Raw genomic sequence first — 144,179 nt, forward strand, 5'->3', positions numbered from 1 at the left:
ATATTCTCCATTTCTGCGTAATTGTATAGCCAGAGGTATATCCAGTGCCGCGGAGCGTAATTCTGGCACAACCTTCACTTTTCCGATCTTAGGAAAATGTGCGTCAGAAAAAGAACCTCGGCATCCAGAAGGTTTACATGTAGCAACAAAAAACAACCTACAAGATATTTCAACTTAAATCATTTATTTTTCATTGGTCTCCGGTGCCACAACTATCATACTGATACTATCAACTAATTATATATCAATGTTGGCTACTTCATATGTGCGAACACTGGGAGGGTTCGTGTTAGAATTGCTCCCCGGCAACCTATACTTTGTTTTTTGAGGTTGAACATTGCTGAATGTGGTGTTTAACAAACACATCAATTATCATATAGCTGTTCAATCCAGCCACAAGAGTACGTGTATACTAGTATTTATTCATGAACCATTTTTACGTACAAAGACTACCATGGGCGTGGGGGTCCACTGACTGTGACAGAGGTGAACTCCATACCCGTCAGTGACTACTTTATCAAGGCAGGGCTCGAGATAGGGTACAAGGAAACATATTTCAGTGGAGAACAACGGGGAGGTATGAATGCCAGTTCATGGGTAGCATTATTATTGAAAGTCCACACACCCGTGAAATTGATGTCTTATCGTTCCCTGTGAAGATTCCTATGAAGACTTGGTAATTAATATATGGTCCTTGTCGAAAGGGCCACTTAACGAGTATCTATGTGGCCACTATGTGTGCCTTGCTTATTGTGTGGCATTGTTACCCGACGGAACAAATTGTTTAACAGTCATCCTTGTAGGGATTCAACGTCAGATTGGTCCCCAGCAGCCCTTGCTCGGTAACATGATTGGGAACGTTTCCTCGTATCCCGACGGCGTTGATCGTTGCTCACGATATCGATGACTGGATTGTCTGGTCAAGACTCTATAATTTAGAAGCCGCTGTCATTTTAGGTTGAATATTGCAATTGTACATGTATGTTCTGTGCAGTGTCCTACATCATTGCCTTTGAATATAATTTCATGTTGACGATACCTACATGTATACACAACAGTTTTGTTGTCAAAGCCTATTCGTATATTCTTTTTCTCGTTTTCATATTACAAAGATCTGAATACAATAGCTCTGATGCCTTCAGACAACAATATAGAATGGGCAAAGTGTGAGCATAGCCGCGCACCACATTTGAAGGATTTAGTTGTGATACTAATATCATACTAATTAATATAGTATTTTCAACGTGATCTCCATTAATCTTCCCCAAATCTAGTATCGCGATCATACAGACTCTGACTCCAAACTCTTCGAAATCCGCTGACTTAATTAAATTTAGATGTTAACAATAAATACATTGTCCGTTCATGATTTTAGTTGTTACTTTGTCCACTCTCATGTAGAATTAATTGCCCAGTATGGCTTGTTTCATTAAATAGATTAACCCAAAAGGAAAGATAGAATTATTAACTCAATAGGAAAGGTAGAATTATTAACCCAATAGGAAAGGTAAGAAATATTAACCCAATAGGAAAGGTAAGCAGTATTAACCCAAAAGGAAAGATAGAAGTATTAACCCAATAGGAAAGGTAAGCAGTATTAACCCCAAAAGAAAGGCAAGCAGTATTAACCCAATAGGAAAGGTAAGCAGTATTAACCCAATAGGAAAGGTAAGAAGTATTAACCCAATAGGAAAGGTAAGCAGTATTCACCCAAAAGGAAAGATAGAAGTATTAACCCAATAGGAAAGGTAAGAAGTATTATTCCGACAGGAAATGTAAGCAGTACTAACCCAATAGGTAAGGTAAGAAGTATTATTCCAATAGGAAATGTAAGCAGTAGTGTTACAATTGATCTTCATCAGGGGTTCGAGTGGGCCAGAAACTGCATCAGACAAAAGCCTCCGAGGAAATAGGAGCCAAGCTTGATGGCACACCTTTCCCGACATGCACCACTATGAAGCACGACACAGATGCATACAGGGAGTGCTACATTCGGGCACTGGCCATAACAGTCTACCATTCGACTAGCACATGGGGAAATCAAGTGACCCAACTACCGTAGTGGATCCTCAACTGAGGTGGGTGATATTTTAAACTTTAGCCCCAAAGAAGGAAATTGTTATTGTGAAGAAATACACAAGAAATAAGACAAAAATCTAGATTTCATGGACTGAAAATGAGGTCACAACGCTCGGTATTTATTAGTGTGTTTCAGTAGTTAAGAAACCATGTAAATAGTAATTTATGATTTAACGTTGATGCATCCGTGTGTGAAAACAGTTCAGTGAAAAGATCTTTGTAAAATAACTCAGTGAATAGCTCCTTATAAAATAACTTTGTCCTTTTGACTTCTGTGAATATGATTTTAAAACTCAGCCATGTCACTGTCCATTGCATGCATTGGACAACCTGCATTGCCCATTGCATGCACTGGGCAAACGGCCTGCCCAATGTACGCAATGGGCAGTTGCACAGATTGGGTGTAAAATATATGTGGCCACGACCAGACATCCCCCACACTGACACGTCACTAAAATGGCATTCTCGAACACCTTTTATATGATTTTAATCTCTAATAACATTTTACCAGTAGATTGTTTGAGTAACTGTGTTCAACATTAAGATGGCAATGTTTTCAAGCTAACATGGTAAGACCAAGATACTGCGTTCCTTGATACATTCAGATATGCATCTGAATTGCATTCTTATAATATTAGTTCATTTAGGGTAAAACACCAGCTCGGGGGAATGTGGTGTTGCACACACAGTATTGTACACAGAGCTACATTGTCTCATGATCAGCTGGTCATCCATCCAATGTTCCATTCATTCCCAATTTAGTTTCTTATATTGCTTCATCCGAACCGGGGCGGTCGGGTACCCTAGTGGTTAAAGCGTTCGCTCGTCACGCCAAAGACCCGGGTTTGTATTCCCGACATTGGTACAATGTGTGAAGCCCATTTCCGGTGTCCCCCGCCGTGATGTTGCTGGAATATTGCTAAAAGCGGCGTTAAACCCTACTCACCCACTCACTCATCCGAACCGTGAATATATACATTGAAATTACACTTCTTATGTTTCCAGAGTGAAGGGTATTTCTGGACTGAGAGTCGTGGACGCCTCCTTTATGCCGAATATTGTGTCAGGAAACAAAAACGCTCCGACCATCATGATTGCAGAGAAGGTGGTGGCCATGACCAAAGCAGTAACATAATCCAAATTATATATAGATAAATTACCAATTACAATCATGTGTCATTGAGAGGCGACTATAACGTTCACTTGACAAGCTGGATGTCTGACAAATAATGTGTTCTAGGTAACGTAAGTGTATGATTTGAAGCACTGGCTGAATCGTAAACAGTGGGACAATTCAATGATATTGATATTGTGAATGATCCACGCCGTTGAGGTATGAACCGCAGTGAACCGAGTCACCTGATTCATGAAGTCGCCTCTTACTTCCAGTTCATGTAGTTGTCGTAATATCGTCGGAAAGATCGCTTTAGCTTTTTCATTATTTAGTAGAAGACGGTTCCGATTAATAGCGCACAGTCTTTTTCAGGTTAGACATATTAGATGGATAGACACATACTTGTTTTTCCTGGTGTATTGTGTTTCTTGATTTAGTAGGAGACGGTTCCGATTAATTGTGCACAGTCATTTTAATGATAGACATATAACATGGATAGACACATACTTGTTTTTCCTAGTGTATTGTGTTTCATGATTTAGCAGGAGACGGTTCCGATTAATTGTGCACAGTCATTTTAATGTTAGACATATTAGATGGATAGACACATACTTGTTTTTCCTGGTGTATTGTGTTTCATGATTTAGTAGGAGACGGTTCCGATTAACTGTGCACAGTCATTTTAATGTTAGACATATAACATGGATAGACACATACTTGTTTTTCCTAGCGTATTGTGTTTCATGATTTAGTAGGAGACGGTTCCGATTAATAGTTCTCAGTCTTTTTAATGTTAGACAGATAAGATGGTTAGACACATACTTGTTTTTCCTAGTGTATTGTGTTTCATGATTTAGTAGGAGACGGTTCCGATTAATAGTTCTCAGTCTTTTTAATGTTAGACAGATAAGATGGATAGACACATACCTGTTTTTCCTTATGTGTTGAGTTGGAAAGATCGGTTAACTTTTTCATGATTTAGTAGGAGACGGTTCCGATTAATAGTGCACACTCTTGTTTTCCCTGGCTCCCTCATGATCATACACAATGAGTATTGTGAGCCTTATACCGTTATGTCCACCTTTATATAGTAAAGTAAACTACAATACCAAAAAAGTTTGCGTGATGGTATCGAGAGTAATATTAGTCAGATGACCGATACTGACGAGTCGTCAGTATGCAGTTATGCAGATTAAATTTCAAAACTATTTCAGCTTTATCATAGCGATAACGTCTTGGCCAGAAAACTCTGGTTGGTGTTTTTGAGCAGCGTCCCAGGGTTAAAATGACATGCCATCAACCTATCTACTGAGTCTACCCACGCTATCCTGTAGTCGCCTCTTACAAGCTCAGGGGACATGGAACTGGGAATGTAACAATGTTGGGATAAAATATAACCGCAAGATTACGTTTCACTCATATTCTATAATCGAACAAAACATGGTAAGCTTTATTCGGCCCGATATGTGCATTTACTAAAGTTACTGATATTTGACCAAGGTGAATTCTTATCAGTACCCCGTCTACTGAGTATAGGGCTGTAGGTCCCTTGTCTGGTAACCTTCACGAGTAACGACTGGCGAATTGCAAGCATACTTACTGCGTTGTGAGCAGGACTCTTTCTTAGCGGTCGGGTGCGAATGTTCGTCGAACTGCATGTGTTGACATGGAAAGGCTGCATATATGTCGGTTATCGACCTTGTCCTCTGTCGCTAGGGTGAAGCTAGTTGACGACCGCTGGTATGTGCGTCAGTGGTACAGATGTATTAAATGACATCTGGGCTTGGTGGGGCGATCGGGTAGTCTGGTGTTTAAAGCGTTCGCTCGTCAAGACGAAGACCCGGGTTCGATTCCCGACATGGGTACAATGTGTGAAGCCTATTTCTGGTGTCCCCCGCCGTGATATTGCTGGAATATTGTAAAAAGTGGCATAAAACAACACTCACTCAGTCACATACCTGTATTTTAATTGGTTCAGAAGGGGTCACATGACATTCTTGAAAACACGGTATTGCCGGAGATCCATCCAGTCGTACAGCGATCACAATCTTCGTGTGTTTTTTTTATATTTAGTAATAAAACAAATATCGACTACTGTACGGCGAATATAATGCAGTATGGACCCAAAAAAATTGATATTGACCTCGGCCCCTGGGTTTGGTCAATATCAGATTCTCCAATCCATAACACATCATTGGCTTCATGAATGGTCAACAATTGATAGGTATTGTGGGGAATATTTTACCATTCAAATAAACCAAGGGAACATACAAAACAATGTACGACTTTATAATCAAATTCGTAAAAAGGATATGACACTGATGAAACTGAGTGTAATCATTACAGCCTCGGCCATGTAGGCCCAGTCAAATGTTCCTCTCTACCATCATAAGATTATCCAGTGTCTTCTGGTCCTGGTCATCGCCACCAGCCTCGATCAGCAGGAACATTCCCGGACAGACTGGACGACAGAACAGCCCCGGCGGATCCTGCCCCAACTTTGACATAAACCTTTATCTCAGATATGAAATCGGCCACACCTAGCTTCTAGTATTGATAAGATCTCACTAATAAGTATAGGTGCAGTTATTTCCCAACTATATAACATTATTATTTCACAACTATTTAACGTAAGTATTTCACAACTATATAACGTTAGTATTCGTTAAGGACCAACCATTCGACATTCTTAAGGGTCATGGGATTTTCTATCGAGATTAGATACTTTTCAGCTACAAAAAACAAATATCATTTATTATTCAAAATTATCAACCTGATTTCTTTTTGTAAGAAAAACACCTCGCAATAATGAAATGTTGTAGGCATATTTATTTCAACATTCGGAGGCATAAATATTTTTTCAAGATTTTCGGGGACAATATATTTCCTTCCATAAAATCCCTGGCCCCCGGGAATATCAAATGATCTGTCCCTCACGTCTTCTTTCCAACTGGACCATTGAGGGAATTGATGGTGAAAGCGTTGGCTTTCCACGTCGTTGGGTTCGATTCCAACAGTGCGTGATACTGCCGGAATTTTGCTCAATGTAGCCAAATCATGGAATTTTATCGGCCAGTGTTCAATCAATTCGGCTTCAATGACTAGAAGTGTTCGTGTAGGATTAATTCGTTCGGGTTCTCACATACACACACCAACACACACACCAACACACACCAACACACACACACACAAACACACACACACACACACACACACACACACACACACACACACACACACACACACACACACCGTCACCATCATCAGACCACCCCACTACTCACCCTCAGCACCGAACACACAGGTTACACTACGTTGCCTAAAGCGATGTTCACGTTAACTGAAAAAGAGCAGAAACATATATATCTATATTCAGGGCCTATGTAATGCATGTCAGCATGGTGCTAAAAGTTGAAGCGAAAGATAACATACTCGTTTAAGACCCAACGAAATACTGTAAAGATCCTTGACCCAACTGTAAAGAGCAGCTTACGAAGACAGCAGATAAAACATTCCACGTGCATACCGACGGGCGACTGACACATTACTAACACAGATTACAAAGATTCCTTGTATTTTTCTTTTAATATTTAAAAATCTAGCAGTAGGTGTTTGCCCTAAGTTAGAGAACATACACATGTGGACTAGTAACGCTTAGCTCGTGGAAAACAACTGCCTCATCCCTGCGGGGTTCGGCCATTCTTTTTGGCAAACATCCAGTTACTCGTTCTCGTTATGTATTCAGTCCCAAACACACGATAAAGCTATGTCAGCGTATATTTCTAAGTATGCGCATGCGTATCTCTTTTCAGCACTACACCAACATGATATTCCCTTCACTGAGACACGTGAGCTGGCCCATTTACCCCATTTAAATTAATCCATTTAAATATTGAGCACCTCCAATCCTCCAGCAGAAAGTGAGACCTGATTGACCCAAAGGACGTTTACCACTAATCGTGGGAAATACAACAATGTGCTAAACGATACTGAATGTATTTGTCAATCAAATATAAGCTGATGTTTAAGTAACCTGCCATTGATCAAAACACCATGCTATGGATGTGCAGTCAACAGATTAAAATGTGAACAAGGACATCACCTCAATAAAATTTGCTGTCAGCATTTCTATTCAAATATTGTCTACATAAATACTGAGGACAACAGTATTTATAATTACCAAAAGTTACTGAATTTCCACAATGGTCCTAAATCGGCACGAATGAACGTCTTATTTATAACACAGTTGTAACGTCAGATTTACATCAGGTTAAATTAACTTTACATAAAGTTCAAACTCTGAGCCTTATATGCCTTCTTAGGAGAATCATGTTTCTAATGCCATACAACTTGTAAATATAAAAATTTGTTATAACTACGGTTATGACGAACTCAAAGGGACCACTAATTTTATTTTCTCGTTATAAGCATATATACAACACTTACACAGCAAATGCCCGGGACAAAAAAAGTTCGTTATATTCGCAAGTTCGTTATAAACGTAGTTTACTGTAATGTTCGACAAAAAACACACTAAAATCCTAATGATTCAAACAAAATATGGGGGACACAGATGGCCCAGTCGTCTAAGGCGCCGCGATTCGCTGTGCAGAGTTGCGTCCCTTGGGCACGCCAGAAACCTATGATTGAGGGTTCGAATCCCGTTTCGCCCCGATTATGTTTCTAGATTTGTCAGCACCGTACCCGTGCTCGTGGGTTTCACCGAAGTGGTAAACGTCCAAGACCTGCATCACTTCGGGCTTTCCTCCCACATTAAGCTGACACACCGTGATATGACTGGAATACTGTTCAAAGCGGTGCTAAATACCACTCACTCACTCAAACAAAATATGACGTCAAGAGGAGATAAATACATGCTTCTACAGTCTTGAAGTGTGAGGAGAAGATGCTTGTAGGCCCCTAAAAGAGACATTTGGAGAGGATTCAGGAGCATTTCAGTCCATTTGGAACAGAAATGGCTGAGCAGTGGCCTGATCAGTGGCAGCAATATTTGAAATCTGATTCGAGGTTTTTTGGGGCACATTAGTGTCAGCATTGGTGAGATAAAGAATGGGAAGTTTAAGCTTCACCGGCCCAGTGATTTATGAGGAGAGTATGATGACGGCGAAGCGAATGCTATGCGTGAACAATTAGGGGCATGGTCAAAGTGCAAAGATCAGATCAATGTCAAACTTTAAGATATCGCTAAAAACAGATCATGTATGTTAAGACTACACGCTTCTAAAACGTCCGTACATTTCCAACAGTCATATCTAACAAATGACTGTTAGTGGGATATGGCTATCATGGCTGCCATATGGAAAATCAGATACTAACCTGTGGAAACCATTTGTGTGTCATCAATGGTGGGAGCACGCATGCACGCACGCAAGTTTCAGCTTCATTGGTCAATAAGTGTGTCGTAACAAATGGAACACATGGTGTCCCCTATTACCCACTACAGCGAAATTCTATCCAATTTACATCATTAAATACAAGCAATGCTTAAGATGCCTAAGTTGACCATACTTGTGCTGATTCCACACGTTCCAATCCTGCCACAAGCCGAGCGTATTTTGGATATGATTATGCCGCACATCCAGATTTTCTTTTCATGTTCCTCTAACGTTTATACGATCACACATGTTTAACTGGATACTGTGCTGTTACTGCATAACAGTTTTCCGCAATGTTTGCTGTCTGGATGTCGGAACTCTCCTGCGCGTGAGTAAAATTTGTTGTTGTGTAATGGCAAGCTAGACAAACCATGGCTTTCGCTCTCGCGATGCGAAAATTAGATTTTGACCACTTGGGACTCAAAACAGAGTATTTGCAGTATTTTCACTATGGCTAGAATTGTTTGTGTACAGTTTAATTAGCATGTTGTGTGATAACGTATCGTGAATTTCACATTGACAAGTAGCGAACTGTTAATAAGTCTTCGCGTGTGAAAAACCCGATCATTATTCCTGGGGATTATCAACTTGTAAGGCTCCTTGTGCGTCACCATCACTCAAGGGTCAAACATCAGTGTCGTACGTTAACAGACGGAGCGGTTAAGTAGGTTGGTTTATGGATCACTGGAGCTAGGTGGGTGATATCCTTGCTCATATACAAGTGTATTGCATGTCGGAAGCTCCGTGGAAAAAAACAGTACCAGAAGATGGTTGATGTCCCTTGTGCCAAGTTCTCCCTTCACTTACGTTGGATTAAACTATGTTTAGTTGTTACACGTTGCACAGGAGTGGGTCAAGCTAATAACATGTGGTTGGCTATTTTATTCACATATCTTACCTAGCGGGCTATCCACTTGCACAATCATTTCTTGAACGGAAGAATTTCGGGATTATCCGCAAGGGTAATACAAGTACAGGATGCACTTCATACTGACGTTCTTACCTTTTAGGACCGCCTCCGCGGTCTAGTGGTAGGGCGTCCGCCCGGAGAGCGATCCCGGCCGCGTCACACCAAAAGACGTCTAAAGATGGTACTTGTTGTTACCCTGTCTGGCGCTCGGCACAAGGGCCTAAAACAAGGACTGGTCGGCTCGGAGTCAGTATACTGTGTCTGAGTAGAGTATTCATGTTTAACTGCGGCATGGTATCTCAGTGAGCTAGCACTATAAATCGGTATCAGTCCGGACGAGTACAAGCAGCCACACACACACACACACACACACACACACACACACACACACACACACACACACACACATAAATGCAATAATCTTGGACGCGACGTTAAACCCCAATTCACCTCACCTCACGTTACCTTTCAGCGTAAACTGGATAATGAGGAAATAGAGGTGGAATTGTTTAAGTGGGTTCGTCCCTATAGTTCAGTGTCAAGTCACCTGTCAGATTTGGCAAGTACATGTACGTTGATCACGTGGCTTCATCACCTCCGGAAACGCCCGAACAACACCAGATGATAAATCCGAGGCTACCCGACGTAGGAATGCAGAAACACCGATCACTACACTGTTGGTACTCTGTACTCAATGATAATATAAAGTTCAGCTTTCCTCAGCGGCAATACATCACATGTTGCAATAGAGTAAACATGAACCATGTACAGGGAAGAGTTTAAGAAAAGGTCTGTATTAAAAAAATCTAGCTTAACGTAACGTGCAGAAGTTGATAAGGCTGAGTAGATGAGGGAAGGTCATAACCAACAACCAAACAAACAGGATAAGGAGAGCCAGCTCAGGCTTACATATCAAGCTATAACACCCTGCTCTGTGACACAACTCCGTCCTACACCCGGATGTGAAGACATGTCGCCAGTGTTATGCAATTTACTCTTCTTCTAGCACACGCCTGGTGACCTAGGGGGAGTACCAAACATAAAATTTGCTGAACGTTTATTCTTTCTTTCGATTTGCACATAGTGGTTTTTATTACCGTATTCGACGTAATAAGCGCCACGCTCTAACAAGCGACCGCGGCGATATTTGCAAATGTATTGGCTAGTGAACAATTCCAGTTAGAACCCCTTCCGAAGACTTATTTATTTGGCTATAATACGCACTGGTGTGTTATATGCACCCTTTGTTATGGACAGTTAAATTCTGAAAAATATATCTGTCGTACATAAACATTTCAGACTGTCAGCATAAACTACGAAATTTATCTTTCAACTGTTTTTTTCACCAAAATGATACTCTAATAAGAGCCCCCTTTTTCTAATTTTGAGAGCGCCTTTGGGCGCTTATAACGTAGAAGACGGTATATCTTAAGCTAAAGATGAAGTGAAATGGAGTTTAACGACGCGTGCATGCATGCATGCATGCACGTGTGTGTGTGTGTGTGTGCGTGTGCGTGTGCGTGTGCGTGCGTGCGTGCGCGCGCGCGCGTACGTGCTAGTGTGGACTAAACCCGATTTTATAATGCTAGTCCACCGAGATACCATGACTCCGAGCCGACCAGTCCTTATTTAGCCCCTTAATGTATGTATGTATGTATGTATGTATGTATGTATGTATGTATGTATGTATGTATGTATGTATGTATGTATGTATGTATGTATGTATGTCCGACCGATAGTGTTATGATTTGGTAGTGACGTATTCCTGCTAACAGGACACTTCTGCTACTTATACAGTCAGAACGCCCCTTTAACTGCATATTGTCCATGTAAGGATGACCGGAAAATACTCCCGGGAACATACTGACACCAATGTTTGCGCGCAATGCAGGTCCTTAACGATAACGCTCATGCCCACCGTGCTGACGTCCGCCCGTCAGATGGGGAGACCTGTCAAAGGCCAACCGCCATGTTTTCCGAACTGGACCAAACACTGAAAGGGGTGTGTGGGTTGGGGGGTGGGGGGGGGGGGGGGGGGGGGGGGGGGGTGTGGGGTGGGGGGGGGGGGGGGGGTGGGGGGGTTGGGATTATCACTGGAAGACTAATTTGGGCCAAACTGATACGGGGTACAAACGAATGTATGACCAATCGTGGGAGGATTATTGATCAAGTCATCTCAAACGTCAATAAAACACTCATTTTAGCTTTGATTAAGTAGTGATGTTGATCTGCTGAGACTACAAGCAAAGTGGAAAAAATGTGAACATTTAACCAATTTTATTGATGTATTTTAACTGTGACGTAAAAACGGGACATACAGTGTATGATTTACACTGTCCGTCTATTGGGATGATTGATCTCAGACAAATATATTCATTCTGTCTTTCAGAATGAATGGGCCTCTCGATGACGTCACTGCGCCTTGTCGTCAATGTATTTCCAACTGATTAAAAGGGAACTCTACCTCCCAAACTGAACACGACCTATATCTTCATTATAGGTAGCATAATGTACATGTACAGAATTCATTCGGAATCGATCTTCTTTTCTCTGAATGGTAGCTTCAGTTTCAAGTGTGTGTGTGTGTGTGTGTGTGTGTGTGTGTGTGTGTGTGTGTGTGTGTTGGTGTGTGTTGGTGTGTGTGTTGGTGTGTGTGTTGGTGTGTGTATGTGAGAACCCGAACGAATTAATACTACACGAACACTTCATGTGCATCACATGAATATGCCTTTCAAAGAAACAACATTCAGATTCCGCTCAAACACCAGATTTAACCATCATGTGATAGATGGACGAAACGAGGTCCACCACAGCCGCAGAGCCTGACGTACCTGACACTGACATAACGCCAGAGCACACACATCACGACTCATAACTCATCCACGGTCTGATTCGTACGATCACTGCTTCCATGTGCAGCAGGTCGGGCAGCTCAGGGCATGCACACAGTCACGATATTCACTGCAGATGGCCTTGAACTTGGACATGTCTACATAAACGCCCAGCTTCAACTGTGACAACTTCATGTCCTTTTTTCAGTTATGGCCTGATGAGACTCGTACGTGGTACGAGTTGAGAGCGCTAACCAATTAAAACTGTGTTCAATCTTACTCCACTCATCCAATTATTACTATATTGTGCCTGAGGGTGAGGTTACAGGTGGTACAGGTGGGTTGAGATACTAAATCCATACGTCACACGTGTTTTGATTGGATAACCGTGATTTCTGTCACACCGGGACACACCTTTTTTTCATTCATACAAAATTCATTTTGCAACAACAAGGCAGAACTGAAGCAATCTAATGAGAGAGAGAGAGATTGTTTCTGATAGGTATGATGAGTTATATGCATAGAGCTTCTACAGACATTATATGCTCGAGCTATATCCATTTACAATGTACGACTACCGATCAATAGATCGAGGCTCCCCATGAGTGAGTGAGTTGTGTTTAACGCCGCTTTTAACAGTATTCCAGTTATATCACGGCGTGTCAGCTTAATGTGGGAGGAAAGCCCGAAGTGATGCAGGTCTAAGACGTTTACCACTTCGGTGAAACCCACGAGCACGGGTATGGTGCTGACAAACCTAGAAACACAATTGGGGCGAACCGGGATTCGAACCCACAATCATAGGTTTCTGGCGTGCCCAAGGGACGCAACTCTGCACAGCGAATTGCGGCGCTTTAGACGACTGGGCCAACCGTGCCCCCGGCTCCCCATGAGCGTGACGCACCCGACCACTTTCGCAATTTTCAATTTGATTAAACGTGAAAGGATGCACGTGTTGAAATGAAGTCAGTTTAAACTATCTAGACAGATATCTACATTTACTTGGCATGATCAGGTTGTGCCTTCAGTGTCCCATTCGAAGCGTATTTTGTGGCGATGTTTCGGGAATCGCTTGTTCACGACTGCACGACTTAGATCACTAAAATAAACATTTCCGATACAAATCATTCGAAAACTGCCTAGACGTGTGCCTGACTTCTGATTATGTGGTCCAAAACATCCCAAATGTGAACAATAACATTCTCTATCTCAAGCGTAAAACGCCGGGAGTAGATCACGGTTGTCTTTTCTTATTCCGGTGTTGACCTTGCCATATAACTAGCTCAGCTTCATTGCCTTTCAGCTATTGGTGCCATATTTGCCAACTTGTTTTAAATCTTCAGATAGGGTGTCACAGTGACCGACATTTGATAAAGTTAGCATTAACATGTGGCCAGGATTTTGCCCTTCACATATACATATGTATGCTTCTCGTAATACGTCAACTTGTCTGAAGTTAAAACTGCTGTCCTTGTATGTTCTATGCTTTTCTTGTCCTGAATCTGTACCCTCTGACAATGACGTGTTGGGGATATTCCGCTCTATGGTCCCCACGGGACACCAGGCGATTAATTGAGTGTGTTAAAATTCCACGCCGGTTCGTGATACGTTTGTCATTAAAAAACATGCCGATGGTGTCGTTATATAAGACATTTGTATTTAAAGCTAGTGGGAGAATATTAAGAAGAACTAAGTAAAACATGACCCTTTCAAAAGCAATGCGAGTATATCCACTATTTGAGTATATCCACTCTTTGAGTATATTCGCTATTTTAGTATATCCACTATTTGAGTATATTCACTATTTGAGTATGTTCACTAGTTGATAGAGATTCATAAACAAAGTATCATGAGATTGTCGAAATCGTACGATTATATTATAAATTCGAAGTATAGTACTACAAGACTACAAACATTGTGAATATCAATATTAAGATTCACGAGAGCATATGTTCATGTGTGACACCGTTCACATTCGCTTATCTATTACACATGGTAACATCACAAGTAGACAATGATTAATAAAACATGCTTATGATATAGTCGCAATCGAACAATGGACTCTTTGTGGACATTTTATCACTTCCGGTAGAGCAGTACGTGTGTTCCCTTTTCGCGAACACCTGGTGTCATCACTGATTTTCAGTGATCCATTCGTATCATTTTCACCGCTATTTCTCCTTTAAGGCCAATGGAATATGTTTCATCAGATAATTGAGACTGGATATTCTCTAGCGATAACATTTTATATCAGGAACTGGTTTTACAGCTTTTATTTACACTATGATATGTCCTCAAATATGGGTCAAGGAAAAAGGTGCATTTGTTGAGTCACAGTGTAAAGTGCATTCGTGCTTCACGTTAACACCGGCGCTTGTCTATTCTTGTTGTTCTTTATGACCTTGGCTTATCGCCACAACTCCACTACTTCGGTGAAGGCTTGACGTGTGTAACATCGAGCTCGCTGTTTGTTGCATACGGTAAGAAACACACAGGGCTTATTCAACTTTTCGCTAAGCATTTCATAACTATTTCAACATGTGTTATATTGCTAGAAATGGCTGAGGTGTATCGTATTTATTAGAACAGAAGAAAATGAGCGTGACTTGTATTCGAAGTCTATTCATTAGATCAGCATATTCATTCCCAAGTTGTATGAAAAAGAAAAGAAACAAGAAAAGGATGATGCGAGGCATAGTCATTACGCCAAAATGCCCTCGGCTTGTGGCAGGAACGTGTCAGTCTTGTATCAGCAGAAAACAAGGTCAGCGAAGAAATCCAGCTCATGCTTTGATTGGAAACACTATCTTTCGTGAATAGACCTCACGTTAAAACGTAAAAACAAGTAATGTTGACAGTGCATGTATTTCCCATTTCCATAAGTCCCAGTGGTTTGTCTGGCTTAAACAAACTGGTGACTAAACACATGAGTTATGACCCACACCATCGAGCAAAGTGACCTGCATTTAGCCGGATCACAGTCCGATACCATCTGTTTCTATTCTCTTCCTGCACAATATAGGGTTACCCCCTTTCTATTCCGAAAGAGGCTGATTATTCAGTTTTCATAGAATGATAAATAGTATTTTTCGTTTTCATATAGGCATGCAGCTTATTATGAATAGCTTGGCTTGCAGGAAAAGCAGAAATAATGTAACCAATAGTGAAGAGAGAACATATTGCACACCGACCGTCTATTTTGACAGAATATTCAAAATCTGAATAAAGGACCATGGACGCTTCAACGACGTCAGTGCTGATTGTCGTCAATGTTGCAATCCTCGCCATCATCATCGGTGTCTCCGTCTATCCTGTTGACGACAAAGAAATTCTGTCCCCAGAACTGAGGACGTTTTATGACTATATCATAGGTAACATTCATATATTCGTTTATTTTATCTTCAAATGACTGCTATATATTGTACAACATCATTTGGATCGTTACTGTATTATAAGAACAATTGCTGTAGGATTATATTATGTTAATATTGCATGATGTAGTTGAATTGTTGCATAACTGTTTGGACGTCCACAGCAAATGATTAAGTGTGATCTGTTGTGTATGGATAACACAGTATTCTATTTCACAGTTGGGGCAGGGTCTGCAGGGGCTGTTCTTGCGTCCCGTCTGTCCGAGAATGGTGACGTGACCGTCCTGGTGATAGAGGCTGGCGGTGATGACCGGAATCAGAAGACGCTGGATACTCCTATAATGCTAACCCTGAACCAGATGGACAAATTTGACTGGGCCTATTTGACCGAACCTCAGCAACATGCACACACAGGGCTCATAGATAAGGCAAGTTTAACAAATAGGTCTCTGAAAGCACGCACCTCTCTTTGTTGCCCTATTTTTGTGATGGTCGAAGAAGCAGTTTTTATTAGATCATATATCAATATATTCACATGCACATACAGTTGTATTCGTACATTTAATTGGTCTTTGTATCATTCGTGACTGCGCATGCCCTATTTTCTAGTTTCTTGGTTTGCAGATTAAGCATAATTTCAAAGAGCGTCACACGAATCTTGTTCGGGAGTTGTTTGTTCAAGGTTACAACATTTAAAGCCCCTTTCAAATAGTGTTATGGCAGACATGTGGATGACATACCCATACTTGACGCACCAGCGGCAAAAACCGTGATAACATTTGATATATTTTACATTGTTGTTCCAGTAGATATCTTTGAGATGAATTTCAGAGGGGAGCATGGCCACGTGGAAGAGTCTTGGGAGGAAGCAGTCAGCTGAATTATATGCAGTATGTCAGAGGTCATCGCCATGACTACGACAGCTGGGCAGCGAGTGGATGTGAGGGGTGGAGTTACAAAGATGTCCTCCCTTACTTCAAAAAATCGGAAGACATACAAATTGACAGACTAAAAAATTCAGGTAACATGTCAATATTACCACCACGTACAGTTCATAATTAGCTGAAATTCGTTCTAGTATTAGGCTCTTTTAAATGTAAATTTAATGGCACTTTGAAAAGAACTAAAGGCGAGGCACAATATATTGGGGTGAAGCCCAACGTAACAGAGATTAAAGACTTTCACAACTCAGATAGATGAGGGAATGTTGCATAACGCTGCAGTCGGCAATATTCCAAATATACAGCTAATTAAGTAAGATATCGAAATGAGAACAATGCTAAATATGACGAAATAAACCACGCCTCGTTCGTCATCGTTCTTTGTGTTTTATCGCGTAGCTATCTTAAAAAGGTAAATAAGTGAGACATCGAAATCATAATACACCTCTTCAGAAGCAACAGAGATAGCTATGCAATCTAGATTTACTACAACTGAATGGACGATTAGTTGATATCGCCTACATACACACTTCAAAAGCATGTGCATTAGTGACAAAATGCAACGTGTCCAATATGAAGAACACCGTGTACTTACAAACATCCGAACAGTTGAAAACTCATGATGTTAAATCGCCATTTTAAAAACAAAGCAAAGGCTATAGGTCGTTTCTGCATCACCCTTTCAACATGAAACGCTGCAAGAAAGAAATGACGTCATTCTGAAATGCAATGACCTCATCAAAAATGGATGTTATTACAAAATGGATGACATTATAAATGTCGATGGCAAATTGCTGCGAGAAAAGAAACTGTTGTCAATAATAATCAAATTAAGTTAGATATATATTAAGAATTCACTGACGATAAAGTTCATACTTTTTTAAGCCAATTATGTGAGTGGCGGGTGCTACCGGTAGGGTCGAACATACTTACTCATTCATGAAAACCTGATATCATCATTGATTTTTTTCATTGAACTGTTTTGCCTCTTACGCCCAGTGGAATCCGTTTCGGGATATAATCGAGAATTATTATCTCTGGTGTTGACGTTTTATTTATTATCAAATAATTGGCCCTCACTCTATGAAGGTTCATACTCAAATGAACTCACACAAAGTGAAAGTCAATTCTTATAAAAAAATTATCACAATTTCTAACCTCAAAGGATGTAGGCCAAGATCTAAACACAATGTTATTTAGTACGTGTGACATCATGTTTACACTGACAGCAATACAACAACCAGCTATATCGCGGAGTAAAATAGTTGCTCAAAAAGAGAGGTGACATGAGCGTGTGGACGCACAACTTGCTCTTCAGAAACATCTTACGCAGCACATGTGTTCAAATCAAATCCTCATTAGATGTGAAAGTTTTGTGAAGAACAACCTCAGTAAGTGAGTCACAATGACAGCGCGTCGTAATACATTTACATCAAGTACAAATGGCCGACACGATAAACGTGACGGGAGAGATTTCCGAAGTTGTTAATGAACCTGTGGCGGTTACATGTGTTAGTCATCATTGATCAACTGGTCGATCATTGAAAGGTGAAAAAACATGCGTCAAACAGACACTAAGGTAAATTCATAGATTGCTGGAGACGGTCAGTGTCAGCCTGGAAACGGATCGAGTCGATACTACGATAGTTTAGATGTGGATGTCTTAGTTTATTTATTAGGATAGGCCGCAGCGAGGATATTCGTAATCAATCATGCAGTCACGCTCTCTGTAATTTCTCAATGTATACTGAAACGCGGAGACCAAGAATAGAGGATCTAAATGATTAGAAAGAACGCTTATGTATTTTTCCGTGCTAGGGTATTCCCAGGGGTTTCCCCGAGGAATGTGGAAGTAGTCCGGCAGTGTTTACGTCATTTCAAGAACACGGTCTCGTGAAGAACGTATGAACGTCAAATTGTGTTGTTCGTACACCTATGAACGTCAATTTCGCGATCATGTGACCGACCTCTATTCCAGTGGAAAAGCCGTATATCGTGTAAACTTCAAATTAAAAAAGTTAGATTCGAATGACATGAACAATGCCGACCGGATGACGTCAACAATGCACTGGGGCGCGTGAAGTGATATTTTCACAAGTGCACATACGCTTTTTATGAACTCTTGTCATTTCTAACCCTATGTATAACACACATCCGAAATGGTATGTTTCGAACAGCTGATATGCTTCCTTTTCTCTCGAATTCATTGACATAACTTAAATGTTGTTAAAATCGACGTTACAAACCTACGTCGCTTTTTCTTGGGTTTCCCTCATTTTATGGACCCGTGACGAACCGGAGTAGAATAGGTCTTCGGCAACCAATGCTTGCCGTAAAAGGTGACTATGCTTGTCGTGAGAGGCGACTAACGGGATCGGGTGATCAGGCTCGCTGACGTGGTTGATGCATGTCATGGATCCAAATTGCGTGGATTGATGCTCATGATATTAATCACTGGATTGCTTGTCCAGATTCGATTATTTACAGACCGCCGTCATATAGCTGGAATATTGCTGAGTGCGGCGTTAACAACAAACCAACCAACCAACCAGTCCTCTTTTCATGATAGTTGACAGTGTGTGAATTGTAAGGTTTTTTTTGTAATCGAGTAATCCAGTTTTATTCTTATTCATCATCAAGAATACCATGGCCGGGGAGGTCCACTGACTGTGACGGAAGTGAACTCAATACCCGTCGCTGACTACTTCGTCAGGGCGGGAACTGAACTCGGGTTCAAGGCAATAGACTACAACGGAGAACATCAGGAAGGCAAGTACCCTTGTCTATGTCTGCGTGCGTTCGTTTCTGTCTGCCCGGCTGTGTGGCGATGTGCGTGGTTGTCAGTTTGTGAGTATATGCCTGTTCCGGAGAGTCCCGGGATGTGTCTTTTTCCACCTGCTAGTTTGTGTGGCTCTGCGTCTGCCTATCTGTCTGTCCGCTTGTCAGCGTCTCAGTTGCATGTTCCTGTTTGTCCATGTCAGTCTGTCGGTTTGGTTTGTCTCTATCTGTGTCTCTCTGTTCAACGAAATGGATTCCAATCCGTGACCTTATTTGGTACTTTTATCCGACAATTTGTATTTAAGTAGTACGGAAGGAATCGCCTGGCCCAATCGTCCTCAACAACCTTTGAATTACATCTTGAGTACCCTATTGATGGAATTCTGCTCATGACAGTTTTCCTTCAAATATTTTCCTAGTCCAGTGGAACGGTGAAGGCACGTCGTAATACTTTACTAAGTTCAGCTGTAACTTTTTCAGGATTTAGTAGATCGCAGGCTTCAATTGGGAATGGGGAACGTATGAGCACATCCAAGGCGTTCCTGTGGCCAGTGATAGACAGACCCAACCTGCACGTCCTGGCCAACAGTCACGTCACGAAGGTAGTGTACTTCACCCGTCCACATTCCTCTAGGTTACGCATTCGTACATACATCACACATTTGTTCAGTGCTGAGATTGGCCAATTGTTTTCACCAGGTAATGATACACAAGAAGACAGCAGTTGGTGTCGAGTATGTTAAAGATGGCCGCCTGTACAAGGTTCGTGCTTCAAGGGAGGTAATCTTGTCAGGTGGTGCAATTGGATCGGCACAGCTGCTGTTGCTGTCAGGGATCGGGCCAAAGAAACACTTGGAGGAGATGAAGGTAAGAACTGAGCATCGATCTCTTTCATGCAATTTATGTCACAATTTAAATTTGTAGATCAGACTTGCTGTTCTCTCGAGAAACATCACAGATGTACGTTTTCATCCAATATAAGTACATCTGGTCACATTTTCAAGGTAGAATGCCACAGTAAACACTGTCCTAAGCATGCTATCAGCATCTGTGTGGTATGGTTCTCATTACGTAATATGATTGTGTTAGGAATAACAATTTTATCAATATTTCGATTACATCATGGCGTGTCAGCATATTTTAGATAAAGCCCACACAAAAGGGTTTGCCCAAACTGACACCCCGACACTGCATGCTTCGAACAGATGCAATATATATCCCTGTGACCATTTTCTGACACAGCATTATGTAATATTAAGGCGAAGGTCGCCTTTCTATGATTTAAATAGCCATTCTTTTGTCGTGTCTTAATCACATTAGTTTTATGGTCCGTGTATGGTCAAAGGTCGGTTTAGGTCACACGAAAAATATAGCTCAAACCTCATCATTTTGGTTAACCGTTATTCAAATAAACTCGACAGGACCCTTTCCATTTTCATAAGGAATATCTGCTAAAAGGAGAGACGATTGTACGATTCCTACTTTTTCTTGAGCATGCTTTTAAGAATCACTATCAATTATTCATGATACCAGGTGTTCATGAAAAGGTGAGGGTATCCTGCCAGAAGAGAATTGATCAAGAAAAGGCGTATAATGAACAACGACGTTAATATACTTGATAGTTTTGTTACAAAAGATAAGCGTCAGGCTGGAACATTGCATACTATTGTATATTTACGAGTGCTTCAGTAATAATGTCGCAATCAGCACATCCAGGACCATCTAGTATATTATATCTCAATTCTATAATGATAAATACCCTGGAACCATTTACCACTTTACCATTTTTCGGAAGCGATATTACCACTCCTGCCCTCTGTCACTAACCCATGAGTGCAATTTGATTGGTCGGGTATTTTATGTTCTTAAGCCAACTCTTGCGACTCGGCTAAAGAGTTGTCAGATAAAATAACAGTTATCTGTTTACTGTGTGAGATTTAGTTCCTTCATTTGTGTACCAAGAGCGTGAACAAGATACATGTAGGATCTTTAATTACTTCTTATTGAGTGATAAGCCTTCGTCTTCTGTTCTAAACGTACCAATTGTCAATTCATGTTGTAGATAAATACAGTCCCAAGTGTGTTATAGAATATCTCCATGAGAATTCCGGGTTAGAATAGATCCCCAACAACCTATGCTGTTCTTAAGAAGCGCCTTGACGATTTACCGAAAAATCAACTACAAAAATACTATCAGCATTCAGCATCCATTGTGTTCAACAAGTCTTACTTTCTGACTTCTAATGCCAGAAAACCAGTAACTTCCATATATCATAAGTACAGGTGTGCGTGAGGCTACTACTTATTGCCCTTTGTTTCTTATAATTATGGAAAAGGTTTTGTCACTTGTATTACAATATCCAGATTCCAGTTCAAGCTAGCCTCCCAGTTGGCGAAAGCTTACAGGATCACATGATCCTCGTCATGGTGTCGAAAATTCAGAAGCCTATTGGCCTCACGGAAAGCAAATTAGAGTCAACCCTTGCTTCAATCGAATATCGTGCATTGAAATCAGGTAAGTTCCTTAAGAATTTAATCAGGCATATATCCCTCATGTATTACTAACTAAGCGAATTTTAGTGCGTATTTTACTAAACAAAGAGGTGGCACGGGTGGCCCAGTCGTCTTAGGCGCAGCGATTCGCTGTGCAGAGTTGCATCCCCTGGGCACGCCAGACACCTATGATTGTGGGTTCGAATCCTGGTTCGCTCCGATTATGTTTCTAGGTTTCTCAGCAGCATAACCGTGCTCGTGGGTTTCACGGAAGTGGTAAAGGTCTGAGACCTGCATCACTTCCGGCTTTCCCCCCACATTAAGCTGACACGTTACGATATAACTGGAATGCTGTTGACAGCGGCGTTAAAATTCCTCACTCACTCCTGAACAAAGATATTATACATTTTATTTAATCAAACGGTTTTATCGCGAAAAAACACATCTTCTTAATGTTAACGAAGTCTGTTTTGCACCATTCGTGGTGTGGCAGGCCAACGAAGTCGAAACTACACAATACGTCATATGTTAAAGGACGTTGGGGTTTAACTCCGCACTCAGCAATATTCAATCGATATGACGCCGGTCTGAAAATATTGATTGATATCATGAACATCAGTCTACCCAATTGGAATACAATGACATGCAGCAACCAAGTCACCGAGTCTGCCCACCCATCTCGTTAGTCGCCTCTAATGACAAACATGGATCTTCAAGAGCCCTGATTGGATAAGATGGGGTATTCCTAACAATATATGGGGGTCATATTGTATCGTAGTATCCAAGTAATAAGAATTTAGAACCAAAAAAGTTCAAACAACTTCGTCAGCACGAGGACTTAATTCATAACACAATAGTACTACATTACAATATAGTCAGTTTTACTCAACTTTCTTCTCATCATGGTATGAGTACCAAAACGCGGATTGGTGAGAAATACTCGAGATGAGTTCGCATGCTTGCATGAGGATTGAGTACAAGAAGTCCAGGTCACAACAGCGACAGAAACTCAGTTCTCCGGTTCCTTTGGTTGAAAGCGTAACTGCTGGCAACAAAACCTTGTTGTCTCAGAGTCAGTGTATGACCAGCTGTGAACAAAACTTGTGGCGCAGAACACTTACGAGGTTGAGAGGTGGTTGTCAACATTTTGTGACTGCTGTGTCATGTGTATTAAAACCAGGGGGCGGTTCTTGTCGCTGTCTTCTTGGAAACCTTTGCCCTTTTCTGTGACGAGGGAGAATGGAACATCTGATGGTTCTATATATCTTGCAAAACAGCATCTTCTGTGAGTCCTTTCAACCAACAATTCCACAAAGTACACTTCTTTTCAGCTGTGGTTTCTTGAATGTACTGCTGTCAACATCACCACAGAATAGGCAGGAGTTTTAGTGGACGATCATACGTGTTATGTGGCTGCAAAAGGAGCTTCAGAAGACAATTTCGACATTTCTTAAATTTCTGCATTGTTGAACGTAACAGTTTTCTAAAAAAACACATTGGTCTACATTTGTCGTTTTGAGAACATCATGGTTGAAGGGATATATTCCATATTTCGGGAAACAATCCTGCAAGTGCAGCAAGATAAGCCTCAGACTTCAAGCCATACACTAAACAGCCGTCGACACCCGAGGTTGCGTTCTCACGCATGTATTTGTGATGCATGTTGTTCTAAATCCTTCGAATAGGACCAAAGTACCCAGCATCCCTCGGCTGAAGAAAATGCGAAGTGTTGGCCGGCAATACAAACAGAATGATATTTATCTCTTATCCCCATCAAATGAAAGAAACTGTGATGTGGGCAATATAGCCACCACAAAGCAAAAGCGAGGAGCACTTTTCCATAGACAAAGGAATCTCTGAGATTCCGACAATATGATAAAAGTTGTAAAGTGTTGACAACAAAGACTTGAGCTGTTGGAATATTGCTTGACAAAAAGGAAAGTTGACTGTTGAACATATCCCTATATTGATGTCATATATTTTGTAATACGGTTTCATTGGTCTCTTTATTTCTAGTTAAGGACGGGACATGAGTGAAGGGGAATTACTTACATTCATTGATATACCTGAAGATTATTGTGTGTTGCGTTTGCCAATATGAGCAGAAATTCCTATTGATTTGCAAAACGGAAACAGATCAACAAGATGGGAAGCACAGTTCGTTCCCGTTGGGATACATACTTCTTTCCAAAACGTCTGATCCCCAAGTTTCACATAGATGTTGTCAATGAGGTGACGTCCAGATTTTCATTTATATTTTTCTCAGAAAACTCACACAGTTGACCGCCTCATTTGTCTCGTTGATAGAGCATCTGCGCGGAGAGCTGAAGGTTGCTTGTTTGATCCCTTTGCCGTGTCATTCCAAAATATGTTAAAAGATGGCACTTGTTGTTACCCTGCTTCTAGACTCTCAGCATTACTGGATCAAAAAGGACTTGCTGGCTCGACATCAGTATAGTTTAATCTTAAACATTATTTTTTAAACTTATTTCACCTCACCCCATACAATATTTTCTTTCATTTGTGACAAACTGTAATGAACCTTTGACGATAGAGATGTAACTATATTTATGGTCACCACGTTTTGATAAATGTCCCATGGATCTAGGAATACATTTTCCTGTGTGGGACAGTGATGTGCAAAGTTGGAAAATCCAATGTTTTGTCTTTAAATGTAGGTCTTTTCACATCAAGCGGCGGTATGGAAGCCATGGCGTTTGTGAAGACGAAATCGGACGAGCCAAGTCCAGACGTTCAGTTTCACTTTGTCTGTGCTTCGATGGACAAAAGTCTGGCCCGTCTGTTTAACATTGACCAAAAGGTGAGAGTGCTTTATTTCCACAGGAATCACAATAGGTGCCCCGTATCCAAGCCCCTTGTCTTTGGCAAAACAACCAACCAACCAGGCACACTTATTAGGGCTCCATGTTGATTGAGTGTCACCTTGCCCCGATTGAGTGAATAAATGTGATCCAATTCTATAATGAAACATGTATTAATGTCTGAGCAATGGGCAAATAAGACATGTTTAATATGTGACCAGCTTTACATATTGGATCATAATTCTGTGGGGCTATAAAGCACCGTAGCTGTGGCATGAATGAATAGGCCTTGTGGTTTCAGGGAAGATCTGACGGATGGACGGGCTACACACGCACACTGCCACGACATAATTTCGCTTGTCTTGAAACGTCCCTTCCCTTAAATAACGATCATCAACTTCTTCTTTAGATCGTTGCTCATTTCAACTGGACGTCGGCTGATGATGGTTTCACAATCTTCCCTACTTTACTCCGTCCAAAGAGCATGGGGACAATCCGCCTGAGAAGCACCAACCCATTTGAGCATCCTATCATCGAGCCCAACTACCTGTCTCATCCCGATGACGCCAAGACTTTAGTTAGAGGTGAAAACAATTCCAGTTATCAGGGCCTTCAAGGGCAAAGCAACTTCTTTTAACAAAGACGTATTGCGGGTAAACCAATCACTTTTAACAGGGTCTTAATTCGAGTAAACCAACTACTTTTAATGAGGACATACTTCGGGTAAAGTAACAACTTTTACCAGGTGAAGTATCTTCTTTTAACAAGAACATACTGCAGGCAACGCAGCATCTTTTGCTATGGATCTAGTTCAGATGAGGCAATATCATCTATAAGGGATCATGTATATTTGTCCATCCATAAGTAGATGACAGATGTCACAGCCAGAACAAAGTTAACACCAGAGTTGTAGAATTAGAATTCACGCTCACATTTTTCTAAATGAAATTGACACTTTTCTACGAGTATGAATACCATTGATACACCAGTTCAAACTTTTAAACTATCAAACAAGCTGAATTAATAACGCTTCGCTCAAAAATATACCTTGGAATATCAATTGGAACAGAAAGACATTTTTGTTCAACAGGTGTTCGCATCGTCCAGAAACTTCATCAGACAAAGGCATTCAAGGAAATAGGAGCCCAGCTTGAAGACACACCCTTCCCGACATGCACCACTATGAAGTATGACACTGATGAATACTGGGAGTGTTACGTCCGGGCACTGGCTACAACAGTCTACCATCCAACCACCACCTGCAAGATGGGGAAAGCAAGCGACCCAACTACAGTGGTGGATCCTCAACTGAGGTGGGTGACTTTGGAAAACTTCAACTATTCTATTTCGTTTGTACAAATACAATCATGTTACATTGTGTTTTCACCAATCTAAAATGATCTCCAGGATTTGTTTGTCTACAGGCTAACTTCATGAATATCCCCTTGAATTTTTGTAGCTCTGATCACATCAGAGACCAGCAACTTTCATGGACATTCACCTAATTCTTTAAATGCTTTTGGGGTCGTTCCGTGCTAGACTGATGGACGCGGGTAAACTTGCCTTCGTGTTATGTTGGTTTTCAAAGTCTATTAGTTTGTAAATGTATTTAGAAAATAACAAACGTAGCAGAGCTGCCTGATACATATATAAACCGTGCTGTGACGGGACAACCAGAAGTTAGTTTATTATCTGTCTTTCAAACGTTAACCTGTAGGTTTAATTTATGTTGTATGTGATGTCCCCAATGTTGTCCGACGTTGGTCGAACATGCACTAACTGACTGTCTCATTATTGGAGAAAAGTGTATGTTGGAGGACGAAACACAAAGTAGTTGCTGAAATCTGACCCGAAGTCGTCAGTTTAATCTGAATGTCGGTTTCAATTTAATGTTTTTCAGAGTGAAGGGTATTGCTGGACTGCGAGTCGCGGACGCCTCCATCATGCCGGCCCTCGTGTCAGGGAACACTAATGCCCCGAGCATCATGATTGGAGAAAAGGCGGCGGACATCATCAAAAATAGCAAATAAGGATAATCTTGCTTCCACATTTTAGATAGATCATCTGTCTCTCTCTCTCTCTCTCTCTCTCTCTCTTTCTCTCTCGCTCTCTAATTATTGCATATCTATCTATTATAACATAAAATATGCTTATAAAACGCTTTAGTTATCGTAAACATCACATGATGTTCTTCAATGATTGTTTTCAATCTGGAGTAAAAATTAAAATACTTTCCCCAAAACTGTTTGTGTTCTCATTCGTGTGGATTTTCCATTAGGACAGCACAAAGAACATCTAATCTATCAGAGAATGAATTCCGTGCCGTTTCTAGCAATACATTCTTTCATGACAGGAGAGCCCCAAAATGTGCTTCAAACATGTGAAGAATCACAGCAAGGTAAAATCTAAAACATAACGTCAAATTCACAATAGAATACATAGATTGTATGCATATAGAAGTTCACAATTTCACATACTTCTTTTAAAAAAGGTTAATGTGCCACACTATTATCCATTGGATTTGTATTATGAATCCACTGTCTGTGTATAGCCTTCATGACAAGATTAGGATGATCTGCAATTTGATGGCCTCAACGGTCGAGACTGGTCTCTGCATGAGACTGTTCTCCATACTGATGTTTGTTTTTTCGGATTGGTGACACCATTGTTTGTTGGTTTACACCACTGGCAGTAACATTTCAGCTGTACAGTCGGGTCTGGACCAGGAAAACCAGTGATTGATATTATATACAACGTCCCACACATGCGGGGTACACTGGCAGACAAACCATAATCCTTAATATAATACTGTGACGATGCGCTCTATATTCTGTACAAATCTCATCTGAAACCAATGGACATGCTTGCTCTCACCATTGATGATACCAATATTTGTTGAAATTTGAATCCAATTTGTTGTATGGAAGCCATGATTGACATATTGAAACACCGATTAAAGGCCAATATTTTCCCAAATGTAATAAAAGTTGGAAAATATTAGTAGTGTGTCTTAAGATATATGTTCTGTTTTTCGCGATATGTTGAAGTTTGACGTTGATCTGACCTTGGCACATTGACCATGCCTCTAATTCTTCCCAGGATCCAGTCTCTGCTATGTGAATATACTCTTTGTAGAAACCAGTAAACCAATGAAGCTTATTTTCATCTCACCAACGATGCCCTTCATTTGCTCAAGAGGCTCGAATCCGATTTTTCATTATTGCTGCTACAGTACTAGCCGAATTGTAAAAGACTATTTATGGCTACTGCTCAGCAATTTTTGCTCGAAATGAAACTGGTTCTCTTGCACTTTCTCACAATGCGTTTTTTGCCCTTTAAGCACTCATTCTTTACATTTCCTCACTGTCAAAGCTTAACCTCGGCAGGTATGTGTCACCTGATCATTACAACAAATTTTGTTTAACATATTTTGTTAGGATTTTAGTGCTTTTGTCGAACAATTGGAAATTGTATGGTTTTGGAAAAGCGATTCTCCCGAGAAGGCATATAAGTCTCAGGGTTGGAACAGTTGTATGGTGCAACAATGTTTCACAAATATATGTACATTCATTTCATACTTTTGTCCTTAGTATTCATGCTGGAACTATTTGAGGAGCAACGCTAACAGAAATTTTATTGAGATGCTGCCCTTGTTGACATCTTAAACTGTTGACTACATGTACATATCCATGCCAAGACACCATATTTGGTCAATCTCAAAGAAATTTAACTTTGGTTTATATTGGCATAACAATACATTTTCTTGGTCGTAAAATTCATTGGGTTCAATCAGGTCTGAGGTGTATTTCCTGCTGGGGTATTTGAGAAGTGTGTTAAAAACGAGGTTTGGTCCACCATCTGTTTTTCACGTGTGTTCTAACCAGAATACCGATCATATTGCTTTGTGGTAAAAGCCCCAGATATAAGTCTTGTGGTTTTGTTATTATGGACAGGACAACCCAATGACTGGTAACGTAAACAACAATCCTCACAATCACTCATGATGACCTGCAATCAGCCAAGTGGCAGAGCCTGACATTCCAGATCCAATTCAACTGCCTGTCTCCAACAGGAATGGGATGCTGGGGTCCTATTCTGAACGAGGCTAATTATCAAGTTTTCAAAGAATGATGCTTTCACTCTGACTAGTCAACTCTTACAGGATGATGTATATATATATACATACCAACAAAAAAATAAGGGAACTGATGAATGGATAGTGAAGGTGCAATGACGATAAATGACTGGGAGTGTAGATTAATATGTTTTATCCTCCACGCACAACGATGATGATTTAACATAGCGTACATTTTATTTCAATTTGAGAATACCCTTCGTCAGAACACCAACACTGTATTCCAGCGTGATAATGACAGATTACACACAGCACGATTCACATCGCCATACCTACACAACAACTACAATCAGGTTCCTCTCGATGAGTTGGCTGGATGGACGTGACAATGTCAACCTTAGCCGCAGACTGTCGTACCTGGCTCTGGCATCACGCCAGAGCACACACAGCACGGCTCACAACGGTAGCACTACAGGTCAAGTGGGCCACCATTCTCCAAGGTCAAATTAGTACTCTCATCCCTTCCATGGTCTGGAGATCGGGTTGCTCAGTATGTGCACACACGATAATAACTTCAGATAGCCTTGAAATTTGACATGCCATGTCTACATCAGCGACTAGTTTCAACTGTGGCAGCGTGTGAAACACGTGTGCGTTCAGCTGCTTTCCGTTGATATATTTAATGAATGTTTGTTTGTTGTTTAAAGCCACACTCAGCAAATTCCAGTTTTATGACGGTGGTCTGCACATTATCGAATCTGGACCAGACAATCCAGTGATCGATATCATGAGCATCGACACTCGCAATTGGGATACGATGACATGCATCAACCACACGATCGCCTCTCGAGTGTCTTATAATTTCACGTCAGTAAGTTATACGTTTGTCATATAAAAAGATGTCGATGGTTTTAGTTTAAGTCACTTAATGATTTTGTATTTAACGCTAGTAGGAGAATATTAAGAAGATCAATGTAAAACATGACTGTTACAGACAAAATGTACATAAAGCAATGTAAGTATATCCACTTTTTGAGTATATCCACTATTTAAGTACATCCACTATTTGAGTTTATTCAGTATTTGAGAAAATTCACTAGTGATTGATAAACACGGGCTTATGATATGATCGGAATCGTCAAATTATATCATAAAGTCGAAGGGGAGTTCTTCAAGACTAAAAGACATGAGGAATATCAACATAAGAGATTAGTTCAGATTCACCAGAATATGTCTTACATCCACGTGTGTTCTGGCAAGATACTCTCATCTTTTTGCGAACACATGGTAACATCACTAGCCGACATTGATTCATAAGCACATGCTAATGACAAAGTCGCAATCGAATAATGGACTCTTAGCAGAGATATTTTGCTTGCGGCAGGGTAGTACGTTCGTACAATTTTCGCGAACACCGTGTGTCACCAGTAATTCTCAGTGATCCAATCATATCAGGCCAATGCATTATGTTTCATCAGATAATCGAGACGAATTATTCTCTGGCGTTGACATGTGTATATTAGGAAAGGGTTTTATAGCTTTTATTTACACTAAATGAAAACATTGAGATGTCTTCAAATCAGGGTCAAGGAATAAGGTGCATCTGTTGAGTCACAGACTAGAGTGCATTCGTGCACAGTAAACACCGGCGCTTGTGTATTCTTGTTGTTGATTGTGACATTGGCTTATCGATGCAGCTGCTTACTTCGGGAAAGGCTTGACGCGTGTAACATCGAGCTACCTGTTTCTTCAATACGGTAAGAAACACACAGGGCTTATTTAAATTTTCCCTGAGCAAATCATCACATCTATGAAAAGGAAAATCTTGTTGAGAGGCATAAAAACTGCACCAAAATGCCCTTGTCTTGTGCACGAGCGTGTCAGTCTGGTATCAGCACAAGACAAGGTCAGCCAAGGAATCCAGTTCATGCTTTAATTTGAAACACTATCTTTTGTAAAAAGACTTCACGTTAAAACGTGGAAACAAATAATGTTGACAGTGCATGTACTTCCCATTGAGTTTCCATACGTCCTAGTGGTTTGTCTGGCTGAGACAAACCGGTGACTAAACACCTGAGCAACGATCCACACCATCGAGCAATCTGACCCACAATGAGCAGGGTCACAGGCCGATACCATCCGATTAATTCAGTTTCCTTGTCCGGCAAGATATGGGTTTGACAGCTTCTATTCCGACCGAGGCTGCTTATTCAGTTGATAACGGGGATAAATAGTATTTTTAGTTTTCATATCGACATGAAGCTTAATTTTAAGTGCTTGGCTTACAGGAAAAGCAGAAATAATGTAGTCAAAGGGGGAACATACTGCACACCAACCGTCTATTTTGACAGAATATTCAAAATCTGAATAAAGGACCATGGGCTTTTCAACGACGTCACTGCTGATTGTCGTCAATGTGGCAATCCTCGCTATATTCGTTGGTGTCTCCGTCTTTCCTGTTGACGACAAAGGAATTCTTTCTCCCAAACTGAGAACGACTTATGACTATATCATAGGTAACATACATATATTCGTATATTTCTGAAGTTCATCTTCAAATGACTGCTACATTTTGTACACCATCTTTTGGTTCGTTACAGTAATATCAGAACAGTTGCTGTATGATATTATAATGTAAGTATTGCATTATGTAGTTCAATTGTGGCATTACTGTTTGGACGACCACAGCAAATGATTAATTGAGGTCTGTTTTGTGTATGGATAACACAGTATTCTATTTCACAGTTGGGGCAGGGTCCGCAGGGGCTGTTCTTGCGTCCCGTCTGTCCGAGAATGGTGACGTGACCGTCCTGTTGATTGAGGCGGGCGGTGATGACCGGAACCAGAAGACGCTGGATACTCCTCTTATGGTAGCCTTGAACCCGATGGAAACATTTGACTGGGCCTATTTTACCGAACCTCAGCAACATGCACATTCAGGACTAATAGAAAAGGCAAGGTTAACAAATAGGTCTCTGAAAGCACGCACCTCCCTGTTGCCCTATTTTAGTGAAGGTCGAAGTTGCAGTTATTATTAGATCATATATTAAGATATTCACATGCACATACAGGTGTATTCGCACATGGAATTGGTCCTTGCATCATTCGTGACTGCACATGCCCTATTTTCTAGGTTCTTGGTTTGCTGATTGAGCATGCTCTGTCTGCCATGATTTGAAAGAGCGTCGCATGACTGTTCAGGAGTTTTTCACTCAGGGTTAGAACATTTAAGGCATCAGTAAAGCTTTCAAAAAGTTTTATGGTAGACATGTTTAGGGCATTTTAAAATGTGACCCACCAGTGACAAAAACTGTGATAAGATTTGATATATTTTACATTGGTGTTCCAGTAGATATCATCTTAAGATGAATTTCAGAGGGGAGCATGGCCTCGTGGTAGAGTCTTGGGAGGAAGCAGTCAGTTAAACTGTATGCAGTATGTCAGAGGGCATCGCCATGACTACGACAGCTGGGCAGCCAGTGGCAGTGAGGGGTGGAGTTACGCAGATGTTCTCCCGTACTTTAAAAAGTCGGAAGACATACAAATAGACAGATTAAAAAATTCAGGTAACTGTAAAAATACATCATTTACATTTCGCATGTCAATATTATAACCACGAGCAATGCATTGTCAGCTGAAAGTTCGATCTAGTTTAAGGCGCTTTTAGATGCCAATTTTATCCTACTTTGAAAATAGCTTAAGGTGAGGCCCGTGGTCAAGCTCGTTGACATGGTTGATGCATGTCATCATATCCCAATTGCGTGGATCGCTGCTCACGATATCAATCATTGGATCGTCTGGTCCAGACACGACTATTTACAGACCGCCGTTATATAGCTGGATCATTGCTGAGTGCGGCGTTAAGCAACAAACAGACCAAACTAATTACTGGATTGTCTGGTCCAAAATCTATTATTTACAGAATGCCGTCATATGGCTGGAATATTGCTGAGTGCGGAGTGAAACAACAAACCAACAAAACAAACCTTCTTTTAGGTGAAGATAGCTGACTCAATTTCGGATGCATAATCGGCTGAGACAAAGAGTAAACATAAAACTAAAAGTACTTTATTCGCTGGTGTACGTAAGTAGCAGTGCCGTGAAGATCAGGGGTAGAATAGGTCTTAAGCAACCTATGCTTGTCGTAAGAGTTGACTAACGGGATCGGGATTGGTTGATGCATGTCATCGTATCCCATTTGTGTAGATCGATGCGCATGATGTCAATCACTGGATTGTCTGGTCCAGACTCTATTATTTTTCAGACCACCGTCACATACCTTGAATACTGCCGTCTGCGGCATCAAATAGTAAACGAACAAACAAACAAACGTAAACAGCAGGGAAAGAGGTATTATGAGTCCTTTTTGTTCGAACTGATTGAAATAAATACTTTAAAAAATCGCCGTTACTAAATTTACGCTACCTTGTCTTGGATTTCCCGCTTTTCATGATTGTTGACGGTGTGTGAAAGATTTTTGTTTGAAATCGAGACATAACGTTTTCGTCTTATGCATCATCATTTTCAAGAATACCATAGCCGGGGAGGCCCACTGACTGTGACGGAAGTGAACGCAATACCCGTCGCTGACAACTTCATCAAGGCGGGACTTGAACTCGGGTTCAAGGAAGTAGACTACAACGGAGAAAATCAGGAAGGCAAGTGTATGTGCGAAGGAACGTACGTGTGCGTGAAGTTTAGCTGTGTCTGCATGCGTTCGTTTTTGCCTTTGTGCAGTGTGGCTGTGTGCGTGTTTGTCGGTTTTGTGTGTCTTTGCTTGTTCCTGAGAGTCTCTGGATATGTCTTTTTCCAGTTGTAGTTTTATGTGCTCTACGCCTGCCGACCTGTCTGTCCGGGTGTCAACCTGTCAGTTGTGTGTGTATGTGTCAGTCTGGCAATTTGAGTTTCTATATGATCTACTATTCAAATGTGCGGAAGTAATCGCCTGACTCTCAACAACCTTTGAATTACATCTGGAGCACATTATTGATGGAATTCTGCTCACGGCGGTTTTCCTTCAAATATGTTCTTAGTCCAGTGGAAAGGCAAAGACGCGTTGTAATTCTTTGTCAATGCCAACTGTAACTGTTTCAGGATTTAGTAGATCGCAGGTTTATATTGGTAATGGCGAACGTATGAGCACATCCAAGGCGTTCCTGTGGCCTGTGATAGACAGACCCAACCTGCACGTCCTGGCCAACAGTCACGTCACGAAGGTAGTGTATTTCAACCGTCCACATTCCTCTAGGTTACGCATTCGTAGAAAAACCAAACATTAGTTCAGTACTGAGTTTGTCCAATTGTTTTCACCAGGTAATGATACACAAGAAGACAGCGGTTGGTGTCGAGTATGTTAAAGATGGCCGCCTGTACAAAGTTCGTGCATCAAGGGAGGTAATCTTGTCAGCTGGTGCAATTGGATCGGCACAGCTGCTGTTGCTGTCAGGGATTGGGCCAAAGAAACACCTGGAGGAGTTGAAGGTGAGAAATGACTTCTCTTTACGCAGTTTTTTTGTCACAATTTAAATTAGTAGATCGGACTTGCTGTTCTCTCCAGAAACATCACAGATGTAAGTTTATTAGTTTTCATCAAGTATAATGTCACAGTAAACAGTGACCTATTCATGCTATCACCGTCCATGTATATAGTTGCTTTTATTGAGTGAATATGTTATTGAATAACTCTGCTTTTAACAATATTTTAACAATATTTGGGTAGCATCATGGTAGGTCAGCATAATTTGGAAGAGACTGACGGAGATTGAAAGGAGTTTGCTCAAATTGACACCGCTGACACTGCGCGCTTAAAACAGATGTTACATTTATCCCTTGGAACATTTTCTGACATAGCATTAGGTGATATTAAGACCAAGGCAACCTTTCAATGATCCGAATATGACCAAACTTCAGAGTTTTTCTTTTGTAGTGTCTTAATCACATTAGTTTTAGAGTAACCTCCGTGTATGGTCAAGGGTCGCTTCATATCTGCTAAATGGAGAGACGACTGTATCATTCCTACTTTTCCCTGAGCATGTGTTTATGAATCGTTATCAAATAGCGATGATACCAGGTGTTCGTGAAAAGGTGAGCGTATACTGCCAGAAGAGAATAGATCAAGAAAAGATGTATAACTTTTAACGACGTTAAATTACTGAACAGTTTTGTCACAAAGGATAAGCGTTAGACTTGAACATTGCACACTATTAGTGTTTCAGGAATTACGGTCGAATGCCGCAATCAGCACATCATCTAGTATAGTACATCTCCATTCTGTAATGATAAATACCGTGGGCCCATTCACCACATGTCTCGGAGGTGATGTTACCACTCCTGCCCTCTGTCACTAACCTATAAGTGTAAGTTGATAGGAGGGCTGCTTTTTTGCTCTTTAGCCAACTCATGCGACTGAGTTGTGTCAGATTAAATAACAATTTATTTGTTAATTGTGAGATTTTGTTCCTTAATTTGTACCTGGAGCGTGAATAAAATGCATATAAGTTCTTTAATTACTTTTCATTGTCCCCATGAGGATCCCGGCTTAGAATAGATCCCTAGCAATCTATGATGGTCTTAAGAAGCGACTTACTGATTTACCAACAACTCAAATGCAGAAATACGATCAGCTTTCAGCCTCCCTTGTGTTCAACAAGTCTCACTGTCTGATCTCTAATGCAAGAGAACCAGTAACTTCCATACATTATAAGTACAGGTGTGCCAGAGGCTATTATTTATTGTCTTTTCTTTGCATGTGTTCCTGACGGGTTTGTGATGGGTACCACTGGTGGGGCGATATACGCTTACCTTTCCGCAAACACATAGTGTCACTTTCTGATTTCTAATGTCAGGGAATCAGCACCTTCCATACATCAGTAGTACAGATGTGCATGGGCCTACTACTTAGTATAACCCCGACAAAAGTTTGGGGGTATATAGTTATACCAAGGTTCCGTCCTACCTATTTAATTTGTAACTACTGACACACTAGGCGGGTCGGGGGTATTAGTGAGCCACGCTCAGTTTTGCACTTGTTGTCTTTTCTTTGCATGTGTTTCGGGCGGGTTTGTGATGGGTGCCACTGGTTGGGCCATATACGTTTACCATCCCGCGAACACATGGTGTCACCATTCTTTGATGTTGATTCTTATAAACACATGCTTAGAAATTGGTCGGAATCACACAATGGACTATTAAGATATCTTATAACTGAGGAAATGGTTTTGTCGCTTGATTTCAATGTACAGATTCCAGTTCAAGCTAGCCTCCCAGTTGGTGAAAGCTTGCAGGATCACATGTTCCTCACCATGGTATCGAAGATTCAGAAGCCTATTTCCCTCACGAAACAGAAATTAGAGTCAACCCTTGCGTTAATCGAATATCGTGCATTGAAAACAGGTAAGATATGTTTCCCTGAAGGATTTATTCCAGCATATATCCCTCATATATTACCAAATACGCGAATTTTAATGCGTATTTTCCTGTTCAGTTTAGACTCTATGAAGTCAAACTCTTTTATCATACAAAACCACATCTTCCCATTGTTTACGAATTCTGTATGTCTCGCACCATCACTTTGGCCCGTCTAATGAAAGAAACTGTGATGTGGGCAATATGTCCATCTTAAGTAAAAGCGAGGAGACCTCTTCCATAGTCATAAGATCTTCGCTGTAATTTCAGAGATTCCACCCACAATATCGTAAAAGTTGTAAAATGTAGACACCAAAGGCTGGAGCTTCTCGGATTTTTCTCGACATCAAGGGAAAGTTGCCCGTCGAAAACATCCCTATTGTCATACATTTTTGCGGATAACTTTGTTGTGTGTGACGGTTTCATTGGTCTCTTTAGTTCTATTTCAAGATGATATATAAATGAGTGGAGGGGAATTGTGTATTTGAATATTATTGGCCCATAATTCATGTGTGTTGAGTTTGCCAATACGAGCAGAAATTCTGATTCATATGCTAACAGAAACAGATCAACAAGGAGGGGAGCACAGTTGATGTCCGTGGGGATACCTCGTTTTTGTCAAAACTTTTGATCTCCGAATTTCACATGGTTGGTATCAATGAAGTCAAATCCAGCATTTCAGAGGTGAAAGGTGATATGGACTGCAGTATGGTATCTCAGTCCGGAGTAGTACAAGCACACGCACACGCACACGCACACGCACGTCTGCTATTTAAGTACAATAATCTTGAAAGTCCAATTCACCTCACCTCATACGAAATTCGTTTTCATTTGTGACAAACTGTTGGAAAATCGTATGTTTTGACATAATTGAGCTTAGTTCTTTTCGGCAATTGCTAAAAGTCAAAAGCTAATCCTTTGAGTTTTGGAGAATTGATTTGATATTCCGCTTGTATTTAATAGTTCTGAGAATATAACGAATTTCCTTCCTTGTTTGTATTAAGGATTATGGTAAATCTTTGACATGGGGCGATGGTGGTACATTTGCTGGACCCAGCAAACAGGTCTCTTTGGTCGGATTTTAGAATCCAGTAAAAGAGGAATGGGCATTTCAAAATTTGAGTAGTCGATCAGGTCATGCTTGGCACAAATCGTAATACACCTTTGAAGATAAGCACTATTGGACCATCCTGAACCAATTAAAGTCCCAGATGTTCAAGGTATGCAGTCTTTCTGGTTCACCAGACTGCTGTGCTCCTCTTAAGATAGAAATGGTGTAGGTCCAGATCAATCCTTTCCATGTTTTGAAGGAAAATAAATTAGTTATAAACATTATAAAATCTTTTTAAAAAATGCAAACATGTCTGTTAAAAAGAGTGGCACCAAATTATTTCCATCTATTAAGAATTCAACTGAAAAGTAAATATGAAGACCATGATACGCCAAATCGTCGCTGATTTAAATAAGCTGACTCTTTATATGCTGACATAAATATTTGAGGTATGTGATGCAATCATATTCTCATGAAAGTACTCTTTGGAAGAATCGGACAAAGTAGTTTCTTCAGCCTTGAAGTGTTTCCAGTTGCAGCCTCTTTACAACTCGAGATAAACATGGTCGTCTACAAACGTGTGACGTCCGAAACATGCTCGGAGGATACATTTTAAAGGCCAGCATGGTGAAGTTAAAATATTGCTAACTGTCCAGCAAACATCATTCCTTGACGGTTCCAAAATCCGTGCATCGCGGTACACCTTCACTAGAAGGTACTTGCTCAGCCACTAACAGCTTATAACTTGCCTTTCACTGTAGGTCTTTTAACATCAAGCGGCGGTTTGGAAGCCATGGCGTTTGTGAAGACGAAATCCGACGAGCCAAGTCCAGACGTTCAGTTTCACTTTGTCTGTGCTTCAATGGACAAAAGTCTGGCCCGTCTATTTAACATTGACCAAAAGGTAAGAGTGCTTTATTTCCACAGAAATCACAATATGTTCCCAGTATCGATGGGCCCTGTCTTCGATGTAAACGACGACCAAATGGGGCACAGTTATTAAGACTGTGTTGACTGCGTGTCAGATTGAGTGAATAAATGTAATTGGAACATGAGGGTTGTATATGTGTCAAATATTACCAAAACCTACAAAATGTGACGTTATTTGACATACCACGTACTTTCTGCTTATCCAATTCTATAATGATACACGCATTAATGAGCAATGGGCAAAATTGACATTTTTAACACGGTTGCCATGTGACCAACTATACATATCTTTTATAATTAATTCTGTGGGCACTGTGAGAGCACCGTAGCTGTGGTAATCAATGAATAGGTCTTGTGGTTTCAGGGGAGATCTGACGGATGGACAGACTACACACACACACTGACGCGACATAAACGCTCATGTTTTGAAACGTCCCTTACCTTATATAAAGATCATCTACTTCTTATTTAGATAGTTGCTCATTTCAACTGGACGTATGTTAAAGAAGGTTTCACAATCTTGCCAACTTTACTCCGCCCAAAGAGCATGGGGACAATCCGCCTGAGAAGCAACAATCCGTTTGAGCATCCTATCATCGATCCCAACTACCTGTCTCATCCTGATGACGCCAAGACTTTAGTTAGAGGTGAAAACAGTTCCAGTTATTAGGGCCTTCAAGGGCAAAGCAACTACTTTTAACAACGTATTGCGGGTAAACCAATCAATTTTAACAGAGTTATAATTCGAGTTAACCAACTACTTTTAATGGGGACATACTTCTGGTAAAGTAACAACTTTTACTAGGGACATTCTTTCGGTGAAGTGGCTACTGTTAACAGATACTTACTACGGGTAAAGCAGCATCTTTTTTCCTTTGGATCTAGTTGAGGCAACATCATTTATGAAGGATCATGTGTATTTGTACTACCAAAACGAAAGAACACAGTGAACATCAGGTTTCATCATTGTAGATTTAACGCTCACAATCTTTTACGAGTATGAATACCATTGATTTGTCAGTCAAACTGTTTTTGAACTACATATAGACAAGCTGAATTAATAACGCCTCGCTCCAAAAATATACCTTGGAATATCAATTGGAACAGAAAGACATTTTTGTTCAACAGGTGTTCGCATCGTCCAGAAACTTCATCAGACAAAGGCATTCAAGGAAATAGGAGCCCAGCTTGAAGACACACCCTTCCCGACATGCAACACTATGAAGTATGACACTGATGAATACTGGGAATGTTACATCCGGGCACTGGCTACAACAGTCTACCATCCGACCACCACGTGCAAGATGGGGAAACCAAGCGACCCAACTACAGTGGTGGATCCTCAACTGAGGTGGATGAATTTGCAAACTTCAACTATTGTATGGCGTTTGTACAAATACAATCATGTTACATTGTGTTTTCACCAATCTAAAATGATCTCCAGGAGTAGATTTGACTACAGGTCAACTACATGAATATCACCTTGATGATTGTAGCTCTGATCACATCAGAGACCAGCAACTTTCTTGGACATTCAGCTAATTCTTTTAATCCTTTTCGGGTGGTTCCGTGCTTGACTGATGGACTTGGGTAAACTAACGAATGACTAACAAACCAAATAACAAACGTATGAGAGCTCTGTTACCAAGCTGCCTGATAAATATATACAACGAGCTGTGACGGGACAACCAGAAGTTAGTTTGTTATTCGTCTTTCAAACGTTTACCTGTAGGTTTATGTTGTATGTGATGTCCCCAGTGTTGTCTGACGTTGGTCGAACATGCACTAACTGACTGTCCCAATATTGAAAAAAGTGTATGTTGGAGGACGAAAAACAAAAGAGTTCGTCCTCGTAAGATATAGTTCGTTTTTCGTTTTACGAATTTCGAATGACGATTAAGGTGTAACGAACAGACTTCCAGTAGCCACTGTGACGTGTCCGTGCTGAATCTAAGTCGTCACTTTAATCTGAATGTCGTTTTTTATCAAATATTATTCAGAGTGAAGGGTATTGCTGGACTGCGAGTCGCGGACGCCTCCATCATGCCGGCCCTCGTGTCAGGGAACACAAACGTCCCGTGCATTATGATTGGAGAAAAGGCGGCGGATATCATCAAAAGTAGCAAATAAGGCTCAGGATAATCTTGCTTCCACATTTTAGATAGATCATCTATCTCTCTCTCTCTCTAATTATTGCATATCTATCTATTTTGATGTAAAATATGTTATAAAACGCTTTAGTTATCGTACACATCACATGATGTTCATCGATGGGTTTTTTTCAATATGGAGTAAAAATTAAAAATACTTCCCCCCAAACTATTTGTGTTCTTATTCGTGTGGATTTCCAATTAGGACAGCACAAAGAACATCGAACCTGTGAGTGAATGAATTCTGAACCGTTTCTAGCAATATATTCTATCAGGACAGGAGAGACCAAAAATGGGCTTCACAAGTTCACACGTGAAGAATCAAAACAAGGTATTATCACCCCATCTAAAACATTACGTGAAATTCACAATAGAATACACAATTTCACATACTACTTTCAATAAAAAACAAGTGCAAATCGCATTTACCAACCATGCGCCACAAGAATAGAAGTTGGATTTGTATTATGCATCCACTGTCTGTGTACAGCCTTCGTGACACATTTAGGATGATCTGCCTTCCTCAATAGCCGCATGCAATTTGATGGCCTCAAAGGTCGAGAAATACAGTGTTTCAGTTACTGTCAGTTCTCTCGATTGGTGACACCATTGTTTGTTGGTTTACACCACTGGCAGTAAAATTTCAGCTGCACAATCGGGTCAGGACCAGGAAACCCAGTGATCGATAGTATATACAACGTCCCATGCTGGCAGCCTACATTGACATGCACACCATGATCCTCAATATAATACTGTGACGATGCGCTCTATATTCTGTACATATCGGCCCATCAGAAACCAAAGGACATGCTTGCTCCTACCATTGATGATACCAAAATTTGTTCACATTTGAATCTGATTTGTTGTATGGCAACCACGATTGACAGACCCGTGAAGATCCGGGGTATAATAGGTCTTCAAGAACCCTTGCTTGCCGTAAAAGGCGACTATGCTTGTCGTAAGAGGCGACTAACGGAATCGGGTGGTCAGTCTCGCTGACTGGGTTGATGCATGCCATCGGTCCCAATTGCGTGGATCGATGCTCATGATGTCAATCCCTTGTCCAGACTCGATTATTTACAGACCGCCGTCATATGGCTGGAATATTGCCGAGTGCGGCGTTAAGCAACAAACAAACAAACATATTGAAAGACCATTTGCTCAAAAAGGTCGAATCCGATTTCATTATTGCTGTTACAGTATTAGCTCAGCATTTTTTGCTGAAAATGAAACTGGTGCTCTTGAATTTTCTCCAAATGTGTTTTGGGCCCTATAAGCACCTATTCCTCACATTTGCTCATTGTCGAAGATTAACCTTGGCATATACGTGTCTCCTTAGGATGACATCAAATTTTGTTTAACATATTTTGTGAGGATTTTAGTGTTTTTGTTGAACAATTGGAAATTGTTTGGTTTTGGAAAAGCGATTCTCCTGAGGAGGAGTCATGGAACTTTGGTGTAAAGTTAGTTTAACAGTTGTACGTCGCCTATGGTGCAACAATGTTTTACAAAATATACTGAACAGCATTGAAAACGCACCAGCAATAAATCTTGAAAAATTACAAAAACAACTTGAGCAATGACCGATTTTAATTAGAACAGACATAGACGGATGATTATGAAAGACGACAAAGGAAACAGGAATACCACACAGTAATTACATTTACGTCATCAGTGTAAGGAAGACACATAGGGTTAAAGTCAATATCTGGTTTGTCCGCCAATGGCAGCAACACAGGTCATGCAGCGTCTTCTCATTGATCGAATAAGTCTGCGAATAGTGTTCTGGGGCATTCCACTCTTGACGTAGTGTATCTTCAAGTTCTCTCAGGTTCCGTATTTGCGGACGACGTGAGAGGCGTTGACCCAGGTAATCCCATAGATGTTCAGTTGGCGATAGATGGGTGACAGGGCACATTATCGTTCGCTAGGCACTGTGTTGAAACACGTGCCGTGTGCACTCTTGCATTATCTTGCTGGAAGGTGTGTATATCCTGGTGCTGATGAAAGAATGGGATGACGTCATTTGCCAATATGTTATTCCTGTAGTAAAGGGCATTAACTCTTCCAGTCGAACGTCAGCATTCTGTAAATGAAAACGGGACTCATCAGAGAACAGCACACCATGCCACTCCCGCAATCTCCAATGACAATGCCTTTTGCCCCAACGCAGACGTTTATTTCGATGTCGATCAGTGAGTATGGGTCCAACATATGAACGTCGTGCAAATAGAGCTGCTTAGCCGAGACGTCGACGCACGGTGTCAGCGCTGATCAAACCCCGTCGGCCTTGTACAGTTGCTGCAGTCCTGGTAACCAGAAGTGTACGATCACGAAGATGCAGACGAACAATATGGCGATCCTGACGTGGTGTAGTTACACGACGTTGACCCGGACGTGGTCGATCTCTGGTGGTTCTTGTCTGCTGGTATCTGCTCAGTAGCCTGAAGACTGTTGAATGATGGCATTGAAACCATTGTGCAACGACTCTACTTGACGTACCAACTTGAAGCATGCACGTTCACGTTCCTCTGCTGTTAATCTTGGCATTTCTTGTGTCAGTACCCTTTACGTCTGCAGCAACAAGTGATGTGGCTTTAAAAAGTCTGTCCTTTAAAGCCCTATTCTGCATGCTTCCCGTGAATCAAAAGACGTTTTCCATGAAGTGAACGCAATTTGTTGCGTTTTGGCGATGTCGCTTACAAAAAAATTATATACATGCTGGAACTATTTAAGGTGCAATGCTGACAGAAATGTTATTGAGATGCTGCCCTTGTTGACATCTTAAACTGTTGACTACATGTACATATCAATGCCGTGGCACCATATTTGGTCAATCAGAAGGAAATTTAACTTTGGCTTATATTGGCGTGACAATAAATTTTCATGGTCGGAAAATTCATTGGGTTCAATCGGTTCTCAGGCGTATTTACTGCTGGGGTATTTGAGTAGCGTGTTAAAAACGAGATTTGGTCCACCATCCTTTTATCACGAGTGTTTTAACAGGAATACCGATCACATTGCTTTGTACCAAAAGCCCCAGATATATATCTTGTGGATTTGTTATTGTGGACAGGACAACCCAATGACTGGAAACGTAAACAACAATCCTCACAATCACTCATGATGACCTGCAATCAGCCAAGTGGCAGAGCCTGACATTCCAGATCGAAATTCAATTGCCTGTCTCCAACAGGAATGGGATGCTTGGGTCCTATTCTGAACGAGGCTAACCATGAAGTTTTCAAAGAATGATGCTTTCACTCTGACAAGTAAATCCATACAGGTGGTTGGTCTCTTGTCTTACGCCGCACTCAGCAATATTCCAGCTATATGACGACGGTCTGTAAATAATCAAATCTGGACCAGGCAATCCAGTGATATCATGAGCATCGATCCACACAATTGGGATACGATGACATGCTTCAACCAATTCAGCGAGTCTGACCACCCGATCCCGATAGTCGCCTTTTACAGTCAAACATGGGTTGCTGAAGACCTATTCCACCCCGGATCTTCACGGGTGAAACCCATACAGGGTGATATATATATATATATATATATATATATATATATACCAACTCTAAATAAGGGGACTGATGAATGGATAGTGAAGGTGCAAAGACGATAAATGTCTGGGAGTGAAGAACAATATCTTGCCCCCCCCCCCCCCCCCCCCCCCCCGATACACGCACGACGATTGATGATTTAACATTTACATTTTATTTCAACTTGAGAATACCCTTCGACAGAACACTAAAGCTGTATTCCAGCTTGATGATGTCAGATTACACACAGCAGCAAACCTACACAACAACTACATTCCGGTTCCTCTCGAGGAGTTGGCTGGATGGACGTGACAATGTCAACCTAAGGCGACATTTTTTTTATTTCTTGGTTTACTGATATCAAACTCATTTCAAAGGTGAGACAGGCCAATTTAACAAAAAAAAGAAAGAAAAAAAGCCTCTTACGTTTCTTTTACTTGTATTTTGTCCTAAAAAGTTAGGTAGGTATGAAAAAATATATCCTGGAGTAACAAAAGTAAAATAACGCAATTTTTCAAGAAGATTGATTAAATCCATGGCACTCAGCTTGTGCACAAATGGCAAAATAACAATATTCATGTCATGGGTGGAAATGCATGAAAGACGCTGCTATTTTTGAAGCATGGGCAACGTTTAACTCTTTCAACACCAGCCTACCAGAAGATTACTGCTGTGACACCAAGTTCCCAGAGATTCTTGTGTGATAGATGAAGCCAAGATTTATCAAGGAAATTATCTGCTTGGAAAACATCTTGTACGAGGGGTGTTCATTAAAGTGAGTGAGTTAAAGTTTAACGTCACATCGGCAATATTTCAGCCATATCGTGACGAATGTTCATTAAAGATTTCCCCTTAACCACTTACAGTTATCATATTTGGTTGACATTTCACATGTGTAATGATACATGTATCTATGGGTTATATCTGAATTTGCAGCACCGAACTATTAATCTTACCACTTTTACAGGTGTTATGATCGAGTATGGTGTGACAATGGAGCCAGTAGAATATCGAGCAGTGATTAGGTTTTTATATTTGAGTGAGTGAGTGAGTGAGTGAGTGGGGTTTTACGCCGCTTTTAGCAATATTCCAGCAATATCACGGCGGGGGACACCACAATTGGGCTTCACATATTGTACCCATGTCGGGAATCGAACCCGGGTCTTCGGCGTGACGAGCGAACGCTTTAACCACTAGGCTACCCGACCGCCCCTTTTTTATATTTGAAAAGTCGCACACCAAAAGAAACTTTCGATGAAATGAAAGCAACTTATGGGGAAGATGCCCCATCATATGACGTTGTTAAACACTGCCATCGCCAGTTCAAGTGTGGTCGGACATCTGTGGAAACAGCTGCCATTTCTAGTCGCCCTCCATTCAGCCATTGATGAGGACACTATCCATCAAGTGGAGACCGCCATTTTGGCAGATCGACGTATAACTAACTGTTCCCCAGTTAACACAAGATGTCAAGATCAGTGTGGCGTCTGTGGAAAAAAATCATCCATGACAATAAGGTGTCTGCACGATGGAATCCCAGGCTGCTTACACCTTTCCAAAAGCAGGAACCAGTCAATTGCTCAAAGGATCTTTTGGACATGTGCCCAAAGAAACAGGCAAACTTTTTTGACAGACTTATCACACAGGATGAAACATGGGTCCATCACTATGATCCTGAGACTAAAGTTCAGTCGATGCAATGGAAGCATGTGGAGTCACCACCCCAATAGAAGGCACGTGTCCAACCCTCTGCAGGCAAGGTCATGCTCACGGTGTAGTGATGATGGATTTCTGGGAAAAGGATACCACAATTACAGGATCTTATTATGCTTCACTGCTGCGGAAATTGCGGGACGCTATCAAGCTTAAAGGGGCACTGATCTAACGCAATTCCCCGGGACTGGTTGTTGCCTTTGTTATTGTTTTTTCCCAGTGAGTACCCGGATGTAGAGCAGAAATCTAGACTAGCTCGCGACCTCTGTTGCGCCATTCGTAAGCGCATTAGTCACTTTTATGGATACCGGTAGTAATAAGAGCGTATGGTCACATTGATCAACAAAATGAAATACAGTTTTCGAGATAATAAGGAAATGTAGGTATCTTTGTGGGTAGCATCGGTAATGGTGACGAAGTTTTGATAAGTCATTTGCTTGGTAACTTTGCGATTTTCGTTTACACTATTTTGACTTGCAACACAAAGTAAATATTTCATCTGAGCATTGCTTTTTTTATAGTGTGTATATTTTTTTACTGTCAAAATGTGTAACATGTTTATTAAACGTATAAATATTCAGTTATTTTACAAAGTGACTGAAAAACATTTCCATCTGTATTATTATGATAACGAATTCCAAACATTTTGATGTTTAGTGTCATCACCAAGAGACTGAAAATGTTACGTTGAAAAGTACATTTCTATGTTGTTTGGCTTCTAATCCTACATAATAATCTGTTGTGATGCTTGTAGGCCCTTTTGATCGTCTTAATCAATCTGGACAGATTTTTTTAGTCAAAATGACTGAAATATTTACACATTTTATAAATTGCCTGAGAGAATCACATTTTACAAATTGACGGTAATCTATACACGCTTACAAAGGAAATGACCTGTGAAAACAACGTCTATCGCGCATTGAAGAATTTCCCAACCAAGACGTAGAGAAACAAGAACGAATCGGTTCAAATGAAGGAAAACAAAATGCAAATACCATAATTACAACTTACCAAATTTATGTGTATAAATAGGCAGCTTCCTTGTTCGAGGAATGTATCCGTGAATATCCACACAAAGGAATAATGTCCCACTCATCTGCAGCTATACAAAATAACTTATTCGATGTCACGTGTCTCTGTAACTATCAAATATTCTAAAAGATATATATCGTTTCGGGATATTATAACCAGTGTTCGTTTCTCAACTGATCACGTGGATTGTTTCAGGTGTTTCACATAGGTGTCAAGTCTCAAGGGTTGTCTGAGAAAGGCCACGTGACAACTATTTTCATTACGTCCACGGTTCCTAAAAAATCCACTAAATTTGATAACAATTAGCAACCAATCAACGTATTATCAGTTAACCCTTTGAACAAAGTATGTTGTTTTTACATCGGCACTTCACGCCATGATATGAGTGTATTCCCTTGGTTTTAGTAAACCTAGACATGTAAACACTCACTTTTGACATATCCACTGTGCAAGATAACAGTGATTAATCAATCAACATATTTTCTGTTAATCCTTTGATGACTAGGAACGATCCGTTGATTTACCTAAAAAAGTAAATCAACTGATCATTGATCTCTTGCTGGGCTGCCACGTGCATATTACATAACGCACATTTCACCGCACTTCAAACCTGGATTTAGATTGAATAATTACCCCAGACACAATAAATGCCAAATGAGAACCTTTGTCAGGTAATCTAAGTGGTGCTACCATTAATTGTACCTGTAATAAATTCATTAACTGAGCATCAAGTGAATGACGACAAATACACAAGTGTTGGGTTATACGAGAAAACGTGGATGACAACAAGGGAGTAGTAATCGTATTATCGACGCAATCCGAAATCCGAAAATGCTTTCACAGCACGGATACTTTTTTTTAGTATTAAACTATAACCATCTAGGGTATTTCCAAATGATGACTTCCGATGAGCTCCGCCGTTCTTTTTGTCTGTTTGTTTAGGCTGAAGAAATGAATTAACATGCGCCCTTTGTGGAATCTTTATAGATCACATTTAACCAATCAGTGTTTATTCAAAAATGCGTAAAACAAATATTGCCTCCAGCCTCCAAGTTTATTTAGCTGTCCTTGCAGACGGTAGCCCAGTCTCTGGTCACGCTCAGTTGCGTTGCGTATCATCCGGGTACTCACGTGGGAAAAAACAATAACAAAGGCAACAACCAGTCCGGGGAATGGCGTTAGATCAGTGCCCCTTTAAGAGGCGTGGGATGCTGACCAAGGGTGTCCGTCTCCTGCAAGACAATGCTCCAGTACACAACACTCATGTTGCCCAGACAGAAACGCGGTCCTGTGGCTATGAAATCCTTCCACATCCTCTTGAAATATGAAAGTTATGTGTATGGCATTATTTAAATAATTCATTAACAACTTAATGAAGTTCGTTTTAAATAAAACTAATGAAAGCTAAAACATTCATAACGTCCAGATTAAGGACCAATGAAGCAAAAACGTAACGATTTTCGGCAAATATAAGATTTCATTTAATGCACTTACTTATTTCTTTTTTATTTTCATTTGTTTACGTTTTGGAACATTATTTTAAAAAGAATTACAAATAATATCTGCCATCACCCATTTGCCGATGATAGTGGCTGTCCGCTCACTAACATGAGGAAATACCTCCGTTTTCAAACCTTCGTATGAATAACGCATATGTCGAAGGCTGCCATGTCAATATACATAAAAAAAACCCTTATATTGTTTCACCGACATAATCTGCTACAAGGTTCGTGATTGGTCAAATTCAAGCACGTCACCTCAGGAAGCCAATCAAATTACAGCAAGGGTAATTTTCAGACTTTGGCGAAAGATTTGGCTTAAATCATGTTATTCCGAACGTTTTAAGCCTAATATCGCGATCTATATTAAAAATATGATACTTTATGGATGCATAGTGCTAGGTTACAAGCTGTGACAAAGATTTCTTATGCATATATTTTGGCATTAAAAGACATCGAGTCCGAGCCGAGAAATCGAGGCCACGAAAGCCGAGATGTCATTTTACTTACGATAACACGCGATCGCACGAAAAGATGGAAATAATAACTTAGATGTCAGTTTGGCAACTTTTAGATATTTCTTTTTTTTTTTTTATTACTTTGTATAATATATTCAAACATTTGCTTGAAACGTCTTTATTTTGCTGTTTGACATGTTTGATGAGGACCCGTTGTCGAAGTGTTTATTTTCACTAACATTTCGGGAAATAGTGTCTAGTGAATAATTTTTCTATCTATAGATAAAAAATGATAAAATCACATGGAATACGTATTTCAGACATTGTGAAATGTGATAGATTTAATAAATGAATGATATGACAAGTAGGTTAATAAAATTATAAACTATTTTGATATGACTTGGTCGGTCTACCCTGCGGTGTGAGTCATGGCTTCTTGACCGGCCAACACAAGCTCCTCACAGCGATAGTACGTTTCCGGAGCTCTCTATACTATCGCTGCCACCAGTCAAAACTCCCCACTGTGAATAGGTGGCCACAACCATGCTTGGAGTTGAACTCGCAACCGAATGACCGTTATGTTTACAAACAAGTGACGACTGTCGTGACGTCGAATACACTTATCGCTGCTAAATTACTTTCTTTGTTTGTCAATTTGAATTTCTGTTTCATTAAAACTATCGCGTTATTGATATAATAAGAATGTAAGGGAGAAGTTGGTTGATTTTCCGTTAGTCTGCAATCTCGAACCAATCTGATTATAAAAAACAACAAAGTAAATTCATCTGGAAAACATGGTCAGTCGTAAACCTTTTCAAAATGAAATATGATGGCATTCCCAAAGACATAAACAAAAGTATAAACGTTACTACATATGGGGTTAGAGGGCAAATTTCAAGATTCTTGTAATGGCCGCGCCCACACTGGTGGCAGCGATGTTACCGAGAGTGTAACGAAGTTGTCACGCGCTGGGAAGGAGCTTGCGACCAACAGTGTTGAAATAGTTAAACTGGTCACCACTGCACTTTGCGTTGACAAGCTCTGGTGGTATTAGAGAAGGATCCCAGCAAGAAATGTCAGAGTTACTTCCCTTCGCATTACGCTCGACGAGGAAATGAAATCTGTTTTTGTTTGAACTTTTTGACGAAAAGATCGGCGGTAATAAAAAAGGGTAATTTTAACATTTGGACTTTGAAAGAGCGGCGCATCCGTAAACCAAGAAATAAATAAGTGTCGCCTAAGCCGCAGACTGTCGTACCTGTCACTGGCATAACGCAACAGTACACACACCTACACAGGCCCCTGAAGCAGGAAAGTGATACAACTGAAAAACTGGACCCATATAAACTCAACAACAAAAGTTCCTGTGACACCAATATTTTATCATTTTATATTTTTCAAACAGGTAAAGTTTGGTTTTCAATGTTGTAGTACATGTATGGAATCAAGTCACAAAAAACCAACTGCTACAGAAAAGCATGCATTCCATGAAAAAGTTTACTTTTATGCACGCCCCATGCATTTCACTACCCAAGAATGGGTATAAAAACATGTGCGTTAACAGCATTCAATAAGCATTGTTTAGCATCGTGACAACAACCACGCAGAAAAACAACAAAATTACGCAATTATTAAACATTACTAAATGCCACGCATGACCGAAAATGAGCGTCTGCGAGCCATTGGTATGCTTGAAGCAGGATCGAGTCAAAGTGATGTTGCAAGACAAAATAACGTCCACAGAAACACCATTTGGTGTTTATGGCAATGTTGGCAACAGACGAATGCAGTCAGAGACCATCCTCGGAGTGGCAGGCCACGCGTAACCAATGATCAACAAGACACCTGGATTCGAACAACACACGTACGAAATCGATTCCAGCCAGCAACAGTGACTATAAGAAGCATCCCTGGCCTCATATGTGCAGGGAATGTCGCCAGAAGACCTACCAGACGTCCCATTTTGACAGGAAACCACCGTCAAGCACGTCTACAGTGGTGCAGACAGCGTCTACGCTGGACGGCCATGCAGTGGGGATAAGTTCTATTCACTGACGAGTCTCGTTTTCACCTCAGACACAGCGATGGGCGGATTCGAGTGTACCGACGTCGAGGTGAACGTTACGTCAATCATTGTGTCATGGAAGAAGATCGGTTCCGGGGCGGCAGCGTTATGGTATGGGGTGGGATTACAGCAAGACAGAGGACCCGTTTGATAGTGGTAGACACACGCGCTATTGATTTGTAAATTGACATTTTTTTTTATGAAATCACACATTTTCTGAAGTCAATATGGCAAATTACACCATTTGAACACTTACAGGAGTCTTTTATCTGTTGCAAACCGAAATTGTTTCAGATTTGGTAAAAATCATAACTTTGCATTAAATCTTATTCAATGTCACAGGAACTTTTGCTGTTCAGTATATTTAAATAGACAAGGTACGTCACTCGCCATCTTGGCCGAAGTTGAAATCGGCTGTATCGTTTAAATTAAATGAAAATATATGCATGTCATGTTCACAATACCTCCCTCCAAATACGACCAACATGCCACAAACCTTCATTTTTGGCAATTTATCGCCTATATCGAGTGATTATATCGAAATACTGGCTCAGTCGCGGCTGTGGGTCACGGAAGTAAACAAATAATCTCCGCTCTCAATGGCGTCGAGTGCTGTGTGGTCCGCGCTCCAACCGTAACAAACGCACATGAGGATACCAATCAGAGCGTTCGAGGCCACTGAGTGCGGAGATTTTTGTATGCTTCCGTGAATTGGCTGGAATTCATGCCTAATTTTAGTTAGTATCAAACAAACAGAATAAAATGTGTTTAGAGGGTTAGCTAAAACAATGAAGAGAAACCTCAACTGAAAACAAAACTGATCAAGAAATAAACTGAAAACAAAATTGATAAACCATTCAAAATTCAACTGAAGATGATAATTTGGAATTACCTCTACCGCAAACTATATAAGCTGTAATACAAACTAAATTTCTATGTACATACGTACAGCCAATGTCTCAAAGCACAATCAATCTCCCCAATCCTGACTTTGATGGTGAGGTTTCACAACTATTTTGACATCGTCCTTCTCAAAGCCTTCACACAAGTTGTATTCATAAACTGCTGGATCATGTTCATACTTGCCATGTAACATTTGGGAAAGCCTGGAACTACAGAAATCACATACCCTTGGTATACACCATCATGGAAAGTGTGCTCAATATGCTTTCCAACAAAGAGAGGAAAGCCTTACTGATGCTGCTCTGTTGTAACCATGGTCATGGTTGCCTTGATCAAAACCAGGAGATTTGACCACAAGTCTGCAAGAATTCTCTTGATGTACTTCCCAGAGCTTCATTCTTATTTGAAAAGGAGAAGATCTTGGCATCTTTGTATTTCTGTTTTAGTGCTTGTTTCCTGAATTTGAGCTGCGATTCTATGGCCTTTAGCTGTTCTCTTTCTGACAATCTTGTCAGCCCTTCATCTACTTGCTCCTCACTCTGCCAGAGTCCATTGTAACAAAAATAAAACATAAAAAATAAATGTCATTATTCTGAATGGTATTCATCCTCATATCCAATATGTAATCATGACATCTCGTATAAATGTTGACATCCAGCAACTAAGATTCTTTATCACTAAAAAGTTGCTAAACACTAAAACATTCTTACACAGTAAAAATATCACCATGATACCACTAACACGAAATGGCTGCATTTTGTCTGAAGTCTGTTTTCCACCTGAAATAACAAAATATAATAAATTAGACAAAGTGGTAACGTGACTAAATCAATGGTTTTCTAAAAGGAAATCACATTATTTAAGTTGCACCTTCTGAGTATCTAACAATAATGTAAAATATTTAATCCTTTCTATAAATAATTTATCAGAAGAGTGTTCCCTGTTTTCCACATTATATCATTTCTTACCGAGTACCTTCTGTACTTTTTAATTAATAATAATTCCTAACAAAATCCCACTCAACTTTGTACTTAAAAATATAAAATAATGAAATTAGAGGATAATATCTTTAAAAATTATGCCAAACAGGGCAAGTGTTCCTGGAAATCCCCTTCTATAAATAACATGTAACAACGACCGCGCGATTGTACAGCAAGTAAGTGTGCAAGATTACCTCCCTTGGTGAAACTCTAGGCCACTCGCTTACCAAACATTTACAATACATTTACCCCAAAATATTGATGAAAATGGTTTGAAAATAAGTCAGATAACGTCTAAGGAACAAGAACAATACGTTACCTGTAGCGTATATGGCTGTCAAATTGTTTTTGTGTCTAGATTCGTAATTCCAAGCAGTGTAAATTCTTCCGAAGTAAACAACTGGGGAAAAAATGGCGATATACGCGTAATTTATGCATAAGACGTATGAACTTTGCTACAAGCCAAGTTCAAGGCTGTTGGAATTTTCCCCATGAAAACGTAAACGACACCGCTGTCATTGAGGTCAGAATGGACCCGGAACCGAGAGAGAGGTTGAGCGCGCCGCCTAGCGGTGATGGTGGCTGCTATATATGGGTCCAGTGTTTCAGTTGTATCACTCCGTGTGCGAAATATGCATCAGTCGGAAAGCGCACGTTAAATCTCCAAAGTAAGTAAGTTGTATCACTATCCTGCTTCAGGGGCCTGTGCACACACAGCACGGCTCACAACGGTAGCACTGCAGGCCGAGTGGGCCACCATTTCCTAAGGTAAGATTAGTGCTCTCATCCCTTCCATGGGCAGGAGAGAGGGTTGCTCTGGATGTGCACACACGATAATGACTTCAGATGGTATTGAAATTTGACATGCTATGTCTACATTAGCGACTAGTTTCAACGGTGGTAGCATGTGCCACATGTGTGCATTTAGATATATTTAATGAATGTTTGTTTGTTTGTTTGTTGCTCAACGCCACACTCAGCAATATTCCAGCTATATGACGGTGGTTTGTAAATAATCGAATCTGGACTAGGCAATCCAGTGATCGATATCATGAGCATCAATCCTCGCAGTTGGGATACGATGACATGCATCAACCAAGTCATCGAGCATGACCAACCGATCCCGTTAGTCGCCTCTCGAGTGTGTTAAAATTTCATGTCACTAAGTTATACGTTTGTCATATAAAAACATGCCTCTCGAGTGTGTTAAAATTTCATGTCACTAAGTTATACGTTTGTCATATAAAAACATGTCGATGGTCGATTTGGTATTTTAAAGCTAGTCGGAGAATATTAAGAAGATCAATGTAAAACATGACTGTTACAAACATAATGTAAAGCAATGGTAGTATATCCACTATTTGAGTATATTCACTATTTGAGTATTATCACAAGTGATTGATAAACACGGGGTTATAATATTGTCGGAATCGTCCAATTATATTATACCTTCGAAGGGAAGATCTACAAGACTAAACAAACAGGAGGAATATCAACATTAAGGATTAGTTCCGATTTACATCTAGTAAATCCATAAGTGACACTGTCCCGGCAAGATACCCTCATCTTTTCGCGATACCTCCCGACATATACGAAAACGCATCCGGGTATCCGGTGGCAGATACCTTGCCAGATACTAGATCCGTGGTATCCGGCATTGGACACCTCACCAGAAAGCATGCCTCCTGGAATCCGGGTATCCGGCACCGGGTACCCCAATCTGGGTGTCCAAGGATCCAGCATCAGATACCCCACCGGAAACCTCATTCCACGACGTCGAGTTAAAAATAAAAAATGTCACAATTTGGGGGGTGCATTTTGTTCAATGAAGTGTGAAACACCTAAAAATATATTTGAAACTAACCAAGAAAATTTAACTTTGCTGAAGGTATCCGGATTCAATTTTTCGAGATGTCTTTTTCCTAGTAAATAATGTTAGCCTGGGCATATCAGATTGCTGTAGTAATATTCTGTGTTAATTCAGTTGTAAATATCCCCTTATAGTTGAGATCTATGGGCATGTACTTTTGGTGAAAACATTTTTCAATTTCATACATATTTCATTTTAGATGTTCAGCATATTAAATAAAAAACTATCAGTCCTGGTATGCTGATATCCTCACACTTCATCTTAATATTCCCAGTTGGTTCTAGCCTAGTGGTTGAAGCGTTCGATTCACCACATCGGTAAAATGTGTGAACCCCATTGCTTGGTGTCACCCATCATGATATTGTTGGAATATTGCTCAAAGTGCATAACACCATGCTCACTCTGACAAAAAATTGAAATTCATTGGCTATGTGCTCACTTGGGCCTTTGTTCCTGGTGAGATTAAGAGATTATTTTGGAACAGTATGAATACTTGTTACATCTAGACAAAACCAGCAGAACGTTGACGTTTTGCCCTGGCCTGCCCATCCGATATGAATCCTATTGAACCTCTGTGGGACCTCTGTGGGACCTCCCGCCAACAGACAGGAATTGCAACAGGCCCTGAGAGACAAGTGGCAACGGATTCCAGTCCACGTTTTCCAATCGCAGTTTTCCCAATTCTCAACCACGTGCTTTCATCACAAGAAATCGGGGTTTTTTTCTACCAAGGGAGATAATTCTATGAACACATACCACTAAAATATCTCGTTCCATCGCTTTCTCCTACCGCTACAATGTCACTTCAGCTGCCATGACCTCAGCTGCAATCTCAATATTTGGCCAAATTGGACGAGGTTGTGAAACATATCTGCTATAGGAATATTAGGTCAGCTGGAATATCCCTTTGCCACACTGCCTTATTGCAGGCATGCTAGGCAAACACCTATTCCATACAACTGTCAAATTCCCCTCTGCTTCTAATATGGCCACCGATGAACTGTATTTTGGCAATGCATTTCCGTAACTGCTGCAGAAATGAAAGTGTCTAAGCTGGGCCCCGTCTCAAATATCACAACATAGCTTGGCGCCACTTGACGACGCGCATGGGGAGCCGTGAACCATCTTAGTTCAGTGTCGTGTTAACCCGGAATTTTACCCATAATTACTCTACGGTCCAGGGCGCCATTTTGGAACATGGATATAAACGGGAGTAGTGCACTTTACAGGGCGCACTTTTTCAGATCCAATTAGCGCTGTGGGGGGTTCGAACGCTAATTAATGCATTCATTATTGCATTAATTAGCCGACGCTCTACCGCTGGACCACGAGCGCTATCGCATGTAATCAGTGGTCGTTTAACGGGTAACTAGCACCCCATTAACAAGCTTATGTAATTCAGAAAACAATGAATTGCGCATGCCTGTGACGTCACTGTCCGCTCTCCCATTAATCTTTTCTTGAAACCACACCCGCCATTGTTTATGTCAACATGACCTACCAATCGGATTAACTGGATTAACGCTTGAAAATGTAAGAAATTATGGCTAACCCTTGCCCAAAGCAAGCTAACCCTAAGGACCGAAAGGGGTGTTGGATCGTAAAGACGTGTAAGTTTCCTTAAGACCGGGAAGGGGTGTTGGATCGTAAAGACGTGTAAGTTTCCCTAAGACTGAAAAAGGGTGTTGGATCGTAAAGACGTGTAAGTTTCCCTAAGACCGAAAACGGGTGTTGGATCGTGAAGCGAGAGTCACTGGAGCGTGAGTCACGGTAACGGTATATCGAGACAGCGGTAGCTCTGTAGTGCGGTAATTGACTGGATGGTACTAGGTAGCAGGGCTTCGTGACCTTACGTTCCATGATTTCTGTGCAGAGCTCTTAAGGAACGGATTGATTTAGATATTTTCCTGATCTACATACGTTACTGTAAACGTCAAGGGCCCTTTTTTAGTATTATGATCAACTGTTTGTTATGACGACAAGCATTTGCATAAGGGTCGTAATGGATTTGTGGTCAAGACAAGGTGCACAGCATCAATGGAAAGAGATAAACCCTTGGAAGAGAAGCTATGAGGAACAAGAGAAGAGAAGCAGTGAGTTGTAAATATTTGAAATTATTCTGTTTGGTGCATCATGTTCATGTAGCTATTCTGCAAATATTTCTTCAGTTTGTTTGTTCTTTATCACCGTGTTGGCATGGATGGCACAATTATCTAAGGCACCACAATTTGCTGTGCATCGTTGCATCTCTTGGGTTTGACAGAAACCGATGGTCGTTGGTTTGAATCTAGGTTCGCCCCGATTATGTTTCTAGGTTTGTCAGCATCATACACTTGCTTGTGGGTTTCATCAAAGTGGAAAACATCTAAGATCTGCATCACTTCGGGCTTTCTTCCCACATCAAGCTAACACGCCGTGATATAACTGGAATACTGTTCAAAGAGGCGATAAACCCAACTGACTTATTTCACACCACATCCAGCAATAGTTCGGCCATGACACACGGATTATAAATTATCAACTCTCAAATCTCAACCAGACAAACCAGTGATTAATGTTATGAACTCGATCCAGACGCACCAATGATGACTGATGTGCACAATATCCCACGTCATTGGTGTATGATTACGAGCGATCAGTGAGCCCACTTACTATCTCATCTATTACTTTGGCTTGTATGACAAGCATAGGTTGCTAGGAATCTTTTTAAGATATGTCAGTTAATGATTGTTTCAACTCATCAACATGTAACAATACATATCTCAAATGTTTAGTATATAACAAGACTCACATATGATAAATAAAGTGAATTTGCTGCCTTCTATCTGTAAGTACATGTTGCAACAATTCTTTTTCATTGCTACAATCTTTATACATAATTCTGCAGAAACTGAAGTCCAGCTTGAGATCCCTGGATGAGTACTCCAGGTTGACAGTCTGGAAGGACCCCTCCAGATTTCAGAAATGATTGGCAGACAGCGATGAAGAGAGTCCTGTTATTTCAATGGAGTCCGACCTAGAAGTTGTATGCCAAGTAGCACTGGGACACACTCACAAAGGCTGGTCTGGCTAATGTGAGACGACCAACCAAGGCCAAGTCGGATTGGGACCCTTCAAGGACGTTGAAGAAATTGTTGTCTTTGGCCATGTGGTAATCACTTGAAAGGAGTGATGAATGGGACTTGTTGTCTATAAATGTTGACCCAAACACCAAATAGAATGTTCACAATTCTACTAACATTATGCAACAAGGATAGAGCCCATCTGTCCTGCCCTCATATCCTGGTTCCTGTTCTTCCATGGCAATATAGAAGGAAAATGAGGTTTGAGGGCAAATAATGGTGAGCGTGGTCTACTGGTGCTTTCAAGCGAACAGTTATCCTGCTCTGTTATGAGTATTGAAGAACAGGAGGAAATTGCATACTACATCAGGAACCACCATGTGAACACTGTTCAATGTGTGATATAGGCATATGCATAAAAGAAATTGATAATTGTTTGTTGTTAATGTTTCATTAGCCAGCTGTGTAAATGGGGTTGTTCCGAGATTTTTGCCTCAGTTTGATAGCGACAGTTATTGCATTGCTTGGACATCTCAGGAATAACATATGTTTCCTCAGCTCTGGGAAAGTCTGATGACACATTGATCTGATATGTTAAAGGTCAATGTCATAGCCAGACAAAAAGTTTGTTTATGGCCAAACTGTTCCTTAGGGCAGGGGTAGTAGTTGGCAAAACGACATATTCTTAATTTTCCTCTGAAGTGCCCTTTCCTGCAGAAGTCTAAATAACTCTTATACATATAGTGGTATATCATTTTCATTTTTTTGGGGTCAAAATTACATTGAATTCCACCAAAGGACATCATATTTGGCTTTTGTGCTGGATGGCACTTTGAAATGTTTGTAAAATATTTGTCACTGTCAATGTCAAAAGTGATGACTCATGAAGGGTTGAAGTGTAAGACCAAGGCAAAAGTGAAGGTCATTCATAAGGTATTTTTTCCATTGTTACTAAAATGCCTATTTCTGGAGATATTTGTGAAGTATCATGTATGCAGTATTATATGTTACATTATTTGAATACTCATGTATGAGCAGTGGTAACAAATCACAGTTACTTAATTTCAATGAGTAGCATAAGCCATATTTTCATTGATGCATATTATTCTGCCAAGGGCCTTCATAAGTGGTATATAAGTGATATGAAGCCCTTTACAATTGTTTTTGAAAAAGTCGCAACTGATATTGAAGGTCAAATTAACTTTCAATGTCTTTCAGCAAAAACGTTCACAGTAACTGAGGAAGAGCTCTCTGTTGTGCGATGAAATCTGGTACATGTCACCCTCAGAGTGAGGCATATTGTGTTTCGAACTTCAATGAAGCTGTATGTCTAGATATAACAAGCACTTGTACCGTTACAAATAATCTTATTATCATCTCACTAGGACAAAATGCCCAAGTCAGCCGTCATATAGCTGGAATATTGCTGAGTGCGGCGTTAAACAACAAAAAACAAAACCCAAGTCAGCACACAGTCGATGACTTTACACTTTCTCTCAGAACAAACTGGAAGTCTGAACATGAAATTTAAGGAAATCATCATACATGTATTAGAACTGATGTTTGTTCATTAAACAGCTTAACATCTAAAAAGAGTCATAGATAAAATTGAAAAATTGTCTTCTCCTAAAGTACATGCCCATAGATCTCAACTTTAAGGGGATATTTACAACTAAAATAACACAGAATTTTACTGCAGCTATCTGATATGCACAGGCTAACATTATTTACTAGACAAAAGACTCGAAAAATCGCATCCGGATACCTTCAGCAATGTTAAATTTTCTTGGTTAGTTTCAAATATATTTTTAGGTGTTCCACACTTAATTGAACAAAATGCACCCCCAAATTGTGACATTTTTTTAGGTATCCGGTGAGGGATCTGGTGCCAGATTCCAGGAGGCATGCTTTCTGGTGAGGTGTCCAATGCCGGATACCACGGATCTGGTATCCGGCAAGGATGCGTTTTGGGTAAGTGTCCGGAGGTATCCAGAAGGGATCCGGAATCTGCATTTTTTTTGCTGTGATGGTAACATCACTAGCTGACATTGATTCATAAGCACATGCTAGTGACGCAATCGCAATCGAACAATGGACTCTTAGCAGAGATTTCTTGCTTTAGGTAGGACAGTATGTGTTTTCGCCAAATCAGGGTGTCATCACTGATTTTCAGTGATCCCCTTTATGGCCAATGAATTATGTTTCATCAGATAATCGAGACTAATTATTCTCTGGCGTTGACATATGTATATTTGGGAAGGGTTTTATAGTTTCTGTTTACCCTATAAGATGTCTTCAAATCTGGGTCAAGGAATAAGGTGCATCTGTTGAGTTGCAGAGTAGAACAGTTAACACAGGCGGTTGTGTATTCTTGTTGTTGATTGTGATTTTAGCTTAGCGACACAGCTCCACAACTTCGGTGAAGGCTTGACGTGTTTAACATCGAGCAACCTGTTTCTTCCGTACGGAACGAAACACACGGGGCTTATTTAAAATTTCTCTGAGCAAATCATGACCATTTCAACAAATGTTTTATTAAATAATTGGAAAACTGGCTGAGGTGTATCGTATTTATATGAATTGAACAAAATGAGTGTGAAGTGTATTTGAAGTGAATTTATTCGAATGTGTATATTCATTTACAAGTTGTATGAAAAGGAAAACTTGTTGTGATGCATAGAAACTGCACCAAAATGCCCTTGTCTTGTGGTACGAGCATGTCAGTCTGGTATCAGCACAAAAAGGAAAAAGCGAAGAAATCCAGTTCATGATTTGATTGGAAACACTATCTTTCATAAAGAGACTTCACGTTGAAACCTAAAACCAAATAATGTTTACAGTTCATGTATTACCCATTGAGTTTCCATAAGTCCCAGTGGTTTGTCTGGCTGAGACAAAAAGGTGACTAAACACATGAGCAACGGTCCACACAATCGAGCAAACTGACCCGCAATGAGCCAGGTCACAGGCCGATACCATCCGATTAATTCAGTTTCCTTGTCCGGCAGGATATGGGTTTGACAGCTTCTATTCCGACCAAGGCTGGTTATTCAGTTGAATGATAACGGGGATGAATGGTATGTTTAGTTTTCATATCGACATGAAGCTTATTTTGAAGTGCTTGGCTTGCTGAAAAAGCAGAAATAATGTAACCAAATGTAAAGAGGGAACATACTGCACACGACCGTCTATTTTGACAGAATATTCAAAATCTGAATAAAGGAACATGGGCTTTTCAACGACGTCACTGCTGCTTGTCATCAATGTTGCAATCCTCGCTATCTTCATCGGTGTCTCCGTCTTTCCTGTTGACGACAAAGGAATTCTTTCCCCAGAACTGAGGACGTTTTATGACTATATCATAGGTAACATACATATATTCGAATATTTCTGAAGTTCATCTTCAAATGACTGCTACATTTTGTACATCCTCTTTTGGTTCGTTACTGTAATGTAACAACAATTGCTGTATGATGATGTATTGTTAGTATTGAATTATGTGGTTCAATTGTGGCATTACTGTTTGGACGACCACAGCAAATGATTAATTGAGGTCTGATTTGTGTATGGTTTAAACAGTATTCAATTTCACAGTTGGGGCAGGGTCCGCAGGGGCTGTTCTCGCGTCTCGTCTGTCCGAGAATGGTGACGTGACCGTCCTGCTGATCGAGGCTGGCGGTGATGACCGAAACCAGAAGTCGCTGGATACTCCTCTGATGGTAGCCTCTAACCAGATGGACAAATTTGACTGGGCCTATTTGACCGAACCTCAACAACATGCACATTCAGGACTAATAGAAAAGGCAAGGTTAACAAATATGTCTCTGAAAGCACGCACCTCCCTGTTGTCCTATTCTAGTGAAGGTCGAAGTTGCAGTTTTTATCAGATCATATATTAATATATTCACATGCACATACAGTTATATTCGTACATTGCATCATTCGTGACTGCACATGCCCCATTTTCAAGGTTCTTGGTTTGCTGATTGAGCATGCTCTGTCTGCCATGATTTGAAAGAGCGTCACACGACTGTTATTCAGGAGTTGTTAGCTCAAGGTTACACAATTTAAGGCCTCATTAGAGCTTTCAAATGTTTTATGGTAGACATGCGTAGGGCATTTCATAATGTGACCCAGCGGTGACATAAACCGTGATAACATTTGATATATTTTACGCTGGTGTTCCAGTAGATATATGAAGATGAATTTCAGAGGGGAGCATGGCCACGTGGTAGAGTCTTGGGAGGAAGCAGCCAGTTAAACTATATGCAGTATGTCAGAGGGCATCGCCATGACTACGACAGCTGGGCAGCCAGTGGCAGTGAGGGGTGGAGTTACGAAGATGTTCTCCCGTACTTTAAAAAGTCGGAAGACATACAAATTGACAGATTAAAAAATTCAGGTAACTATAAAACTATATACATCATTTACATTTCTCATGTCGATATTATCACCACGTGCAATTCATTATCACTGGGCTTTAAAGGCAAAATAGGTGTGACAATTATATGAATGGATCACTGAAAATTACTGATGACACCAGGTGTTCACGAAAGAGTAAGCATGTTCGGCCCTAACCGGTGGCATCCGACACACACACAATTCGCATAAAAACAGTAATTGATTGTGCACTTGTGAAAATATCACTTCACTATTGCTGAGTGCGGCGTGAAACAACAAACCAACAAAACAAACCTCTTTTAGGTGAAGAAAGCTGACTCAAATTCGGATGAGACAAAGAGTAAACATAAAACCAAAAGTACTTTACTCGTTAGCTGACTTGGTCGATGCATGTCATCGATCCAAATTGTGTGAATCGATGCGCATGATGTCAATCACTGGATTGTCCGGTCCAGACTCGATTATTTACAGAACGCCGTTATATAGCTGGAATATTGCTGAGTGCGGCGTTAAACAACCAACCAACCAACCAACATACACGGAAGAATAGGCCTTCCGCAACCCATGCTTGCCGTAAAAGGCGACTGTGCTTGTCGTAAGAGGCGACTAACGGGATGGGGATTGGTTGATGCATGTCATCGTATCCCAATTGCGTAGACCGATGCACATGATGTCAGTCTCTGGATTGTCTGGTCCAGATTCGATAATTTTACACACCGCCGACACATAGCTTGAATACTGCCGATTGCGGCAATAAATAGTAAACCAACAAACGTAAATAGCAGGGGAAGAGGTATTGTGCTTTCTTTTTGTTTGTACTGAGATCAATAAAAACTTCAAAAATCGCCGTTACTAAATTTACACTGTTTTTTTCTTGGGTTTCCCGCTTTTCATGACAGTTGACAGTGTGTGAAAGATTTCTGTTTGTTATCAAGACATAATGTATTTTTCTTATTCATCATCAAGAATACCATGGCCGGGGAGGCCCACTGACTGTGACGGAAGTGAACGCAATACCCGTCGCTGACTACTTCATCAAGGCGGGAATTGAACTCGGATTCAAGAAAATAGACTACAACGGAGAAAATCAGGAAGGTAAGTTTATGTGCGAAGGAACGTACGTACGGAGTTTGTCTGTGTCTGCATGCGTTCGTTTTTGTCTTTGAGCAGTGTGGCTATGCGCGTGTTTGTCAGTTTTGTGTGTCTTAGCTTGTTCCTGAGAGTCTTTTTCCACCTGTAGGTTTCTGTGGTTCTGCGTCAGCCTTCCTGTCTGTCCGGGTGCCAACCTGTCTGTTGTGTGTGTATGTTCAGTCTGTCAGTTTGGCGAGTCTCTATTAGATCTACTATTTAAATAGTACGGAAGAAATCGCCTGACTCGACCACCCTCAACAACCTTTGAATTACATCCGGAGCACCCTATTGGTGGAATTCTGCTCATGACGGTTTTGTTTCGAATATTTTCTTAGTCCTGTAGTAAGGCAAAGGCACGTTGTAATACGTCATTAATGCCAGCTGTAACTGTTTCAGGATTTAGTAGATCTCAGGTTTCAATCAAGAATGGCGAACGTATGAGCACATCCAAGGCGTTCCTGTGGCCAGTGATAGACAGACCCAACCTACACGTCTTGGCCAACAGTCACGTCACGAAGGTAGCTAGTGTACTTCACCCGTCCACATTCCTCTAGGATACGCATTCGTACATACATCACACATCAGTTCAGTACTGAGTTTGGCCAGTTGTTTTCACCAGGTAATGATAAACAAGAAGACAGCGGTTGGTGTCGAGTATGTTAAAGATGGCCGCCTGTACAGAGTTCGTGCTTCAAGAGAGGTAATCCTGTCAGCTGGTGCAATTGGATCGCCACAGCTGCTGTTGCTGTCAGGCATCGGGCCAAAGAAACACTTGGAGGAGATGAAGGTGAGAACTGAGCATTGATCTCTTTATGCAGTTTATGTCTAATTCAAATTAGTAGATCGGATTGCTGTTCTCTCCAGAAACATCACAGATGTAGGTTTATCTAAAAGGAGAGTCGACTGTACGATTCCTACTTTTTCCTGAGCATGTGTTTATGAAGCGCTGTCAAAACGTGATGATACCAGGTGTTCGTGAAAAGGTGAGCCTTTTCTGCCAGAAGAGAATTGATCAAGAAAAGACGTATGAGGAATGACGACGTTAATATACTGAACAGTTTTGTTACACATGATAAGCGTTAGACTTGAACGTTGCATACTATTGTAGATGTATGTGTGTTACGTCTAATGCCGCAATGAGCACATCCACGCTCATCTTGTATAGTATATCTCCATTCTGTAATGATAAATAATCTCGACCCATTCACCACATGTTTCGGAAGCGATGTTGCCATCTCCTGCCCTGTCAGTAACGTATGAGTGCAAATTGATAGAACGGCTACTTTATGCTCTTTAGCCAACTCATGTGACTGAGTTGTGTCAGATTAAATAACAATTTATTTGTTAAGTGTGAGATTTTGCTCCATAATTTGTACCTGGAACGTGAATAAGATTCATATAAATTCTTTGAATATTTCTTATAGAAAGACATGCCTCATCTTCTGTTTTAAAAGTATCAATTGTCAATTCATGTTGTAGATTACTACTATTGTGTTTAAGAACGAGCATACAACATATATTTCTTTTTCATTGTCCCCATTTTTCCAACTGTGTCTTCCCGTTCTCAGGGAACTAATGTTTGAATCTGGCCGAAACTGACCATGTCATTTGAAACAGCCGCTTTCTCCCAGTAATATTCGTTACAGCTGCTTGCCTTGATTGACTGGTCCTATGATCATTGTTTTGATCCCACTCGCCGTTAATCGGCTACTGCCTTTGTAGGCTGTCAAGTTATGTGCATAAATTAAACAATCGCGTTATTCATGTCATGCCACACTATGTATTCCTACACCTGGAATGTTGATCAATGTCGTCTTTTTTGTCTGCTTTGATATATACACCTGTTTTTGGTTAAACTATTGTAGATAAAACATGCTTCTGTTGTCGAATTTACTCGGATTCATACAATTTGCACATCGGTTTTTCGATTCATACCTCAATGAACCGAAAATAATACCCAGTCAATCCTTCAGATTACTAAAGTCCCAAGTGTGTTATAGAATGAAAACAATACTTATATTTCTTCATGAGGATTCCGGATTAGAATAGATCGCCAGCAACCTATGTTTGTCTTAAGAAGCGACTTACCGATTTACCGACAACTCAAATACACAAATACGATCAGCTTTCACCATCCCTTGGGTTCAACAAGTCTCACTGTCTGATCTCTAATGCAAGAGAACCAGTAACTTCCATACATTATAAGTACATGTGTGCCAGAGGCTATTATTTATTGTCTTTTCTTTGCATGTGTTCCTGACGGGTTTGTGATGGGTGCCACTGGTGGGGCGATATACGCTTACCTTTCCGCGAACACATAGTGTCACCACTCTATGATGTTATTATAAACACATTCTTAGCAAATGGTCGGAATCGCACATTGAACTATTGTGATTTCTTATATTTTTTACTTATCCTGCATTACTCTTTAATGCATTCACTGCTTACCTTAAGACAACTAGAAGGACAGCGCAACTGCGAATGTCCTGGGTGAAGAAATAAAGGTGTTGTTCTGAAGTCCCAAATACTGACCTTTCCGTCGCTGTCCTGTGACCTTGATGACACCTAAGGTCATCTTCTCATCACTGCTTGTCGCAGTACAGCAAGGACGTGTCCCAGCGGAGCTCTCCTTTTGGATTAATTTAGACCTTCATTGTTCGTTTACAGTCCTAAAATGGATCTGTGATGGGTGATGTATTCTTTTCATATACTTTCCCCATTTTGTGTAGTTTTATGTGAATTAATTTGGCGAGAAAAGGCTCTTGTCTCTTTTTTCCCGCCACATATTTGTTGTTCGCCGCTATTTTGAATTGTGTTACAATCGTTTGCCTGCCAAGGTTTTCAAATTGTTTACAATTCTCAGCTACATATGTATAACATTCTTGTGTTCCTAAATTCTACTAGCTTTGGCGTAACAGTGAGTTGCGTACATATAAATTATTTTATCATATAATGGGTAGGTTTCTCGGCAGGATAAAGCCAACAGATAAAAACGATATACGTTGGGGTCATATGCGGATAGAGATGCAAATATCAAAGGTCAAGGAGGACTACTTTCACTGTTTATAAACAAACATGGCGTCGCCCTCGCCATTAGGCGATCGAGTCAGAAATAACCATCGAGTATCTGAATAAACTACCGAGATAATTGCTATGACAATCAAAAGAACAGTCTAATATACTGAAAATCAGTGTCTAACTCTGACGTAGCTAAGTAATTTATAACGTTTGGCAACTAAATTTTAAAACAATTTTGCGAGGGCACGAGGCCTAGCCAAGCAGGATCAGTAGCCATATCTGTCCTTGTAGACCTCTGCGACTTGAAACCTTCTCCACAAATTAGAATAGTTGGATTTGTCCGAAACATGTTTGAATTGTTACCTTGTTTCTTTTTGTTGCTGTGTGTACATTAGACTAGGGTTAGAGTAGCTTCCCTTCGACAAAGGGCAGTTACTCTGGCGGACAGACCGATGGACTGCCGCGAAAGGCAATTAAAAACAACTGTTGTTTTAGTATATGTTGCTTTGCCACTGTATAAGAAACCGATTTAGTTGGAACTATATTGGCTACTTTCACTGTCCGACCGACACATCACTTACCCTGTGATGTAATAAATATTAATGCGCGCATTCCAGGAAAACTCGTAATGTTTGTGAGAGAGGGAAAGCAATTTTAAAGCACGGAATTCAAGAATGACATATGATAAGAGGTTATCACGCTTGTGTGTTTGGGGATGGTAAATATCCTGTATTAGGAATAAACACTATGTATTTAGCTCGCCAAGGCTCGCTAAATACAATGTTTATTCCTAATGCAGGATATTTGCTATCCCCAAGCACACTCGCGTGAAAACCTCTATGTATACATTTTCAACTCGTTGAAAATATGTTTGCCGATAGATTGATATCAAATCTACGGCTTTCTTCCAGTTCCGCTTTGTCAACAGTTCTTTAATTGCGTACCTATGTTTGCGCGATTGTATTATTGGCGTGGAAAAAATATTACCAAGATTATCATCCACGTCGGTTGTGTTACACGCATATGTGTTCGCCAAAATCCAAAAGTAAATAGCTTTTGTTTACATTGAGTTGCGTATATAAAAATATTGTATACACTTTCAACTCGTAATTTGCAGATAGATTATTGTTTAATTCTACGGCATTCTTCCAGTACAGTCTCATCAACAATGGTCTAATTGCATAACTTATGCTTGAGCTTTGTGGTAATTATCGTGGAAAACATCTTACAAAGATTATCATCCACGTTGTTTGATTTGCGCGCAGATGTGCTCTCCAAACTCTAAATGTAAAATTTAGCATTGGTTTACATTGAAAAATATTGTATGCCCTTGCAACTCGTATTTTTGCCAATAGATTATTGTTCAATTCTACGGCATTCTTCCAGTACCATTTCTTCAAAAATGGTTTATTTCTGTAACTTATGTTTGCGTGTTATACATATTGTCGTAGATGTGCCCGCCAAATTCTAAATGTAATTTTTGTATAAATCTCTCTCCAACGAGTTTTACAATATAAAAGCAGGTTACTCACAATCATATTTTGCAGTAATCCCGTCGTGAGACGAGAGGAATGTTACAATCGCGGAATAGCGAAGGACATGGTTCGGTCATAACCACCCAGCCGTTATCGGCAGTAATATGACGCCCGTAACTGTGACTGCAGAAGTACATCCTCCACCGAAATCAACAATACCGGAGGATTTTGTGAGTATCGTAACTGCTCCTATTTTTCAGCCGCCAGACACTTTCAGATCTGTTAAATCTGAGACGTCGGCGACAGCACCAGCGTCTCAAGATGCTATGATAGGGGTAGCATAGCAACCCATGGTCCAGTCAATTCCTTTGAGGTTTGTGTTTCAGTTACCTGCGCCGAGCGCAGCGCCTGACTTCTACCCAGGCGCCACTATTACGCAAGCGACGCACGATTCCAGCTAAGCACTGTTCCAACATATCCAGCGCAGCAGATGTACGCTCAGGCGTCAACAACGTTCCCGTACGCTAACTGCACAATGGTCCAAGCGCTTCTACAATGATCCAGTCATCACCGATGACCCTAGTCTCACAGACCTGCGTTGATCGCAGCGTCTTGCATACCGATCAAGGTCTCTACAATGACGTCAGTCAAAGGACTTACAGTGTACTCGGTTACGCAACCGGCACAGGATAAGCTTAGCGATGTTCCAACATACTAGGCACAAAAGAAAGCGACTACATCTGCGCCTAACGTATGCCAAATACCTAATGTGTTTTCTGGTACAGCATATATCTCTGGGCAGCAAGGACATGACTCCTTATCCAGGCGGGTCATCAAAGCCTGCTGATAGGGAAGGCACTACGCACCGGAGCAGATCACCGGCTTAGCATAAATACCCGATTGGGTAGTAGACCGCCTCGTGTCAGTGAAGCCCCCCCCCCTGGTAACGGAGTAAATAAGAGGGACACCACGAGGTCATTGGAGGAAGACTTCTCCAAACTCACATTTGCTCCGTCGTTTAAGACACCAACATCGTCAATATTTGCGGTGGATCATGATCTATCAGAGGATAAGCCTATCTGATCAGATCACTTCCAAACTATGATGATTTCCCTGCAGCGTCAGATTGACCACAGGAAAAATTATCTTGAGACCGCTCTGACCGAGATTACCGTTACAACCAGACTTTACAGTTTTTTCTACTGAGATTCTGGTTTCAAGGGCAAGCTGCTACGTCAACCTTGGTCATCTACTCCCCTGTTCATTGAACAGATTGCAGACACGCACGCCAAGTTCCCAAAACGCTTTGAATGACACTGTGCTCAAGACTTCAGAGCACATCTCTTTTAGTCTATACCAGTGGGCTGGCAAGTCAGGCAATTATAAGCCCAAACGCGCGTCTCTCAAGGGTTTTATCCTCACATCACGGAAGGATACTTCTGGAGGTTCGACACAGGTTTTCGTTAGTCATTATCTTCGCGTTGTGGCTCTTGGGGATGACAAAGGCGTGCGAAGTTGGACCCTCTGGTTGTCACCCAGCATGTTACCAACCCCTGACGCAAATAATGAACTCGTCCTATACAGAGCCAGTCTACTTCCATGTGCAGTCACTCAGTCGCCGCCAGTGGAAGAATATTAGACAATCTTGTTTGTGAACGACGGCTCTATGACATAGTAAGTAAAGAATTAGCTGATTAGCTATAATTTTCTTTAATACTAAGTATGTATTGGGAATATCTCTTTAATTCATATGTTTCCTATCTTTTTTATTTTTTTTAACAACAAGCGTTTTTTATGAACTTTTCTGATTCAAGGTTTAACGACCAACTTGTGTCGTGTTGAAGGGTGTGAATTATTGAGGTTTCTGTATTCTGAAGGTTGACCCACCTCCAAATCGGCCGACATAGATGCATTAAGGAGTAATGCAGGATAAGTACAAACATTAGTAAAATCTAAATATTTTTTTTACATTTGTATACTTATCCTGCATTACTACGTTTAAGGCCCACCCGTCGCAAGACTTGCGGCTTCACTTTGGCTTCAGAAACCTCAAGAGTATGTTTTTCTAAGAGCTTGGGCGACAGGCAGTGCTGTGAAGATGACCTTAGGTGTCATCAAGGTCACAGGATAGCGACGGAAAGGTCAGTAATTGGGACATCAGAACAACAACTTTATTTATTCACCCAGGACCTTTCTTCTAGTTATCGTAAGGTAAGCAGTGAAAGCGTTAAGGAGTAATGCAGAATAAGTATACAAATGTAAAAAGTATTTAGATTTTACAAAATTATTGAAATAGTTTTGTGGTGTGTACTTCAATATACAGATTCCAGTTCACGCTAGCCTCCCAGTTGGTGACAGCTTACAGGATCACATGTTCGTCACCATGGTATCGAAGATTCAGAAGCCTATTTCCCTAACGACAAAGAAGTTAGAGTCAACCCTTACTTCAATCGAATATCGTGCATTAAAATCAGGTAATATTTGCCTCAAGGCGCGTATTTTCCTGAACATTTTTAACTTTGTTTTATCAAACACTTTTATCATGAATAACACATCTTCCCATTTTTTACGAATTCTGTATGGCAGGTCCACGAATTCGAAACTACTAACGTCATATGTTAACGGACGTTTGTTGTTTAACTCTGCACTCAGTAATATTCCATCGATTTGACGGCGGTCTGTGAATCATCGACAACCCAGTGATTGATATCATAAGCATCAATCTACGCAATTGGAATAAGATGTCATGCACCAAGTCACTGAGCCTGACCACCCCATCCCGTTAGTCGCCTCTTATGACGAGCATGGATCCTTAGTGGTTCTGATTGGATAAGATCGGGTATTCCAATTAATGTATATGGGTCATAGTGTGCTATAATATCCAAGAATAAAGAATTTAAAACAAGAACGTTCCAACAGCTTTGTCAGCATGGTATCATAATTCATAATACACTAATATTACATTATAATATGGTCAATTTTACTGAATGTTGTCTTCTTTCTCGTCATAGCATGAGCACCAAAAAGTCTATACGCACAACGCGGATTGATGAGCGATACTTGAGATGAGTTCGCATTCTCGCATGCTCATTTAGTACAATGAGTCCAAGTCACTACAACGACAGACACTCAGTTCTTCAGTTCCTTTGGTTGAAAGCTTAATCACTGGCAACAAACGTCGTTGTCTTTATCCGAGTCCATGTATAAATAGCTAAAAATTGTTACATGGCTTACTTACGAGGTTGAGAGGTGGTTGTGAACATGTTGTAACTGTCTGTATAAGCACGAGGCGATCCCAACTGCGATTTTCGTCGATGTCTTCTTGGAAACCTTTGCTGTTATGTGTGAAGAGGGAGAACAGAACACCTGATGTGTATTGGAAAAAGTACACTTGTTTTCAGTTTTTGTTTCTTGAATGTACAGCTGTGAACATCTCCAAAGAACAGGCCGGAATTTTTTGTTGACGATCTTATTTTTTACGTGGGTGCAACAGGAGCCTCAATAGATAATTTTTTCATTTCTTCAATTTTTGCATCGTTATAAGTGACGGTTTCCTCGAGTTCTGTAAATACCGAGGTCGAAAGTTGTCTTCTTGAGAACATCATGGTTGAAGGGATATATTCCACATTTCAGGAAGAAACACTGCAAGTAGTACATTGTAAATGCAGCACGATCAGCCTTGGAAGCCAAGCTATAAGCTGAATACTCGTAGACACCCGAGGTTGCGTTCTGACATGTATTTGTGATGCAGGTTATAAAAAATCCTTTGAATAGGACCGGCAATACCAACGGGATGATATTTATCTCCTTGTCCTGTCTAATGAAAGAAACCGTGATGTGGGCAATATATCCATTATAAGTAAAAGCGAGGAGATTTTGTCCATAGTTATAAGTATCTCTGCTGTAATTTCAGAGATTTTCGACAATATCATACAAGTTGTAAAATGAAGACACCAAAGGCTGGAGCTATTGGAATATTGCTCAACATAAGGGACGGTTGACCGTTGAATACATCCCTTATGTCATACAGTCTTGTGGATAACTTTGTTTAGTGTAACGGTTTCATTGTCTCTTTAGTTCTATTTCAGGATGGTAAATGAGTGGAGAGGAATTGCCTATTTGAATATTATTGGCCGATATCCAAACATCGGTATACCTGAATATAAATGTATGCTGAGTTTGCCAATGCGAGCAGAAATTCCGATTCATATGCATTACGGAAATATATCAACATGGAGGGAAGTACAGTTTGTGCCATTGGGGGAAACCTCGTTTTTGAAAAAAACTTCTGATCTCCAAATTTCACATGGATGGTATCAATGAGGTCAAATCCAGCATCACATTGATTTTTTTCTCAGAGGTAAAAGGTGAAGTGAACTGCAGTATGATATCTCAGTCCGAAGCTTTTCAAGAAGGCACGCACGCACGCACGCGGGTTGTTTTTAAGTGCAATAGTCTTGATTTTTTTATAATTGTCCCATGGATCTAAGAATAAATGTTCTCATTTGGGTGAGTAATGTACAAATTTGGAAAATCAAGTGTTTAACAATTGAGCTTAGTTCTTTTCTGCAAATGCTAAAAGCCAAAAGCAAAATCTTTGAGTCTTTGAGAATTGATTTTCACCTGCATCGAATATTTCTGAGAATATAACGAAATTCATAACGAAAATGGGCATTTTTATATGTGCAGAAGTCATTCAGCTCATTCTTGGCAAAATGGTTCGTTATATAAGTACATGACTGTTGGCCCATCTTGACCAAATTACAGTCCCAGACATTCCAAGCATGAAGTCTCTCTGGTTCGCCAGACTGCTATTCTATGGTAAAGGTCCAGACTTTAAAGCTTTAATTGTCAAGATACCCCTTGATTCTCTGAGGTAAAGTTAAAAGAGAGTGAGTGAGTGAGTTGGGTTTAGCTCCGCTTTTCACATTATTCCAGTCATATCACGGTGTTAAAGTTAAAAGTTGCATTGCAGACTGGAATACCATCCTGACAGCATCACATGCTTTATTTTTACGTTCAGAAGTGTAATTCCGATATCAATCCTTTTCATTTTTGCAGGAAAAGAAAAAAGTAACATTATAAAAAAATTAAGGAAATGCAAACATATATCATATATAAGAGTGGCCCAAAAGATTTCCATCCTTTCGACTGAAAAGTAAATATGAAGACCATAATCATGATGCGCCAAATCGTCGCTGATTTAAATAAGCTGACTCTTTTTATGCTGATATTTATATTTAAGGTATGTGAGAAAAGTTTCCAGTTGCAACTTCTTTATAGCTCAAGATAAACAAGGTCGTCTACAAACGTGTGACGTCCAAAACATGATCGGAGGATACATTTTGAAGGCCGCCATGGTGAGGTTAAAATGTTGCTAACTGTTCAGCAAATCATTCCTTGACGGTTCCAAAATCCGTGCATCGCGGCACACCTTCCTTAGTGGGTACTTGCTCAGCCACTAACAGCTTATAACTTGCCTTTCACTGTAGGTCTTTTAACCTCAAGCGGCGGTTTGGAAGCCATGGCGTTTGTGAAGACGAAATCCGACGAACCAAGTCCAGACATTCAGCTCCAATGTGTCTGTGTTTCAATGGACGAAAGTCTTGCCCGTCTGTTTAACATTGACCAAAAGGTAAGAGTGCATTATTTCCACAGGAATCACAATATGTTCCCAGTATCCATGGGCCCTGTCTTCGTACTTTCTTCTTATCCAAATCTTTAATGATACATGCATTAATGGCTGAGCAATGGGCAAAAACGACATTTTTAACACGGTTGCCATGTGGCCAGCTTTACATATTTCTTATAATTAATTATGTGGGCACTGTAAGAGCACCGTAGCTGTGGTCATCAATGAATAGGTTTCAGGGAAGATCGTATGGACGGACTACACACGTATACTGACACGACATAAACGCTCTTGTTTTGAAACGTCCCTTACCTTATATAACGATCATCTACTTCTTATTTAGATAGTTGCTCATTTCAACTGGACGTCTGTTGAAGAAGGTTTCACAATCCTGCCAGCTTTACTCCGTCCAAAGAGCATGGGGACAATCCGCCTGAGAAGCACCAACCCGTTTGAGCATCCTATCATCGAGCCCAACTACCTGTCTCATCCCGATGACGTCAAGACTTTAGTTAGAGGTGAAAACAGTTCTAGTTATTAAGGACTTTCTTGGGCAAAGCAACTACTTTTAACAAAGACTTATTTTTTGGCGGGAAAACCAATCACTTTTAACAGAGTCATAATTTGGGTAAACCAATTACTTTTAATGGGGACATACTTCTGGTAAAGTAACAACTTTAAATAGGGACATTCTTTGGGTGAAGTAGCTACTTTTAACAGATACCTACTGCGAGCAAAGCACCATCTTTGTCTTTGGATCTGGTTGAGGCAGCATCATTTATAAAGGATCATGTATATTTGTCCAACCAAAACTGACTTCCACCTTCAAGCATGACAATGAAACATCCAGAACACAGTGAACCTCAGGTTTCATCATTGTAGATTTATAAATACTGCTTGAGTATGAATATCATCGATTTGTCAGTTCAAACTGTTTTTGAACTACATATAGACATGCTTAGCTCCAAAAATATACCTTTGAATATCAAATGGATCAGAATTTAAAAGACATTTCTTTTCAACAGGTGTTCGCATGGTTCAGAAACTTCATCAGACAAATGCATTCAAGGAAATAGGAGCCCGGCTTGAAGACACACCCTTCCCGACATGCACCACTATGAAGTATGACACTGATGAATACTGGGAGTGTTACATCCGGGCACTGGCTACAACAATCTACCATCCGACCACCACTTGCAAGATGGGGAAACCAAGCGACCCAACTACAGTGGTGGATCCTCAATTGAGGTGGGTGTATTTGGAAAACTTCAACTATTCTATGGCGTTTGTATATATACAATCATTTTACATTGTGTTTTCACCAATCTAAAATGATCTCCAGGATGTGTTTGTCTTCAGGTCAACTACATGTCTACTACCTTGAATTTTTGTAGCTCTGATCACATCAAAGACGAGCAACTTTCATGGACATTCAGCTTTATTATTTTAATCCTTTTTGGGGCGTTTGTGCTTGACTGATGGACGTGGGTAAACTTGCCTTCGTGTTGTGTTGGTATTCAAAATGTCTATTAGTTTGTAAATGTATTTAGAAAATAACAAACGTATCATAGCTCTGTTACCAAGCTCTCTGATAATAATCATCTTCACGAGGCAAGGGAGTTAACAGACTATAAAAGTCCAGTTTCCACCCTTGCCGAACTAGGCTGGTATTATGGAGTTAAAGTTTGGCTGGACTAACGAGTCTGTGCATAGTCCAATCAAAATCGCACAACGAAACTGAAATCCGGTTCGTGAACTGTAATGCAGAGCTCGGTCGATTGCAGGACTTGCAAAGCATGTGCACCACCAACTCGTTGTCATCAGATATTTTCCAAATCTATTCATTTCTTTAATCAAAGTGCTCACATGATTTGATGCACTTCGCGATGTCAGACCCGTTTTATCACAATATAGATCTTGATTATCGATCAGATCGTCTTGACTGGGCGCCGCCATTTTGTTTGAAAGCAAATGCAAGTGATACGAGTGAGTGAGTGAGTATGGTTTTACGCCGCTTTTAGCAATATTCCAGCAATATCACGGCGGGGGACACCAGAAATGGGCTTCACACATTGTACTAATGTCGGGAATCGAACCCGGGTCTTCGGCGTGACGCGCGAACGCTTTAACCACTAGGCTACCCGACCGCCCCTCAAGTGATACGAGATGAAGAGAGGAAAAGCATAAAAGGCATATTACTTGTAATAGCCACTAGGGGCGCTACGATCGAACCCAGGAATTCCAGCCAATGTCGGCAAGGGTGGAAACTGGACTTTTAAAATCAGTTAACTCTCTTGCCTCGGAAAGATGGAGAAATAAGTTTGTTATTCGTCTTTCAAACGTTTACCTGTAGGTTTATGCTGAATGTGATGTCCCCAATGTTGTCTGACGTCCCTCGAACATGCACTAACTGTCTGTCTCAATATTGGAAAAAAGTGATTTTTGGAGGACGGAAAATAAAATAATTCGTCCTCCACAAAAATAGTTCGGTTTTCGTTTTCCAGTAGCCGCCGTGACGTGTCCGTGCTGAATCTAAGTCGTCACTTTAATCTGAATGTCGGTTTCAATTTAATATTTTTCAGAGTAAAGGGTATTGCTGGACTGCGAGTCGCGGACGCCTCCATCATGCCGGCCCTCGTGTCAGGGAACACAAACGCCCCGTGCATTATGATTGGAGAAAAGGCGGCGGATATCATCAAAAGTAGCAAATAAGGATAATCTTGCTTCCACATTTTAGATAGATCATCTATCTCTATCTCTAATTATTGCATATCTATCTATTTGAATGTAAAATATGTTATAAAACGCTTTGTTATCGTACACATCACATGATGATCATCGATGGGTTTTTTCAATCTGGAGTAAAAATTAAAATACTTCCCCCAAAACTATTTGTGTTCTCATTCGTGTGGATTTCCAATTAGGACAGCACAAAGAACATCGAACCTGTGAGTGAATGAATTCTGAGCCGTTTCTAGCAATATTTCTATCAGGACAGGAGAGACCAAAAATGGGCTTCACGTGTACACTCAAAACAAGGTGGGGGGCACGGGTGGCCCAGTCGTCTAAGGCGCCGCGATTCGCTGTGCAGAGTTGCGTCCCTTGGCCACGCCAGAAACCTATGATTGTGGGTTCGAATCCCGGTTCGCCCCGATTATGTTTCTAGGTTTGTCAGCACCATACCCGAGCTCGTGGGTTTCACCGAAGTGGTAAACGTCTGAGACCTGCATCACTTCGGGCTTTCCTCCCACATTAAGCTGACACGCCGTGATATAACTGGAATACTGTTAAAAGCGGTGTTAAACCCAACTCACTCACTCACTCACTCAAAACAAGGTATTATCACTGCATCTAAACCATAACGTCAAATTAACAATAGAATACATAGATTGTATACATATAGAAGAGCACAATTCCACATACTTCTTTAAAAAAACCAAGTTCAAATCGCATATTCCAGCCATGCGCCACAATTATAGTAGTTGGTATTCGTATTATGCATCCACTGTCTGTGTACAGCCTTCGTGACACAATTAGGATGATCTGCCTTCCTTGATAGCCGCATGCTTAGATGGCCTCAAAGGTCGAGACTGGTCTCTGCATGAGACAGATGTGTTTCCGTTTCTGTCACTTGTCCACACTGACTTTTGTTCTCCCGGTTGGTGACACCATTGTGTGTTGGTTTACACCACTGGCAGTAACATTCCAGCTGTACAATCGGGTCTGGACCAGGAAAACCAGTGATTGATATTATATACAACATCCCACACAGGCGGGGTACATTGGCATGCAAACTATGATGCTTAATATAATACTGTGGCGATGCGCTCTATATTCTGTACATATCGGCCCATCAGAAACCAAAAGCCATGCTTGCTCCCATCATTGATGACACAAAAATTTCTTCGAATATGAACCTGATTTGTTGTAAGGAAGCCACGATTGACAGACCCGTGAAGATCTGGGGTAGAAAAGGTCTTCAGCAACCCTTGCTTGCCGTAAAAGGCGACTATGCTTGTCGTAAAAGGCGACTAAAAGGGTCGGGTGGTTAGGCTCGTTGACTTGGTTGCTGCATGTCATCGGTCCCAATTGCGTGGATCGGTGCTCATGATGTCAATCACTGGATTGTCTTGTCCAGACTCAATTATTTACAGACGGCCGTCATATAGCTGGAATATTGCTGAGTGCGGCGTTAAAATACAAACATATGGAAACACCGATTAAGGCCATTATTTTGTCATGTTTGTTCCAAATGTTATGAAAGTCGGAAAATGTTTAGTAAGTAGTGTGACTTAAGATATATGTTCTGTTTTTCACGATACATTAAATTTTGACTTTGATCTGCCTGACCATGCCTCTAATTCTTCTCAAAATCCAGTCACTGCTCTTTGAATATACCAGTAGACCAATGAATCTCTAAACTTCACTTTTTTCATCTTACCAACGATACCCTTCATTTGCTCAAAAGGCTCGAATCCGGGTTTTCATTATTGCTGCAACATCTGCGACTAGATTCAACTGTGGTAGCATGTGCCACATGTGTGCATTCAGATATATATAATGAATGTTTGCTTATTTGTTTGTTTGTTGCCCAACGCCATACTCAGCAAATTCCAGCTATATGGCGGTGGCATAAAACAAGTCATCGAGCCTGACCACCCGATCCCGTTAGTTGCCTCTTATGACCAGCATAGTCGCCTTTTACGGCAAGCATGGGTTGCTGAAGACCTATTCTACCCCGGATCTTCACGGGTGAAACCCATAAAGGATCATATATATATATATATATATACATAATACCGACAAAAAATAAGGGAACTGATGAATGGATAGTGAAGATGCAATGACGATAAATGTCTGGGAGTGTAGATCAATATATCGTCTCTCCTCTCGATACGCGCGCGACGATGATGATTTAACATAGCGTAATTTTATTTCAACTTGAGAATACCCTTCGTCAGAACACTAAAGCTGAATTCCAGCTTGAAAATGTCGGATAACAAACAGCAGGACCCACAACGGCAAACCGACACAACAACTATATTCCGGTTCCTCTCGATGAGTTGGCTGGATGGATGTGACAATGTCAACCTTAGCCGCAGACTGTCGTACCTGGCTCTGGCATCACGCCAGAGCACACACAGCACGGTTCACAACGGTAGCACTACAGGCCGAGTGGGCCACCATACCCCACGGTCAGATTAGTACTCTCATCCCTTCCATGGACAGGAGATCGGGTCGCTCAGGATGTGCACACACGATAATGATTTCAGATGGCCTTGAAATTTGACATGCTATGTCTACATCTGCGACTAGTTTCAACTGTGGTAGCATGTGCCACATGTGTGCATTCAGATATATTTAATGAATGTTTGTTTGTTTGTTTGTTCGTTGCTCAACGCCATACTCAGCAAATTCCAGCTATATGCCGGTGGCCTGTAAATAATAGAATCTGGACCAGGCAATCCAGTGATTGATATCATAAGCGTCGATAAGCGTCTTGGGATAAGATGACATGCATCAACCAAGTCAACGAGCCTGACCACCGACCCCGTTAGTTGCCTCTCGAGTGTGTTAAAATTTCATTTCATTAAGTGATGTTTGTCATATAAAAACATGTCGGTGGTATCAGATTGTGTCACTTGACGACTTTGTATTTAAAGCTAGTAGGAGAATATTAAGAAGATCAATCGAAAAATGGACTCTTAGCAGAGCTCTCATTCCGGTAGGACAGTACGTGCTTACACTTTTCGAGGAATTCGCGTGTCATCCGGGACTTCAGCGTTCCCCTTTAAGGCCAATGCATTATGTTTCATCAGATACTCGAGACTGATTATTCTCTGGCGTTGACATATGTATATGTGGAAACGGTTTTATAGTTTTTATTTACACTATGAGATGTCTTCAAAACTGGGTCAAGGAATAAGGTGCATCTGTTGAGTCACAGGGTAAAGTGCATTCGTGAACTGTCATCACGGTATTCTTGTTGTTGATTGTGACTTTGGCTTATCGACACAACTCCACTTCTTCGGCGAAGGCTTGACGTGTGTAACATCGAGCTAGCGGTAAGAAACACACGGGGCTTATTTAAATTTTCGCTGAGCAAATCATGACCATTTCAACATATGTTTTAGAAAATAATTGCAAAAACGGCTGAGGTGTATCGTATTTATACGATTAGAACAAACTGAGTGTGAAGTGTATTCAAAGTGTATTTATTCGAATATGTATATTCGTTTACAAGTTGTATGAAAAGGAAAATCTTGTTGAGAGGCATAGTCACTGCGCCAAAATGCCCTCGTCTTGTGGCACGAGCGTGTCAGTCTGGTATCAGCACAAAACAGGGTCAGTGAAGGAATCCAGTTTATGCATTGATTGGAAACACTATCTTTCGTAAAGAGCCTTCACTATTAAACGTTAAAACAAATAATGTTGACAGTGCATGTATTTCCCATTGAGTTGCCATAAGTCCCAGTGGTTTGTCTGGCTGAGACAAACCGGTGAATATACACATAAGCAACGATCCACACCATCGAGCAAACTGACCAGCAATGAACCAGGTCACAGGCGGATACCATCCGGTTATTTCAGTTTCCTAGTCCAGCAGGGTATAGGTGTGAAAGCTTCTATTCCAACCGAGGCTGATTGTTCAGTTGAATCATAACGGGGATAAACAGTATTTTTAATTTGCATGTAGACATGGATTTTAAAGTGCATGGCTTGTAGGAAAAGCAGAAATAATGTAACCAATTGTAAAGATTGAACATATTGCACATTGTCAGTTTGACAGAATATTCAACATCTGAATAAGGGATCATGGGCTTTTCAGCGACGTCACTGCTGCTTGTCGTCAATGTTGCAATCCTCGCTATCTTCGTCGGTGTCTCCGTCTTTCCTGTTGACGACAAAGGAATTCTTTCTCCCGAACTGAGAACGACTTATGACTATATCATAGGTAATATTCATATCTTCGAATATTTCTGAAGTTCATCTTCAAATGACTGCTACATTTTGTTCAGCGTCTTTTGGGTCGTTACTGTAATGTAAGAACAATTGCTGTCTGATAATATTATGTGAGTATTGCATTATGTAGTTCAATTGTGGCATTACTGTTTGGACGACCACAGCAAATGATTAAGTGTGATCTGTTTTGTGTATGGTTAAAACAGTATTCTATTTCACAGTTGGGGCAGGGTCCGCAGGGGCTGTTCTTGCGTCCCGTCTGTCCGAGAATGGTGACGTGACCGTCCTGCTGATCGAGGCTGGCGGTGATGACCGGAACCAGAAGACACTGGATACTCCTCTGATGGTAGCCTTAAACCAGATGGACAAATTTGATTGGGCCTATTTGACCGAACCTCAGCAACATGCACATTCAGGACTAATAGAAAAGGCAAGGTTAACAAATAGGTCTCTGATGGCACGCACCTCCCAGTTGCCCTATTCTAGTGAAGGTCGAAGTTGCAGTTTTTATCAGATCATAAATTAAGATATTCACATGCACATACAGTTGTATTCTTTGTATCATTCGTGACTGCACATGCCCTATTTTCTTGGTTCTTGGTTTGCTGATTGAGCATGCTCTGTCTGCCATGATTTGAAAGAGCGTCACACGACTGTTATTCAGGAGTTGTTAGCTCAAGGTTACAAAATTTATGGCCTCAGTAAAGCTTTCAAATGTTTTATGGTAGACATGTGTAGGGCATTTCAAAATGTGACGTACCAGTGACATAAACCGTGATAAGATTTAATATATTTTACATTGGTGTTCCAGTAGATATATTAAGATGAATTTCAGAGGGGAGCATGGCCGCGTGGTAGAGTCTTGGGAGGAAGCAGCCAGTTAAACTATATGCAGTATGTCAGAGGTCATCGCCATGACTACGACAGTTGGGCCGCCAGTGGCAGTGAGGGGTGGAGTTACGAAGATGTTCTCCCGTACTTTAAAAAATCGGAAGACATACAAATTGATAGATTAAAAAATTCAGGTAACTGTAAAACTGTATACACCATTTACATTTCGCATGTCAATATAATCACCACGTGCAATGCATTGTCAGCTGAAAGCTCGTTCTAGACTAAGGCGCTTGTTAAATGTAAATTTAATGCTACTTTGAAAATAGCTTAAGTTGAGGCCCGTGGTCAGGCTCGTTGACTGTTGTCTTGGTTGCATTTCATCATATCCCAATGACGTAGATCGATGCGCATAATGTCAATCACTGGATTGTCTGGTCCAGACTAGACTATTTACACACCACCGTCACATAGCTTGAATACTGCCGATGTCGGCATTAAATAGTAAACTAACAAACAAACGTAAATAGCAGGGGAAGAGACATTATGAGTCCCGTTTTCTTCGAACTGACTGAATAAAATACTTCAAAAATCGCCGTTTCTAAATTTACGCTGCCTTGTCTTGGGTTTCCCGCTTTTCATGATAGTTGGCGGTGTGTGAAAGATTTTTGTTTGTAATTGAGACGTTAACGTTTTCTTCTTATTCATCATCATTTTCAAGAATACCATGGCCGGGGAGGTCCACTGACTGTGACGGAAATGAACGCAATACCCGTCGCTGACTACTTCATCAAGGCGGGAATGGAACTCGGGTTCAAGGAAATAGACTACAACGGAGAATACCAGGAAGGCAAGTGTCTGGGCAAGGGAACGTGCGTGTGCGTGTGCGTGTGCGTGTGCGTGCTTGTTTGTCTGTGTCTGCATGCGTTCGTTTTTTTGTCTTTGTGCAGTGTGGCTATGTGCGTGTTTGTCGGTTTTGAGTGTCTTTGCTTGCTCCTGAGAGTCCCTTTTTTTTCCACCTGTAGTTTTATGAGGCTCTGCGCCTGCCTACATGTCTGTCCGGGTGTCAGCCTGTCAGTTGTGTGTGTATATGTCAGTCTGTCAGTTTGGCGAGTCTCTATTAGAAGGAAGGAAGGAATCGCCTGACTCAATCACCCTCAACAACCTTTACATTACATCTGCAGGACCCTATTGATGGAATTCTGCTCATGACGGTTTTGCTTCGAATTTTTGCTTAGTCCTGTGGTAAGGCAAAGGCACGTTGTAACACGTTATAAATGCCAATTGTAACTGTTTCAGGATTTAGTAGATCTCAGGTTTCGATTGGGAACGGGGAACGTATGAGCACATCCAAGGCCTTCCTGTGGCCAGTGATAGACAGACCTAACCTGCACGTCCTGGCCAACAGTCACGTCACGAAGGTAGTGTACTTCACCCGTCCACATTCCTCTAGGATACGCATTTGTACATACATCACACATTTATTCAGTACTGAAATTGGCCAATTGTTTTTACCAGGTAACGATAAACAAGAAGACGGCAGTTGGTGTCGAGTATGTCAAAGATGGCCGCCTGTACAGAGTTCGTGCTTCAAGGGAGGTAATCTTGTCAGCTGGTGCAATTGGATCGGCACAGCTGCTGTTGCTGTCAGGGATCGGGCCAAAGAAACACTTGGAGGAGATGAAGGTGAGAAATAAGCATCGATCTCTTCATGCAATTTATGTTACAATTTAAATTAGTAGATCAGATTGCTGTACTCTCCAGAAACATCACAGATGTAAGCTTATTAGTTTTCATCCAGTATAATGTCACAGTAAACATTGTCCTAATCATGCAATCACCGTCCGTGTGATATAGTTGCTTTTATTGAGTGAATGTGTTTGGAATAACTCTGCTTTGAACAATATTTCGGTAACATCATGGTGTGTCAGCATATTTTGGAAGACGCCCACACAAACCGAGATCGAAAAGAGTTTGCCCACATTGACACCACAGACGCTGCACGCTTACAACAGATGTTACATTTATCCCTGGGAACATTTTCAGACACAGCAGTAGGTGATATCAAGGCCACTGCAACCTTTCTATGATTTGAATATGACGAAACTTCACAGACATTCTTTTGTAGTGCCTTAATCACATTAGTTTAAGAGTAGCCTCTGTGTATGGTCAAGGGTCGCTTCAGGTCACACTAAGAATATGGCTCATGACATTTTGGTTAACCATTTTTCAAATATAATCCACAAGACCCTTTCTATAATCATAAGGCATATCTGTTAAAAGGAGAGTCGACTGTACGATTCTTACTTTTTCCTGAGCATGTGTTATGAATCGCGCATGTGTTATGAATCGCTCTCAAACAGTGATGATACCAGGTGTTCGTAAAAAGGTGAGCGTATACTGCCAGAAGAGACTTGATCAAGAAAAGATGTATAAGGAATGACAACGTTCATTTACTGGACAGTTTTGTTACACATAATGAGCGTTAGAGCCTTGCATACTATTGTAGAATGATGTGTGTTTCAGTAATTTAGCTCTAATGCCGCAATCAGCACATCATCTAGTATAGTATACCTCCATTTTGTAATGATAAATACCCTGGACCCATTCACCACATGTTTCGCAAGCGATGTTGCCATCTCCTGCCTTCTGTCACTAACGTATGAGTGTAAATTGATTGGATGGCTACTTTATGCTCTTAACCCTCATGGTGCCTGGACGTCAGTCAGCCTGCAAACCGCTCAGTGCCGCACTGTGCTGACGTCGCGGTTACAAAAACGTATACATTGTATTAAAAGTGTTGCAACGTCTTTATTTCTTCACACAGTGTTACCAAATTGTATAACATGCAACCCGAGTTGATTGTCTTTCCAACAGTATCTAAAGTCACCAAATCCAAAAGATCTATGCACTGCCCAGCCATCGATAAAAGTGCTGGTATTATAAGTTTCCTAATTTTCCACATTAATCGTAATATGGACGCACCCGAATATGGCAAGCAAAGTCAAGTAAGCGCCCTTGTTTGAAATCTAAATGACCAATAATTCATATCTTTGGCAAGTACATGTCCTAACAGTGATAGACATATGATATTTATGTTGAAGTACACATTCACTGAGAATTTTCCGTGAGTTATATTTACCGATAATAAATCCCGATGAAATTGTGCGTGTTTTTGACGTCAAAACAAAATTGACGGAAGTGGTCGTAATTAATGATCATACGCAGACTGTTTCAAAGATTATGTCCCAAAACGAATGACAGTTTGGAATGTATATCTTGAAGAAATCCCGGTTACGTCCATGTATGTTTCAGTGACTGTGCTCTTTTATTAGTTATAAAAACAACTTCGGGGTAACTGACATCGTACATTTTCAAAGGACAAAATGTGAAAGATCGCTAAACAGCCCTAACAATACTCAAATTGACATCGCTCAATATCGGGCATCATTATTATTTCTTAATAATTAACAAGATTATACTAACGTTACACAACCCAAGAGTAAGTACATGTAGATTCAATCAAAATTGTTGAAACGTTTTCATGGGCAGCAAATCTATTCAACAAAACTATTTTCGATCACTCGCAACTCGGGCGCCATATGTCATTGTTTCACTATGGCCACCAGAAAACATACATCCTCGTATCAGCTCGTATTTCGCACTTGGCTGCCTAACTTTGACCTTTGCTCAAAATATACTTGTATGGCCAGTCCATGAAATACCACTTTTTCTTTCATTTATTCATTTGATTTATAAATACGACTTTAGAAGTGTATTTACACCTAGCCAGGTATATATGTACATGTACATTTAAGGACATACGTGATAGTTTATTTCCACTAGTTTCCCATTCCATCCCATTCTACTAAAGGAAAAGTTTGAAATAGATAATGATCGTAGGTCAATGAAAGTAATGGAATTATTTGTCATAAAAGGAAAAATATATTCTTGGTATTGAACTTCGAAAATTTAACCAGCAAAATCTTTAATAAAAATGGTTTATTATTAATTTTGGCCAAGCTAAACTACAGCTTGGAGGGAATTTTATACAAATTAAAATGGTGAAAAAAAAACCCACAAGAATGCATTGATTTTGCTCTTAGACAAATATTTATTTAAAAAAAAATATCTATTTCATACTTAGGATACAAAACAAAGTGGAATTTAATTACTACTATGTCACCGGTCGAAGTATTTGGTAATTTAGATAATGCAAAGTGAAAAAAAAGACATAAATATAACTATATAAAACATCAAAACGAAATCACATTTACACTGAAAACTTTTTGTCTTTCAGAAATTGATTATCTATATATTGTGAGTAGATCTAATTACTTTTACTGTTTATGTTATAAATTGAACCATTCGAGATTCCAATAGATGAAGCTAAAATGTTAAAAATCTGGGTTGTTTAATATTGGATCCATTTTGACAGCTTTTTCACTGTACTCAACTAAATGCACATTATATTTTTGGAATATCAAGCATTCAAACAGATATGAAAAGCACATGTCAACATACCAAAATTAGACAACTGCACCAAATATTCGAACACTGTTCGTCAAATGATAAGCGGTCTCATTCACTCGGTCGCCGTAGACATTTTCCAATCGTGATGTTCTAGATATGCTGTCTAGTTCAGTCAAAGAGAATATTGTTATTTGGAAAATGAAACCACGTGTATCCATTATACTACCACAACATTAGATCAGCTGTTTCATGTGACGTCATCCACGTCACAACACGCGAGGTCAAATCACGCGCACCTGTCCAGACGACAAATTCATAGCGGCGGGAAATCACCGACCGTCTATTAGCCTATTTGAATACAATTGCAGATTGTAACGAAATAAAATAAATTTTAATCATTGCTGACATTTCCGATGACATATCAAATAAGAGTTGAAGACTTGCAATTGATTATCATACGTTAATCGAGAGTACAGTGTACATAAATAATTTGTAAATCTAATATTAATTTTTGATCTAATATCCATGGCAGAATGTTTGAAAACGAGCTATAATATATTCCATTTTCTGAAGAGATTAGTAATGTGTATTTGATGATATATATGCATACACAATTGGTTATCAATTATCTCCTACAATCACAGCATGTACCATGTACATTAGACACATGGAAAATACTATTTCAGCAAACCAATCACAGCGCCATTATCACAGTTTCAATGAAACGAAAAACAGATCGAAATCGAACTTTACAACACATCGTATCCATAAGCGGTTAACCCAAATGCAAAAAGGTATTGCTGGCATCATTGTAGAAGTTATGTTGATGTTTTCAGTAGTTGCATTAGGTTTGTACGCGTGTACCATCGACAGAAACGGGGGCCGAGCTACCACATGTGGAACCGACCTTGACACAATTTGTTTAAAATCTCCATTTGCGACAAAATGTGAAACAGTTAGGGCAAGTCACTCACACGGTCAGGTAGTTTGATCAATCACACATGACTCTTAGTCATTTCATATGAGAAAAGTAGCAGTTATTTGTCTGAACGGGCGAGTATGTAGGACAACCGGTAAACAAGAAATCGCGGCACTGCTATGATGCGAACGTGTACTGTTCATCACTTCGGGCTTGGCCATTCAATGTTTAGGTTTTGATCATGAACCTCCTGCCCATAAATATACACAATACCAACTTAATATTAACGATTATATCTATCTTTCCGTATCTTTGATTTGAATATTTTCTGTAAATCAGCATCATAAACAAAAAGACAATCTGCACTGTCGGTTGGTATGTAGCGCCGTGCTAAATCGCCATGACACAGTCGATAAACATATGCAATACTTGGAACAAAAAACTACCGTGGCCGACTAAACGTTAGTACTCTTACGCCAATAACTGTACAGTGGGGACAAGTAAATCATTTCTGATCAGCCCGATCAGATTTCTTTTTCAAATTGGCTGTCTGATATAATAATAGTTACGTGTATGTGACATGGGTGCATAATAAACATTGCCTTCATTCGCTTGGTGTTCAAACATGGCAGAAAAAGATCGAGAAGCGCGGTAACCACATTACTAATCTCGCCATATTTCGCAATCCGTAGCACTGCATAAAATATGATTTACAAGATATTAAAGTTGAGATGATTAGGGTGATGATGGTTATAAATTCATTCAATGTACGTCATAAATGTAATGGAAATATACACTGTCGTTTTCTCATGTGTACCGACCATTCCGCCATTACCGATAGTCGATAAAAATATACAAAACGTGTAAATAAACTTGTTCATAAAGGAGTGAACAGAATTGTATTTACGTGAATAAGTATACAGTTGGGAAAAATATGTCTTTCTGATCACTCAGGTCATATTTGTTCTTATGAACAAGGATTTTATCTGAAAATATTGACGCGTATGTGACATTGGTGCATAATCAAAATTCACCGCCGTTCGCTTGGTGTTCAAACATGGCAGAAAAGGCCGAGAGGAGCGGTAGCCACTTTACTAATCTCGCCATATTTCGCAATCCGTAGCATTGTATAAAGTATGAGTTAAACGATGTTAAAGCTAAGATGATTGGGATGATGATGGTTATAGTTTTGACTTTGCGCACTCCGTGTTAAATATCAAAATTCACAGTTTAAAAAGGGCATTTTCTCGGGACCATATATGGTCCCCTGGCACTATGCGGGTGTGAAAAGTGAGGGACGAACATACAACTTATATTTCTTTTTCATTGTCCCCGTGGGGATTCTTCTCGCCTCTTGCCTTGATTGACAGGTCCTATGAACATTGTTTTGATCCTACTTTACTTTGTAAGCGTGTCAAGTTATATGCATAAATTAAACAATCACCTGATTCATGTCACGTCACACTATGTATTCCTACACTTGGAATGTTTATCAATGGCGTCATTTTTGTCTGCTTTGATATATACACCTGTTTTTGGTTAAACTATTGTAGATGTTTCCGTTGTCAAATTTACTCGGATTCATACAGTTTGCGCATCGGTTTTTCGATTCATACCTTAATGAGCGGAAACAAAATACACAGTCAGATTACTTAAGTCCCAAGTGTGTTATAGAATGAAAACATAAGTTAGATTTCTTCTTCATGTCCCCATGATGATTTCGGGTAAGAATAGATCCCCAGCAACCTATGTTAGTCTTAAGAAGCGACGTATCGATTTAACGACAACTCAAATACACATTTACGATCAGCTTTCATCATCCCTTGTGTTCAACAAGTCTGACTTTCTTATCTCTAATGCAAGAGAACCAGTAACTTCCATCCATTGTTAGTACAGATGTGCCTAAGGCTATTACTTATTGTCTTTTCTTTGCATGTGTTTCTGACAGGTTTGTGAAAGGTGCCAGGTTTCCGAGAACCTATAGTGTCACCACTCTATGATGTTCTTATGAACACATGCTTAGGAATTGGTCGGAATCAAACAGTGGACTAGTGTGATTTCTTACAATTATTGAAATGCTTTTGTCACTTGTATTTCAATATACAGATTCCAGTTCAAGCTAGCCTCCCAGTTGGTGAAAGCTTACAGGATCACATGTTCCTCACCATGGTATCGAAAATTCAGAAGCCTATTTCCCTCACGAAACAGAAATTAGAGTCAACACTTGCTTTAATCAAATATCGTGCATTGAAATCAGGTAAGATATATTTCCCACCAGGATTCATTCAAGCATATATCCCTCATGTATCCCCAAATGAACGCATTTTAATGTGTATTTTCATGTTCAGTTTAGAATGTATGTAGTCAAACACTTTTATCAAACAAAAACACTTCTATCCATTATTTACGAATTCTGTATGCCTCGCACCATCTCCTTCGCCTGTCTAATGAAAGAAACTGTGAGGTGGACAATATATCCATCATAAGTAAAAGCGAGGAAACGTCTTCAGGAGTCATAAGATCTTCGCTGTAATTTCAGAGATTCCACCCACAATATTGTAAAAGTTGTAAAATGTAGACACCAAAGGCTGGAGCTTCTCGGATATTGCTCGACATCAAGGGAAAGTTGACCATCTGCTATTTAAGTACAATATTCTTGAACGTATATTCTTAAACCCAATTCACCTCACCTCATACGAAATTTGTTTTCATTTGTGACAAACTGTTGGAAAATCAAATGTTTTGACATAATTGAACTCAGTGATTTTTTGCTGCAATTGCTAAAAGTCAAATGCAAATCCTTTGAGTCTTTGAGAATTGATTTGATATTAATTCCACTTATATCGAATATTTCTGAGAATATAACGAAATTCCTTCCTTGTTTGTTTTAAGGGTTATGGTTAATCTTTGACATGGGGCGATGGTGGTACATTTGCTGGACCCAGCAAATAGCTCTCTTTGGTCGGATTTTAGAATCCAGTAAAAAGAGGAATGGGTATTTCTATATTTGAGTAGTCAATCAGGTCATGCTTGGCACAAATCGTAATATACCTTTGAAGATTAATACTATTGGAGCATCCTCAACCAATTACAGTCCCAGACGTTCCAGGTATGCAGTCTTTCTGGTTCACCAGACTGCTGTTCTCGTCATAAGATAGAAATGGTGAAGGTCCAGACTTTGAAGCATTTATTGTCAAGATACCCCTTGATTCAATGAGATAAAGTTAAAAGCTGCATTGCGGACTGAAATACCACCTTCATTGACATCATCACATGCTCTCCTTTCACGTTCAGAAGTGTAATTCCCATAGCAATCCTTTCCATGTTTTAAAGGAAGAGAAAAAAAGTTACATCATTGAATCTTTTTAAAAAATGCAAACATATCTGTTAAAAAGAGTGGCCCAAAAGATTTCCATTAAGAATTCGACTGAAAAGTAAATATGAAGACCATAATGCGCCAAATCGTCACTGATTTAAATAAGCAGACTCTTTTTATGCTGACATAAATATTTGAGGTATGTGAGGTAATCATATTCTTATGAAAGTACTCTCCTTTAGAAGAATCGGACGAGGTAGTTTGTTTAGCCTGGAAGTGTTTCGAGTTCAATTCAGTTCTTTATTTATGTACATGTGTAGGCCAGCGGCCCATGGTACAATATTTAGTCCATCATTAACATTTATAGGCTTAGTGTTTGGAGTCTAACATTCATAGCATGGTATATAAAAGTGTTGCAACCTCTTTATAACTCAAGATAAACATGGTCGTCTACAAACGTGTGACGTCCAAAACATGATCGGAGGATACATTTTGAAGGCTGCCATTGTGAAGTTATAATATTGCTTACTGTCCAGCAAACATCTTTCCTTGACAGTTCCAAAATCACACCTTCCTTAGTAGGTACTTGCTCAGCCACTAACAGCTTATAACTTGCCTTCCACTGTAGGTCTTTTAACATCAAGCGGCGGTCTGGAAGCCATGGCGTTTGTGAAGACGAAATCCGAGGAACCAAGTCCAGACGTTCAGTTTCACTTTATCTGTGCTTCAATGGACAAAAGTCTGGCCCGTCTGTTTAACATTGACCAAAAGGTGAGAGTGCTTCATTACCACAGGAATCACAATATGTTCCCAGTATCCATGGGTCCAGTCTTGGGTATATACACTGACCAAATCGGGCACAGTTATAAAGACTGTGTTGATTGCTTGTCACCGTGCTCAAATTGAGTGAATAAATGTAATTGGAACACGAGGGTCATGGGTTGTATATGTGTCAAATATAACCAAAACCTACAAAATGTGACGTTATTTGACATACCAGATACTTTCTGCTTATCCAATACTATAATGATACATGCATTTATGGCTGAGCAATGGGCAAAAATGGCATCGTTAACACAGCTGCCATGTTACCACCTTTACATATCTTTTATAATTAATTCTGTGGGCACTGTAAAAGCACCGTAGCTGTGGTCATCAATGAATAGGCCTTGTGGTTTCAGGGAAGATCGTATGGACGGACTACACAAGCACACTGACACGACATAAATGCTCTTGTTTTGAAACGTCCCTTACCTTATATAACGATCATCTACTTCTTATTTAGATAGTTGCTCATTTCAACTGGACGTCTGTTGAAGAAGGTTTCACAATCTTGCCAACTTTACTCCGTCCAAAGAGCATGGGGACAATCCGCCTGAGAAGCACCAACCCATTTGAGCATCCTATCATCGAGCCCAACTACCTGTCTCATCCTGATGACGCCAAGACTTTAGTTAGAGGTGAAAATAATTCCAGTTATCAGGGCCTACAAGGGCAAAGCAACTACTTTTAACAAAGTCTTATTGCGGGTAAACCGATCACTTTTAACAGGGTCATAATTCGAGTAAACCAACTACTTTTAATGGGACATACTTCTGGAAAAGTAACAACTTTTACCAGGTGAAGTATCTTCTTTTAACAAGAACATACTGCAGGCAACGCAGCATCTTTTGCTATGGATCTAGTTCAGATGAGGCAATATCATCTATAAGGGATCATGTATATTTGTCTATCCGTTGGTAGATTGCAGATGTCTAACAGCCAGAACAAAGTTAACACCGGAAGTAGAATTCGAATTCACGCCCACAATTTTGTTCATGAAATTGGCACTTTTCTATGAGTGTAAATACCATTTATACACAATTTCAGGCTATTTTTCAACTACAGATAGTCAAGCTGAATTAATAACGCTTCGGTCAACACTATACCTTGAATATCAGATGGATCAGTATTTAAAAAAACATTTCCGTACAACAGGTGTTCGCATCGTCCAGAAACTTCATCAGACAAAGGCATTCAAGGAAATAGGAGCCCAGCTTGAAGTCACACCCTTCCCGACATGCAACACTATGAAGTATGACACTGATGAATACTGGGAGTGTTACATCCGGGCCCTGGCTACAACAGTCTACCATCCGACCACCACTTGCAAGATGGGGAAACCAAGCGACCCAACTACAGTGGTGGATCCTCAACTGAGGTGGGTGAATATGGAAAACTTCAACTATTCTATTTCGTTTGTACAAATACAGTCATGTTACATTGTATTTTCACCAATCTAAAATGAACTCCAGGATTTGTTTGTCTACAGGTCAACTATATGAATATCACCTTGAATTTTTGTAGCTCTGATCACATCAGAGACCAGCAACTTTCTTGGACATTCAGCTAATTCTTTTAATCCTTTTGGGGTCGTTCCGTGCTAGACTGATAGACGCGGGTAAACTTGCCTTCGTGTAATGTTGGTATTCAAAATGTCTATTAGTTTGTAAATGTATTTAGCAAATAGCAAACGTATGAGAACTATGTTACCAAGCTGCCTAATAAACACACCAAGCTGTGACAGGAAAACCAAAATTTAGTTCGCTATTCGTCTTTCAAACGTTTACCTGATGGTTTATGTAGAATGTGATGTCCCCAATGTTGTCGGGCATTGGTCGAACATGCAGTAACTGACTGTCTCAATATTGGAGAAATGTGTATGTTTGAGGAGGAAAAGCAAAGTAGTTCGTTTTTCGTTTTACGAATTTCGAATGACGATGAAGGTGTTAAGAACTAACTTCCGGTTGAGGTTGTGACGTGTCCGTGCTGAATCAAAGTCGTCACTTTAATCTGGATGTCGGTTTCAATTAAATATTTTTCAGAGTAAAGGGTATTGCTGGACTGCGAATCGCGGACGCCTCCATCATGCCGGCCCTCGTGTCAGGGAACACAAACGCCCCGAGCATCATGATTGGAGAAAAGGCGGCGGACATCATCAAAAGCAGCAAATATGGATAGTCTTACTTCCACATTTTAGATAGATCATCTCTGAGTGAATGAATTCTGTGCCGTTTCTAGCAATATATTCTATCATGACATGAGAGACCCAAAATGTGCTTCTCACATGTGAAGAATCAAAACAAGGTATAATCACTGCATCTAAAACATTACGTCAAATTCACAATAGAATAAACAGATTGTATGCATATAGAAGAGCACAATTTCACATGCTTCATAAAGTTCATGTGCCACGCCAATTGGATTGCATTATGCATCCACTGTCTGTGTATAGCCTTCACGAGGATGATCTGCAGTTTGATGGCCTCAAGGGTCGAGACTGGTCTCTGCATGATGCTGTCTGTCAGTTATCCACACTGACTTTTGTTTTTCCGATTGGTGACACCATTGTTTGTTGGTTTACACTACTGGCAGTAACATTTCAGCTGTACAGTCGGGTCTGGACCAGGAACACCTGTGATTGATATTATATACAACGTCCCATACATGCGGGGGTACATTGGCAGGCAAAACATGATCCTTAATACTGTGAAGATGCGCTCTATATTCTGTACAATTCTCATCTGAAACCAATGGACATACTTGCTCCCACCATTGATGATACCAATATTTGTTTAAAATTGAATCTGATTTGTTGTATGGAAGCCACGATTGACATATTTAAACACCGATTAAAGGCCATTATTTTGTCATGTTTGTTCCAAATGTAATGAAAGTAGGAAAATGTTAGTAGTGTGTCTTAACATATATGTTCTGTTTTCCGCGATATATTTATGAATTGACCTTCACCTTGTGTGAGTTCGCTGGAGTTGAACCTTTATAGAGTGAGGACCAACCTGTCCTCTTTGAAGGTTCATACTCCAATGAACTCACACAATGTGAAAGTCAATTCTTATAAAACATTTTATCACAATTTCTTACCTCAAAGGATGTAGGCCAAGATCTAAACACAATTTCATTTAGTACGTGTGACTTCATGTTTACACTGAACTACCTCAGTAAGTCAGTCACAATGACAGCACGTCGTAATACATTTACATCAAGTACAAGACGTCAAAATGGCTGACACGATAGACGTGACGGGAGAGATTTCCGAAGTTGTTAATGAACCTGTGGCAGTATCATGTGTTAGTCATCATTGATCATCTTCCCGAGGCAAGAGAGTTAACTGACTTTAAAAGTCCAGTTTCCACCCTTGCCGAACTAGGCTGGTATTATGGAGTTACACTTTGGCTGGGCTAACGAGTCTGTGCATAGTCCAATCAAAATCGCGCACTGAAATCGAAATCCGGTTCATAAACTGTCGTGCAGATTTCGGTTGATAACAGGATTTGCAAAGCATGTGCACCGCCAACTCGTTGTCAGCAGATATTTTCCAATTTTTTTCATGGCTTTAATCAAGGTAGCTAACGTGATTTGATGCATTTCACGATGTAAGACCCGTTTTATCACAATATAGATCTTCATTATCGATCAGATCGTCCTGACTGGGCGCCACCATTTTATGTGAAGGAAACACAAGTGACACGAGAAGTGGAATCTGATTGGTCCATAGGAGTGAGTGAGTGAGTATGGTTTTACGCCGCTTTTAACAAAATTCCAGCAATATTACGGCGGGGTACACCAGAAATGGGCTTCACACATTGTACCCATGTCGGGAATCGAACCAGGGTCTTCGGCGTGACGAGCGAACGCTTTAACCACTAGGCTACCCGACCGCCCCTGGTCCATAGGAGATGCTTAAAGGGACATAACTGGTAATAGCCACTGGTGGCGCTGCGATTCGGCCCAGTAATTCCAGCTTAGTTAGGCAAGAGTGGAAACTGGACTTTTAAAGTCAGTTATCTCTCTTGCCTCGGAAAGGTGAATAAAGATGCGTCAAACAGACACTACGGTAAAGTCATAGATTGCTGGAGACGGTCAGTGTCGGCCTAGGCACAGATTGAGTCGATTCTACGATAGTTTAGATGTGCATTTCTTCGTTTGTTCATTAGGAAAGGCCGCAGAGAGGATATTCGTGAACAATCATACAGTCAAGCACTCTGACATTTCTCATTGTATACTGAAACGCTGAGACTGAGAATAAAGGGGAAAAGTGATCAGAAAGAACGCTTATGTATGTTTTCGTGCTAGGGAATTTCCAGGGGTTTACCAAGGAATGTGGAAGTAGTCCGTCAGTGTTTACGTCATTTCAAGAACATGATCTCGTGAAAACAAAATGAACGTCAAAGTTTGTCGTTCATACACTTATGGACATCCATTTTTTCGGTCATGTGACCGACCTGTCGTCCAGTGGAAAAGCCGTGTGTCGTGTAAACTTCAAATTTAAAAATTATTGAAGTTTGACGTTGATCTGACCTTTGCACACTGACCATGCCTCTAACTAATTCTTCTCAAGATCCAGTCTCTGCTCTGTGAATATACTCTTTGTGAAAACCAGTAGACCAATGAAGCTTAAAATTCACTTTTTTTTATCTTATCAACGATGCCCTTCATTTGCTCAAAAGGCTCGAATCCAAGTTTTCATTATTGCTGCTACAGTATTAGCCCCATTGAAAAAGACTAGTTATGGCCACTGCACAGCCATCTTTTGCTCCAAATGGAACTGGTGGTCTTGAATTTTCTGCGTTTTTGGCCCTTAAAGCACCTTTACCTCACATATCCTCACTGTCGAAGCTTAACCTTGGCATGTATGTGTCTCCTCGTGACATGAAATTTTGTTTTACATATTTTGTTAGGATTTTAGTGCTTTGGTCGAACAATTGGAAATTGTATGGTTTTAGAGAAGCGATTCTCCTGAGAAGGAGTCTCCGTGTTGGAACTTTAGTGTAAAATAAATTTAACAGGTGTACGTCGTATACGGTGCAACAATGTTTGACAAAATATATGTACATTCATTTCATACTTTTGTCCTGAGTATTCATGCTGAAACTATTTAAGGTGCAATGCTGACAGAAATTTTATTGAGATGCTGCCCTTGTTGACATCTTAAACTGTTGACCACATGTACATGTCCATGCCAAGGCACCATATTTAGTCAATCAGATTGAAATTTAACTTTGGCTTATATTGGCGTGACGATACATTTTCTTGGTCGTAAAAATCATTGGGTTCAATCGGGTCTCAGGCGTATTTCCTGCTGGGCTATTTGAGTAGCGTGTTAAAAACGAGGTTTGGTCCACCATCTTTTTTTCACGTGTGTTCTAACCGGAATACCGATCATATTGCTTTGTGGTAAATGCCCCAGATATATGTCTTGTGGTTTTGTTATTATGGACAGGAAAACCCAATGACTGGAAACGTAAACAACATTCCTCACATTCACTCATGATGACCTGCAATCAGCCAAGTCGCAGAGCCTGACGTCCAGATCCAATTCAATTGCCTGTCTCCAACAGGAATGGGATGCTGGGGTCCTATTCTGAACGAGGCTTATTATTAAGATTTCAAAGAATGATGCTTTCACTCTGACAAGTAAACCCATACATTTGGTTGGTCTGTTGTCTTACGCAGCACTCAGCAATATTCCACCAATATGACGGCGGTCTGTAAATAATCGAATCTGGACCAGGCAACCCAATGATTGATATCATGAGCATCGATCCACACCATTGGGATACGATGACATGCTTCAACCAAGTAAGCGAGTCTGACCACCCGATCCTGTTAGTCGCCTCCTACGACAAGCTTAGTCGCCTTTTACAACCAAACATTGGTTGCTGAAGATCTATTCGACCCCGGATCTTCACGGGTGAAACCCATACAGGATGATATATATACAAAAAAATAAGGGAACTGATGAATGGATAGTGAAGATGCAATGACGATAAATGTCTGGGAGTGTAGATCAATATCTCGTCTCTCCTCTCCATACAGGCACGACGATGATGATTTAACATAGCGTAATTTTATTTCAACTTGAGAATACCCTTCGTCAGAACACTAAGGCTGTATTCCAGCGTGATAATGTCAGATTACACACAGCAGGACTCACAACGGCAAACCTACACAACTACATTCCGGTTCCTCTCGATGAGTTGGCTGGATGGACGTGACAATGTCAACGTAAGGCGACACTTTTTTTATTTCTTGGTTTACGGATTTCAAACTCATTTCAAAGGTGAGACAGGCCAATTTAAAAAAAGAAGAAGAAAAAACGCCTCTCACGTTTCTTTTACTTGTATTTTGTCCTAAAAAGTTAGGTAGGTATGAACAAAAATATCCTGGAGTAACAAAAGTAAAATAACTCATTTTTTCAAGAAAAAGCTTGTGCACAAATGGCAAAATAACAATATTCATGCCATGGGTGGAAATGCACGAAAGACGCTGCTATTTTTGAAGCATGGGCAACGTTTAACTCTTTCAACACCAGCCTACCAGAAGATTACTGCTGTGACACCAAGTTCCCAGAGACTCTTGTGTGATAGATGAAGCCAACATTTATCAAGGAAATTATCTGCCTGCAAAACATCTTGTATGTTTGGCCATACACTATTTGAAAGGTCTAATTAATCCTATTGTTTATAAATATGAAAGTTATGTGTATGGCATTATTTAAATAATTCATTAACAACTTAATAAGGTTCGTTTGAAATAAAAATAATGTAAGCTAAAACATTAATAACGTCCAGATTAAGGACCAATGAAGCGAAAACGTAACGATTTTCGGCAAATATGAGATTTCATAAAATGCACTTACCTATTTCTTTTTTATTTTCATTTGTTTACGTTTTGGAACATTATTTTAAACAGAATTACAATAATATCTGTCATCACTCATTTCCCGATGATAGTGGCTGTCCGCTCACTAACATGGGGTAATACCTCCGTTTTCATAACTTCGTATGAATAACACATTCATGGCTGCAATGTCAGTATAACTTCTTTGAGCGGCATTTAGAAGTTGGTGTGATGAAGTAAGACGAGTTCTATGGATGAACAACTTCTTTATTACAATTAGTGCGACGTTTCAGCGTAGATCCTAACACCTTTATCAAGCATTAGTCATTAGTCATCCACTGGCTTCCAATTATCTTATGGGTACAATGTGTGAAGCCCATTTCTGGTGTCCCCCGCCGTGATATTGCTGAAATATTGCTAAAAGCGGCGTAAAACCTCACTCACTCACTCACTCCAATTATCTTAATCACCTCTCTGTGTCCATCACTAGTCACTGTATAAACTTACATGTCAATAAGTATATATGTACCTATGTTGTTTAGGCCTATCCATCACTTGCTTGATAAAGGTGTTAGGATCTACACCGAAACGTCGCACTAATTGTAATAAAGAAGTTGTTCATCCACAGAACTCATCTTACTTAATGTCAGTATACATTAAAAATAATTATATTGTTTCACCGACATAATCTGCTACAAGGTTCGTGATTGGTCAAATTTAAGCACGTGACCTAAGGAAGCCAATCAAATTACAGCAACAGTAATTTTCAGACTTTGGCGAAAGGTTTGGCTTCAATCGTGTTATTCTGAACGGTATAAGCATAAAATCGCGATCTATATTAAAAATATGATACTTTATGGATGCATAGTGCTAGGTTACAAGCTGTGACAAAGATTTCTTATGCATATATTTTGGCATTAAAAGACATCGAGTCCAAGCCGAGAAATCGAGGCCACGAAAGCCGAGATGTCATTTTACTTACGATAACACGCGATCGCACGAAAAGATGGAAATAATAACTTAGCTGTCAGTTTGGCAACTTTTAGATATTTTTTTGTTTATTTTATTACTTTGTATGTTATATTCAAAGATTTGCTTGAAACGTCTTTATTTTGCTGTTTGACATGTTTGATGAGGACCCGTTGTCGAAGTGTTTCCGAGAATTTATTTTCACTAACATTTCGGGAAATAGTGTCTAGTGAATAATTTTTAATCTATAGATAAAAAATGATAAAATCAAATGAAATACGTATTTCAGACATTGTGAAATGTGATAGATTTAATAAATGAATAACATGACAAGTAGGTTAATAAAATTATAAACTATTTTGATGTGAGTTGGTCGGTCTACCCTGCGGTGTGAGTCATGGCTTCTTGACCGGCCAACAGTGTTGAAATAGTTAAAGGGGCACTGATCTAACGCAATTCCCCGGACTGGTTGTTGCCTTTGTTATTGTTTTTCCCCGTCAGTACCCGGATGATACGCAACGCAACTGAGCGTGACCAGAGACTGGGCTACCGTCTGCAAGGACAGCTAAATAAACTTGGAGGCTGGAGGCAATATTTGTTTTACGCATTTTTGAACACTGATTGGTTAACCGTGATCTATAAAGATTTCGAGAAAGGGCGCATGTTAATTAATTTCTTCAGCCTAAACAAACAGACAAAAAGAACGGCGGAGCTCATCGTATGTCGTCATTTGGAAATACCCCAGATGGTTATAGTTTAATAATAAAAAACAGAATCCATGCAGTGAAAGCATTTTCGGATTTCGGATTGCGTCGATAATACGATTACTACTCACTTGTTGTCATCCACGTTTTCTGGTATAACCCTACACTTGTGTATTTGTCATCATTCACTTGATGCTCAGTTAATGAATTTATTACAGGTACAATTAGTGGTAGAACCACTTAGATTACCTGACAAAGGTTCCCATTTGGCATTTATTGTGTCTGGGGTAATTATTCAATCTAAATCCAGGTTTGAAGTGAGGTGAAATGTGTGTTATGTAATATGCACGTGGCAGCCCAGCAAGAGGTGAATGATCAGTTGATTTACTTTTTTTGTAAATCAACCGATCGTTCCTAGTCATCAAAGGATTAACAGAAAATACGTTGATTGATTAATCACTGTTATCTTGCACAGTGGATATGTCAAAAGTGAGTGTTTACATGTCTAGGTTTACTAAAACAAAGGGAATACACTCATGTCATGGCGTGAAGTGACGATGTAAAAACAACATACTTTGTTGAAAGGGTTAACTGATAATACGTTAATTGATTGCTCACTGTTATCTATCGCTCAATGGATTTTTTAGGAACCGTGGACGTTATGAAAATAGTTGTCACGTGGGCTTTCTCAGCCGACCCTTGAGACTTGATACCGATGTGAAACACCTGAAACAATCTAAGTGATCAGCTGAGAAACGAACACGGGTTAAAATATCCCGAGACGATATATATCTTTTAAAATATTTGATTGTTAGAGAGACACGTGACATCGAATAAGTTTCTTTGTACAGCTGCAGACAAGTGGGATATTGTTCTTTTGTGTGGATATTCACGGATACATTCCTCGAACAAGGAAGCTGCCTAAAATGTATACACATAAATTTGGTAGGTTGTAATTATGATATTTGCATTTTGTTTTCCTTCATTTGCTGTAGCATTGAACCGATTCGTTCTTGTTCCTCTACGTCTTGGTTGAGAAATTCTTCAATGCGCGATAGACGTTGTTTCCACAAGTCTTTTCCTTTGTGAGCGTGTATATATTACCGTCAATTTGTAAAATGTGATTCTCTCAGGCAGTTTATAAGATGTATAAATATTTCAGTCAATTTGACTGAAACATCTGTCCAGATTTACTAAAATTGATTAAGGCGATCAAAAGGGCCTAAAAACATCACAACAGATTATGTTGTAGGATTAGACGCCAAACAACACAGAAATGTACTTTTCAGCGTAACATTTTCAGTCTCTTGGTGATGACATTAAACATCAAAATGTTTGGAATTCGTTATCATAATAATACAGATGGAAATGTTTTTCAGTCACTTTGTAAAATAACTGAATATTTAGGCGTTTAATAAATTTGAAAATGTTACACATTTTGACAGTAAAAAAATATACACACTATAAAATAAAGCAATGCTCAGGTGAAATATTTACTTTGTGTTGCAAGTCAAAATAGTGTAAACGAAATTTGCAAATTTACCAAGCAAGTGACTTATCAAAATTTCGTCACCATTACCAATGCTACCCGCAAAGATACCTACATTTCCTTATTATCTCGAAAACTGTATTTCATTTTGTTGATTAATGTGACCATAAGCCCTTATTACTACCCATAAAAGTGACTAATGCGCTTACGAATGGCGCAGCAGAGGTCGCGAATTCGAACTAGTCTAGATTTCTGCTATACATCCGGGTACTCACTGGGAAAAAACAATAACAAAGGCAACAACCAGTCCCGGGAATTGCGTCAGATCAGTGCCACTTTAAACTGGTGACCACTGCGCTTTGCGTTGACAAGCTTTGATGGTATTAGAGAAGGATCCCAGCAAGAAATATCAGAGTGACTTCCCTTTGCTTTACGCTCGACGAAGAAATGAAATCATTTTTTGTTTGAACTTTTTGACGAAAAGATCGGCGGTAATAAAAAAAGGTTAATGTTAACAATTGGACTTTAAAAGAGCGGCGCATCCGTAAACCAAGAAATAAATAAGTGTCGCCTAAGCCGCAGACTGTCGTACCTGGCACTGGCATAACGCAATAGCACACACACACACACACACACACACACACACACACACACACACACACACACACGGGCCCCTGAAGCAGGAAAGTGATACAACTGAAACACTGGACCCATATTTACTCAACAACCAAAGTTCCTGTGACACCAATATTTTAGTGTATTTTTCAAACAAGTAAAGTTTGGTTTTCAATATTGTAGGGCATGTACGGCATCAAGTCACAAAAAAGCAACTGCTACAGAAAACCATGCACTCCATGCAAAAGTTGACTTTTATGCAAGCCCCATGCATTTCACTACCCAAGAATGGCTCAGTCGCGGCTGTGGGTCAGGGAAGTAAACAAATAATCTCCGCGCTCAATGGCGTCGAGTGCTGTGTGGTCCGCGCTCCAACCGTAACAAACGCACATTGGGATACCAATCAGAGCGTTCGAGGCCACTGAATTTTTGTATACTTCTGTGACCCACAGCCGCGACTGAGCCAGTTTTTCGATAAAATCACTCGATATAGGTAATAAATTGCCAAAAATGAAGGTTTGTGGCATGCAGGTCGTATTTGGAGGGAGGTATCGTGAACATGACATGCATACATTTCCATTAAAATGTAAACGATACACCCGATTTCAACTTCGGTGGCGCGTGACGTACCTTGTCTATTTATATATATGGGACAAGTGTTTCAGTTGTATCACTATCCTGCTTCAGGGGCCTATGCACACACAGCACGGTTCACAACGGTAGGACTACAGGCCGAGTGGGCCACCATTTCCTAAGGTAAGATTAGTGCTCTCATCCCTTCCATGGGCGGGAGAGGGGGTTACTCAGGATGTGCCCACACGATAATGACTTCAGATGGTATTGAAATTTGACATGCTAGGTCTACATTAGCGACTAGTTTCAACGGTGGTAGCATGTGCCACATGTGTGCATTCAGATATTTTTAATGAATGTTTGTTTGTTTGTTGCACAACGGCACACTCAGCAAATTCCAGCTATATGACGGTGGTTTGTAAATAATCGAATCTGGACTAGGCAATCCAGTGATTTATATCATGGGCATCAACCCTCGCTATTGGGATACGATGACGTGCATCAACCAAGTCAGCGAGCCTGACCATTCGATCCCGTTAGTCGCCTCTCGAGTGTGTTATACGTTTGTCATATAAAAACATGTCGATGGTATCAGGTTGTGTTACTTAACGATTTTGTAAAGCTAGTAGGAGACTATTAAGAAGATCGATGTAAATCATGACTGTTACAAACATAATGTAAAGCAATGGGAGTATATCCACCATTTAAGTATGTTCACAATTTGAGTATATTAACAAGTGATTGATAAACACGGGCTTAGGATATTGTCGAAATCATCCAATTATATTATACCTTCGAAGGGAAGATCTACAAGACTTAACAAACAGGAGGAATATAACCATTAAAGTTTACTTCAGATTCTCCAGAGTGTATCTTACATCTACAAAATTCCATAAGTGACACTGTCCCGGCAAGATACGCTCATCTTTTCGCGATACCTCCGGACACTTACCCAAAACACATCTGGGTATCCGGTGGCAGATACCTTGCCAAATACTAGATCCGTGGTATCCGGCATTGGACACCTCACGGGAAAGCATGCCTCCTGGAATCTGGGTATCCGGCATCGGGTACCTCATCTTTTCGCGATACCTCCGGACACTTACCCAAAACACATCCGGGTATCCGGTGGCAGATACCTTGCCAAATACTAGATCCGTGGTATCCGGCATTGGACACCTCACGGGAAAGCATGCCTCCTGGAATCTGGGTATCCGGCACCGGGTACCTCAATCTGGGTGTCCAAGGATCCAGCACCAGATACCCCACAGGATACCTGATTCTGAGTTTCCCCCAAAAAATGTCATAATTTGGGGGGTGCATTTTGTTCAAGTAAGTGTGAAACAACTAAAAATATATTTGAAACTAACCAAGAAAATTGAACATTGCTGAAGGTATCCGGATGCAATTTTTCGAGATGTCTTTTTTCTAGTAAATAATGTTAGCCTGGGCATATCAGATAGCTGTGGTAATATTCTGTGTTATTTCAGTTGTAAATATCCCTTAAAGTTGAGATCTATTGGCGTGTACTTTTGATGAAAACATTTTTCAATTTCATATATATTTCATTTTAGATGTTCAGCATATCACATGAAAAACTATCAGTCCTGGTGTACTTATATCCTTACATTTAATCTTCATATTCCCAGTTTGTTCTAGCCTAGTGGTTGAAGCGTTCGATTCACCCCATCGGTACAATGTGTGAAGCCCATTGCTTGGTAGCACCCATCATGATATTGTTGGAATATTGCTCAAGGTGCCATAACACCATGCTCACTCTGACAAAAAATTGAAATTAATTGGCTATGTGCTCACTTGGGTCTTTGTTCCTGTTGAGATTAAGAGATTATTTTGGAATGGTGTGAATACTTGTTACATCTAGACAGACAAGTTTAATTGAAGTTTGAAACAGAATATAATTGCCCCAAATAGGTGCATAAGACTAATGGCATCCACAGAAAACATCTTATAAGGTACCAGTACATAAAAATAGCAATGTAATTTTTCTTCTGACGTGGAACTAAAAACTTTGTTCAGTGAGCTATATTAATTGTAGCAAAACATTCAGGGCATTAGTATATTTGATATATGTTCATCACCTATGTTATGACTGATCAATATTATATTTCTCTATGCTAATGAAGCAAAACAAAGAATTTGTTTAGATAAAAAATCATATTTATTGATTTTATGACATTTCATTGGTTCTGAAACCAGTGGTGTTTGCAAGAACTTTCAAAAACAGAAACAGACGCTTCAATGCCATTTTCTAAATAAACAAATTAGTCACATCTCAGAAGAATTTCAAGATAGAAGAATATCTAAAGTCAATTATGTTTGTGCAGTAAACCACAAAAGTCATTCAGATTTGAAAAGTTAGCGTTGGTGTACACCACATAAACATAGTCACACTACTGTGGTATTAATTCCTTCAGACTTGATTAGTGTCGTAATAAAACAACCCACAGAATCACACTAATGTGGCATTATTCATTCAGAATCATCACCTTCTGAGGTGAACCTGTTGGTTGTTCTGGGGTGGAATATTCATAATCCGGTGAGTCCTCTTTATGACTTGTCTGAGCTGGTGTTACTATGAAATCCAGGTACCTGAAACAATTCATAACATCTTTTAAAGCTTGATGAGTAGCAAGTTAGTATAGTTTCACAAGGCTTTTAGCAATATTCCAGTAATATCTCTGCGGGGACACCAGAAATAGGCTTTTCACACAGTACCCATGTGGGGAACAGAACCTAGGGCTTCGAAGAATGCTTTACCCACTAGGCTGGCCTATCATCCCAAATACGAAAGAAAGTAACATTAGGATTTCATACAACAGATATTTTCGCCAAATATCAAGTCACTATACAACTGACTGAAATACTGATTAGAGGAGCAAATACATTTCAATGTAGCAGCTGAATCAGGCTTAATTTGAATCGTTACCCTTGCTTTAGTAGCAATGGGAGCCATATTGGAAATAATTATCTCACTTATTATTGATATTTAATATCTACCATTAATTGGTAGGCCAAAATAGATATTGATAAAAAAAAATTCAACTGAAAAGAACCACATGAACCATCAACTACAAACTATGTATATTACATTTAAGGGGCCGGTCATGTATTGGTATGTTCTTCTACATTTTTTATACGACTCTTCCTGAAAAGGAAAAATGCAAAGCACTTTATATTTTATTATCCATATTTCATAAACCTCCTCTAGAGACTGTCATATTTTTGGGTGGCCCTCCCTGTTTGTTCTGACCTTAATTTGGCTACTGGCAATATTCATGAGTAAAACCATTATCATATTTTTATCATTTATCCTATTGTTTTTGAGAATTAATTTAATGAAGATTAACAATAACAGGAAAAACTGCCAAATATATTGGTCTGACAAAGTGTAATCATACTTATAGTCGTTCTTTTCGGTTTTGGAACTTTTCAAGGGCAATTGTAAATATATGTGTTTCCTCCTATTTGAATACTCATTTGATTGTTAAAAAGTTAAACAGATCTATCGTCTGTTTCTAAATACAGTGGAACCCAACTTTGACTTGCGTGCCATAATTGAATCATACCCAAAGTTCTTTGTGCATTGTTATGTATCTGCACAGAGTGGTCAAAGTCCATGTTACACACATAGTTTGCTACACAGGGAGAATCCAATAAGTACAGTTGAGACATCAGGTTGTATCCAGACAAATTGTCTGATAATCTCAAGGGCGGCCTTGAACACATGATCCCACCTTTGATGTTTATCATCTCGCTACGCTCATAACAGCTCATTAGCAAGATGAACTCAATGTAAACTCATTGTGGATTAGGGATCAACAGGGCAATTAGTGTCGGGTGGGTATTATCACCTGCAATTGTCTGTTAATTACTTAATTGAGTAGTGACGGCTTAGTTAGTTTCCAACCACACACTGCTATGCTACTTATCAAGTCAGTTTACTATGTAACATGTTTCTGGGGACCAAGGAAATGTATCTTGCCAGATAATAGTTTTTTCTATTTAAAAAGTTCTACTGATCAGATATAAAATTATGACAGTTTTGATGTGCAATTCTCCCTACAAGGACGTTTAACATTTGATATACATAAACTGTACACAAACCATAAGTGTAGATTAAGTGTACCTACTGTTGAAACTATCATGATGCTAATATACAAGGTGCACATAAAAACAGAACATGCATATACTGGTACATAGCCAGACATACATAATTTTTAAACTCGTATGTACACACTTATACACATATACCTCTACATACCGGCATATCACACATACAAACAATCATTAGATTGATGTAATTGTTCACAAATATTTTGCATACAAAAACAAGTGAACAGATTCTGTAATGGCATGGTTAATATTGGGAGATATTTAGAATTTCAGTTTTCACAGAATCAAAGTCATATCCTTTCATGACTCAGATTAGCTTGCAGTGATTTAAATTCACATAAAACTGATTCATGTCAAATGACCTATCACGCACTTGTGGCACCTGTTATAAAAATACCATTCATTACTTATTTGTGTGTCCAAATTATGCCATTTTTAGAAATAATATGTATTATTATACAGCATGGATATGATATAAGAAAGCTTTATATGGTAATGTTGAAAATTATATACAAGAAAACATTGAAATAATTCAATCAATACATGCATTTATCTCAGAATTTGGTAGATTTAATTGATCAATGAGGACTTCTCCTTCATTATCTACTTATAATCAGATGATGACATTATTGCTCAACTGACAGTATTGCATTAGTATAGAATTAGTATTTTATTAATACTTATTTTGTATTTGAGCAGCATTTAGATAAGTCATCGGCTTGTTTGCAAATCCATTCATTATGAAATAAATATATTTAAAACACAAATAGTAGAACATATTAATGCAATAGTTACGACGTGAAAAGAAATAATGTGTAGGATCCTCAAAGTGGTATCCCTAAGAGCAGGTCGTACAATCATGTTGGTGTTTGTTGTTTAACTCTGCACGCAGCCATATACCAGCTATATGACAGTGGTCTGTAAATAATCAAGTTTGGACCAGACAATTCAGTGATTGACATCATGAGCATCGATCCACACAATTGGGATACGATGACATGGATCAAACAAGTCAGTGAGCCTGATTACCTGATACATTAAGTTATCTCTTGAAACTAGCATAGGATAATCATGTTGATGGGGACCTATTTCAACCTGGAATCCCCACATTGAATAAGTATGCGGCTGTTCGCTTTGTTGGATGTTCAACGCCGCACTCACCAATATCGCAGCTATATGGCGTTAGTCTGTAAATAATCAACAATAAATACCTATGACTGGAATCAAACCTTGGTCTTCAGCATGAAGAGTGAACGCTTCAACCACTAGGCTACCTCACCACCAAAAAATCCCCCATGATAAAGTTGTCATCATGGTTATTGTTTAACTAGTTCAAGTGAAAATGAATATGTTCATACCCTTAAAATGTCTTATCTTCTACTTCATGATGATCACTGATGCAAAACTTCCCTGTCATTAAATTTGTTCTTGATTCTTCACATCTGAAAAAATAAGTTGAGCCTATTAATCATTCTCACAGAGTAAAGTGAGTATATGAAATACGACAGTGAGTCACATTAGCATACAGAGTATCCAGTTAAAGTAAAACATATTTCTACATCATATACATAAGCTAATACTAACATATGGTAGACAGGCTACTTGTCCTATAAAAACATAATCACACATTTTCTTACATGTAGGCTATAAATGTTAATGTATCACAAGTGAGTGGCTTACAGGTGGTAAATGACCTCAATACGTGATCATTGTAATATTCACACATTTCTTACCTGAATATGTCTATAGCGGTACCCCACTAGGCACGCATTCGCCTGTGCAACTCGCAGTAAACACAAAATTCGGCAACAATGCAGTTTACCGGGCGCAGCCCGAGCTCTACCATCCGCTCAATTACCGCGCTACAGTGCCACCGCTGTCTCGTTATACCGTTACCGTGCCTCACGCTCTGGTGACTCTCGCTTCACGATCCAACACCCGTTTTCGGTCTTAGGGAAACTTACACATCTTCACAATCAAACACCCGTTCTCGGTCTTAGGGAAACTTACACATCTTTACGATCAAACACCCGTTCTAGGTCTTAGGGAAACTTACACAACTTTAGGATCCAACACCCGTTTTTCGGTCTTAGGGAAACTTACACGTCTTTACGATCCAACACCCGTTTTCGGTCTTAGGGAAACTTACGTCTTTACGATCCAAAACCCCTTTTCGGTCATTAGGGTCAGTTGGCTTTGGGCAAGGGTTAGCCATAAATTCTTACCTTTTCAAGCGTTAATCCAGTTAATCCCATTGGTCGGTCATGTTGACATAAACAATTTCCAAAAAAGACGAATGGGAGAGCGGGCAGTGACGTCACACGCATGCGCAATTCATTGTTTATTGAATTACGCATGCATGTCAATGAGGACTCTAATGACCTGTTAAACGAGCACTGAATACTTGTGATAGCGCCTGTGGTCCAGTGGTAGAGCGTCGGCTAATTAACGCATTAATTAGCAGAGCCGGTGAGACGGCGAAGCGTGTTCGAGCCCCCACAGCCCTAAATGGATCTGAAATTGAAAAAGTGCGCCGGTAAAGTGCACTACTCCCCAAAATTCAAAGTTCGAGGAGACATCACACAACAAATATACTTACTCAAATACAAATCGTAGACTCCGTGAACACCGTGGTTTCTCTTCATTTACATCGAACATCGCAGTTTTCCCAATTCTCAACCATGCGCTTTCATCACAACAAGTCGGTTTTTTCCTACTAAGGGAGATAATTCTATAAACACATGTTCTGTGCATACAACTAAGAATATCTCGTTCCACCGATTTCTCCTACCGCTACACTCCCCCTCAAAATTAGGATAATCTAATTTTTAAATGTCTTACATCATCGTCACCATTTTCACCAACAATGACTACCGACATATAGAGAATCTCATCCGAATGTCGTTTGATATCAAATATATCAACACGAGTTGATAAAAGTGGAAAAATTCCGAGGCTTGCCAAGGATTTTTGCCACTTTTATCAATGAGTGTTGATATATTTGCTATCAAAAGACACGAGGGTGAGAGTTTGCCCAGCTAACACGAAAATGTTATAAAAACATCATCCAACATCATTCTTCCAACTTTTCCAATTTGTAGACAATAATTAGCAGTGTCTTCAGTGTAAAATTACTGCTTACAGCTTCAGTAGCAGAGCCATTAGTGATGTCATGTGATTGTGACGTCATGGTAACCAGTTATGTCACAATGGTCTGCAAAGCATTGTGATGTAATTTCATTTAGGAGATAAACATACTGTGTTTTCAATGTAGAGCTAGGTTACCTGTAGATTTAACCCCGCTAAATTGAATTTGGAACCGAACGCGCATTCTACCATGACTAAATAAAACGCGAACTCTTTGGTGTCAGCAAATATACTGAGTGAAGCGGCATGGGTTGAGTTCAGTGTTTTGTGTGGGTTATCGATCTGAATTACGGAATCACCGAACAAAATGTGGTGCTGTATATATCAAGCAGTTTGTTTACACCGTTATACTTCACTCAAACATATGACAGGCATTGAAAGCATATAAGCACGGCAACTTGGTAAGCTAACATGAGGTGGGCATCCCTAAAGAAAACAAAGCAAGCTTTGCAAGGCTTTCGCACTACATCGCGCATCACCATTATGACGTCATATCGTTCATTGTGACGCAAAAGATATGACGTCACAGTCGTATATAGAAAAGCGCCAAAATTCCAAGCTCTCTGTTGTCTCCAAAACGTAAATACATTCCCTTTGTTGATTTCTGTCGTTTTTTTCTGCACGAAATGTATTGCCACAGATCCTTTGAATATTGTAGTAACCGCATCTGTGCATTTCGTAACCTGTAATTGTAGATATAATTATCTAAATATGCCTACCGACAATGACTGAAAATAGTACTATTCTGTGAGTATTAGCTTCCGCGGTGATGCGGCGGTCAAACCAGCTGTTTCAATCAGAGGGGGTTTATTGTGATTTAATAGCCTCTAATTGACCAATCAGAATCGAGTAAATTGCAAATTCATGGTAGAATGCAGCTTGATCTCATCCAAGCGATTTCTTACACACCTGTGGGTGAGAAACCCATTTGAGATAACTGGTATCAAACATATGTATGAGATCAAATTCCAGGCTAGTGATTGGCTACTCCATGATGATGACCTGAGGTCAGATTATGACGGACTACTTTCCAGATCATAAGTCATTGATAAGTTGCTCGTGCTTCAGTCGAATGTCCACCTACGTCTGTGTTGAACGTAATGGTTTTAGAGTGTTAATATATATATATATATATTCCCGTGCTATGTTACATTCGCTAATCACAAGAACCGTAAAACATTTTCATTAACTTATCAAAGACAGCTTTATCTAAAAATCAAGCCATCATCTGAGTATATTACAATGTCTGTTGACACCACAACTCTCGTTATAGAGGGAGTAATTCGCGATAAACATTGCCGCCTGAAAACGTTTGATGTCCGAAAACAAATGATCCGACGATATATATGTCTATCCTCTTCAACCCTCACCTCGAAGTCGACTAAAATCCGAAATACTTCACGCACACTGAAAGTTTTGAATTCTGTTGGAAATTCCCTCTTCTGTGATATCATCCATTTTAGGCAAAGCAAAATTACTGTGTGTTTAAAAATCTAAATATCGGATATTTAGTCGAAGGATTGAATTTCAAAAATAGCATATTAGTGATCACGGGAATCTGTTTTTCGCCAAAACTGAAATGATAATTCTGAAACGTCGCCGAGGAGCCTGGAATAGTTTAGAATGTTTTTGAAAATACCCAAACAAGAACGCCGAAGTGCACTTTCCGCCATATTGGATAGTGTTGACAAAAATCACGTTTCACGCGGGTTATGAAACGCATATTAGATTTACATTTCAAACTGAGCTGCGATATCTGCATCCCTGAATTCCTCCTACATTCTAGAATCATGTGCCAAATGTTCTTTGTCACCAATACAAATTATCGAGATGACATCAAGCGAAATAAATTAGGTGTGGAAACGAACACTGTGCTCGGAAAACTGTACTTCATGAAATGTAAACAAAGCAAAATTCAGATTTTACACACTCCCATTTTGAGAGATCAATTCGTCTAATTGTTGCATACATTGGCTGACGCGTTTGAGAATATTCGTGGGAAGAGTATCGTAGCACGAATTATGGAATTTCAAATTATATACATTACAATGATCAAGTTCCCGTTCTGTGTGACACCATGACTGACGCAAAGTCACGCACAACGACGACGGTAGTTATCTGCATTTCTGACAAATTCTCTTTGTTATATTGGAAAACATAAAAACAAATAACAGTACGCAAATTGTCAGATTGTTTCTGATTACTTACATGACACATTTATGTATATACCATATATACCCTCAATCAACGAAAATCCTCCTCTGAAAATTCCGCGTACTGTCGTCAGTGAACACGCCATTTTGTAGAAGTCGGTCACCGGCAGTGATGTCATACGGTTGTAATCATTGTTGTACATATTTGGTCATTTCTTTTAGGTGATTTTTTAAAGTCGGCGTCATGCGGGTTCTTTGATCTTATCTAGTTTGCACTATCATCGTCGCGTTTGTAATCCACAGATGGCGGAAACGTTTTTAGGTTTAGGTGTAGGGTCACATTATATATGAATAGTAAGCAGTACGTCGGATGACGTCACTCATTACCAGTGTATTATGTATTAATGCGCCACTGCGATCATGAGAACAGACAAAATACATCGTTTCGATGCCAAAAAGGTGCGATTTTAGGGTGTGTAAGAAACAGATTACTGCACTCGTGTCTGTCAGATACCATTTACCTTACAACTCGTTGTTTCAAAGCGTATCTAACTCGCTTTCGCTCGTTAGATATGTTTTGAAACAACTCGTTGTAAGATAAATGGTATCTGACAGGCACTCGTGTAGTAATCTCTATATCTCCTGTGGGAGCCAGTTTTGGATGATAAATAACAAACACATAATCCTTCATAACATTTCACATCAACTTTGATTATTGCAACATAACCCTTACAATAAAGTAAGACCTCACATCAACTTGAATCTCAATATCAACATGATCAAATTATAACTAAATATTATCAAATAATGTCTTAAAAGATCTTTAACCAGAAATGGTCAAAAGCAATCCACTCGGCAGTAGGTGAATGGTGGTGACTGGTTGACTCTTTCGGATGGTAGATCTGCCATCTTTTGCTGCTGGACCTGTCTGCGAAGCTTTCTGCATTTCACACATTTGAATATGTGAGTAGACACCGCCGAGCTTCATCCGACTATCCAATAACCATAGGACCGTATCTCGTTCGTCGTCATTCTACGTCCTTGGTGACATGTCGTCTCATGTCGTCTCATGACAATAACGAATAAGAAGGTGGGTCATGTGATGTCCTTTTGGTAATATCACTGGATGTTTCTTGCTGCAAGTGATGGACGACCATCTGATTCGACCTCCCACACGGAGTACACCGGCATCATCCAAGAAAGGATCTAGGTGGTACAAGGAAACTTGTTTTCTTCAGTTCTTTGGATGCACAAGGATATTTCTTCAAAGACCTCAACAATCTTATCTCATCTCCATATGTATTTTGTTGAACAAGTTTCTCAATCTCACATATTGCTTCCTTAATGTCCATCACAGTGACATTAGTACATGGTCCAGCACTTTCCCTAGTTTCACAGACCTCATCACTCTTCTGTTTCAAAGTGATTCTCACCTTTCTCTTTAGTTTCAAGCACATCGCAACAACACGCTTTAATTTGATCCAATCTGAGAAACGCTCAAATCATTCTTCATCAAACCCAACAGATCCAGTTGTCATCGCAAGACTCTTGACACACTTCACTTCTGGATCATCAGCTGCTGTCAGCGAACTACATTCTACCTCTCTGTGCTGCTCAGGAACATCTCTGCTCCAGAGGAAGTGGGGTCCCTTTCAACCAGTCAGATTAGGTCATCAAGATTTGAGGTGTCAGACCCCTAGATGCATCATCTGCAGGATTCTTCTCACTCTCAATGTACTTCCACTGAGACGGTTCAGTTTTCTCACGGATCTGTGACACTCGATTGGCTACGAACACATGGACTCGCTTAGAGTCATTGTTCATGTAGCCCATGACTACTTTGCTATCAGTCCAGAATACTTGTTGCACATCTTCATGCTCTAGTTCTCTGGATAACAAAGTACTGATTCTAACTGACACAAGTGCTGCTGTGAGTTCGGGGCGAGGTAAGGTCACTTGTTTTAGGGGGGAGACACTGGATTTTCCCATCCAGAATGAGACGTGTACCTACCCATCATCACCAGTCAATCGGAAATATAACAACACTGACCATATCCCAGGTTACTTGCATCAGAGAAATGGTGAAACTCCACAGTTGTCACTTTGCCAAACTGTTGTGGTTTAAAGCATCTGTCCACAAGGAGATTTGTCAGTTCCAGAATCTCGGTTCTCCACTTCTCCCATTGGGGTCTTAAAGATTCAGGAACAGGATCGTCCCAGTCAGCATGATGACGACACATACTTTGTAGTATAGTCTTTCCAACCATGACAATGGACGCAATAAATCCCAAAGGGTCATACACGAACTGACTGTCAATTGCACACCTCTTCAGGTAAATGGACTCTCTTGCAACGTAACTCTGATTGAGAGTGTATCAGTCTCTGGTCTCATGTTCAACAAAGTCTTGCTCGAGCGATCGGGCAACTTGAGATGTAAGCACAGGATATCATCAGGATAAGGATATCATCACTCTGTTAAAAATTGTCACATGTCTCTTTAGCCTTACATCTTGAAGATAACTCTGGTGAGACATCATATGTGAGGATTCGATGACTTGTTCCTATAGGATCTCCATCTTCAGCCTCTGGATCCATTACACGAACTATGCTCCATCCAAGATCTGTCCTCACTGCATAAGGTCCACCTAAATCAGAAGGAATTACATCTCTGGGTGCGAGAGCCCTGGGGCAATTGTACCCAATCAGAGTACCAACTTCACAATCTTGTAACTCTATCAGTTCGTTCGCAATGCCAGCTACATGTGACCATTGAGATACATTCTCAGGGGTAGGAATGTGATCATGATATGCAGGCATGATACCTCTGGCCCAGGGATCATGAAAGTGGTCTTAGCTCATATTTGGCTAAGCACGAATTTTGTCTTAAGTTTTTATGATTTTGCTTAACTAAGATTTGGTCTAAGATTGGATCTTGAAACGGTCTTAGCAAAATCTTAGCTAGGTCTAAGACCGTCATCATAGGGACACGCGCACGTTATACTGTACTACGGTAATCATTGGATGCCGAGTTTTTTTTCTGATATACATTTGCCTAAGATCGGAAAAGTGAAGGTTGGGCGAGAATTGCGCTCATGCGGCAATTACGCAGAGATGTAGAACATTAAATTTCCTATCTGATTGTGAAAATCTGACTGTAAACCAGTTTGAAAAAAAGACACTGCTAAGATTTGTTCGAGAATTTATTTTGCATTGGAAAACAGCAAATTTCTCCGCGTGTTAGCGAACACCGCTAAAAGTACTGAGCGACGATTTTTTATATTTAGCAGCTTTACCGAAACTGTGAGCAACAAAATACCGCTTAATATTTGAAGGACATAAATATATAAAATGGAGTTATATGCGTGTGTATAACGACATAAATTCAATGCAAACAATAGCCTGCCGTAAATGACATAAACTGATTTACCTTCAATGACGTCCAAAGGCAACAGAGAGGTTACACGCGTTCAAAGAAAAGGGGTCATAACTCCGTTATGTTTAGCACTAGTTTATTGTAACTAAGATCTCTTGGTGAGAATTAGCTGTGGGTAAGGACAATACATTTTCCTGGTGTTTTGTTCAAGAGGAACCAAACTATTCCAACACAAATATCGATATTGAAACTGTATACGTTTAGGCATATAAGAAACCCATAAGAAATGACGAAATTGTACTTCATAAAATATAAGTAATAGCGAAATGGATGGCCCTATATAAACCATAAATTAGTCCTTAGATTCCAACATTATCCTGATTGTGCAATTGTAATTTGACTAACCTTTATAATTATATCACTAGCAGTATCATCAAATGTAATTAATTACTGAGAAAATGACACCATTCTATTTGACGTCATGGCTGCTTTTATGTATTTGAAAATGTCAGAGAAAGACGACACTGGTATTTTGATTAATACATATCTCCCCTAATTATCGATCATGGTATGGAAATAGAGTGTAAAACGGCACTCGACAGAACATATAAAGACTGCATATCTTGAATGGATAAATAAACAATTCGATAGTTTACAGTGTATCTTAAATGGACAAGACACGCGCCTGTTTGGTATCAATTTTATGTAATCAAGTATGCATGTGTTCTATTATTATGTAATTATTTCTCATCATCTTGTCTCAAAATTATACCCTAAAGATGGGAAGAAAGCTCTATTGAATTATCAGGATAATCATATAAGGATAATCGTCCAGCAACGGGGTACACATGGCACGGGTTATATTTTGGAACTTTTTACAATTCTTTTCTCATCATCTTGCCTCAAAATTATACACTAAAGATGGGAAGAAAGCTCTATTGAATTATCAGGATAATCATGTAAGGATAACCGTCCAGCAATGGGGAACATATGGCACGGGTTATATTTTAAACTTTTTACAATTCTTGAAGAAATTAAGTTAACAGTTCAATATCCTGTGGTCACAATATTTTAAAAAAAGGATGAATCCATTGAAATTATAATGTATAACGAGAGGAATAATTCATATAGCGTTTGTGACACACCTGGAGAATCCTCAGATATTACTGTTCTGTATATCAAACGGCATAAACAATTCCAAGACCAAGCCAATTCTTCTAGAAATGTGTGCATATAATTTAACGAAATATTATATCCATTTTGGTTAAGTTATATCGTCAGTTTTAGTTTTCGTGGGGACTTTCGTTGATTCCGGGTACGTATATACATGAATGTGAAATGTAAGTAATCAGAAACATTCTGACAACCTGTGTATTGTTATTTGTTGTTAAATTTTTTCACTAAAACCAACGGAAATAGTCAGAAATTCTGTTAAATACCGTTGTCGTGCGTGAGTTTGCGTCAGTCATGGCGTCACACAGGACGGGAACTTCGACAAGTTCTTTAGAAAATATCAAATCATTGCAATGTATGTATTTTTAATTCCCTAATTCTTCCTACGATTTTCTTCCCATGTATATTCTGAAAACACTGAGCCAATGTACTCAACGAATAGACGAATGGCTTTGTTTACATTTCCAACAAGTACAGTTTTTTCAGCGTTGTATTGGTGACATAGACCATTTGGCATTTGTTTCTAAAATGTATGAGGAATTAAAGGATGTAGGAATCGCAGCTGATTTTGAAATATACGTGATGGTATTTGCGTCTCATTACCGGTATACGTATAACGTGATTTTGTAAACACTATCCAATATGGCTGACACAAAACGACTGCGCAACTGAAAGGTGGAAAGCCCCAGTGGCAACAAACTGAAGGAATATCAAAACTTGAATAACAGGCGGGAGGCTGTGGAAACGCTGAGTGGGGTACAATCTATGCCATTTCATCACCGGTTAGACCAACGATGAAAAAAATGGTAGGCCGACGAAATCGATATCTTTCAAAGAGCTCTTCATCGTTGTACATATCAGCAGAATTGAAGCAGTCTCGAAATGTCCCCTGAATTAGTATTTTTTCCATTTTAGCCCCGAGGCGACGCATGAGGCAAGTAGCCTCCGCCATCTTTCTTGCAACAAATTTTGTCGTAAGTCTTAGGACTTAAGATCAAATTGTGTCTTAGACTTAAGATATTCTCATAGATTGAGATTCGTGATCCCCAATTTAAGACAAAATTTGGTCTTAAGTCTAAATCGTAAGAGTTATGGTCTTGGGTTTGTTTCATGATGCCGGGGCCTGGTATACAATGTTGGCAAGGGTATTTTCAGAGAATTGTTGTATCCTCCCACTGTCAGATGTTTTATCTTCTGGCATTAAGTAGTCTCATCTTCAGCATGCATTGTGGATAACATCAACTGAACCTAAGGTCCACTCACTTTCAGTTTATCACATGTGTCCTACAGAATGAAGGTTGCTTCCGATTATGTGTCTAATAATGCATAACTCAGTATCTCCGAATCTGGATTGTCTTTGTGGGATAACCACACTGGAACGATCATTGCACACTTGTTGCTATGAGTAGTGTCATTCAAATGACAACTTTTCCATTGGTAGATTCCACATGTGTCTCTTCACCCACTCTTTATGGCTCTGACTTGTTGTCACCTTTCACAGACTTCACTTTTGTCTCTTCAACCAATCTTTGTTGTTCTGATGTTTTGTCACCGTTCACCTCACCATGATCACCATGAAACACAGTAGGGTGTTTCCTGGAACAAACTTGACAAGTTTTTCTAGCTGGACAATCCTTGGAGCGGTGACCCCAGTGCAGACAACTGAAACATATTCCTCTTCGCATCACAAACTTCTTCCGGTCATTCATGCATTTCTTAAGGAAAACATCACAATGTTCAAGATCGTGATCCTTGCCGCACAGGAGACACGACTTCTTCTTGAGTTCTGTTGACAGAGATACAGTTGGTCTCTTGTATGCTGTCTGCATATCTCTGAGCTTATCTGTGTGAGGAGGGCTCTTTCATATTGTCCTGCTTCATAATAAGAGCACCCTTATTGTCTGCTACTAATTGTACTCGCAAATACTTCCTCCAAAAGTCAACAATGAACCAAAATACATAAATATTAATGTAAGTAGTATTCTATTTTAGCTGATAGGTACATCCTTGCTTATCCAATAAACTATGTAATCTAGTTACATAAATTGCATTATTGTTCGAGTCACAAATAACAAAAAATAGGTACAGTTTCCACTAATATACAATAGTAGTCATTTGATAAAAGATATTTTCAAATGCTTTTAGCTACCTACACTATTGGCTGAACTTCTTAATATTACCACTGGCTACCTGGAAAAAAAATACTTGTAGTAAAAATTTAAACTTTGAGGCCTGAATGATGGATATTCGTTGCTTGACCTTCGTTTCACAACCACTCAACTCCCTCTTTGGATTAAGGCTTCTGGCAATTTAGAAACTAGCATCCTATTTTCCTTTTCAAAATCAAGGGCCTTCAGACTTAGAATAGTTCTTGATGCTGTCGAACATTGTTTCAAAAAGTCAGCATACTTTCTCAATGTAGTCCCACTTTTTCCACTCAGTTTCGGCCATGTATCTAGTTTGTCTCTGAAAATATCTCCTAAAATGACTTGATTTCCATATCTTTCATCAAGCAACTGTTTTGCTTCATCATAGGCTTCGGGAGTTCTCATGAGAAAGTATCCTTCAAGGTCATCTTTCACACTGCCACCAACATATTTCTATGTATATATTATTAGGTAATAAAGTTTCTCTAGAGGCCGAATTTCACCAGTTTCAATCAAGGTTTCAAAGGCAGTCTTCCATGAAGGATAGAAGAGAGGATTGCCATAAAATATACCAGGTTCAGGAACAGGTAATCGACTCAGACTGAACTGCTCTGCAAAGTTTCTTGACAATCTTATTTGCTGCTGTCCATGTTCTCATTTTCTGGTCTCTGACCCCTAGGAATATAGTCAGGTGTAAACTTAGGCGTAAATTCCCCTGCACCAATGTTCAGTTTTGTAGAAGCAAAGGGTTGCCTGTCACAGGCATTGTTCATATGTGTTTGTGTTTCTTTTGTGGGAACAGGTGTAGAATCAAATCTTGATTGGCCTCCATAATCAGGTAAATTATCATGACCATGATTAATAGGTTGCTTATCAGCATTGACCAGTGACTGAATATTGTTTTCCACAAGTTCTTTCTTGTTTTCATCTTGAATGTTCACTGGTTTAAGTTCAGTTTGATCACTAACATCAGGGGGAACTTTATCAGGACTAGCACCATAAAGCAATGTGTCACTCAGTTCAAATTTCTCAAATACCTGCACTCTTGCTTGTTCCATGTCATATTTCTTCTGTAATTCAAGCTTCAAACGTTCACTACGTTTTCTCTCTTCCTTGTCAATATACGAGGGCTGGCTGAAAAGTTCTAAGCCTAAGTGGGATATCTCAATCGGATTGAAACAAACAAATGCCACCAACAAGTACAATCATTTAATGAATCATAAACATAAGAAATGCAACTGTAGTGTTATTATTGTCTTTGTACCAGACCATCTTGTGAACCTACCCATTGAAATCACCAGAAATGAACAAAACTTGCTATAGGGCAGTCATCAAGTACTTGCAACTGAAAGGGCTAACTCCAACACAGATACATTCTCACATGGTCTCCACTTTAGGGGATGATGCCCCTTACTTTTCCACTGTAAAGAAGTGGGCTGCTTTCATCACAACAAATCGGTTTTTTTCCTACTAAGGGAGATAATTCTATAAACACATGTTCGGTGCATATCACTAAGAATATCTCGTTCCATCGCTTTCTCCTACCGCTACAATGTTACTTCAGCTGCCCTCATGACCTCAGCTAAAATCTCAATATTTGGCCAATTTGGACGAGGTTGTGAAACATTTCTGCTGTAGGAATATCAGGTCTGCTGGGATATCCCTTTGCCACACTGCCTTATCGCTGGCATGCTAGGCAAACACCTCTTCCATACAACTGTCTAATTCTCCGCTGCTCCTAATATGGCCACCGATGAACTGTATTCGGCAAACACCGCCCCTTTCAGTAACTTCTGCAGAAATGACCGATCGTGTTCAGTGTCTAACAAGCCATTTTACCCACAATTCCTCTACGGTCCAGGGCGCCATTTTGGAACATGGATGTGCACTTTACTGGGCACACTTTTTTCAGAACCAATTTGCGCTGTGGGGGCCCAAATGTGCTTCGCCGGCATGGCTAATTAATGCGTTAATTAATGCGTTAATTAGCCGACGCTCTACCACTGGACCACGAGCGCTATCACATGTAATCAGTGCTCGTTTAACGAGTCATTAGCACCCCATTAACAAGCATGTGTAATTCAGAAAACAGTGAATTGCACATGCGTGTGACGTCACTGTCCGCTCTCCCATTAATCTTTTCTTGAAACCACACCTGCCATTGTTTATGTCAACATGACCGACTAATCGGATTAACTGGATTAACTGGTAAGAAATTATGGCTAACCCTTGCCCAAAGCAAGCTAACCCTAAGGACCGAAAAGAGGTGATGGATTGTAAAGACGTGTAAGTTTCCCTGAGACCGAAAACGGGTGATGGATTGTAAAGACGTGAAAGTTTCCCTTAGACCGAAAACAGATGTTGGATCGTAAAGACGTGTAAGTTTCCTTAAGACCGATGACGGGTGTTGGATCGTTAAGACGTGTAAGTATCCCTAAGAAAACGGGTGTTGGATCGTGAAGGAAGAGTCACCGGAGTGTGAGGCACGGTAACGGTATAGCGAGACTGGATGGTACTAGGTAGCAGGGCTTTGTGACCTCATGTTCCATGATTTCTGTGCAGAGATCTTATGGAACGGATTGATTTACATATTTTCCTGATCTACATACTTTACTGTAAACGCCAAGGGCCCTTTAGAGCAGGGATAGGAGTTGGCAAAAGGTCACGCATGACCTACATATACTAAATTTTTCTCTGAAGTGCCCTTTCCTGCAGAAATCTAAATACCTCTTATACATATAGTGGTATATCATTTTCATATTTTTGTCAGTGTTACATCGAATTCCACCAAAGGAAATCATATTTGGTTTTTGTGCTGGATAGCACTTTTCAAATGTTTTTAAAATATTTGTCACTGATATTGAAGGTCAATTCACTGTCAAGGTCAAAAGTGATGACTCATGAAGGGTTGAAGTGTAAGATCAACGCAATAGTGAAGGTCATTCTTAAAGGGTTTTTTACCATTATCATTAAAATGCCTATTTCTGGAGATATTTGTGAAGTATTATGCATGCAGTATTATATGTTATATTATTATGTATGAGCAGTGGTAACATCAGCCATATTTTCATTGTTGCATATGATTCTGCCTAGGGCGTTCATAAGTGGTATAAGTGATATGAAGCCCTTTACAATTGTTTTTGAAATAGACGCAACTGATATTGAAGGTCAAATTAACTTTCACTGTCTTCAGTAAAAATGTTCACAGTAACTGAGGAAGTGCTCTCTGTAGTGCGATGAAATCTGGTACATGTCACCCTCAGAGTGAGGCATATTGTGTTTCAAACTTCAATGAAGCTGGTATGTCTCGATATAACAAGCACTTGTACCGTTACAAATAATCTTATAATCATTTCACCAGGACCAAATGCTCAAGTCAGCACACAGTCAATGACTTAATATTTTTACTCAGAACAAACTGGAAGTCTGAACATGAAATTTAAGGATATCATCATACATATATTAGAACTGATGTTTAACACCTAGAAAGAATCATAGATGAAATTGAAAACTTGTAATGCTCATAGATCTCAACTTTAAGGGGTATTTACAACTAAAATAACACAGAATATTACTACAGCTATCTGATATGCCCAGGCTAACATTATTTACTAGATAAAAGACTCGAAAAATCGCATCCGGATAACTTCAGCAATGTTCAATTTTTTTGGGTTAGTTTCAAATATATTTTTAGGTGTTCCACACTTATTTGAACAAAATGCACCCCCCAAATTGTGACATTGTTTTGAGGGATCCGGTGCCGGATTCTAGGAGGCATCGGTGAGGTGTCCAATGCCGGATACCATGGATCTTGTATCCGTCAAGGTATCTGCCACCGGATACCCGGATGCCTTTATGGTAAGTGTCTGGAGGTATCCAGAAGTGATCCAGATACCTGAAACTGCTTTTTTTTTTGCTGTGATGGTAACATCACTAGCCGACATTGATTCATAAGCACATGCTAATGACGCAATCGCAATTGAACAACGGACTCTTAGCAGAGGTTTCTTCCTCCCGGTAGGACAGTACGTGCTTACAGTTTTCGTGAAATCAGGGTGTCATCACTGATTTTCAGTGATCCCCTTTAAGTCCAATGCATTATGTTTCATTAGATAATCGAGATTGATTATTCTCTGGCGTTGACATATGTATATTTGGAAAGTGTTTTATAGCTTTTATTTACCCAATAAGATGTCTTCAAATCTGGGTCAAGGAATAAGGTGCATCTGTTGAGTCACAGAGTAGAACAGTTAACACCGGTGCGTGTGTATTCTTGTTGTTGATTGTGACTTTAGCTTATCGACACAGCTCCACAACTTCGGTGAAGGCTTGACGTGTGTAACATCAAGCAACCTGTTTCCTCCGTACGGAACGAAACACACGGGGCTTATTTGAATTGTCCCTGAGCAAATCATGACCATTTCAACATATGTTTTAGAAAATAATTGTCAAAATGGCTGAGGTTTATCGTATTTATATGAAAAGAACAAAATGAGTGTGAAGTGTCTTTGATGTGAATTTATTCGAATGTGTATATTCATTTACAAGTTGTATGAAAAGGAAAATCTTGTTCAGAGGCATAGAAACTGCACCAAAATGCCCTTGTTTTGTGGCACAAAAAGGTCAGCGAAGGAATCCAGTTCATTTGATTGGAAACACTATCTTTCGTAAAGAGACTTCACGTTGAAACGTAACAACAAATAATGTTAACAGTGCATGTAGTTCCCATGAGTTGCCAAAAGTCCCAGTGGTTTGTCTGGCTGAGACAAACCAGTGACTAAACACATGAGCAACGATCCACCCCATCGAGTAAACTGACCCGCAATGAGCCATGTCACAGGCCGATACCATCCAATTAATTCAGTTTCCTAGTACAGCAAGATATGGGTTTGACAGCTTCTATTCCGACCGAGGCTGATTATTCAGTTGAATCATAACGGGGATAAATAGTATGTCTAGTTTTCATATAGACATGAAGCTTATTTTGAAGTGCTTGGCTTGCAGGAAAAGCAGAAATAATGTAACCAATTGTAAAGGGGGAACATATTGCACATTGTCTATTTTGACAGAATATTCAAAATCTGAATAAAGGACCATGGGCTTTTCAACGACGTCACTGCTTCTTGTCGTCAATGTTGCAATCCTCGCTATCTTCGTCGGTGTCTCCGTCTTTCATGATGACGACAAAGGAATTCTTTCACCCCAACTGAGAACGACTTATGACTATATCATAGGTAACATTTATATATTCGAATATTTCTTAAGTTCATTTCCAAATGACTGCTACATTTTGTACATCCTCTTTTGGTTCGTTACTGTAATGTAACAACAATTTCTGTATGATGATATAATGTTAGTATTGAAATATGTGGTTCAATTGTGGCATTACCGTTTGGATGACCACAGCAAATGATTAATTGAGGTCTGTTTTGTGTATGATTAAAACAGTATTCTATTTTACAGTTGGTGCAGGGTCCGCAGGGGCTGTTCTTGCGTCCCGTCTGTCCGAGAATGGTGACGTGACCGTCCTGCTGATCGAGGCTGGCGGTGATGACCGGAACCAGAAGACACTGGATACTCCTCTGATTGTAGCCTTGAACCAGATGGACAAATTTGACTGGGCCTATTTGACCGAACCTCAGCAACATGCACATTCAGGACTAATAGAAAAGGCAAGGTTAACAAATATGTCTCTGAAAGCATGCACCTCCCTGTTGCCCTATTTTAGTGAAGGTCGAAGTTGCAGTTATTATTAGATCATATATTAAGATCTTCACATGCACATACAGTTGTATTCGTACATTGAATTGGTCTTTGCGTCATTCGTGACTGCACATGCCATATTTTCTTGGTTCTTGGTTTGCTGATTGAGCATGCTCTGTCTGCCATGATTTGAAAGAGCGTCACATGACTGTTGTTCAGGAGTTGTTTGTGTAAGGTTACAAAATGTATGGCCTCTGTAAAGCTTTCAAATGTTTTATGGTAGACATGTGTAGCGCATTTGAAAATGTGACCCACCAGTGACATAAACCGTGATAACATTTGATATATTTTACATTGGTGTTCCAGTAGATATATAAAGATGAATTTCAGAGGGGAGCATGGCCGCGTGGTAGAGTCTTGGGAGGAAGCAGCCAGTTAAACTATATGCAGTATGTCAGAGGGCATCGCCATGACTACGACAGTTGGGCTGCCAGTGGCAGTGAGGGGTGGAGTTACGAAGATGTTCTCCCGTACTTTAAAAAGTCGGAAGACATACAAATTGATAGATTAAAAAATTCAGGTAACTATAAAACTATATACATCATTTACATTTCGCATGTCGATATTATTACCACGTGCAATTCATTATCACTGGGCTTAAAAGGCAAAATAGTTGTGACAATTATATGAATGGATCACTGACAATCACTGATGACACTGATGACATAAGTCTTCAGCAACCAATGCTTGCCGTAAAAGGCGTCTGTGCTTGTCGTAAGAGGCAACTAACGGGATCAGGATTGGTTGATGCATGTCATCGTATCCCAATTGCGTAGATCGATGCGCATGATGTCAATAACTGGATTGTTTGGTCCAAGCTCGATTATTTTACACACCGCCGACACATAGCTTGAATACTGCCGATTGCGGCAATAAATAATAAACTAGCAAACAAACGTAAATAGCAGTTGAAGAGGTATTATGCTTTCTTTTTGTTTGAACTGATATTAATAAATACTTCAAAAATCGCCATTACTAAATTTACGCTGCTCTTTCTTGGGTTTCCCGCTTTTCATGACAGTTGACAGTATGTGAAAGATTTTTGTTATCGAGACATAACGTATTCTTCTTATTCATCATCATTTTCAAGAATACCATGGCCGGGGAGGCCCACTGACTGTGACGGAAGTGAACGCAATACCCGTCGCTGACTATTTCATCAAGGCGGGAATTGAACTCGGATTCAAGAAAATAGACTACAACGGAGAAAATCAGGAAGGCAAGTGTATGTGCGAAGGAACGTACGTGTGCGTGAAGTTTTTCTGTGTCTGCATGCGTTCTTTTTTGTCTTTGAGCAGTGTGGCTATGCGCGTGTTTGTCAGTTTTGTGTGTCTTAGCTTGTTCCTGAGAGTCTTATTCCACCTGTAGGTTTCTGTGGTTCTGCGTCAGCCTTCCTGTCTGTCCGGGTGTCAACCTGTCTGTTGTGTGTGTATATGTCAGTCTGTCAGTTTGGCGAGTCTCTATTAGATCTACTATTTAGATAATACGGAAGGAATCGCCTGACTCAACCACCCTCAACAACCTTTGAATTACATCCGGAGCACCCTATTGATGGAATTCTGCTCATGACGGTTTTGCTTCGAATATTTTCATAGTCCAGTGGTAAGGCAAAGGCACGTTGTAATACGTTATTAATGCCAGCTGTAACTGTTTCAGGATTTAGTAGATCTCAGGTTTCAATCAAGAATGGCGAACGTATGAGCACATCCAAGGCCTTCCTGTGGCCATTGATAGACAGACCCAACCTGCACGTCCTGGCCAACAGTCACGTCACGAAGGTAGCTAGTGTACTTCACCCGTCCACATTCCTCTAGGATACGCATTCGTACATGCATCACACATCAGTTCAGTGCTGAGATTGGCCAATTGTTTTCACCAGGTAATGATAAACAAGAAGACAGCAGTTGGTGTCGAGTATGTCAAAGATGGCCGCCTGTACAGAGTTCGTGCTTCAAGAGAGGTTATCTTGTCAGCTGGTGCAATTGGATCGCCACAGCTGCTGTTGCTGTCAGGGATCGGGCCAAAGAAACACTTGGAGGAGATGAAGGTGAGAACTGAGCATCGATCTCTTTATGTTTATGTCTAATTTAAATTAGTAGATCGGATTGCTGTTCCCTCTAGAAACATCACAGATGTAAGTTTATCTAAAAGGAGAATCGACTGTACGATTCCTACTTTTTCCTGAGCATGTGTTTATGAAGCGCTGTCAAAACGTGATGATACCAGGTGTTCGTGAAAAGGTGAGCCTTTTCTGCCAGAAGAGAATTGATCAAGAAAAGACGTAAAAGGAATGACGATGTTAATATACTGAACAGTTTTGTTACACATGATGAGCGTTCGACTTGAACATTGCATACTATTGTAGATGTATGTGTGTTACGTCTAATGCCGCAATGAGCACATCCACGATCATCTAGTATAGTATATTTCCATTCTGTAATGATAAATAACCTGGACCCATTCACCACATGTTTCGGAAGCGATGTTGCCATATCCTGCCCTGTCACTAACCTATGAGTGCAAATTGATAGAAAGGCTACTTTATGCTTTTTAGCAAACTCATGCGACTGAGTTGTGTCAGATTAAATAACAATTGTGAGTGTGAGATTTTGCTCCATAATTTGTACCTGGAGCGTGAATAAAATTCATATAAATTCTTTAATTACTTCTCATAGAAAGACATGCCTCATCCTCTGTTCTAAAACTACCAATTGTCAATTGTGTTAAAGAACGAACATACAACTTATATTTTTTTTCATTGTCCCCATTTTTCCAACTGTGTCTTCCCGTTCTCAGGGAACTAATGTTTGAATCTGGCCGTAACTGACCATGTCATTTGAAACAACCGCCTTCACCCAGATATCTTGGACGTGATGTTAAATCCAATTTCACATCACCCAGTTATATTCGTTACAGCCTGACTGTTGCAGTTCTGCTCGCCTCTTGCCTTGATTGACAGGTCCTATTATTGTGACCGCCTCCGTGGTCCAGTGGTAGAGCGTCCGCCCGGAGAGCGGAAGGTCCGGAGTTCGATCCCCGACCGCGTCATACCAAAAGACGTTAGAAAGATGGTACTTGTTGTAACCCTGTCTGGCGCTCGGCATTAAGGGGCTAAAACATGGACTGGTCGGCTTGGAGTCAGTATACTATGTCTGAGTGGGATATTCATGTTAAACTGCGGCATGGTATCTCAGTGAGCTAGCACTATAAATCGGCACGTTAAACCCCATTTCACCACCTCACCTATGATCATTGTTTTGATCCGACTCTCCGTTAATCGCCTACTGACTTTGTAGGCTGTCAAGTTATGTGCATGAATTAAACAATCACCTGATTCATGTCACGCCACACTATGTATTCCTACATCTGGAATGTTTATCAATGTCGTGATTTTTGTCTGCTTTGATATATATACAAGCTGCACCTGTTTTGGGTTAATCTATTGTAGATAAAACATGCTTCCGTTGTCGAATTTACGCGGATTCATACAATTTGCACATCGGTTTTTCGATTCATACCTCAATGAACCGAAAATAATACCCAGTCAATCCTTCAGATTACTAAAGTCCCAAGTGTGTTATAGAATGAAAACAACACTTATATTTCTTCATGAGGATTCCGGATTAGAATAGTTTGCCAGACCTATGCTGGTCTTAAGAAGCGACTTACCAATTTACTGACAACTCAAATACACAAATACGATCAGCTTTCATCATACCTTGTGTTCAACAAGTCTCACTTTCTGATTTCTAATGCCAGAGAACCAGTAACTTCCATATATCATAAGTACAGGTGTGCCAGAGGCTATTATTTATTGTCTTTTCTTTGCATGTGTTTCTGACGGGTTTGTGATGGGTGCCACTGGTGGGGCGATATAAGCTTACCTTTCCGCGAACACATAGTGTCACCACTCTATGATGTTCTTATAAACACATGCTTAGGAATTGGTTTGAATCGCACAGTGGACAATTGGGATTTCTTATAATTTTTACTTATCCTGCATTACTCCTTTATGCATTCACTGCTTACCTTAAAACAACTAGAAGGACAGCGTAACTGCGAAATAAAGTTGTTGTTCTGAAGTCCCAATTACTGACCTTTCCGTCGCTGTCCTGTGACCTTGATGACACCTAAGGTCATCTTCACATCACTGCTTGTCGCATTACAGCAAGGACGTGTCCCAGCAGAGCTCTCCTTTTGGATTATTTTAGACCTTCAGTTTTCGTTTACAATCCTAAAATTGATCTGCGATGGGTGATGTATTTTTTTCATATACTTTCACCATGGTGTGTAGTTTTATGTGAATTAATTAGTCGTGAAAAGACTCTTGTCTTTTTACCCGCCACATATTTGTTGTCCGCCGCCATTTTGAATTGAGTTACTATTGTTTGCCTGCCAATGTATTCAAATTGTTTACAATTCTCAGCTACGTATGTAAAACATTCTTGTGTTCTTAAATACTACTAGCTTTGAGGTAACAGTGAGTTGCGTATATATATTATTGTATACATTTTCAACTTCATAAAAATATGTTTGCCGATAGATTAATATAAAATCTAAGGCTTTCTTCCAGTCCCGCTTTGTCAACATTTTTTTAATTGCGTTTCTATGTTTGCGCGATTGTATTATTGGCGTGGAAAAAATCTTAGCAAGATTATCATCCATGTCGGTTGGCTTACACGCGTATGTTTTCGCCAAAATCCAAAAGTAAATAGCTTTGGTTTTCATTGAGTTGCATATATCGGCAGGTAATATGACGCCCGTAACTGTGACTGCAGAAGTACACCCTCCACCGAAATACCTTTGAGCTTTGTGTCTCATTTACCTGGCCGAGCTCAGCGCCTGACTTCTACCCAAGCGCCACTATTACGCAAGCGACGCACGATCAGCTTAGCACTGTTCCAACATATCCAGCGCAGCAGATGTACGCTCAGGCGTCAACACCGGTCCCGTAAGCTAATTCGACAATGGTTCAAGCGCTTCTACAATGATCCAGTCATCACCGATGACCCTAGTCTCATAGACCTGCGCACCAATCAAGGTCTCTACAATGACGTCAGTCAAAGGGCTTACAGTGTACTCGGTTACGCAACCGGCACAGGATAAGCTTAGCTATGTTCCAGCGTACTTGGCACAAATGTAAGCGACTACATCTGCGCCTAACGTATGCCAAATACCTAATGTGTTTTCTGGTACAGCATATATCGCTGGGCAGCAAGGAGGGTAACATCGCCACATGACTCTTTATCCAGGCGGGTCATCAAAACCTGCTGATAGGGAAGGCACCACGCCGGCTTAGCACAAGTGCCCGATTGAGTAGCAGACCATCTCGTGTCAGTGACGCCCTCCCCTGGTAACGGGGTAAATAAGAGGGACACCACGAGGTCATTGGAGAAAGACTTCTCCAAACTTACATTTGCTCGATCATTTAAGCCACCAACATCGTCAATATTTGCGGTGGATCAGGATCTGTCAGAGGATAAGCCTATCTGATTAGATCACTTCCACACTATTATGATTTTCCTGCAGCGTCAGATTGACTACAGGAAAATTTATCTTGAGACCGCCCTGACGGGGATTACCGTTACAACCAGACTTTACAGTGTTTTCAACTGAGATTCTGGTTTCAAGGGCAAGCTGCTACGTCAACCTTGGTCATCTACTGCCCTGTTCATTGGACAGATCGCAGAAACGCACGCCAAGTTCCCAAAACGCTTTGAATGACACTGTGATCAAGACTCTAGAGCACGTCTCTTTTAGTCTATCCCAGTGGGCTGGCAAGTCAGGCAATTATAAGCCCAAACGCGCGTCTCTCAAGGAAGACCAGTATTCCCTTAATGGGAAAGGGCGTGGCAGAGACAAGTCTCAAGGACGATTACGTACTCATCGTATTATATCATGGTTTCCGTATACACGAAGAGGTGACCCCACCGTTGACCACAGTTTGGTTTGGAAAATCCAACACAGACATACTGTTGGTGAGAAGAGCTGTAGAGTTGGTTCAGAACCCAGTCTTTACAACGGGGTTTTATCCTCACATCTGCCTGGTACCCATGAAGGACCCAGACAAGATGAGAATGATCCACAATCTCTCCGTGTTCAACGAACGTTATCTGAAACGTCCACATTATTGCCGCCTCACCACGTTGCAAACTCTCATAATCAACATCAATACGTTTGATTCTTGATCAGTCTCGACTATCCATCCCAACCGTAGACTCCTCAGGTCCAGTTCAGTGGGGTTCACTACCAATGGATAGTGTTTCCCATTTGACATGTCAGTGACCCTTGGCTATTGACAGGAGTAATGAAGCCAATAACTGCGTATCTTCACTTGACGAACACTTGGTTCGAGTCGTAGATGGAGGACGATCTTCTGTGTTATCAACACAAGTCAATGTTAGTACGCCACCGGGAATTCACCCGGCAGACGGCTACTATATCTTTTTAACTGGGATGGATAATCAACGAAGCGAAGTCGGGAGTTGTCTCCTTCCTATTGGCTCAAGTTCATAGGAGGCCTGTTACAGACAGACCAGGATCTTCTATTTGTACCGAGGGACAGATGGCACAAGTTTTTAAGCCTGTTGTCATCTGCCCAACACCAACCATACATGCTTTGGATCCACTCAAGGCCATCACTCTACCGGCTAAACTAGGGCCTTACCTCAATAGGTGGCGTTGGATGTCTTCGGAGTCTCTTTATTCAGGTTTTCCCCGAATATCACCTGTTCGTTGGCGCTCCGCATCGGGGGTGGGGTATTCACTTACAAGACCAGATGACCTCAGGGCTATGGTCCAGCGCTCAGTGAAAGTGGCACATAAACAACTTGGAGTCAGGGAACAACACACTCCCACCTTCTACTTCAACAAACATTCAGATTCTTCCATCTAGTGGATCGGCTGCAACTCCAGTTCATAGTTCAGCATATCACCGGATGTCAAACATACTGGCCGATTCCTTATCACGTCCATACAGGGTGGCTCCCACCGAGTGGAAACTTTTCACAGAAACATTCCAGTTACTGCTTCAGAAGTTCAGGCAACCAAACATTGACTTTTCTTACTAGCCTAGACCACCAACTCAGGCCGTATATCTCCCCGTTAGCGGATCCGCAGACTTGGGCAGTGGACGAGTTCAGAATCCCTTTGGAAGGGCTAAAAGCACACACTTTTCTGCCACCAGTTTTACTTCCCAAGGTGATAGAAGGGATCAAGGAGACAAGGTATCTTGCTCTCACCTTGGTCGCGCCCTGATGACCGGCGAGAAGGTGGTTCGTCAAGTTCAGAAAAATCTAGCTGAAGACGATCCACGACCCCTCCCACAGTGGTCCGACCTACTCATCCACCCTCAGAGCCAATTGCCTCACCCAACGTCTGCACGCATGGTTCGTCTTTAAAAGGCGTTTAAGTGCGAAGGGATATTTCGACACGGGCAGCAAAGCTATAGCTTTAGTTCATCGTTCCTCTCCCAGATATGATGACAAGTTGAGATCATTTGAGACTTTTTACAAGGCAAAAGATTCAAGACCCTACGATTGCGTCACAACAACTCCTAGTGGAATACCTCCTACATTTGCGTACCCAAAGACACTTGGAAGGTGGCATCATTACTACTTAATTGGCTGCACTTAACTCAGTGTTGGTTGTTCCAGAAAATCACAAGGTGATTAAGGTCACGGAACTTCAGGCCCTAAAACGCATATTCGAGTTGCGGATCATAAGGCCAAGTTCCGCCCACCTGCTTTGGACTTAAACGTGGTATTTCGAGGTGTGCGAGGGCCCCCTTCAAGCCCCTCTATGCATCCTCATTTAATGACCTCACCAAGAAAACAATGGTTTCTCTTGGCATTAGCAACGGCGGCACGGGTGAGCAAACTATATCTGATTGACACCACCCGGGTCCGTTTTGAGCATGGGACGCACGGAGCGGTACATCTCGGGTTATGCTAGGATTTTATTGCTAAAATCTACTACCAGTCCAACCCGACCGTTCCTTCGCAATCCCACCAATATCGATTATTGTGGGAGCCGTACATGAAGGTGAATTTCTTCTGGGCTCGGTGCGAGCAGTTCGAGTTTTCATTCGCCGCTCCAAGACTAGGCGTGGTTCGAGGAAGCAGTTAATTATACCCGTGTTTACTACGTCCACGACCGAAGTTAGTCGCAAACACCATATCTCTATGGTTACGCGCAGTAATCCTGCAGGCCTACGAGATCGCCAAAACGTAATCCGCGGGGATCGAATTACCCTCACTATCTCAGGGTGTTAGCCTTACCATGGCTCAACACGGCAATTGTTTTATTGGAACAATCACGGAAGGATATTTCTGGAGGTTCGACACAGGTTTACGTTAGTCATTATCTTTGCGTTGTGGCTCTCGAGGATGTCGAAGGTGTGCGAAGTTTGGCCCTCTGGTTGTAACTCAGCAGGTTACCAACCCCTGACGCAAATAATGAACTCGCCCTATACAGAGCCAGTCTACTTCAATGGGCAGTCACTCAGTCGCCGCCAGTGGAAGAATATTAGACAATCTTGTATGTGAACGACGGCTCTATGACGTAGTAAGTAAAGAATTAGCTGATTAGCTATTATTTTCTTTATTACTTAGTGTGTATAGGGAATATCTCTTTAATTCCTATGTTCAATCTTTTTTTAATTTTTTTAACAACCCTACCGTAATCGCGTTTTTCCTTAACTTTTGAGCTTCATGGTTTGTCGGCTAACTTGTGTCGTATTGAAGGGTGTTAATTATTGAGGTTTCTGTATTCTGAAGGTTGACCCACTTCCAAACCGTCCGATACAGATGCATAGAGGAGTAATGCAGGATAAGTAAAACATTTAGTAAAATCTAAACATATTTTACATTTGTATACTTATCCTGCATTACTACGTTTAAGGCCCACCCGTCGCAAGACTTGCCTCCCCACTCTGGCTTCAGAAACCTCAAAAGTATGTTTTCTAAGAGCATGGGCGACAGGCAGTGCTGTGAAGATGACCTCACAGGATAGCGACGGAAAGGTCAGTAATTGGGACTTCAGAACAACAACTTTATTTCTTCACCCAGGACCTTCGCAATTGCGCTGTCCTTCTAGTTATCGTAAGGTAAGCAGTGAATGCATTAAGGAGTACTGCAGGATAAGTATACAAATGTAAAAAATATTTAGATTTTACAAAATTAATGAAATAGTTTTGTCATGTATACTTCTATATACAGATTCCAGTTCACGCTAGTCTCCCCGTTGGAGAAAGCTTGCAGGATCACATGTTCGTCGCCATGGTATCGAAGATTCAGAAGCCTATTTCCCTCACGACAAAGAAGTTAGAGTCAACCCTTGCTTCAATCCAATATCGTGCATTTAAATCAGGTAAGTAATATTTGCCTCATGGCGTGTATTTTCCTAAACATTTTTAACTTTGTTTTATCAAACACTTTTATCATGAATAACACTTCTTCCCATTTTTTACGAATTCTGTATGGCAGGTCCACGAATTCGAAACTACTAACGTCATACGTTAACGGACGTTTGTTGTTTAACTCTGCACTCAGTAACATTCCATCGATTTGACGACGGTCTGTGAATAATCGACAACCCAGTGATTGATATCATAAGCATCAATCTACGCAATTGGAATAAGATGTCATGCACCAAGTCAGTGAGCCTGACCACCCCATCCCGTTGGTCGCCTCTTATGACGAGCATGGATCCTTAGTGGTTCTGATTGGATAAGATCGGGTATTCCAATTAATGTATATGGGTCATAGTATGCTCAAATATCCAAGGAGAAAGAATTTAAAACAAGAACGTTCCAACAGCTTTGTCAACATGGTATCATAATTCATAGTACACTAGTATTACATTATAATATGGTCCATTTTACTGAATGCCTTTCTTCTTTTCGTCTTAGCATGAGCACCAAAATGTCTGTACGCACAACGCGGATTGGTGAGCGATACTTGAGATGAGTTCCCATGCTCGCATGCTCATTGAGTACAATGAGCCCAAGTCACTACAACGACAGGAACTCAGTTCTTCAGTTCCTTTGGTTGAAAGCTTAATCACTGGCAACAAACGTCGTTGTCTTTATCCGAGTCCATGTATTACTAGCTGAAAATTGTTACTTGGCTTACTTACGAGGTTGAGAGGTGGTTGTGAACATGTTGTAACTGTCTGTATAAGCACGGGGCGATCCAAACAGCGGTTTTGGTCGATGTCTACTTGGAAACCTTTGCTGTTATGTGTGAAGAGGGAGAACAGAACACCTGATGGCTCTATATGTATTGGAAAACAACATCTTCTGTGATTCTTTTCAACCAGCAATTGTACAAAGTACAATTCGTTTCAGTTTTTGTTTCTTGAATGTACCGCTGTCAACATCTCCAAAGAACAGGCCGGATTTTTTGTTGACGATCCTATTTTTTACGTGGGTGCAACAGGAGCCTCAGTAGACAATTTTTTCATTTCTTCAATTTTTGCATCGTTATGATTGACGGTTTCCTCGAGTTCTGAAAACACCGAGGTCAAAAGTTGTCTTCTTGAGAAGATCATGGTTGAAGGGATATATTCCACGTTTCGGGAAAGAATACTGCAAGTAGTAAATGCAACACGATCAGCTTTGGAATCCAAGCTATATGCTGAATACTCGTCGACACCAGAGGTTGCGTTCTGACATGTCTCGTATTTGAGATGCAGGTTATAAAAAATCCTTTGAATAGGACCGGCAATACCAAAAGGATGATATTTATCTCCTTGTCCTGTCTAATGAAAGAACCCGTGATGTGGGCAATATATCCATTATAAGTAAAAGCGAGGAGATTTTGTCCATTGTCCATAGTATCTCTGCTGTAATGTCAGAGATTTTACAACATATCGTAAAAGTTGTTAAATGAAGACACCAAAGGCTGGAGCTATTGGAATATTTCTCAACATAAGGGAAAGTTGACCGTTGAATGCATCCCTTATGTCATACAGTCTTGTAGATAACTTTGTTTAGTGTAACGGTTTCATTGTCTCTTTAGTTCTATTTCAGGATGGTAAACGAGTGGAGAGGAATTGCTTTTTTGGAGATTATATGGCCGATATCCGAACTTCGGTATACCTGAATATTAGTGTGTGTTGTGTTTGTGCAAACAATGCGAGCAGAAATTCCGATTCATATGCATTACATAAATATATCAATAAGAAGGGAAGCACAGTTTGTGCCATTTGGGAAAATCTTGTTTTTGAAAAAACTTATGATCTCCAAATTTCACATGGATGGTATCAATGAGGTCAAATCTAGCATTTCATTGATTTTTTTTCTCAGAGGTAAAAGGTGAGGTGAACTGCAGTATGATATCTCAGTCCGAAGTTATACAAGTAATCACGCACGCACGCACACTGGTGGTTTTAAAGTGCAATAACGTGGATTTTGCAATTTTGCTTACTTTTTTAAAACCAATTCCCCTCACCTCCTTAGACATTTGCTTTCATTTGTGACATACTGTAATGAACCTTTGACGATAGTGAGATGTAACTTTATTTTTATGGTCACCACGTTTTGATAATTGTCCCATGGATCTAGGAATAAATTTTCTCGTTTGGGTGAGTGATGTACAAAGTTGGAAAATCAAGTGTTTAACAATTGAACTTAGTTCTTTTCTGCAATTGCTAAAAGTCAAGAGCAAAGTCGTTGTGTCTTTGAGAATTGATTTGATATGAATATCACTTGTATCGAAACTTTCTGAGAATAAAATTAAATTCATTCCTTGTTTGTATCAAGGATTATGGTTAATCTTTGACATGGAGCGATGGTGGTACATTTGCTGGACCAAGCAGTTTTTTGTCGGATTTTGGAATCCAGTAGAAATAGGAATGGGCATTTTTATATGTGCAGTAGTCGTTCAGCTCATTCTTGGCAAAATTGTTCGTTATATACCTTTAAAGTACATGACTGTTGGCCTATCTTGAACAAATTACAGTCCCAGACATTCCAAGTATGAAGTCTCTCTAGTTCGCCAGACTGCTATTCTCCTCATAAGATAGAAATGGTGAAGGTCAAGACTTTACAGCATTTATTGTCAAGATACCCCTTGATTCTATGAGGTAAAGTTAAAAGTGAGTGAGTGAGTTGGGTTTAGTTCCGCTTTTCACATTATTCCAGTCATATCACGGCATTAAAGTTAAAAGGTGGATTGCAGACAGGAATACCATCTTGACAGCATCACATGCTTTACTTTTATGTTCAGTAGTGTAATTCCCATATCAATCCTTTCCATGTTTTGCAGGAAAAGAAAAAAGTAACATTATAAAAGAAATGCAAACATATATCTGTTAAAAAGAGTGGCCCAAAAGATTTCCATCCTTTCGACTGAAAAGTAAATATGAAGACCATGATGCGCCAAATCGTCGCTGATTTAAATAAGCTGACTCTTTTTATGCTGACATTTATATTTAAGGTATGTGAGACAAGTTTCCAGTTGCAACTTCTTTATAACTCAAGATAAACATGGTCGTCTACAAACGGGTGACGTCCAAAACATGATCGGAGGATGTATTGTGAAGGCCGCCATGGTGAGGTTAAAGTGTTGCTAACTGTTCAGCAAATATCATTCCTTGACGGTTAGAAAATCCGTGCATCGCGGCACACCTTCCTTAGTGGGTACTTGCTCAGCCACTAACAGCTTATAACTTGCCTTTCACTGTAGGTCTTTTCACATCAAGCGGCGGTCTGGAAGCCTTGGCGTTTGTGAAGACGAAATCCGAGGAACCAAGTCCAGACGTTCAGCTTCTCTTTGTCTGTACTTCAATGGACAAAAGTCTGGCCCGTCTGTTTAACATTGACCAAAAGGTAAGAGTGCTTTATTTCCACAGGAATCAAAATATGTTCCCAGTATCGATGGGCCCTGTCTTCGTACTTTCTTCTTATCCAATTCTATAATGATATATGCATTAATGGCTGAGCAATGGGCAAAAATGACATTATTAACATGGTTGCCAAGTGGCCAGCTTTACATTTTTTTAATAATTAATTCTGTGGGCACTGTAAGAGCACTGTAGCTGTGGTCATCAATGAATAGGCCTTGTGGTTTCAGGGAAGATTGTATGGACGGACAACGGTCTTGTTTTGAAACGTCTCTTACCTTATATCACGATCATCTACTTCTTATTTAGATAGTTGCTCATTTCAACTGGACGTCTGTTGAAGAAGGTTTCACACTCTTCCCAGCTTTACTCCGTCCAAAGAGCATGGGCACAATCCGCCTGAGAAGCACCAACCCGTTTGAGCATCCTATCATCGATCCCAACTACCTGTCTCATCCCGATGACGTCAAGACTTTAGTTAGAGGTGAAAACAGTTCCAGTTATTAAGGACTTTCTAGGACAAAGCAACTACTTTTAACAAAGACTTATTGCGGGTAAACCAATCACTTTTAACAGAGTCATAATTTGGGTAAACCAACTACTTTTAATGGGGACATACTTCTAGTAAAGTAACAACTTTTACCAGGGACATTCTTTTGGTGAAGTAGCTACTTTTAACAGATACCAACTGCGAGCAAAGCACCATCTTTGTCTTTGGATCTGGTTGAGGCAGCATCATTTATAAAGGATAATGTATATTTGTCCTACCATAACTGACTTTCTCCTTCAAGCATGACAATGTAACATCAAGAACACAGTGAACATCAGGTTTCATCATTGTAGATTTAACGCTCACAATCTTTTACGAGTATGAATACCATTGATACACCAGTTCAACCTATTAAACTATCAAACAAGCTAAATTAATAACGCTTCGCTGAAAAATATACCTTGGAATATCAAATAGATCAAATGAATTTAAAAGACATTTTTGTTCAACAGGTGTTCGCATCGTCCAGAAACTTCATCAGACAAAGGCATTCAAGGAAATAGGAGCCCAGCTTGAAGACACACCCTTCCCGACATGCACCACTATAAAGTATGACACTGATGAATACTGGGAGTGTTACATCAGGGCACTGGCTACAACAATCTACCATCCGACCACCACTTGCAAGATGGGGAAACCAAGCGACCCAACTACAGTGGTGGATCCTCAACTGAGGTGGGTGAATTTGGAAAACTTCAACTATTCTATGGCGTTTATATAAATACAATCATGTTACATTGTGTTTTCACCAATCTAAAATGATCTCCAGGGTGTGTTTGTCTACAGGTCAACTACTTGTCTATTACCTTGAATATTTGTAGCTCTGATCACATCAAAGACGAGCAACTTTCATGGACATTCAGCTTTATAATTTTAATGCTTTTGGGGCGATGAAGGTGTAAAGAACTAACTTCCGGTTGAGGTTGTGACGTGTCCGTGCTGAATCGAAGTCGTCACTTTAATCTGAATGTCGGTTTCAATTAAATATTTTGCAGAGTGAAGGGTATTGCTGGGCTGCGAGTCGCGGACGCCTCCATCATGCCGGCCCTCGTGTCAGGGAACACAAACGCCGCGACCATCATGATTGGTGAAAAGGCGGCAGACATCATCAAAAGCAGCAAATAAGGCTCAGGAAAATCTTGTATTCCACATTTTAGACAGATCATCTATATCTCTCTCTCTAATTATTGCATATCTATCTATTATAACGTAAAATATGTTTATAAAACGCTTTAGTTATCATACACATAACATGATGTTCCTCGATGATTTCTCCTCTCTCATTATATCATTATTATATTATGTTTCTTATTATAGAAATATGTTTATAGATTTCTTTGTCATCAAATACATACACGATGTTCTTCAATTATTATTTTTTAATCTGGAATAAAAGTTAAAAATACTTCCCCAAAAAGTGTTTGTGTTCTCATTCGTGTGGATTTCCTATAAGGACAGCACAAAGAACATCGAAACTGTGAGAGTGATTTCTAAGCCGTTTCTAGCAATATATTCCATCTTGACTGGAGAAATGGCTTCAAATACTTGTCCATTTTTGTAATGTGAAGAAATAAAACAAGGTCTAATCTCTGCTTGTAAAACATTACCTTGAATTCAAAATAGAACATATGGCTTGTATGTATATAGAAAAGTTTACAATTTCACACGCTTCTGTAAAACAGAACCGAAACGTATAATATAACAAGATTTTTTTATGGGTCTGCGAAATAACTGACTGCATGTCGCCAGTCACCTTGAATTACTCGTACCGGTACCCGGTGTACTGTTCTATACTGAATCATGATACAATATGAATCCATTCGCCACCACAGCTTCGAGTCTGGTTCGAATGAAACGATGCTTTAAGGAGCCGTTCATTCAAATTACCATGTTCTTTTATGATCAAAACTAGCATCGAATTCACATCACTAAAGTTCAGTTTTGTGAACACAATTTGTATCAGCATCAAAATCTACTGAATATATATTAAGTAGAATTGGCCCAGTGTGATGAATATGTCGCTAACACACTATCAGACATACTTGTGCAATCAGGGCTCAAGCTATATCCACAGCGTCAACAGAAATACTCTTTTCATGGTTTCATTGAGGCATGATGTTGATTCTTTCCAGCAAAGTGGAGATAATGTAAACGTTTCACCTATTGCAGTAATGTATGTTACCTTGGCGAAAAAATGGGAAATATTGTACATAGTCCGTCTATGTGGATGATTGAAGATAATTAAAGATGTGAGTCAGAACTATATTTTTCAGTCTTTCATAGAAGACCATGGTCTTCTAACAAATGTCACTGTTTATTGTCGTTAATGTTGCAATTCTCGCCATCATCATCAGTGTTTTTGTCTTTCCGGTTGATGAAAATGGAATTCTTTCACCTGAACTTAACGTAACATATGCCTTTATTATAGGTAATGGAATGGCTTTCGCTTTAAATGGTCAATTTCCACGTTTCGAAAAGACTTCATTTGTTATCGATGTACTTTCTCATTAACTTTAATTCTTATAACTGCATTATTCATTGTCCATTATCGCGGCTTATTTTAGTGCCCATTTTGAACGACGTAATATAATATAATATTGTACGTGAAGTTCTGTTGTGATTTTAGTTGTATGCGTGTGCGTGTGTCTGTGTTTTTGCATGCCTGGTCAAGGATACCCTCGTACTAGAGACACCCCCCCCAAAAAAAAATAAAATAATAATAATAATAATAATAATAATAATAAAAAAATAATAATAATAATAATAATAATAAAAATAAAATAAAATAAAATAAAATAAATAAAATTAAAACTATCATTGTGACAATCTACAGCTATCTCTGAATTTACCTTAGTATCTATTTGACACATCTTTACAATCACCTTTCAATGATCGGCAAATTGATCAGTGATGACAAAGGCTTGAAACAGCCACAGGTTAATTAACAGCTTCGGAAATATCTCCCGTCACGTTTATCGTGTCGGCCATTTTGACTTCTTGTACTTGATGTAAATGTATTACGACGCTCTGTCATTGTGATTGACTGACTTACTGAGGTTGTTCTTAACAGACCTTCTCTGCTAAATAGGATATTGTTTTGGAATACATTTCTTGTAAACAAACTAAAACAGATGTTAATCGCTTTTGGGGGAACTATTTTATTCCGGGATGGCCTATTAAAGCTAGTAGTAAGTCAAGGAACCATGCGTGTATATGATCTGTTATTATAGGTGTTTAACAAATATGTTTTGGTGCGTTGATAAAATACACTGACGCAAGTATATTCTAATCAAATCAATTTGATAATTGAATATGTTTTCTTTCACGTATTACATAACATCAATACACAAAATCTGGACAGTTGCAGTAACACACAATGGTGAGCGCATTAAACACCACTTTGAACAGTATTTCAGTTATATCACTGCGTATCGACTCGGCACGCAGTTGAACTCATCACCCATCCCATCATTGATAATCCTTCTTGAAGAGCTATGAAATATAAAGCTGCAATAGCGCATTTTTACACTTTATCTTTTAATTGGCATGTTAAACTTCTATTTCATAACTCGGTTTTATTTGCACGGATCACAAAGGAATCTTGGAAGGGTCATTGTCGCTTTGTCGTATTGTTGCATTGACGCCCTTACAAAAACAAGCAAAACGTGTCAAAATTAACCAAAGCGCGACAATCCGACAACGCGACATTTTGGCCATTTGTTGCAATGTGGCGTTGTCGCATTGTGGCTTTTGGATATTTTTTTTATTTTACCAAAGGGCAATGATGACGTAACGCGACATTTTCAAGGTCAAAATATGTCTCGTCGCATTGTCGCCACATCACAAATGTGTATAAAAGACGTAAAGTTCAGTTAATGCTACAGTTAGGCAGCGGTAACCAAGTTATATCTGCCGTGGAAGTTCAACCTGATACATATACATCTTGAATTGAAAACGTTTCATTGTGAGCTCTTCTCTATATGTGCTTAGTGTTCAACTCCCAGTTCGAAACACGTAATACCTCATCCACAATCCACATAACTCTATTGCAGTGGTCGTCCAGAAGATCCTACTCTTGACAGTATCAGACAACTGACGAGTGCACGCCTGACCCGTGATCTCGTTACACTCCCCATGAGGTGTTTGCCAAGGGACATGTGTGCTCGAGCCCAGCGCAGAGCTCGCGACACACTTTAAACGGCATGTTGTAAACAGTATATTGCACTTGATATACTGTATAGTGCATCTGATACGGGGCGGTCGGGTAGCCTAGTGGTTAAAGCGTTCGTTCGTCACGCCGAAGATCCGGGTTCGATTCCCGACATGGGTACAATGTGTGAAGCCCATTTCTGGTGTCCTCCGCCGTGATATTGCTGGAATATTGCTAAAAGCGGCGTACAACCATATTCACTTACTCACTGCATGAGATACTTATTTGCGGAAAAGTTACAACTTTCAATATTCAAGGTTCAATTTACATTTATTTCTTATACAACAGACCGCCGTCATATATCACTGGAATACTGCTGAGAGCGGCGTTAAAACAATTTGTTTTCATTATGGACCGCTGCAGTCATTTTAAATAGAACCGTATACATATGTAGTACCAACTCACTCACTCTGTTTTGAATTTTCATCAGAAAGATATATTTACCAGCTGTGAGGAGAGATATCAGATTTTTATAAGCAGTCAAATAGGGATGATAAAGTACCCCTCACTGATTAGGTTCTTGTTTACATAAGAGCAGTGTTGGCCATGTTAGATGATATAACCAAAATCAAGGAGCTCCGGCAGGGGGCAAACTGGTCGTGTTATTGTGTGGTATGAGCTGTGACGTATGAGGTATGAGGCCCAAGAGAATAAAGGAAAAACTTAGACCAACTCAAGTCTACATTGATTGGGGAAGTCTAGATTTCCACATCTAGCCTGAAATTAAGAATTGTTCTGTGCTCCTTTTTAATTTTATTATTTTTATTTTGTAGACATGGATAGTCCAACCAGGAAAGAAATTGATGGAATATTAGTATCACATGTTACCCCTGATCCAGTTAAATTCATCACACAATAATATATAGTATTTGATATTACAAAGGGCATGATCATGTACATGTTCACTGTAGTAATGTACATACCGGTCCACTAGATTATAATTTTTATCATAGTGTAGCGCGGCATCAACGATTACTATATGATATCCTCCCTTGTCATCGATGTATTGACATCGAACAATGGACGACAATTCGACATTCTTATTCGAGCTATAAATAGCTTCAATAGGGACAGTACCGAAATCAGTAAAATTTTCGTTGTTAAAAATTTGTTTCTGCTAAATATAATCTAAAGGAGTCAAGAACAATATTATTTATCAATGCTTACTTTCATGGATAGAATTGAGGCAATCCTTGCTTGCCAAATCGTTCTAGACTTGAGCTGGATTCCTTTTAAATTTATTCTCTATGGTCTGGGAAAACGTACAAGGGCGTCAGTATCACATGGAGAACTGACGTGTGGGGAGAATCCCGCTATGGCCAGCCTGGGTCAATGTAATTGGATATGTTGTGGAGTTTCGGGTTTGGGCTGTTTGTTGAATAGAACAAGGGAACAATGTAGAGATTAAAGCATATACACCTCACACAAGTCTGTTTATATCAGATATGTTATTGTGATTTGAAATCTCTTTTTAAACAATTGCAACTTATTGAATACTCTGTATTCCTTTGTCATGGTAGAATATATATTTTTCTATGTTGCTTTTTGAATTATCCACAAATAATGAAAACTACAAGGTAAACATCTACATGTATCTGGAGATATACAATAATACTACCTAAAAATGGGACTAATCGACTAATATTTCTTTCTTAAACACTGCCCGTTAAAGGCCTTCTAATCATTATATTATACTTTGTATAGTTTACAAGTTGAGAAATAGTGCATTTCAAATATTGGCAAATTGTGTATCTTTCTACATTTTGAATTCATTATAATTTCTGCAATAAAACCTTAACATCAGAAAGTGAGATAAACGAATATGATCTATACTATGATAAATGAATCATTAACTTTGTATTATGAATTAAATAAACTGAAATATGATAGTACAAACAAATTATTTTAATCTGTTCGTGTGAGTAGGTAACCAGAGATCGAAGCTACTTACCAACGTAACCATTTGTGAAAAAAATCAAATATTCAAAGTTAAGGGATTTGAACATGTGAATTGAACGACAGGCATGAAAGCAACGCAATGATGAAATTATGAATCCAATTATTTTATAAATGAAACTAAATACCTAGAAAATAAAAGTTTAATTTCTCATTGTTTGAAGGTGTTTAATGAAGGTGTTTGTTGTTAAACGTCGCACCCAGCAATATACCAGCTATATGACGGTGGTTTGTAAATAATCCAGTCTGGGCCAGACAATCCAGTTATTGACATCAAGAGCACCGATCTACGTAATTGGGATACAATGACATACATCAACCAAGTCAGCGAGCCTGACAACCCGATTATGTTAGTCGCCTTCGTACAAGCATGGGTTGATGAAGGTCTATTCTAACCCGGATTTTCATGGGTATTTTTTAAATAATAAGGTACAGTGAACTTCTGTATATGTCCATAATAAGCGTGTATAAATAGATGGACAATACATGTATATCTATACACGCCAATTAAATGGCTTAGACTGCATATGGTTCAGTGATGAGCTCTTATACAAGTCCATATTTCAAGACATGTATTTGATATTCATAATAACTCCACAAAAGCTACACAATGGCCACCATACGGTACCAGCATCACAGATACCAATAATACATTTTTGAACATGAGATCCATATAATTACTTTAAAGTTAAAACATGCATCTAAATAGTAAATTAGAAGGATTAAAAATATACACTTCCGACATTTTTCGTATTTCGTTTGGAGAGAGAAGTAGTGACAGTAGTGACAGGTATCTGATGGGCGCAAACAGGTGTCGAGTCGCTGCCTCAGATGGCTCATATTTCGTAGCTCTAAAGATCACGACGGCGATACAGACCGTGAAGTACTTTATCTTACTGTCCCTGAACCATATTATTTTCCCTTCCGCCCAGGCCTTACTTTAATGCTATAGCCTCAAATGAAACAAGCCTAGATGTTCAACAGTTCAGGCTGCAATTTCCATCCCACTGGGGCTCCTTTTAAATTCAAATGTAGTTTCTCGTTTTAATCAAAATAATACATT

The 144,179-nt window shown here is 40.0% G+C and overlaps 5 protein-coding genes and 1 long non-coding RNA gene across 11 annotated transcripts; 5 read left to right on the forward strand and 1 right to left on the reverse strand.

The window, feature by feature from the left end:
* The first annotated feature begins 8,812 nt into the window (after positions 1 to 8,812).
* Positions 8,813 to 26,967, forward strand: LOC139474264 (alcohol dehydrogenase [acceptor]-like). 2 transcript variants are annotated; one of them, XM_071257197.1, is made up of 12 exons: positions 8,813 to 8,917; positions 15,537 to 15,701; positions 15,921 to 16,129; positions 16,533 to 16,722; positions 19,283 to 19,411; positions 19,901 to 20,022; positions 20,120 to 20,287; positions 21,785 to 21,935; positions 24,592 to 24,734; positions 25,145 to 25,319; positions 25,826 to 26,048; positions 26,636 to 26,967. In XM_071257197.1, exons 2-12 carry the CDS (start codon positions 15,563 to 15,565, stop codon positions 26,763 to 26,765), a joined length of 1,779 nt encoding a protein of 592 aa, XP_071113298.1. In that variant the 5' UTR covers positions 8,813 to 8,917; positions 15,537 to 15,562; the 3' UTR covers positions 26,766 to 26,967. The 2 variants fall into 2 exon arrangements, with proteins under 2 accessions (XP_071113298.1, XP_071113297.1); XM_071257196.1 differs by lacking the exon at positions 8,813 to 8,917 and adding an exon at positions 14,731 to 14,810.
* Positions 26,968 to 31,187: 4,220 nt separating this feature from the next.
* LOC139474266 (alcohol dehydrogenase [acceptor]-like) lies at positions 31,188 to 40,480 on the forward strand. Its single transcript, XM_071257204.1, has 11 exons — positions 31,188 to 31,326; positions 31,556 to 31,764; positions 32,187 to 32,376; positions 33,340 to 33,468; positions 33,905 to 34,026; positions 34,124 to 34,291; positions 36,052 to 36,202; positions 38,027 to 38,169; positions 38,668 to 38,842; positions 39,324 to 39,546; positions 40,196 to 40,480. Exons 1-11 carry the CDS (start codon positions 31,188 to 31,190, stop codon positions 40,323 to 40,325), a joined length of 1,779 nt encoding a protein of 592 aa, XP_071113305.1. The 3' UTR covers positions 40,326 to 40,480.
* Positions 40,481 to 53,074: 12,594 nt separating this feature from the next.
* Positions 53,075 to 76,037, forward strand: LOC139474265 (glucose dehydrogenase [FAD, quinone]-like). 5 transcript variants are annotated; one of them, XM_071257198.1, is made up of 13 exons: positions 53,075 to 53,311; positions 59,342 to 59,446; positions 60,676 to 60,840; positions 61,070 to 61,278; positions 61,688 to 61,877; positions 62,843 to 62,971; positions 63,404 to 63,525; positions 63,627 to 63,794; positions 69,824 to 69,974; positions 72,993 to 73,135; positions 73,476 to 73,650; positions 74,158 to 74,380; positions 75,715 to 76,036. In XM_071257198.1, exons 3-13 carry the CDS (start codon positions 60,702 to 60,704, stop codon positions 75,842 to 75,844), a joined length of 1,779 nt encoding a protein of 592 aa, XP_071113299.1. In that variant the 5' UTR covers positions 53,075 to 53,311; positions 59,342 to 59,446; positions 60,676 to 60,701; the 3' UTR covers positions 75,845 to 76,036. The 5 variants fall into 5 exon arrangements, with proteins under 5 accessions (XP_071113299.1, XP_071113301.1, XP_071113303.1 ...); XM_071257200.1 differs by having other exon boundaries at positions 53,075 to 53,211; XM_071257202.1 differs by lacking the exon at positions 59,342 to 59,446 and having other exon boundaries at positions 53,075 to 53,215; positions 75,715 to 76,037.
* A 3,882-nt stretch (positions 76,038 to 79,919) lies between these two features.
* Positions 79,920 to 92,634, forward strand: LOC139475227 (alcohol dehydrogenase [acceptor]-like). The gene is made up of 11 exons (XM_071258472.1): positions 79,920 to 80,087; positions 80,317 to 80,525; positions 80,931 to 81,120; positions 81,648 to 81,776; positions 82,226 to 82,347; positions 82,445 to 82,612; positions 88,425 to 88,575; positions 90,263 to 90,405; positions 90,920 to 91,094; positions 91,612 to 91,834; positions 92,499 to 92,634. Exons 1-11 carry the CDS (start codon positions 79,949 to 79,951, stop codon positions 92,632 to 92,634), a joined length of 1,785 nt encoding a protein of 594 aa, XP_071114573.1. The 5' UTR covers positions 79,920 to 79,948.
* Positions 92,635 to 101,777: 9,143 nt separating this feature from the next.
* Positions 101,778 to 138,314, forward strand: LOC139473878 (alcohol dehydrogenase [acceptor]-like). The gene is made up of 12 exons (XM_071256663.1): positions 101,778 to 101,847; positions 122,861 to 123,025; positions 123,255 to 123,463; positions 123,885 to 124,074; positions 124,645 to 124,773; positions 125,211 to 125,332; positions 125,434 to 125,601; positions 132,773 to 132,923; positions 136,244 to 136,386; positions 136,710 to 136,884; positions 137,403 to 137,625; positions 137,946 to 138,314. Exons 2-12 carry the CDS (start codon positions 122,887 to 122,889, stop codon positions 138,073 to 138,075), a joined length of 1,779 nt encoding a protein of 592 aa, XP_071112764.1. The 5' UTR covers positions 101,778 to 101,847; positions 122,861 to 122,886; the 3' UTR covers positions 138,076 to 138,314.
* Positions 103,896 to 108,486, reverse strand: LOC139476063 (uncharacterized). The gene is made up of 3 exons (XR_011654043.1): positions 108,398 to 108,486; positions 107,157 to 107,240; positions 103,896 to 104,274 (listed from the first exon to the last, which is right to left on the reverse strand). It is a non-coding gene; the product is annotated as an uncharacterized lncRNA (long non-coding RNA).
* Positions 138,315 to 144,179: the final 5,865 nt, after the last annotated feature.

The sequence above is a fragment of the Haliotis cracherodii genome, unplaced genomic scaffold (assembly GCF_022045235.1).
Source record: "Haliotis cracherodii isolate W230 unplaced genomic scaffold, xgHalCrac1.p SCAF_3, whole genome shotgun sequence".
Taxonomy (NCBI): Eukaryota; Metazoa; Mollusca; class Gastropoda; order Lepetellida; family Haliotidae; genus Haliotis; species Haliotis cracherodii.

Coding starts and splice junctions, on each gene's coding strand:
- LOC139474264 (XM_071257197.1), top strand. CDS start 15,563: ATGGACGCTTCAACGACGTCAGTGCTGATTGTCGTCAATGTTGCAATC. Junction 15,702..15,920: donor GTTTTATGACTATATCATAG/GTAACATTCATA, acceptor TCTATTTCACAG/TTGGGGCAGGGTCTGCAGGG. Junction 16,723..19,282: donor TGACAGACTAAAAAATTCAG/GTAACATGTCAA, acceptor TTCATCATCAAG/AATACCATGGCCGGGGAGGT.
- LOC139474266 (XM_071257204.1), top strand. CDS start 31,188: ATGGGCTTTTCAACGACGTCACTGCTGATTGTCGTCAATGTGGCAATC. Junction 31,327..31,555: donor GACTTATGACTATATCATAG/GTAACATACATA, acceptor TCTATTTCACAG/TTGGGGCAGGGTCCGCAGGG. Junction 34,292..36,051: donor AACACCTGGAGGAGTTGAAG/GTGAGAAATGAC, acceptor TTCAATGTACAG/ATTCCAGTTCAAGCTAGCCT.
- LOC139474265 (XM_071257202.1), top strand. CDS start 60,702: ATGGGCTTTTCAACGACGTCACTGCTGCTTGTCATCAATGTTGCAATC. Junction 61,878..62,842: donor TGACAGATTAAAAAATTCAG/GTAACTATAAAA, acceptor TTCATCATCAAG/AATACCATGGCCGGGGAGGC. Junction 69,975..72,992: donor ATATCGTGCATTAAAATCAG/GTAATATTTGCC, acceptor CTTTCACTGTAG/GTCTTTTAACCTCAAGCGGC.
- LOC139475227 (XM_071258472.1), top strand. CDS start 79,949: ATGGGCTTTTCAGCGACGTCACTGCTGCTTGTCGTCAATGTTGCAATC. Junction 80,088..80,316: donor GACTTATGACTATATCATAG/GTAATATTCATA, acceptor TCTATTTCACAG/TTGGGGCAGGGTCCGCAGGG. Junction 90,406..90,919: donor TGTTTAACATTGACCAAAAG/GTGAGAGTGCTT, acceptor CTTCTTATTTAG/ATAGTTGCTCATTTCAACTG.
- LOC139473878 (XM_071256663.1), top strand. CDS start 122,887: ATGGGCTTTTCAACGACGTCACTGCTTCTTGTCGTCAATGTTGCAATC. Junction 123,026..123,254: donor GACTTATGACTATATCATAG/GTAACATTTATA, acceptor TCTATTTTACAG/TTGGTGCAGGGTCCGCAGGG. Junction 125,602..132,772: donor AACACTTGGAGGAGATGAAG/GTGAGAACTGAG, acceptor TTCTATATACAG/ATTCCAGTTCACGCTAGTCT.